The 121,896-nt window shown below is 37.3% G+C and overlaps 1 long non-coding RNA gene and 1 pseudogene across 6 annotated transcripts; one reads left to right on the forward strand and one right to left on the reverse strand.

Annotated features, from left to right (window-relative positions):
- The first annotated feature begins 40,101 nt into the window (after window positions 1-40,101).
- LOC149122318 (uncharacterized) lies at window positions 40,102-121,183 on the forward strand. Of its 5 annotated transcripts, none has more exons than XR_016220655.1 (6): window positions 40,102-40,179; window positions 40,399-40,518; window positions 73,128-73,189; window positions 90,786-91,105; window positions 117,912-118,060; window positions 120,892-121,180. It is a non-coding gene; the product is annotated as an uncharacterized LOC149122318 (long non-coding RNA). The 5 variants fall into 5 exon arrangements; XR_016220654.1 differs by having other exon boundaries at window positions 40,113-40,179; window positions 40,382-40,518; XR_016220653.1 differs by lacking the exon at window positions 40,102-40,179 and having other exon boundaries at window positions 40,186-40,518; window positions 120,892-121,179.
- LOC149122319 (large ribosomal subunit protein eL24 pseudogene) lies at window positions 107,510-108,067 on the reverse strand (annotated as a pseudogene). The gene has a single exon (XR_016220652.1). The product of XR_016220652.1 is annotated as a large ribosomal subunit protein eL24 pseudogene (transcript).
- Window positions 121,184-121,896: the final 713 nt, after the last annotated feature.

Raw genomic sequence — 121,896 nt, forward strand, 5'->3', positions numbered from 1 at the left:
GGCCAAAAAATTACCTAGCAATAGTAACCTTGAATTTAAATGGCTAAATTCTCCTGTTAAAAGATATGGACTGGCTGAATGTATTATAAAAACAAGACCAACCTATTTGCTGCCTACAAGAAACACACTTCCCCAACAAAGATACCCATAGACTGAAAGTGAATGGGTGTAAAAAGATATTCCTTGCTTATGGAAAGCAATAAAAACAGAGTAACCATCCTAATATTAGCCATAAAAGACTTTAACACAAAAACTGTTAAAAGAGATAAGAAGGGCACTATTTAATGATTAAGGTATCAATTCAACAGGAAAGTATGACTATAATAAATGTACATGTACCCAATTACTGGGGGTTTGGCTATTTAAAACAAACATTATTGGATCTAAAGGAAAACAGGGGCCAGCTCTGTGGCGTAGCTTGTAAAACCACCGCTTGTAGTGTCCGCATCCCACATGGGTGCTGGTCCAAGGCATGGCTGCTCCACTTCCAATCTAGCTCTCTGCTATGGCCTGGGAAAATAGTAGAAGATGGTCCAAGTCCTTGGGCCCCTACACCCACGTGGTAGACCTGAAACATGCTCCTGGCTCCTGAATTCAGATCGGCTCAGCTCTAGCTGTTGCAACCACCTGGGGAATGAAACAGTGGATAGAAGAGCTCTCCTTCTCTCTGCCTCTGCCACTCTGTAACTCCACCTTTCAAGTAAAGAAATAAATCTTTTCAAAAAGGGAGACATAGATTCCAATACCATAGTAATGGAGGAAGCTCAACACTCCATTTTCATCAATGGACAGAATAACCAGACAGAAAATCAACAAAGAAACAACAAGCTAATAGACACTGTGGACCAAATGGACTTAACTGATATCTACATTATTTTTCATTCCACAGTTGCTGAATACACATTCTTCTCAACATGCATGGAAATTTCTCTAGGATGGACCACATAGTAGGCCATAAAGCAAAGCAGAAAATTCAAGAAAATTTATATCATACCATTAATCTTCTCTGACCATATGGAAGAAAGGTGTAAATCAACAACTCAAGAGTCTTGAAATCATGCAAACACATGGAGACTGAACAATATGCTCCTGAGTGAATAGTGCATCAGAGAAAGAAAATCAGAAGTAAAATCAAAAACTTTCTGGAAACGAATGAAGATGGCAGTACAACATATCAAATCTTATGGGATACACCCAAAGTAGTGTTAAGAGGAAAGTTTATAGCAATTGATGCCTACATCGAGTAATTGGAAAGGTACCCACTAAATGAGCTAAAGGTGAATCTCAAGGACCTAGAAAAACAACAAAAAACCAAACCCCAAACTAATAGGAGAAAAGAAATAATTAAAATTAGAGAAGAAATAAATAGAATTGAAAAACAATAAATACAAAAGATCAGTGAAGAGGTATTTTTTGAAAAAGTCAACAAAATTAATACACCCTTAACCCACCTAATGACAAAAAAATGGAGAAGACTCAAATCAATAAAAACAGAGATGAAAAAGGAAATGTACAACAGATATTACAGAAATAAAGAAAAAACCATCAGGAATTACTGCAAAGAGCTGTATGCCAACAAATCAGGAAATCTAGAAGAAATGTATAAATTCCTAGACACATATAATCTACCAAAATTGAGCCATAAAGATATAGAAAGCCTAAAGAGACCAATTAACAAGATATGGATTGAATCAGTAATGAAGACCTTCCTAATGAAAAAAATTTCGGACTGTATGCCTTCACTGCTGAATTCTACCAGGCATGTAAAGATGAAATAATTCCAATTGTACTCAAGCTATTCAAAAAATAATTGAATAACTATTTCTATAAAGCCAGCATCACCTTAATTTCCTAAACCTGAAAAAGATACAGCACAGAAAGAGAGCTAATTTTTATGCCAATTTAGGCCAATTTTTATGATGAACATAGATGTAAAAATCGTCAATGAAATTATAGCCAATAGAATGCAAGAAAATATAAGAAAAATCATTCACCAGTACCATGTGGGATTTATCCATGGTATGTAAGGATGTTTCATTATTCACAAGTCACTAAATGTGATGTATCATATTAACAAACTGCAGAACAAACACCATATGATTATCTCAATAGATGTAGAAAAAGCATTCCATAAAATACAACATAATTTCATGATGAAAATATTCAGCAAATTAGGTAAAAAGGAACATTCCCCGAGAAAATCAAGGAAATCTGTGAAAAACCCACAGTCAGTATCTTATTAAATGAAGAAAAACTGGGAACTTTCCCACTAAAAACCAGAACAAAAGAGGGCCACATTCACCATTGTTATTCAATATAGTCTTGGATTTTAAACAAGAGCCATTAGGCAAGAGAGAAAAAAATAAAAGGGATACAAATTGGGAAGGAAAAAGTAAAAATATCCCAATTTGCAGATGACATGATTCTGTATAAAGTAGATAGAAAAGGCTCCACTCGGAGTCTATTGGAACTCACAAAAGACTTTGGTAAAGTGATAGACAATAAAATTAACACTCAAAAATCAATAGCCTTTGTATACACAGACAATGCCATCGCTGAGAAAGAACTTCTACGATCCATCACATTCACAATAGCTACAAAAATTAAATACCTTGGAATAAATTTAACCAAGGATGTCAAAATCTCTATGATGAGTAAAACCAAAAATTAAATAAAGAAATAGAAGACACAAAAAATGGAAAAAATCTTCCATATTCATGATTTGGAAGAATCAATATCAAAAAATGTCCATATTACTGAAAGCAGTTTCCAAATTCAATATGATACCAATCAAAATACTTATGGCATTCTTGGAAAACGGATGTTAAAATTCATATGGAAACAGAATTGATCCTGAGTAGCTAAAGCAAACAAAGCCAGGGACATCACAATACTGGATTTCAAGACACACTACAGGAGTTATTATCAGAGGAGATCGGGCGCATTCAGGATGGTATGGCCTTAGATAGGGAAGTTATTATCAAAAAGCCTGGTACTAGTCAAAAAAGAGACACATAGACCAATGGAATAGAATTATCACATGCACACACACAAATATATACAGTTAATTAAGCATGTTTGAAACTGATGAATAAGACCAAAAGAAGAGAGAAAGTGCAATGTCCATATGAATGTGCCTGTTTCCTGAAGCTCTTCCAGAAGAACACATTCTATAGAAAATGAGAGAAAAAGGAATGAAAAGGTTCCTCTACTCTTTAGCAAGGTTTACTTAGTTCTGTCCAAAAACTTTAATTTTGTCTCTGTAGAGTTGCTAAAATATTCACAGACTAATAAAAGAGACAGTCCCTTTTGTTATTATTTATATCTTGAATTTCATTTTATGCTTATTTTTAACTTATACATAGAAATTGTACACATTTAAATTGTATTATGTGATATTTTAATGCGTGCATACATTTTGCAATGTTCAAATCAGGGTTAAGTTCTCATTTCTTTATAATAAAAACATTCAAAGAACTTTCTTCTAGTTTTCTTTTTAGAAAAATATATGGTGCAGTATCATTATGAACTGTGAAAAAGAACACCAGAGTTTCCTACTCCTGCTTAAATGTGATCTAGTTCCAACTTTCCAGCTTTTTCCTATCCCCCCTTTTACCCTCTCCACACAGCCTCTGGGAAGCACCAGTTTACTCCCTACTTCTTACCAGATCAATTTTTTTGAGAATACACATATGAGTGAAATTGTGTGGTAGTTGTCTTTTTATGTCTGACTTATTTCACTTGACATAGTGACAATTCCATCCATTTGTTGCAGTTTTCAACACCACCAATTATCATGGAAATGGAATTCAGATCACAATGATATAACCCCCAAATCCAGTTAGACTGGCTATTATCAACCAGACAAAAAATAAATGCTAGCGAAGATGTGGAGAAAATGGAGCTCTGGCACACTGTTGAGGAGAATATAAATTAGTACGACCCTGGTGAAAAAATAACATGGAGGCTCCTAAAAAATTAAAACACAGCTTTCATATTATCCAGCAATCTCACTACTGGGTATATATCCAAAGGAAATGAAATAAGCCTGCTAAATGGACATCTATGCTACCATGTTTATTACAGCAGTATCCACAATAGGCAAGAAATAGACACAATCTAAGAGTCCATTGATGAATGGATAAAGAAAATGAAGTGTGTATACACATAAAAAGTGTTACTCACAAGCTACTGGCAGTACTTTCATTGAAATGTAGATAGAAAATCTTTTAAATTTTTTAATAAAACATAACAGTGGCTACTATCAGATAAAGAAATCAAAGATCCTGGGCTTAAGGAAGAGGGCACAAATAAACACGTTGTTTGAGAGAGGCTACTACAAATGCCCTTTGATTTACTCATCCTGGAAGAATTAAACTATACCCCCAAAGGATTGTAATTGTACTAATTAATTAATTTGTTGCTTTTTGTTTTCATTAATGAACTGATTTTTCTAAACTGATGAATGTTGCCAAATGAGGCATAAAAACAACATGATGTTTGTAAGTTACAATCTGATAGTCTCTTCTCAATAGATAGCAACTAAAGATATTTTCTTACTACAATTTCATACTTTTTAGGTACAATAATTGTAGGCACCACTACTGCTTTTATATATGAAAAATTGGAATTTTGCTTTCAATGTCATACAGCAAGTATATCATCAAAATTCTCATTAATAGTCTAAAGAAAGTTTTTATTTTTTGAGTATCACCAAGAAGATCTTCTAAGGACAGATATATTTTGGCAGTTGAGTGCCATTGGTCTTTATCAAAAAAGGGAGAAATAAATACTACAAAGTTCATCAAAATAAAGGATTTTAGTGAGAATCCAGTATCTTATAAAAAAGGTATGTTTCATCAAATTTATCCATATAAATATGTCATCTGAGTCATCAAAATGTTTATTATATTTAAAATCATTTTAATGTATTTTGATGCATTGAAAACGTTTTTAATATAGATGTTTTCCTATCATATACTAGGATTTTTTAAGAAAATAACAGTTTTTATTGAACAATAGTCACCTTCAGACTGATTTCAAATAAAATGTTATAGAAGTTCTATTTAGAACCAGATGCTATCCAACTATTGCTTTTTTGTTAAATTTTTATTGAATTAAAGAGGACAGCTTTCATGTATTTCATAGATACAATTCTCAGAAGATAACCATATCTTCATCTGTTTCTGTAGTTTTGCTATTACAGCAATCAGGTGGCACACAGCCTTCTTTGAAAAATATTTTAAACACACTACTATCACCTCAATAGCATTATCTCCCTCTATTAAAATCTGGATTCTAGTAAAAAGGACCACAAACTGAGGATGATTTGGTAAGAGTACACAGACATATTTGTGATATTTCATTTAGAATTGTGTAACATTTTGTTTATTTCTGGATTCCATTGAAGAGACATCACCATTGCAACTCAGGGAAGTTTAATTTTTGTTGTCCAAATGCTGAAGTGAAGCCACCTGGCACTTATATGATGATAACATAATGTTATATAAAGTTCTGATTGTGATTGCAATAGGAAGGAAAAATGTCATGCAGGTGACTAACTCTGTATGCAAATTCCTTGAGAATCTTTTTTTTTTTTTTCTTTTCAGAAAGAGAAAATTTGTGTTATCTAGGTCAAAGTGAGACATTGTGTATACATTGCATGCTAATTATTAATCTTTCAAGGAATCCAGAGTGACAGAAGTTTTGACAATCATGACAAATCAGATGAGCTATAAAGCCATTAACTCTCAGGAGAAAAGCATACTTAGAGAATGGGGAAGAAAAGAGAGAGGGCTAAGCTAACCTTCCCTTCTCCTTTCTATGGCAGCCACACATACCAACCTTTTGCTTTAAAACTTTGGAGAAGAGTGGTTAGTTTGTCCACCTCAGACATTTTATAAGGGTCAGGAACGGCATGATGAAAAGCTTTCCACCATATTTACGCACTAATTCTTGGCTGCTGCTGCTGCTGCTGCCACCATGTGTTAGGACGAATTCTTAGAAATAAACCCGCTAAAACTACACCGCGATTAAGTTGAGTGGGAGCTCTTAGAAAGATATATTGTCTAGCAGGAGGAGCAGTGAACTTCCAGGCAGCCGTGGCGTATTAGAGATGGGCGGGACCCTGCGAGTCTGTAGGCCACTCTGTCCCAGGGCAGACGGGAGGCTGCGGTCACAGCGTTGTGTCTCCTCCGGGCGCAGAACAGCCACTTTTCTGACTTCATGGACAAACAAACGGGGTACGTCCCCAGGAACCTGCTGGCAACCTCAATCATCATGGAAGATGATGTTCTTGCTGTGGTTATTGCGGTGAACAAAGTAAATGCACCTGAGTTTTCCAAACAGGACGAAGAGGTCTTTTCCAAGTACATCAACCTTGTTTCTGTCATCCTAAAGCTTCATCTACCTGTACAGCAGTGAATCCAGGAGAAGCCAGATCCTTATGTGGTCAGCCAATAAAGTATTTGAAGAGCTCACAGATGTTGAACGGCAGTTTCACAAAGCACTCTACACAGTTAGGACGCACCAGAACTGTGAACGGTACTCCACCGGCCTGCTGGACGCGACAAAGGAGAATTCTCGATCTCGCAGTGCCATATGTTTTGTCTCCCCTAAAACCCCTGTCAATTACACATCACCCGGGACGTGATTCAGTGAGAAATGGATGCGCTACGTAAGTAAGCAGTCGTGCTAGGTTCCAGGAGCCAGGGCCAAGAAAGTGTAGAACAGAGGTAAAGGTGTGTCGGTAGGCTTACACCTTAGCTTTTCTACTTCCTGCCTGGCTGTGTCTTAATCAAGTCTTTTTTCAGTTTTTAGAGTAGTTTTAGGCTTACAGAAAAACTGAGCACTTATGTACAGAGTTCTCCCACATGCCCTCTTCCCTCCCACCCCAAACGCCACCGGTGTGCCCTGTTGCTAGCGTTGTGCGTTGATGTGGTCAGAGTGGCTAAAACAATATGGATGCATTCTTATGAACTACAGCCCACTGTGCACATTCCTTTGTGTTGTAAATTTCTGGGTTTTGACAGATGCATGATGTCCTAGATCTGCCGTTACCTCTGACGGGTGGAAGGCACATGAAGGAGATCTATGACTTTGTCCCTGAGGGCCAATGGGAGCTAGTGGGTCCCCAGTGCCAGTCTATCCAGGATAGTTGCAGTGCCCTAAAAATCCTGTGCTCAGCTCTGCAGCACCCCCGCCCAGCTCTAAACTCCTGGTGACCACTGACTGTTTTACTGCCTCTACTTTGGCCTTTTCCCTGATAGTGTTGGGATCATATAGAGTGTAGCCTTTTCAGACTGGTTTCTTTGACTTAGCAGTATGCACTGAAGTTTCTTCCAGATCTATTGATAGCTTGATAACTAAATAAACATGTTTTAAAAATGAGCTAACTTAAATTTTTAATTGACAAGTATTATATAAGGGGTATAATGCAATACCGATACAGATGCACTGTGCAATGATTAAATCAAGATAGTGAATATCTCTAATATCCTGCATATTTTTTAGTAGTGAAAACATTTAAAATCTATTCTTTTAGCAAATTTGGAATGTATAGCACATGATTATTAGCAATAATAATAACCTTATGCAATAAATGTTGAAAATCTATTCTTTTTGTCTACTTGGAACTTTGGGCTCTGTGGACAACTTCTCCCTCTCCCACCCCTTCTCTAGTAACCATTGTTTTTTTCCCTACTACTATAAATTTGATTTTTCCACATAAAAGTGAAGTCCCACAGTTTTTGTCTTAATGTTCCTGGCATATTTCACTTGGCATAGTATCCTCTAGTTTTGTTCATTTTGTAGCAAATGACAGGATTTGCTCCTTTTAGGCTGTGTAGTATTCCATTGTGTATATAGTCCATAATTTTCATTCATTCATCTATCAAAGGACACAGGTTTATTTCATGTCTTGACTGGAACTTATTTTAAATTGCTGAATAATACTTCATTGTAATGGCAGTTTGTTTATCCATTCACTTATTGAAGGATTTGCGGTAACTCTTAATTTCTGGCAATGTGGAATAAAACTGCTGTAAACATGGAAAAAAAAAGATGCATTTTCTAGAAGTTATTACCTTCATGTCAGTCAACTCCTTCATAGAAAACAAGGACCTGTTCCATTCACAGTGGTGTTCTACAAGATGTGGCTATTGAGAATGTGCGACTTTGGTAGTACTCATTTTGATTGATAATTCTGATGAATAGATGATATTTTATCTTTGGAAATATTTATGAATTAATTAATGTGAAACACCAATAGAAACAAAATTGACAAATTTAGAGCATATAATTTTTCTAGAAAATATTAAATATTTAATATTAAAATATATACATCTACCATCATCAGAGTCAAGAAGGAAGTGAGCATTTTTAACAGCCGGATTTCCTCATGCCAATTTATGGTCCTTCTTCCTTAAGTCCCTGTCTCCCTCAACATTAAACAACAACTGATCTGATTTCTTTCTAGAATTTTACATAAATAGAGCTATAGAAAATGTTTTTTTGGTCTTATTTGTTTTGACTCAGATTAATGATGCTAAATTTCCACTGTTAACTAATTATTATTATTCCACTGTGTGCACATCTGATCTATTCTTTTGACTGATTTGAATAGTCCATCATCATCCTTTTTTTACTATTGAAAATAAAGTAAGTAAATATTTATGCTAAAGTCTTTTTTTTTTTTTTATTGACAGGCAGAGTGGACAGTGAGCGAGAGAGAGACAGATAGAAAGGTCTTCTTTTTGCCGTTGATTCACCCTCCAATGGCCGCCATGGCTGGTGCACCGTGCTGATCCGAAGGCAGGAGCCAGGTGCTTCTCCTGGTCTCCCATGGGGTGTAGGGCCCAAGGACTTGGGCCATCCTCCACTGCCTTCCCTGGCCACAGCAGAGAGCTGGCCTGAAAGAGGGGCAACCGGGACAGAATCCGGCACCCTGACCAGGACTAGAACCCGTGTGCCGACACTGCAAGGTGGAGGATTAGCCTAGTAAGCCGCGGCGCCGGCCTATGCTAAGGTCTTTTTATGGACATGTAAACTCCTCCAAGGCAGTAAGCTTTGAAAACTGTAGGGGTAAAATTTTGCTATTCTTTCAGAGGTCAGTTGCTTTATTATTGACTTACCTCAAACGGTAGAGTTAGAAACATACCAGGGGATTCCAATTCAATCCCATCAAGGTGGCATGTACCAATGCCATCTCACTAGTCCCAGTAATCAATTTCTGTTCACAATTGATCATAGTGATAGGACTAAGAACGAAACGGATCACATAAACAAGAATAGTGTCTGCAAATACTAGCTGATAGAATCAAAAAGGGAGAGAATGATCCAACATGGGAAGTGAGATACACAGCAGACCCATAGAATGGCAGATGTCCTAAATAGCACTCTGGCCTCAGAATCAGCCCTTAAGGCATGCGGATCTTGCTGAAAAGCCCATGAGAGTATTTCAGGCATGGAAAGCCAAGACACTCTGGCAAAAAAAAAAAAAAAAAAAAAAAAAAAAAAAAAAAAAAAAAAAAAAAAAACAACAACAACAACGACTAAATGAAAGATCTCCGCGAGTGAGATCCCAGTGGAAAGAACGGGTCATCAAAGAAGGAGGTACCTTTCTCTGAAGGGAGGAGAGAAATTCCACTTTGACCATGGCCTTGTCTAAAAATTATCATTGTCAGTGAACTCAGGGGGCTTCCATAGCCTTGGCAGCTCATGACAAGAGCCTAGGGTGATTACTGATGCCATAAACAAGAGTGTCAATTTGTTAAGTCAACAACAGGAGTCACTGTGCACTTACTCCTCATGTAGGATCTCTGTCCTTAGTGTGCTGTACATTGAGATTTAAAGCTATAACTAGTACTCAAACTGTATTTTTCACTTTATGTTTCTGTGTGGGAGCAAACTGTTGAAATCTTTACTTAATGTATGCTAAACTGATCTTCTGTATATAAAGAGAATCGAAAATGAATCTTGATGTGAATGGAAGGGGAGAGGGAGTGGGAAAGGGGAGGGTTGTGGGTGGGAGGGACGTTATGGGGGGGAAGCCATTGTAATCCATATTCTGTACTTTGGAAATTTATATTCATTAAATAAAAGTTTAAAAAAATTATGTTCATTTATTTATTTACCATTTCATTGAGATACAGTATATTTACCAGGAAATGCACATAAGTGCATAAAGCAATGAGTTTTGGTCTTCTGATCACACTCATATCTAAAACTCACATTAGGAAGAACGCTCCACTGGTACCCCAGAGTCCTCACTATTCCCTCTCAACATTTCCATATCTTCTAACATAGGAATGAAGATTATGTTGTGATTTACATGGTATGATTCAGTGAAGGATTTGTATTTAATTTGTAATTATATACCAAATGATAGGGCAACCACAATATTTATATACTCTATACTAACTACCAAAAATGTTAGAAAACATGTAGTGTTTGTCTTTTGGGGTCTGGTTGATTTCAGTTAGCCTAATGACTTCAGTTGCTTTCCTTTTCTTGTAAACATCAGGATTTCATTCTTTTTAATGTCTAAGTAACTTTATACTGTGTATATATGCCTCATTTTCATTTTCTAATCATTGTTCTATGGATATTTAGGTTGATTCCATAACAGCTATTATAAATTGAGCTGCTATAAAAATAGGTGTGCAGGTAACTCTTTCATATGTTTATTTTATTTCTTTTATATATGTTCCCGGGAGTGGGATAGCTGGGTCATATGATAGATCTATTTTTAGTTTTCTGAGAAATCTTTATACTGTTTTACATATTGATTGTACCAATTTACCTTCCCACCAAGAGTGTAACAGCATACATTTTTTCCACATCCTCATGAACACTTGTTATTTTTTGATTTTTTAAAAATAACAACCATTCTCAATGGGGGTGAAGTGATACAGCATTGTGACTTTTGTTTTTTCTTTATGACTAATGATGCTGAGCCTTTTTTTCATGTGTGTGTTGACCATTTGTATTTCATCATTTGAAAAATGTCTATGTATAGTCCTTGCTCACTACTTAACTGGATTGTATGTTTTGTTGTTAGTGAGTTTCTTTAGCTTCATATTAATTAATAGGACTGCATATTAATCCTTTATTGGATACATAGTTTGTAAATACCCCCCCCCTTTTTTTTTACTTTGTTAATGGTTTGCTTTTCTGTGCAGAATCTTCTTAGTTGTTATAATTCCATTTCTCTAGTTTTGCTTTGTTACTTGTGCTTCTGGGGTCTTAGCCATGAAGTCATTGCCTAGGCCAATATTTTTAAAGAATTTCCATATGTTTTTCTCTAGTAATTTGATGGTTTCAGGTCTTAAGTTTATATGCTTTATCTCTTTTGAGTTTATTATTTTATAAAGTGTGTTTTAAGGATTCTTAAAAGTAGACAAAAGGCATAGACTGGGTAACTTATAAAGAATTATGTAGACAGGCAGTGCCAAAAATCATGTATTGAAATATTATGGAACCAAGGTCATTGTCATTTAGTGTAAAACTAAGCCATGTGTTTCTGACTTTAAAGATAGAAAAATAGATTCATGAATCATGGATTGTGATGATCTCTATAAGAAATAATGGCTGATAGAAGGGTCCTTCCCTAATGACTTCAGCAAAGAAAATAGCCCAGTGGACCTATTTTAGACATCCAAACTTGAAACTCAAAAGATATTGCATATGTTTTCTTTTAGACCATCAAATTTGTCCTTATTTTTACAGTATCCATAGGAAGCTAGTACTCCTCCACTGGGGCCATGACACTATTTCATTTCCTGTGTAATAATGCCAACATGAGCACTGCATCCAATGGTCCTCAAAATGTCTGACCACACCATCTCAGACTAAAATTCTATTGTAAAGGCCACTTTTTCCTTTGTGAAGGAATTCAGCAGATTATTGCCATATTCACCGTTTTGGCATTATAAGATTCCTTCCATTATCTATTGCATTCTGAGTTGGAAAAACTTCTCAAAGTTAGAATTTTGGACAAGTTATTGTGAATATTTTTAATTGCGAGCATTACAGTCAAACTCCTGACCACACAACCATGATTGTTGCTATAAATAAAACACTATTTTTGTTGAATGTCCATCATTCTTGCCCTAAGATTCCTGTATTTTTAAAGTATCCTTACAATACTTTGTAGGTCAGGTACCCCTAGATGCCAATCAGATGCTTTTATTCATTATAATATTCATTTTCATCTTATTTTTGATGATTAAGCACCATCTTTAGACCTCTATGATTTTATAAATGTACTTTCTCCATGCACTCAGAAAATCTAAGTCAGCAACAGAACCTTCTACTTTTAACCCTCACCAGCAAAGAAAAGCCATTAATGAGCTTGTCAGTAATGCTGGTGGCTCCTCTCAATCATGTTTTACTATTTTGGTAAATGTGTTGTTCTGCAGGTTCTCTGATGGAAAATAGTTTGGTTATACATTGTCTGATCTTATTTAGCATTTCTCCTGTTGAATTTTCTGATTACTTCTTCCTGTCTCCACCATGGTGATTTCTACATATCTATACCACGGCCTGGGGATCAATGTTCCCATCAATCTTTAAAGCCATTGGCAGCATTTTTTCCCTGGCTGCTGAGACTCTGGCACCAAGTCAAAACCTGTGCCATGAGAGAGTGCTCTCCTTTTGTTAAACTCTGTCTTGCTCAGTTACTTTAACAAGGTGACACTGAAGTGCACTGCTCACAATTCCTGAGGCTGGAAGTCTGAGATGAGGATGAAAGCATAGTTGGGTTCTTGAGATACTCTCTTCCAGACTGCAGCTTGCCAAGTGATGGCCTCACAACTGGGAAAAGTGTGAGCTACTTCTCTGGCTGCTTCTTACAAAGGCACTAATCAGAGACATGAAGGTTTTATCTTCATGACTTAAGCAACTGCTCAAGTCTTCACCTCCAAATATTATTACAAGTGGTATTTCAACATTCCGAACATCAGCTTGTCATACTCTCCTTTTCCCAGCTTCATGTTCAGGTCTCTACCCTTGTTCTAGAGTTATATTGTGATTGAACTGTGGTTAATGGTTTGGTGGCTAAGAGGAAAAATGAGGCTTGGGAGTGGGGCAATATTTGGCCTTGTGATACAGAAATTTCTTTATTGTATTCCAGCACTAACATAATCCTCCATTTTTCACAAGGAGTGAATGGCACCATGCTCTAGGGCCCAGATACCATAGCCATGGTTGGAGTAAGACTCCTCAAAAATATTTGGGGCACTGGGCAGTTGTTTCAGTCCTCGGCAAGCTATAAGGAGCCCTTAAGTGGGCTGGAAGAGGAAATCCCACCATGGAGTAAAAAAAAGGAGACTATGAGATGTTAGATTTCTTTTTCTTTTTTTTTTTTTTTTTTTTACAGGCAGAGTGGACAGTGAGAGAGAGAGACAGAGAGAAAGGTCTTCCTTTGCCGTTGGTTCACCCTCCAATGGCCGCCAAGGCCGGCGCGCTGCGGCCGGCGCACCGTGCTGATCCGATGGCAGGAGCCAGGAGCCAGGTGCTTTTCCTGGTCTCCCATGCAGGTGCAGAGCCGAAGCACTTGGGCCATCCTCCACTGCACTTCCTGGCCACAGCAGAGAGCTGGCCTGGAAGAGGGGCAACCGGGACAGAATCCGGTGTGCCGGCGCTGCTAGGTGGAGGATTAGCCTAGTGAGCCACGGCGCCGGCTCAGATTTCTTTTTTAAAAAACATTTTATTTATTTATTTTATAAGTAGAGTTACAGAGAGTGAGAAGGAGAGATGGAGAGAAATGTCTTCCATCTGCTGGTTCACTCCCCATGTGTCCACAATGACTGGACCTGAACCCACCTGAAGCCAGGAGCCAGGAGCTTCTTCTGGGTCTTCCATGTGGGTATAGGGGCCCAAGCACTTGGACCATCCTTCGCTGCTTTCCAAGGCCATAGCAGAAAGCTGGATCAGAAGAGCAGTTGGGACTAGATCTAGGGCCCTTAGGGGATGCTGGTGCTGCAGGTTGAGGATTAACCTACTGCACCACAGTGCCGGCCCTGTCAGATTTCTTTTAAAACAGAGGATTCAAGTCACATGCTTAAGCATAACTTGCTGGGTCTTTTCTAATTTTTGTCTTCTAGGCTATGGATAGACTTCTAGCTATAGGTAACTCAGCATCCATTCCATGGACATACAAGTAGGAAGTTCTTAAGTAATTGTAATTACTTAAGTAATTGGGAAGTTCTTAAGCTAAATTGTCTAAGTAAAAAAAAAAAAAAAAACAAAAACAAAAAACTATGCATTCCTCTGTAACACTGTCAAAAATACAATGGGAAATGGAGAGATCTGCCGATAAGTGGTTCTTTCAATACTAATTCAAGCAAAACTTGACCTCTTATGTAGGGAGCAAAAAATGGTCAGAAGTTTCTTACCTACAGATATTTATAAAATTACATGAACATTTATCCATGAATGGAGTAGCCAACTATATTATACCCCTGCTCTCTAAAAAGGGAGTATCTGATAGATATAGTGGATGATATACAGCCAGTTGGTCCTTGCACATCTCAAGCTCAACAGGTCTCAACATTAGGACCATTTTCAAAAGGTACAAGGCCATCACCTATACCCTATACAGTTAGAACCTCACTATAATTTAACTCCTGTCACCCCATGACCGCCTAGTTTCAAACCTTCCTGTTGTCCTTTAACAGAGAACAGACTAACTAGAATAACAAAGTGAGGGTGTACTGGCACTGTCCTTTGAGAGAGGTGGCAAATGAAGATGCTGGGAAAATTAGAATACATGTCCCTTTCACTATATCTTACTTAAGTCGATGTAAGTAAAGGTTGGGAAGGTTTTCAGAGCACCCTAACAGTTTCACTGAAGAGTTCCAGACCTTAACTGTTGTCTATAGTTTGACTTGGGCTGACTTACGTGTTATTTTATCTACTTGATGAACCACTGAAGCAAAACAGCACATCTGGGCTGAGGCTCAGACATATGCTGATTCTCTGGTGGTTCAGTATCCTGGGCACTACATTATAGGAGCTTCAGCAGTCCCAAAAGTTGCACCTGTTTGAAATTGCTAGAATAAACATGAGGATTTGCAGCAATGATACCATGTGGTTTCATGCCTACTAGCAGGGATGAAGAAATGTATTATCAATCCTGAAAATTCTCATAGAATCAGAGAGGTACCACAGAGGAATTAAGAAAATCTGGCCATCCCAGGAATGGCTGGTAGAAGCACTAAATAAGCATACTAATTCAGACTCTGATGCTACTGAAGGGCATGTCTTACCTGATAATAATTTCATCTGAAGGTCAGCAAAAAATATTAGCAGAAAACTTTAAAAAACTGACCATGATACCCCAGATCAACATATGTTAATTGTTAGAAATAGAATTTCAAGTGTTTGACAGTAAGACAGGCACGAGAGGAAAAGGTATTCCAATGTGGGAAACAGTACATGCAGAAAATGCATGAGATGACAGTGGCTGTAATAAACTCAGAGTCACCCCAAGGGATATTCTGTTTTTGTAGAAGGCTATTTTAGATGTGAAAATATATGACATTGGCACATGGAGTGTTCCTCTGTGAGGGAAACCCTGGCCCGTGTCCCCCGTACAAGAAGAGTGCTCATTGTCAACTCCTCCAAAGTGAGAGACTTCCACTTTTCTCATGGCCTTATCTGAGGACCGTGGGGCTTCAGGATTTAGGCAGCTCCTCAAGAAATAAGTATCTCATGTCAAGAACCCTGGATAATTACTGAGTTTGCATATAAATGTGACAACTTCCTAAATGACTCTGGAGATTCTTAATCTGTGCTAACTTCCCACACAGGACTTCTGTCTTCAAAAGCTTTGGTTTCACCCCTGAGTGCCTCTGTCAAGTTAATTGTTCCCACATTTAAGGCATCTGTTGTAATGTTAACAAAGACTGAGGCAGACACAAGCCTGGAAGAGGTTACTCCTGGAGTAAAAGATAGAGTAGAAACTCAGGTTGAGATCAGGGAATACCTGGATAGGCTATACATGCTGTGGCTATCAGAGTCCTATAAAACAAAGCAACATTTCCTCATCAAACATTGTTACTCTATAAAACTAGAAGGTAGATGGAGACTTCAACCTCTTATTGAAAAGTTTATCAGACGTAGAGACCTGGTTCCATGTCAGACTCCCTGTAATACTCAGTTCTGCCTGTTTTAAAGCCAAGTGAGGAATATACAATGTATGGGACCTCTGGGTTATTAATGAGGCTGTGACTCCACTTCATGATGCTGTACAAAATTCTTACATTATATTAGCACATATACTTGAAAGTACACTATGGTTCATAGTCGTAGACCTAAAGGGTGCTTTTTTGCATCCCGTCAAATCAAGATTACCAGTATTTGTTTACCTTTTAATGGATTAATCCATCCTCAAATACAACTCAACACTATACTTGAGCAGACCTTCCTCAAGGCTTCAGTGATAGTCTTCATTTATTTGGTGATACTCTTGCAAAGGAACCCAGAGAGCTCCAGTTAAAAACTGGAGTAATTCTGCAATATGTAGATGATATATTCTTATTTTTTTTTGCAATATCTCCAAGTAGGGCTTATGAAAACACCACTATTATATTAACAAGGGTACAAAGTTTCCCCATAGTTCTGATTTCTAAACTAGAGATAAACTACTTAAGGTATATTCTGACCCCCAAAGAGCATGCTCTTTCATTTAAGAGAAAAAAAAAAAAAAAGCTACAAAACTACATTATGTATGGGAATACCACAGAGGAAGATACAGCTGACATTCCTGGGAATTGCATTTGGGTTGATATCCAATCCTTTAAATGAGGCTTTATGTGGTCTTTACACTGACCCATTTCACTGGGAGGGAAATGTCAGGAGGCCTTCCAAAAGAGTAAAGAGCTATTAACAGAATCTCTAGCACTAGGAATCCCTAATTGGGACAAGCCATTCACCCTATTTGTAGCACAAAAACAAGGAATTGTGCTAGGTGCATTGACTCAGAAATTGGGTCCACTTTCTCACTTTCTACTTTTATTAATAACTAGATTCAGTGTATGTATAATGGCCTGTGTACTTATGGGCTGTTGTTTCTATAGCACTTTTAGTAGAGAAAACCACCAAGTTGACTTTAGGCCACTAGCTTAAATGTCAAATACTTTATCATGTGTAAGGAGTTCTAGAAATTAAAGGACATCAATAATAAACAAAAGGATGCTCTATAAAATACCAAGCTCTTTTGTTAGAGTAATCTGAGGTACCTTTCAAAGTATGCTCAGCCCTCAATCTGGCTAACCTGTTGATATCTGCTGGTACTGAACAGTAAATTCAATCTCATTTAGAGACACTAGATTAGGTTTACTCTAGTAGGTTTGTTCTATGAAATGAACCTTTGGAAAATCCAGATGTTGACTGGTTTACTAGTCAAAATAGTTTAGTGGAGCAAATAGTTAGAAAAGTAGATTATTCCCTAAAGAATCACACTCAGGTAACAGAAGGTCAGGCATTTCCATATAATGCTGCAACTCAAAAGGGCGAACTTACTGCTTTGTCTAGGGCCTTACAATCAGGAAAAGGCCAAAGAGTCAATATTTACATAAATTCCAAATATACCTTTCTTGTGTTTTATGCACATTCAGAAATTTGGAGAGAAGGAAGCCTGCTGACTGCAGAGGCATCTCACATTAAACATGAGAAAGCGATACTAGTGCTCCTTCAAGCAGTGATGGAACCTCTGGAAGTGACTGTCAGTTACTGCAGTGGACACTAGAAGGAAGAAATCAGCAAAGGACATGCACTGTCAGAAAAGAAAGCAAAAAGAGCTGCTGCACAGGAAACTCTAGAAATGATTTTAATACCTTGGTCTGTAGACATAAACAAAAATCCTTACTATACGGAGCATTAAATAGAATGGGCTCAGTAATGGGGTTACACTAAAGATGTCAATGACTGGTGGAATTTAAATGGCCTCTCAGTGGAAAATTATGAAGGAAACACATGACCTTACAAATTTGTGAAGACAAGCTCTAATGCGAATAGTTTCTTGGGTACTTGGAGGCAAAGGACGGCATACTATTTGCTATAAGGAAAGCATTCATTTCTCTAGCCTCTGTTTACACAATAGTCCTAGTGGTAATATCAGACCACTCCCTTTATTCCCTCCTATACAAAGGAGAGAAAAACACCTAGGTAAAGTTTGGCAAATAAAGCTGACATGCCTTAAGCAAATCATTACAAATGTCTACTAGTCTTTTTATACTTTCAAAGGTGGACATAAGCTTTTCCAAACCAAACATAAAAAGCACAAGAGGTGTCTAAAACCCTGCTGAAAGAAGTAATTCTACACTTTGGACCCTGCATTCACTCCAAAATGACAATGGATCCTCTCTTGTGTCTAACGTGCCTTGGCAGATAACCACTTCCCTAGAGACCACTTATAACCTCCATGTCTGTCAGTGGCCTCATCCATCAAGTAAGGTTGAAAAAGCTGATTACAGTCTTAAAAGAATTCTGAACAAACCTTACCAAGGTCCCTCAGAATCACGTCTTAAGCTACTGCCTATTGTCCTCTTCAGGACAAGAATGACTCCTAAGTCTGTTTTAAAACATAGTCCATTGGAAATGCAACAAGAAAGACCCTCCCTTACTTCTGAATGCTCTAATTCAGAAACTCAAAATCAGACAAAGCATATTATCATTACTGGTCAAGTACAAAAGGCTCTGATGGGATATGGTAACACATTTCTCCCAATACCAGACCCTAAAACTTATGAACAGCCTGTCACCCCAGGAGACTTCATTTTAATGAAGACTTAGGAAGAATGCTTTCTTGCTGAAAAATAGCAGCCTACATGGAAGGAACCCTATAAGGTGCTATTTGGCACTGTTACTGCAGTTGAATTACAGAGCATCCAAGTTGAGAAAATTTGTCCAGAATTAAACTTTTATTTGTTGCAACTTCACATGTGCATGCAGAGTATATGTCTCTCTGCCTTTGAGAGCCAGTTAAAGACTCTGAATACTTCTTCAAAAAGCAAAAAGATAAGTAAAGTCTTGGCTTTTGTCAAATCAAGGTATTGCACTTTATGAAAGATAGCTTTTTTTGTACCTCTTTTCCTGATTCTCTCAGGAAGTTGCTACTAGCAAGAAAGCTCCCTAGTGAATTTCTCCATTGTAATAGGAGGAAATCCTTCCATGCATCTTTATTCCACTATTAAAAATGTATCTATTGCCTGGGGCAACCTAGACCACCTTTCTGGCCAGTTTTATACCAAGTACTAAAGTCTATAGATGGTCTTGCTAAGCTAATCATGGATCAACTAGCTAGCCCTAGAATACATACTGATAGAATGTGGAGGAGCAGGCACTGTGATTAATAGAATGTGTCACATTTTCTCTAGCAATGATATGTTCACTGAAAAAGATATTACCCAGGCTAAATAGCTTTATACTATTGGCAGGGAAAGTCATTCAGCTCCCACTGTTTGTGTATAACTATATATTGCTCCTTTCCCAAGAGGGATCCCTCCTACAATTTGACTTTTTCCAATGATGTTCATCCTGATTGACAAATTCGTTTTGTTCACAGTTCAACAGCTTCTCAATGTACTAATGACAATGCAGGGAACACAACCATTGACAGTACTGATAGAAAACTTCATACCCATCAGAAGGATTCTTTACATGAGATAGGTAGCGATTTTCATACCCAGGATCATGCCTATGATCCTGATCAGCAGGAAGTAGATAAAGAAGATGAATCATCATCTCTCAGCCCCCTTTAAGATAAAGGGATAAAAATCTCTGAAGAGGGGGAATGCTATGGGATAAATTGGCACATAATGTAGTTTAGGCCTGCTGACCTGCAGGTTGCAGGACCACACATGTAATTCTGTATTCCTACTTGTAAGTACTCTCTCTCCTGGAATGCATTTGCTTTATCTGGAAACTAAGAGGAGGATGGACCATGAAAATATGGATATATGGATTTTGTAAAGATCTATTTCTTTATTTGAAAGTCAGAATTACATAGAAAGAAGGAGAGGCAGAGAGAGAGAAAGGGAGAGAGAGAGAGAGAGAGGTCTTCCATCAGCTGCTTCAGTTCCCAACTGGCCACAATGGCCGGAATTGTGCCGATCTGAAGCCTGGAGCCAGGAGCCAGGAGCCTCCTCTGGGTCTTCCTGCATGGGTGCAGGGGCCCAAGAACTTAGGCCATATTCCACTGCTTTCCCAGGCCATAGCAGAGAGCTGGATCGGAAGTAGAGCAGCCGGGACTTAAACTGGCGCCCATATGGGATGCTGGCACTGCAGCGGCAGCTTTACCCGCTACACCACAGTGCTGGCCCTCTGGATATATGGCTATTAAGATACAGGTGGAACTTGTGGGGATGCTATATAATTCACAGCTGGCTTCATGCCTGTAGAGACCCCACCCCCCACCCCCTACTTCTTGAAATAGACCAAAAAACTCAAAGGAGGTCTCTCACTTGCCATCAATCATGGCTGGAAGTGTTATACAGGTGTAATCTTCCTCTCTGTCCTCCACCACCCTCCCCTTCCCATCCCTCATACAGTCTTCAACCAACTGCCCATTTATAATGGGTATTTTTCTTAGTGTGAGGTGGTTCACACTTCAGAAATATGTGTGTGTTCATTTTCAAACCTTTTGAATAAATTTTATCACTTTGTGCATCTTACACATGTCTGCACTTAGAACACTTATCTATGTAAGAGACAAGAAGCTGCAGCAGATATTTGAACACAATAGATTGTTCCCATGATACTCACTGTGGGTGTGAACTTCACCCTTCCCTTGTTTCCACCACAGATCAAACCCTATTTTAATTATTTATGTACTGTACTCAGTTTCCAAGAGTGATGGTCCACAAGTTTGTGCTTTTCTGCTATTCCATAACACGTTTTTATTAAAAAATATTTATTTTATTTGAAAGGCAGAGTGACAGAGAAATAGGTAGAGAGAGATGGGTGGAAGGAGACAGAAAGAGAGAGAGGGGAGAGGGAGAGAAAGAAAGAGATTCCATCAGCTGATTCACTTGCCAGATGGCTATTAGCAACTGAAGCCAGGAGCCAGGAACTCCGTCTTTGTCTCTGACCTGAATGGCAGGGGCCCAAGTACTTAGATTTCTTGTGTTGCCTTTCCAGATATTAGCAGGATGAAGGATTGGAACCAGAGCTGGGACTGGAACAGGCACTCCCATATGGGATGTCAGTGTGCCTAGTGGCTGCCTAACCTACTGTGCCAACACACCATTTCTTAATGCTATTTTCCATGTTTGCTAACTCAATTTGTTAAATTTAAATTAATCATCGAAGATTCTCTACAGTTTGACCCCTGTACTCATAGCCCATCCTTCAGTGTAATTCTTATAGCAAGCATTCTTACTTGGCCAAACAGCAGCATCATGTTTTCCAATGCTGTTCCCATGCTTTTACTTCCTTTCCAGTTATTTCCTTGAAGTAACCATATTTCTTACAATATTAAATGTTCATAATCTAACTACACATGTATATAATCATAAACTGTAGCTATGACATCTAACTGTAGTTTACAGCTGAGGCATGGAAAGAGATATTTTCTAAGTAATACAAACTTAAATTATTAAATCACTAAGTTCATCAATTAAAAGAAGTGAGATAAACCAATTGAGCACTATATTTTTAAATGAAAATAATGGATCATAATTAATTGGGAGATGCTAGGCATTGCAGTGATTAATTCTGTCTCATAGGAAAGAGGATAATAGATTAAATCACACAGAACACATTTGGGCAGCTACTTTGTCTACCAAGGTGTATAAATGATAGTAGTTGTATGGACTTAGGATGTTGGGATATTTAATTGAATTTCTAAGAGACCATTAGTCACCAGATAATCTATATCAGTATCATTAGGACACTATAAACCTCACTGGATATTTTAATGGAATGAATTCAATATGGGGTTTGTAGTAGTGATATTGGAAAGCAGAAAATACAAATATAACATTGAGCTAACTCAAAAATAGTAACTGTACAAATCAGCCTCTATTTCTAGGACTACTGATTAAAGGGAATATTTGGAATCATCAGAATCCAAAGGCTCAACAAGGGTCCCTCACGGAACTTGAAGTCATGCCTCTTAGAGAACATGAAAGTTCAATTGCTGTTAGCACCTCTTACTTGACGGAATGAGGCTGATTTGGGGAGTATTCTTGTAGTGAAGTCTGTCAGAAACTTCATGTATACAGTAAGGCAGAAATCATTCCCTGTTTCTTGCCTTCCAGTTTCCCACTGTGCCATCTTAGTGAAGACTAGCCACAGTCAGCTGGTAAGAGAGATGCAATTTGCAGAGTCCGGACTCCAGTGTCACAAGGCAAAATATAAAGCAATGGATTTGGAGTGGTGGAAAACAAACTAGTAATTGGATCAGTATTATATGAAGTCCAAAATGATAAAGCATATCCAGTGTTATGTAGTATTCAAGGTATAATTCAAATGAACATTGTCATTTGTTTTGTTAAAAGATTTCTCAGCTGCAAATGTCTTAAACTCTTTGAGCTCATATTCATTTGTTAGGGTTATTCTCTTACGTTTCACTTCACGTCAGGCTCTTCTAGTCATTTTCAGGAGAGATCATTTGGCTTCATTGATATAAAATAAAGTACTACTTCATGATACCTAAGGGGATAATTTACGTTAAGATACATACTTACTTTTCAATATACACCTGCCTAACATGCATACTATGTGTGCTTGACATCAAATCAGTTCTTTAGCTAATATACTATTTTGTAAAACCAAATTTTGAAAATTGAGCATTATTAACAGGAATAAATAATACGAATCATATACATCAAAGTATATAAATGTGCTATTTGCACTGATACTTATAACTTTATCTTATTAAGATACATATGTATCTATGGAGAGGCATTTAGAATATACTACATGTTTATGGCGAAAATAGTTTCATCTACACATTTCTAAACTACACCTCTCAAAATACAGGGAGACTAAAGCTACATTTTTATAGAAGTAGCATTTTGGTAATGAAAAGTTTTCAACCACATCAAAATACTACAAAAATGGCTATATTGACAGAGATCATGATATTTAAAAAATTCTCTCATAGAGTCAATCAAAATAACAAATGTTCATTGATAGGGCTGATACTGTGGTGTAACAGGTGAAACCACTGCCCTCAGTACTTACATCCTATATGGGCACAGGTTTGAGTCCCGGCTACTCCACTTCTGATCCAGCTCTCTGCTATGTCCTGGGAAAGCAATGGCAGATGGTCCAAGTCCTTGGGCCCCTGTGCCCCATGGGAGACCCAGAAGAAGCTCCTGCCTCCTGGTTTCGGATCCGTGCAGCTCCGGCCCTTGGAGCCATTGAGGAGTGAATGAGCGGATGGAAAACCTCTCTCTTTCTCTCTCTCTCTCTGCCTCTCCTTATCTTCCTGTGTAACTCTGACTTTAAATAAATAAATAAATAAATATTTTATAAAAAAGAACTGTTTATCACATTTTCTAGTAAAATGTTAGCATCTTAAATAATATAAACTAAAAAAATAATGATACTTAAAAACTTGGAAATAAAAATGGGTACCCAATGTGAGGAAATCCCAGTGGTTTTATCACCATTAGTCGTATAGGAATAACCATTGCCAAAAGATGGTTAAACAAGAAATGTAATAATATAATCAAAGATGTCAAAAGAGAGAGAAATGGAACTTGAAATCTCCTATATAATGTGCTAGTCATGATATTACTTCTGAAAATACAGTGAAAAGGAAGTGCGGTCTTAATATGCATAAATTAATGGTTTAGTGAAGGTTACAGAAAACTAAATACCTATGATGATAACCGAAAAGAGGAAAACAATGATGAGCTACTAGAAGGCTAAACAAATGTACATATTTTATTCAAAAATATATTAAAACAACTTTCCTGCAGATGTTTGTGTGGAGGATCCGTAGTGCTTACTTCTGCTATAAGAGAGGAATTCATACTCTAAGGCACACCTTGTTGGACGTTTCAACCTAGGTGGGAATGAATCCATTCACTAAAGAGAATTGGTATCTGCTATTTACCACAACAATAAAATAGGTAAAAATCAATGTAAGAAAGCAAGGGTTAAAAAATAAGTGTTGGTTAACACCACAAGAAAGAAATCGAAATCATGTATTTCTTTTTTTTAAAATATTTATTTATTATTATTTATTTGACAGGTAGAATTACAGGCAGTGAGAGAGAGACAGAGAGAGAAAGGTCTTCCTTCTGTTGGTTCACTCCCCAGATGGCCGCTATGACCGGTGCTGCGCCAGGAGCTTCTTCCTGGTCTCCCACAAGGATGCAGGGTCCCAAGCACCTGGGCCATTCTCCACTCCACTGCTTTTCCAGGCCACAGCAGAGAGCTGGACAGGAAAAAGAGCAACTGGGACTAGAACTGGTGCCCATATGGGATGCCAGTGCCACAGGCGGAGGATTTACGTAGTGCACCACGGATCCGGCCCCAATCATGTATTTCTTTTATTTATTTATTTAATTTTTTGATAGGCAGAGTTAGACAGTAAGAGAGAGAAACAGAGAGAAAGGTCTTCCTTTTCCGTTGGTTCACCCCCCAGATAGCCTCTATGGCCAGCGTGCTGCGCCAATCCGAAGCCAGGAGCCAGGTGCTTCCTCCTGCTCTCCCATGCCGGTGCAGGGCCCAGGCACTTGGGCCATCCTCCATTGCACTCCCAGGCCACAGCAGAGATCTGGACTGGAAGAGGGGCAACCGGGACAGAATCCGGCACCCCAACCGGGACTAGAACCCGGGATGCTGGCGCCACAGGCGGATGATTAGCCAAGTGAGCCGCGGCGCCGGCCTCATGTATTTCTTAAAGAGAGTAAGAGGCTGGGGATATGTTTAATAGCAGCAGCATCATTCAGTATAAGAAGTGACTGTGCAAGAGCCTTCTGAGGAGAAGTAATGCAGGGGAGGAAGCAATGCCTTGGGGCATGTGATTAGTGGCTCCAAGAAAGTCCTTTGACCATAAATAAATAAATATTAAAAAATAGAAAATTATAAATGCCATACCAATGTACTCAATTAGTAATTAGAGAACTCTATTCGTTACCACAGATCAGAGAGACCATATGGTATTTGTCCTTTTGTAACTGGCTTATTTCACCAAGAATAATGGTTTCCAGGTGCATCCATTTTGTTGTAAATAACAAGATGTCTTTTCTGTTACTGCTGTGTAGTATTCCATAGTGTATATATATCATAATTTATTTATTCAGTCTTCAGTTGATGGACATCTGGGCTGATTCCATATCTTAGCTATTGTAAATTGAGCTGAAATGAACATGTGCCTACGGATCACTTTCATATACTGATTTCATTTCCTTTGGATAAATTCCCAGCAGTGGAAATGCTGGGTCCTAGGGCAGAGGGAGGAGGAAGAAAGGCGGGAGTATGGGTTGGAAGGAAGTGGTGGGAGAGAAGCATCACGTTCCCAAATCTGTATATATTAAATGCATGAAGTTGTATTCCTTAAACAAAATAAATTATAAAAAATAGTTAGAGAGGAGGTAGGGTAAACTAGAAATGATAAAAATAAAATATAGTAAAATTTTTCAAGTTGACTGTTAAGACAGTGAGTAAAACTTTTACTTTCTTCTTTGGTTAGCTTTTCAAATGTCTTAGAGAAAAATGTAGTGCAGGTATTTGGTTTAGTAGTTAATATGCATCCCCTATAAGAGGACCTGAGTTCAATTCCTGGCTATGGCTCCTGAATCCAGCTTCCTGGACTCTTGGAGCCAGCAATAGTGACAAAAATAGTTGGATTCCTCCCACCAGTCAGGGAGACTGGATAGCATTCCTGGCTCACACTTGAGTCTCCACCCAGCCCTGGTTGTTGTAGGCTTTGGGGGAGTCCTTTGTCTCACTTTCTCTCTGCCTGTCAAATGACTAAATATTTAAAACTTCTAAAGTTTTTTTTTTTTTTAGTTTTTAACTCAAGTAAGCTGTTTAATAATTAATGTTGAATAAAGACATCAATTGGTAGACATTTTGAAGTATTCCAAAAGATTATTGAATTTCTTCAATGAAAAACAAGGCATGTGTACCGTGTCCTTTGAGACTATTCTGATTCTATGGGAGCTGTGAATTCTTGTATTTGAAGTCTTTAAAAATCTTTAAAGCTCATGGCACTGCAAATCAGTATAACAGAACAGAGTCCACAAGATATGGCAGTTATGAGCTATCAATACATTATGGAGATTAACAGTTTTCCCACGTTTTCATTTATTGTATATTCACCCCAGCATTCCTTAATGCTTATAGGTACTTACGGATCTTCTGTGACATTTTGTTTCCTCATTATTTGATGATATTAATAATACCCTTGAGATGTTTATATTTTTGTGAGACATGATTTTACCTTTTAAAAAATATATATTAGTAGAATAAATCCCTTATAAAATACTTTCAGTTTGGAAATTTCACTTGAGAAGTAAATATTTTACACATACACACACATAAACATACACCACTCACACATACACATACAAATACACATACGATACACAATAATATCATCTCTGCACGCATGTATGAAAAAAACCTGTCATATACTTCAAGGAGATTGAAGACATACAATCTGAACAGTCTAGAGACAACATGTCATGTCTTTGTAATAAAAAAAAAAACTTCAAGTTAACTTTTAGTTGAGCACTGGAATGTTGCTTTGTAATTGTCTTTGTAAGAAAATTCAACAGCTGTTTTCCATTGTTACTTGCTTTGACACTTATTTTTGACCATAAACCTAATAAGTTCCATCCAAAAGTAGTAAAAAGCCACTAGTCTACTTCAGTTTCCCATCATGTATCTGTTATGCAAACATTGGGATCAAGCACATCCTGGTTCTTTATTGGTCATATAAGTGCTGATTTTGTTTAGGCTAAATCAGTGCTCATACTTTTGCAACCGAAATTTATCATCTGAATATACCACAAAATTACTAAATTCAGTGTAAGCTATAACTAAGGATATGTGTGTATATATATATGAGCATATGTATGTATATATACACATATCACTGACTCAATTGTGATAACACATTCAAGTTATATGTCACCATTTTTATAAATAAAATGATTGAGAATAAATTTTTGACAATTTATGACCTAAGATAAAATAGTATAAAATTTTCTAAGGCACTTTTTGGAAAGTAAATATAATTAAGAGTAAAGTATTCCTGATTATATAATATTTTATTTGGAGTTATTGTGAAATAACAGCCTCAAATTTAATATCTTACATTTTGTATTTGAGAAAAATTCTCTTATAATTGATAAGGTGTCTCCAAGTTAAGGTGGTTCTATGTGGATATCGATATAGTTCCTCAATTATAATAGTTTTTTCCCAAATGCAAATTTTACTGTATTGAAGTAATCTGTAAGTATAATGTATGATATGAATCTGCACATAGGTATTAAAAGCATAAAAGATTAATCACCTTTAGGACTGTATATATTTCTATGTTCCTCTAGTGGATTTTCCATCATAAATTTTATGGAGGTTGGATTTTATTAAGATTTGTAGTAGTAAATTGGAAATCGATAAATCAGCATCAATTTTGAAAGTTTAGACTTTTATACATAAGTATATATGAAAACATACATGCACATACACACATGTGTTTTTATTAAATTAAATCATTTTTTATTAAACTGACTTGTCTTTAAGAATATAATATTTTCCCAAACTTCAGTCTGCTATGAACAGCTTTCTGCTGCAATTTGTTAGGTATAAGGCACATCACAGGTTATGAGATGAGAATACAGATAGAAGATAATATTTCATTTTTGCAAGGAAGATACATGTATTTACTTTGAAATTAATAGTAATTTATTTGAATGGGACACTAGGGTCTTGCTTGCAATAATTAAAATGGAAAAAATTATGTCTTCATAATGCTTTCTTGTATTATTTTTAGGATATTTGAAGACTTCTTATGAATCTTTGAAATATTTACAAAATATGCCATTAATTAAAATAAGACTGGAACACTTGGAACACTTACATACTAATTTATTTTACCAGTGAAGAAAAGGCACCTAAAGAAGTAGTCTGTATGCCTATCTATCTATCTATCTACCTATCTATCATCTATCTATCTCAGCAATATATACATGTATCAATATTATTTAGCTATTATTATTATTGAAACCAAATATGGAAACACATTAATTTTGAAAGTCTTATAATATCCCTTACTTAAGCATCTTTTCAGTAAATGAAAATGATCAAACTATATATCAAAATATGGAATGGATGTTTGGTATGGTGGTCAAGACACTGCATGGTGCACCTCCATCTCATATTGTGGTGCCTGGTTTTGACTCCCTGGGTCCGATCCCAGCTTTCTGCTAATGTGCACTCTTGGGGATGGCAGGTGGTGGTTCAAATGGTTGTGTCTCTGCCACCCATATGGAGAGCCCAGAGTAAGTTTCCAACTTCCTCTTCAGCCTGGTCCAACAGTGGCTGTTGCAAGCATCTGGAGAATGAACTAGTGGATGAGAGATCACTACATTTCTATTTCCATCTCTTTGTCTCTCAGATGTTCAAATAAATAAAATAAATAAAAATATATCGAAACATGACTTTCAACATTAAATATACTTTTTTGAAGCGTAAATTGCAAACTATTAAGAGATATCCTACTCAATGATTATATAACAAATTCTTTAATTAGTAGACTTACGGTAAATAGCTGCTCATTGGTTTATTTACATTAACTGTAAATGTTAGCATTGAATCATTGCAATGTATTCTAGGATTGAGATAGAAAACACAACTTTTTTTATATTGTATTTTAGTTAATGAACATAAATTTCCAAAGTACAGCTTATGGATTACAATAGCTCCCCCCACCCATAACTTCCCTACCACCCACAACACTCCCCACTCCAACTCCCTCTCCCCTTCCATTCACATCAAGATTAATTTTCAATTTAGCATATATTAAGTAAAGATTTCAACAGGAAAACACAACATATTAATACCATGACTTGGCCGGCGCCGTGGCTCAATAGGCTAATCCTCCGCCTGTGGCACCGGCACACTGGGTTCTAGTCCTGGTTGGGGTGCCAGATTCTGTCCTGGTTGCTCCTCTTCCAGTCCAGCTCTCTGCTGTGGCCCGGGAGTGCAGTGGAGGATGGCCCAAGTGCTTGGGCCCTGCACCTGCATAGGAGACCAGGAGAAGCACCTGGCTCCTGGCTTCGGATCAGCGCGGTGTGCCAGCCACAGCAGCCATTGGGGGTGAACCAATGGTAAAAGGAAGACCTTTCTCTGTCTCTCTCACTGTCCACTGTGCCTGTCAAAAAAAAATACCATGACTTGAGAAATAAAATATACTTATTCATGAATGAACAAAATCCAATTTTATTGAATTATTTATATATTTAATTTATTGAATTATTTTATTGAATTATTATTGATTATTAAACTATTGTTTCATTCATATGTATCTAATTATGAAAGTATTTCCATGAGTATATTTTATAACTTCAAAGGAAATTTATTTCAATTGATTCTTTTTATGATATATAATTTATGTTCTTTTTTTATATTTCTAAGCATAGCAAGAACATATCATACTCATATTTCAGAATAATTTATTAGTATTTTTCATTCAGGTAAATAATAAATTTAGTAAACCAAATGTTTATTGTGGAGCTGTTTATTTGCCAGGGTGTATTATTAAAAATCTAAGCTCTTAAGAAAAGAAAGGGGAGAATAGAAATTATGGGCAAGGGGTCGGCACTGTGGCTTGGTGGGTAAAGCTGCCGCCTGCAGTACCAGCTTCCCGTATGGGTGCCAGATTGAGTCCTGGCTGCTCCACTTCTGATCCAGCTTTCTGCTATGGCCTGGGAAAGCAGTAGAAGGTAGTCCAAGTGCTTGGGCCCCTGAACTGGTGTAGGAGACCCAGAAGAAGCTTCTGGTTCCTGGTTTGGGATTGGCTCCGCTCCAACCATTGTGACCATTTGGGAAGTAAATCAGTAGATGGAAGACTTCTCTCTCTCTGCCTCTGCCTCTCTGTAACTCTGCCTTTCAAATAAATGAATAAACCATAAAAAAGAATGTTATGGGCAAAAATAAGCATATAATTAATTAACTTGTGGTATATAGAAATTTTTATTAGGAAATGGAATGTCAAAGCTAATAGGATAAACCATGCCAAACATGAAAAAAATCTAAAATGCATTACTCAACGCAGCTAGTAAAAACATGTTTTCCTGTCTAATAGATACCCTGCATTTTTACATTGGGTTGATTGATTAATTTTCAAGTGATTTATAAATTTTAAACAACGGACTACTAATTGACAAGTCTTTATTTTCTTTTAAATTTCCTATATTTATCCAATTATATTTATAAAGTAGTGTATACCTTTAAACAAGACTAATTAGAAAATATGAATCAGGGCCAGCACTGTGACGCAGTGGGTTAAAGCCCTGGTCTGAGGCGCTGGCATCTCATATGAGCACTGTGGCATAACAGGTAAAGCTGCTGCCTTCAGTGCTGGCATCCCATATGAACGACGGCTGTTCCACTTCTGATGCAGCTCTCTGCTATGGCCTGGGAAAGCAGAGGATGATGACTCAGGTCCTTGGGCCCCTGTGCCCACATGGGAGACCAGGAAGAAGCTCCTGGTTCCTGGCTTCGGATCGGTGCAGCGCTGGCCATTGCGGCCATCTGGGGAGTGAACCAGTGGCTGGAAGACCTCTCTCTCTCTCTGCTTCCCCTCTCTCTGTGTAACTCTGACTTTCATATAAATAAATAAATCTTTTAAAAAAAAAGAAAATGTGAATCAATCTAATAAGCATCATGATTTATATTGATTTTTATTTCTTGTAATGTTTTTAGGATGTAACTGATGTCATTGTTATAATTTCAGTTAAATAATAAATTCCATGTCTAATCAGATATATCTAAAAGGTATGATAGGTTTTAATAGATAGTATATTTGTTAATAATTCTATGAGTTAATGTTTTCTGTTTTCCTAAGTACAGAAATTATTTGAAAGTCTGAATTGAAGCTTATACGTGTTGATGTTACCATTATATATTTCACCAAAATGATACTTCATGCTTAAAAATCATATCTAACATTTATGTGGTTTCAAGAACTTTCTCTAGTGAGTGATAACATGTGAATCCACAGAGAGATTAGTACATGTAATCCTAAATTCTATCTAAAAGGAAGCCCTGGTTTAGCCTCAGGGAGACTTAATAGGTAGTATTTGATAGACGCCCTCACAATCACACTTTGATTGCCTGCCCAGGGCTCCTGTCAGCCAAGTAGCTTCTTGTAGTCACCACGAAACAGGCCCTAAGAGTAAAAATCAGGCTTTGTTCAGACTTACAAAAAGAGTGACCAGGACTTCACTTCTCTGGAGTAGTGATCATTGGTGACAAATAGACAAGCACCCTGGGATGAAGATCCGCATGTCCATGTGTGATGTAAGACTGATATTATGCATTGCCTTACATCTGGAAAAAATACAGGGGGCAGTGAGGGAGCTAAGTACAAGCTCTTCTCTCTGTTCCTCCCACAAATGAGGTCCTGAAACAAAATGAACCACCTTGTCGGGGGTGCACAGGATCTGCTTATGTCTGAATCGTGTACTCAACCTGCACAGGAGTTATTCAATGAGCCATCGCATCTCCCAGTGGGCACCAGGGGACACCCTATCCCCCTGCTTCCCACAGCCTCTGGTTGATCACTCCCTGTGTGATCACTCCCTGTGTGACCCTAGTGAAGCAGTGTCTTCCCTCCATAGGCTATAAGTCTATACCACTAATAAAGTGCCATGAACCTCATCTGTTAGGAATGGCACGTTCAGTTACATGCATAATCCATTTGCAAGAATCCTTCCCTCACCAAGGTGTATTTAGAAGATGATTAAAACCCATTGATCCTACAGAACATACATCATGTGTATATCTAAATATATTTGGAGTGGAAACCTAGCACTATCAGTGAGAGAAGTCGGTGGAAAACTAGGAGAACCAGATGATCTCCTCGACTTCTGAATAAGTCTGGAGAAAGGAGTAAGCTCTGATTCTGGGGCTGAGGGAGCTCTCACATCTGCAACTGCGTCTATGGAGGTGCACATGTACTTTCACTGTGTACTTTTGCCGCCAACTTGCTGAGAGGTAAACCCACAGGCACAGAAACCACTGCACAACAATTACCTGGGGTAAGTACAACTGCTTTCTTAGGCTACATAGACAACTGGATTTGAGCACCGATGAATAGTTTAGACCAATGGGGCTGGCACTGTGGTGTAGAGGGAAAAGCTGATCCCTGCAGTGCTAGCATCCCATATGGATGCTGGTTCAAGACCCTACTCCACTTCCAATCCAGCTCTCTGCTGTGGCCTGGGAAAGCAGTAGAAGATGGCTCAAAGCCTTGGGCCCCTGCACCCACATGGGAGACTCAGAAGCTCCTGGCTCCTGGCTTCGGATCAGCGCAACTCTGGTCGTTGCAGCCAATTGGAGAGTGAACCAGCAAATGGAAGACCTCTCTCTCTCTGTCTCCCCGTCTCTGTATAACTCTTTCAAATAACTAAATGAATCTGAAAAAAATAGTTTAGAGCAATGAACACATAATGCCAGGTACAATGCACCTAGTATGGAGAAGGAAAAACAGAAGTGCAGAAACTGATGGTTCTTAGACAAATAAAAATGCACAGGAGTAGATACCAACTGCGGGACAAATAACAAAATCAAAAACACTGCCTGAAAGTCTGCTTTAACACACGACACAAAAATTGCATGCAACTAAACACAATAATGTTTAAAGCTTTTAACAGATGAATAGAAATAAAGAATGTTCAAAGTTAAGAACTGAATTGAAGGGGCCTGCACTGTGGCGCAGCAGGTTAATGCTCTGGCCTGAAGCGCCGGCATCCCATATGGGTGCCAGTTCTAGTCCTGGCTGCTCCACTTCTGATACAGCTCTCTGCTATGGCCTGGGATAGCAGTAGAAGATGGTCCAAGTCCTTGGGCCCCTGCACCCATGTGGGAGACCGGAAGAAGCTCCTGGCCCTGGCTTTGGATCGGTGCAGTTCTGGCCAATGAGGCCAATTGGGGAGTGAACCATGGGTTGGAAGACCTCTCTCTCTCTTTCCCCCTGCCTCTCCTCTCTCTGCGTAACTCTCTCAAGTAAAAAAATAAATAAATCTTTAAAAAAAAAGAACTGAATTGGAGACCATGAAATCAAGTGAAAATTCAAAATTCAAAGCAAAAACATAGACATAGAAATCAAATAGGAAATTTTAGGAACCAAAAAGCTCCAAGAAGTAGGGCCCCTGCTCAGCAAAGCTACAAAAGGCATTCACATAGTACACAATCCCCAAACTTGTCTCATGTGGTATTCCTAGATCCAGGAAAACGCTCTTCTGAATAGAAATCAGAAAAGAAAAAAGAGCTGAGGAACAGAGGAGGTGAGATAATATGAAAAACATGACAGCAAAAACATTCCCTGCATTGACTAAGAAACAGTAAACTGAAAATACTTACAGAGTTCCAGGCAGCTTGTTAAGAAAGGACAGATCTAGTCATTCCCCGCCATAGTCACAGAATGCCAAGGACAAAGAGAAAATGTTATGAGCTCCCATTCAGAACAATAAAAATAACATGTATTTTACAGAAATTGGAGAGCTGACCCTCACTCAGCTGGACTTATCCAACAGGTTAGTGGCCAGGGACTATTTTGAATAACGGCCTTTTAGTGAAAAAGCATAAAGCCGACCAAAATCACAGTACTTACTGCTTGGGTCAGGGACAATATGACAGCTGGCCATCAGAGGCTGCAACCTTTAATTTCCCAATTGGGGTTGCTAGAACTAAGGCCAGCACTGCACGGAGAACAGACCCTGAATATATCCATTTTTTTTCTACCTACACATAAGCCCATATGTATTCATTTTAAAAATATTTTTCTCATATAGTGATTGTTAATTTTTTTATCTGGGGACAATACAATTGAGTCAAAGTAAAATAAACTGCATTTCTTACTTAAATATGGTGGTGTAATGAGATTTAACCTTATTTGCCATCAATGGCAATGGACCCTCCATGTTCATTTTGTGTTGATCAAAGTCTGTCTGGCATTTGAGATTATTCTAATGAGATGCAGTCATTTAGCCCAGTGACTACTGTAAAACAGATGTTCTACAGCAAAGTAGGGTAAGGAGGGGCTTAGAAATGTGAATTATCTTCTCCTCATTTTAAGGTACTTTAAGATACTTTAAAGTATAAAATATTTTATAGTTAGTAATGTTCTCTTTTTATATTTTCCTATATTACTGCAATTCATCAAAATAATAACAGGCTTCTATTTAAGGTTTAAACTCCAAATCAAAGATACAATTTAGCTTTTAGTTTATACTGAATTCTAATTAATAGCCAAAGTGTACCCAGTGTATAGGTTTGATCCAGTGAGATATATATTTTTTCCACTGAGGATATCACAGGGATATCAAATTTGAATTGCTATTTTCCTGTGAACATGCTTAACTTTTTTTTAATGTAAAAGTTTTAGAAGTCAGCTAAATTCAAATATCCAGAACAACAAAAATATTAAGAAATAGAACCATTGATTGGGGCAGATGGTATAATGTTAACAAAAGACTCAGAACACAACTATCTATAACTTTTTCTCCCAATAAACAAAATGAACCTCAAGAGTAGGTGAATTACATTTAAATATGTGGAATAAAGCTAGTACATTTAAATTTATGGATAAAAGGAGGAGATGATGAAAGGAAATTTTGTGGCTTTAAATGGACTTCTTTTCAGCCTCAATGATTAGTAAACCAGAACTTAAAGCAAACCAAAACTGTGAAGACAAATAGAAATGCAATCGTTATTTAGAAATGTCTGCCGGTATTCCATCATGATTCATTACAATTTGTTTCATACAAATGATGTCATAGTATCAACATCACAGTCTTCCAAAATTAGTATATTTCACTGCAAATTTCTGGTACAATGACAAGGCAACATAATGCATCAGAAAGGATCACTTAGATATATCAATTCACTTTCTGTTATTAATAAGCTGCTTATATTTGGACAAATCACCATGCATAGTTTTATTATCAATACCTGCAAATGTGAAATTAAAATTTCCTTAAAATTAATGTGATGTGGAAATTATATAAAAACAACTCAACAAAGCCCAAAATAGGATGGACTGGAATAGACTGAATGATATGGGATGAAATAGGACAAGGAGGTAAGATTCTGCGTTTTAAACTGCTTTCATACTTCTTCAATCATTTATAAAATGAATGATTGCTGAGTGAGTGATCTAAATTATTGAGGCTTTTTTAATCTACTGATCATGATGTAGAAATTAAAGGCAATAACCAAAGTAGAACTTCTTACTAGGTACTTGGCATAGTTTCTTTCAGTAGTGCTCCAAGGACATGTTCTAGGTTCACTCCATCCTTTGTCCCAACTGTTAAGCTTTTTATCATTTAAAAAACAAAACGAAAAAGACATAATTTAGTCAGTTCATAAATTAAGCACTTCCAATATTAGAATATTAGTTGCTAGAATCAAAATAAAATTATTGGAGAAACAAGAGAATAGTCTCCATTAATTACACTGAAAATGAAAAATGTAAGCTATCATTTTATATTTAAAGACTAAATTGCACAATACTTATCCTAATTAATAGTCTTAATTTGCTAGTCTTAATTTACTAGTGAATTTTGTGAAGGTTTCTTTTGGAATTAATTGACTTCATGCTCAGCATTAACTGCTTTTTAAAAAAAAATTATTTAAGGTATATAAATTTCATGCATGTCATATATACAGATTTAAGAACATAGTAATTTGTGCTCACTTCAGCAGCACATATACTAAAATTGGAACATAGTAATTCTTCCCACCCTACCCTCTTTCTTGCCCATGCAACTAACCTTCTTCCTCCTCTCTTTAACATTTCCACTATTATTTTTTACAAAGATATATTTTCAGTATAATTTATGCTCATAAGAATAACCCTATGCTAAGTAAAGAGTTCAACACATAGTATGAGGGAAAAAAAAATCACTGCTCCTCAACAGTAGAGAAAAGCGCTATAAACAATCATTGAATCTCAACATTTCAATTTCACTCCAATATATTACATTTTAGATACTCTGTTAGTTACCACAGGTCAGGAAAAACATATAGTATTTGTCTTTTTGGGACTGACTGATTTCAATAAGTATAATAGTTTCCAGCTGTATCCATTTTGTTGCAAATGACAGGGTTTCATATTCTTTTTTACTGCTGAGTAGTATTCCATTGGTACATATGCCATAATTTCTTTATCCAGTCATTAGCTAATGGAAATCTGGATAGATTTCATAACCTAGCTACTGTGAGTTGAGCTTCACTGAATTTGGGGGGGTACACATATCTCTTTCATATGCTGATTTCTTTCTCTTGGCTGAATTACCAGGAGTGGGATCGCTATATATACTTGTCAACAATCAAGAATCAGCTTTGGCTTCATCAATACGACTGTGATATCCAATTATTAGGAATCTAAACTCTTTCCTTTGTACTAATCAAAGCTCACCTGATGGGTTGAGTGATAAAATTAACTTTTTGTAGTGTATATGAACTGGTAAAAGAAATCATTTAAGACTCACTTGCCTCTGGTCTGTTCCTCTGCTTTTCTCCAGCCCGGGAACACTCACTCTGATCTAACAACTTGAAAAGATGGCATTCAGCTTTCCTTCAAATGTTTCAGGGAGGGAATTCCTCAAGCTCTCGCTTCTGAACCCAGTTCCACATTAGTCCTCCCTTTAGCACTTGGTATGGCTAACCCTAAGGCTTCCTCTTGCATGTATGAAAGCTGGTAGAAGAGCTTATTTCTGTGAATGAACATTGTGTTGAAGAGCTTAGCACTCAGATTGACATTTCCAGGATAGATGGTTAAAAATGGAATGCACTATGTTGTGACATGACTATCACTGTGAAGTCACGCAGAGGTTATGTAACTTTCATGCAGGCATCTTTTGTGGAGCTGTGTGTGTGACTTCTGATGTCTTTTTCCACTAAATAAATCTATTGAGAGCTCACCAAATAAAACTAAACAAATGCATGTAAGAGCATTCATTGTGGAAATGGGTAACAGTTGTAATGGCTATCCAAATTCAAGTAGCATTCATTGAGCCCATGGTAGTTTCTAAGTTTATTCCATAAGTATGTATCTATCAAAATTTACATGCCAGATGTGGGAAATATTAGGGAGAAAAATGCACAAAATATTTATTGTCATATAATTTGCATTTTACTGGGAGAAGAGGAGTAAACATAATAAATATTTAAATTACATATTAGTTTAAACTATAAAGTAAATGGGTATCACCGTGTAAGAATAAACACAGGGGCTGGGAATCGAATGGGATAAGAGAAAGAAGCAAATTCTAAGAAGTTTAATATATTTGATTTTATACGTAAGTCAAATGAGATCTTGGCTTTCAAATAGAACAAGCAGAGCAGGCTGACACATCACAGGTAAAAGATTTCAAATAATCATCATGTCTACCTTACAGGGCAGACTCTCTCTATATATTAATATGTGTCAAGCACAAAACTGATTTGCCTTTTTCAGATTTGCTACCTTTATCTTAACTTTAAAATTCAGTATCTTGGAAAGGGATGCAGGAAAGAAACTGGGCAACTGCTGCATATTCCATCCCACACGTTCCAGCTTGTGACTCCTGAGACACTCTCTAAAATAAAAGCTAACTGAATCATCTAGGGAAGTCCCTCTCCGTGAAGTACACATGGAAATTTGAAACCAGTCTCTAGATCTTTGGAATAGGGTAGTCCTGGAACTGACAGTATCAGGGTGTTGGGTTAGGGTAATAAAAGCCATTTTAGGGATGGGAGAGGGAGTGGGAAATGGGATGGTTGCAGGTTGGAGGGAGGATATGGGGGAAAAAAAAACACTGTAATCCTAAAGCTGTACTTTGGAAATTTATATTTATTAAATAAAAGTTTAAAAAAGCCATTTTAAATTATTTTACATAGATTGTGATCTATTGGGGACTAAACATTTTACATACATGAGCTTACATGCAGTTAACGAAAACAATGCTTCTAAGAATAAATGCCCAGGTACTACATATCTCCACACAATGGAGACAATTGTGAGTGTTTTTATATTACATGCTTTCAATATGCAACATAAAATTTTGTATTAAATGAAGGCTAAGCTGGTGTTACGGTGCAGTGGATTGAAGCCCTGGCTTGCGGGGTTGGCATCCCTCATGGGTGCTGGTGGGAGTCCCAGTTGCTCCACTTCCAATCCAGCTCTCTGCTAAGATGCCTGGGAAAGCAGCAGAAGATGGCTCATGTCCTTGAGCCCTGAGCCCACGTCGGAGACCTGGAAGAAGCTCTCGCTGTTGCGGCCATTTAGGAAGTGAACCAGTGAGTGGAAGACCTTTCTCTCTGTCTCTACTTATCTCTGTAACTCTTTCAAATAAATAAAAATAAATCTACAAAAAAAAGAGATGACTTTCAGTTTTCTAAAAGCTGCAATTTCCTGTTTAAGAAAAAAAATAGTTTAAATGTATATAGTCCCTATTACTTTAAGATCTCCACAAGAGAAAAGCTTTTAAGTATAAATCTATGTAGACTATTGTTGGGGAAATATAATTAAAAGCAAAAGCTCCTGCCAACACAGAAAAGTACTCTACAAAGGTAGAAGAGAAATAAAACAGCCTCATTATTGAATATGCCTTAAATCAGAATGTGAGAAGCATCACAGGCTCTCCATTAGGGAGACTGCAATAATAGAAAAACAAATCTCACTCGTTTATAAAGTCAAACAGGTGCAATCTATTCTACACAACTTCTTAACACAAGCAAGAGCTAGTCTTCAATTAAGGAGACATGACTGTACCATTTGTCAAACATAGTTCATTTCAAATTCACCTGGTAATTATAAGTGTTAATGAATTGACTTTTTCAAAAGGAAAAATAAGTTCCTCATGTCTTTATGACTTCGGGTAGCTATGCAACTTGCAGCAAGTCATTCATTTAATTAATCTCTTACCTTCCTACAGAAAATGGGAGATAGGACTATTTTTGTTCATGATGAGAGAAATCCTAAAATACAGTTTCTTGTCCAGACCAAACATTGCTGGATTGTGAAACTAGCCAGAGGCTCACCATATTTTAAAAGAGATTTACATGCATTTTAAAGATTCAGAGGGTGATTTTGCAAGTTTGCTCAAGTAAAATATCCAAAGAAACGGATGATTCCTTCCTTTGTTTCTACCAGGGGGAATTGTTTTTTCATGGCTTACTATTTATTATTTTTCTTTTACTTCATAATTCTTCCTTATTTACTGCTTTTATTTTTTCTTGGTTTCTTCTTATTATTCTGTACACTCATTTTACTTTTATGATTGTGAGATGTAAAATAGTGACTGCTTGTAATAATCAAGTATATTTCTTACTAATTACTATTTTTTAAGATCTGTTTATTTTTTTGAAAGCCAGAGTTATGGGGAGGGAGGGAGGGAGACGGGAGAGAGAGAGAGAGAGAGAGAGAGAGAGAGAACCTTCCATCTACTGGTTCACTTCCCAAATAGGCATAATGGACAATGGCCAGGCTGGCACTCATATGAGATGCTGATATCAGAGGTGACAGTTTAATCCCACTGTGACACAGCACTAGCCACACTAGCCACTATTAAAGAGAGAAAATGATCAAGAATAACTTGATTCTGATAAAAAAGTAGAAACACAGACATGAAATTATCATTTATGTTGTTAGGGTTGAGAAACGTCCACCGCCCCATGAACGACTCCAAGAGACCTGTCATGCAATTAGCAAGGTGTTTATTGAACCTGCATGCTGGGGTTCTCTGAACAAGAAGGAACAGAGCCGCGCTGAGAAGTTGAAGGTCAGGGTTTTTATAGGGTTTTCAGAGACATTCCACCTGGTACCATTTAGCAGATCACCTCGCATCGCGGGGAAATCATTAGCAAATTAACTCACATCACCGGAAACTCAAAACACGCGCGGGGAATTCAAAAGATATCTCAGTAGCAGGAACGACAGGTGAGGCAAGGGTTACACAGCTTTGGCCCCTCATCCTCACACAGGTGAAAGATAAGGTACTGAAACTATACAAACCCCGCCCCACGGGGTTTCAGCTTTGAAAGGAGGTTTAGGCCTGCAATTTTAATTCTTTCATTGTCAATAATAGAACTTTTTTGCTGGGGTGGTAAACCTTTTTCTGCTATGTGCTATTTTGATATTTTAACATCATTTGGAAGGCTATACTAAATTACCAACTTACAAATTATTCTACTATAGATTTATTCAATTTTTAGTTCTGCCTGCATTTGCCTTGAGAGGCCCGGATCAAATGATCTTGTGGACCTAACACCACCTGTGAGCTGGGTGCTGCTTTCCTCCTATTTTGCAGGATTGGAGCTGAAATCAGTATTCAGGTAAGTAGAGGAAATATTTATTTTTATTGTCACATATATTTGTATATATTTATGGTGTAAAATAGGATGTTTCAATACAGGAATGGATTATGCAATGTTCAAATCGAGGTAATTGGTCTATCACTTAAACTCTTATTATTTCTTGTTATGAGGACATTAAAAACCCTCTCTTGGTATTTAAAATAGATGATGGACTATAGACAATGTACTGTGCCATACTAGTGCTAAATGTATTGTTCCTAAGAGTAAGGTTGAATCTGGTGAACAACATTTCCCATCCACTCTTTCCCTCACTACCCCAGCATCTAGCGGTCACTATTCTGCTCTCAGTTTCTAAAAGATTAGCTTTCTTAGATTCCAGATACTAGTGAGGTCGTGCAGTATTTATCTTCTGTGCCTGGTTGCCTTCACTTCACTATGTACTTCAGGATCTCTTTCACGTTGCTGCAAATGGCAGAATTCATCCGCTCATCAGCTGATGAGCTTTGGATTGATTCCATATCCTGGCTGTCATAAATAGTGACACAATAAACATGGGATTTCAGATGTCTCTGCAATGTACTGATTTATTTTTTCAGGTGTACAGATCCTGTCAGTGTACAATGAGCTTATGTCCTGATAAATTCGCCATAGTTGAAAATGACATAAATCTAAAATGCACATAACACACCTGATTCATCAACATTATTGTTATCAACACAATACACTGCTGTATTTTGTGATCATGGGAAGGACTGGGCGCTGCAGTGCATTGCCTCCCAGCATCGCAAGGCTATGTCATCTCCATACTCCTGGAAAAACTCAAAATGTAAAATTTAAATTATGCTTTCTGTTAAATGTGCACAACTTGAACACTATCAAAAGTAAACAATTTCATAAGTTAAATCATGATGAGTGAGATACCATCTCATAGCAGTAGGATTATTGAATTGTGTAGTAGTTCTACTGTTAAGTTTTTGTACAACCTCCATATTATTTTCTATAACAGCTGTACTAATTTACATTCTAATGAACCATCTATAAGAGTTGCCTTTCTCCACATCCGATTCAGCGTTTTTTATTTTTTCTTTGTGATAATAACCATTCTACTCAGCATAAGATTGTATTTTACTGTGAGTTTGATTTGTATTTTCTTAATTGTCAGTAATGTGATGAAGTTTCCTTTTGAAATGTTCTCTTTATTTGGATTAATAATATTTGTTTATATGTTTAGGTACTTTAAACTGGGGCATGGTATTTATGGTTATTATATCCTTTTGTTGTATTGGCCTAGTTATCATTATATAACAGCCTTATTTGTCCCTTTTTTATGTGGAATTCATGTATGTATTATTTTCTTCCTCTCTTTTGCCACTTTCAGTATCCTCTCTCTTTTTTTAAAGATTTATTTATTTATTTGAAAGCTGGAATTACAGAGAGGCAGAGGCACTGGCAGAGAGAGAGAGAGAGAGAGAGAGAGAGAGAGAGAGAGATCTTCCATCTGCTGGTTCATTCCACAAATGGTTGCTTCGACCGGTGCTGGGCAGATCTGAAGCCAGGAGCCTGGAACTTCTTCCAGGTCTCCACCCAGGTACAGGGGCCCAAAAACTTAGGCTATCCTCTACTGCTTTCCCAGGCCATAGCACAGAACTGGATTAGAAGTGGAGCAGCTGAGTCTTGAACCTGCGCCTATATGGGAAGCCAGCACTGCAAGTGCTTTACCCACTGCACCACAGTATGCTCTCTTTGTCTTTGATTGTCTTATTTGAGATGTGTCTGATTGGCAACTTTGGCCTTCCTATTCTTGGTTATTTGTTATTTCCTCCAAGTTTGGAAAGTTTTCTGTTACTAAATTTTTGAGTAACATCTGCACCCTTTGTTATTCTTTACTCCTTATTGAACAGCAATGAAATAAGAATTTATGTTTTGAAGTTGTCCCATAGACATGACTCTCACAATAGTTCTTCTGATGATGCAATACCTGATCTAGATGGGCCTGTGGGAGAGTCACAGTGACCACTTAGGTTGGTTGGGAGAGCCAGCCAGGCATTAAGTTTGGTTGATCAGTGTACCATTACTCTTGCATGTTTCGTTGCATCTGTAAACTGTGTCATGAGGTTTGTTGCTAGCCCTAACCCATCTCTTTGACCCTCACTGGTTTCAGTGGTTTCATTCCCACCACTTCTCCCCGTTGCTCCCCGTGCTGTGATGCAGAAATAAGTCTCCTTCAGAAATATCAAGATATAGGGGAAGCCAAACTGCTACTGAGCCTTCACTTTTTGTACCGTAGACAGTGTCAATCTTATAGAATTATCTGCTTTTGATATTTTCCACTTGGGTGGTTGAGATGTTATGGTCACAGAGAACCATCTCTGTTCTTGTCCAACAGCAGTTTTATTCATCTTTGTGGTCCAAGACGCCTCATTACTTTGATATCAGAAATGACCCCCTAAAATATATACGAAAATGTGTCCCATTAGAGTTCCCCAGAAGTCCCATCTGGGGTGCCACATATGCTATGGAAATTCAGGGTGCCAGACAGTATCTCCATGCTTGTTAATAAATCCCTGATATTAATAAGCCCAAGAGGGTTCTTGCCTAATATTTAGAGAAGAATTCTAAATACTGGCATAAATAAAAGAGGCAACATGGTACATCTTAGGCTTTTATTTAGTGCAAAATATGCATAGGAGACTGAGAGCTTTATTTAAGAGAGGTGTCCGGTGCCATGGCTCACTTGGCTAATCCTCCGCCTGTGGCACCGGCACCCCAGGTTCTAGTTCAGGTTGGGATGCCGGATTCTGTCCCGGTTGCTCCTTTCCAGTCCAGCTCTCTTCTGTGGCCCAGGAGTGCAGTGGAGGATGGCCCAGGCCCTTGGGCCCTGCACCTGCATGGGAGACCAGAAGGAAGCACCTGGCTCCTGGCTTAAGATCGGTACCAGCCGTAGCAGCCACCTGGGGGATGAACCAATGGAAAAAGGAATACCTTTCTCTCTGTCTCTCTCTCACTGTCTAACTCTTACTGTCCAAAAAACAAAAAACAAAAAAACAAACAAACAAACAAAAAAACAAAAAAAAAAAAAAAGAAGAAGAAGAAGAACGAGAGAGAGGTAAATATGGGTTCATACCGAGCACTAGGAACCAGCCACATGGAGGAGCATGTAGGCCAGGGAGCCTTGGGTGGGTGGCCCGAAGGCCATGTGCCCTGGAGGTGCAGGGCTACAGCCAGCCCCCTCCTGGCTAGAGGCCAGGGCAAAGAAAAAAAGGGCAGACACACCATGTCCAAGTCTTTTAACCCACTTCCAAAGGGGAGTGGTTAATTAACCTGATTGGCTGGTTGGCACCCAGGTGTGGCTAGGCAGAGGCATGAGGTCACACAGGGGCGTGGCAAAGGTATCACTGATGGTGTGAGGTCACACAGGGGCATGGCGAAGGCATGGTCTCTCAGCTCACAAACCTAATCGGTTTTAACCTGTATGCCTGCCTACTTCAACGTCACTCATATATTATGCTTCACATGTATCAGTAGTTGTTCAAATTGGTTTCCTGCAGGGGGATTCTTGTGGGAAATTCCCCCTGAACACCTTGCTCAACCTCTTCCTCTCTAATAAATATTTAAATAACTAATATATTAATTCAAAAGGCTACCACATTTTTATATTTTTTAAATGCTATGATTTCCTGACCTATGATCATAATGCAAGTTTATTTCCTATTTGGATCAAAGGGCAAGATATTATGATGATTTTAAAAAGAGGAGGAGCCAGCATTATGGTGCATTCAGCAGCTGCTTGCAACAATGGCATCCCATGTCAGAGTGCTGATTCAAGTGCTGCTGCTTTGCCACTGATCCAGCTTCCTGCTAATGCACCTGGGAAGACAGTACATGATGGTACAAGTGCATGGACCCCTGCCGCTCATGTGGGAGACCCAGATGGAGTTCCTGGTTCCTGGCTCCTGGCTTTTGCTTTGACCAGTTCTGACTTTGTGGCCTTTGGGGGAGTAAACTAGCAGATTTTCATCCTCTCTCTCTCTCTCTCTCTCTCTCTCTCTCTCTCTCTCCCCTGATGTTCTGCTGTTTAAATAATTCTTTTAAAATATTATTAATAAAACAAAATAACAATTTAACTTAACTGGGAACCTGAATTGCATTGCCAAGAAACATGAGCACTGGGAATACTGTTTGTGATCATAATTGTTAGAATTGTGCTTCACACAAAAATAACTAGGAAGTAGTCAAGGGACAAGTTTAAACAGCTATGATTTAACTTTATACTAAGTAATAATTGTTTCCAATGATCTCATAAAGACTGATAAAGACACTCCTTAATGAAATTGAACTCCATATCTTCACATACACAAGACAAACTGAACTCAAATTGAAAACACCAAACAAACAAGGTACATTTTTTTTTTTTTATTTTTGACTTTAATGTGGAAGTTGTTCCTTTTTCTTAGATCTTCACGTGGTGCACATTTTGTTGTAAGCAATCTAATAAATTACTTTGTTTGGTTCATCCTTTTCTTTGCTATTTGAAAAGAAGTGACATTTAGGAAGCAGTATTTCATGAACTAACTGAGATGAGTTTAGAACAAGCATGAAACAGTTTAATTAAAAAGGGCAACTGCATCAGTGAAGCAGCAAGAGAATAGGCAGGAAAGCATAAACCTTGATATGAACCTGGCCTTTATCAATTTGATCTCTCAAATAGACTTGATAAGATTTGAAGCATTAAGCAAAACTTTCCTTGTATGCAGCACACTTTCATTATTTTCCACTGATATAATTGCAATCCAGGTAAAGGATGAAAACATAATCTTTTTAAAATTATCAAAACTTTTTCTTATGATTCTGATGTGGGAATCTATCAGTGAGCAATTAAAGGTTAATAATTTTAAATAATCTTGCTAAATACATTTACCACAATTACACGCTAATTTGAAGTTCAGATATCAAATGAGTATAAAAAATGATAAATTTATACATTTATGGCTGTGCTTCCAGTTAAATACTCCTTCAAATGTAAGTGAGCAGCGTTTATATGTTCAGAAATTCAGTTGTTGTTAAACTTTGGAGGCTGTAATCACTCTTGGTTTATAGTAAGTGCCTAAGTAATTGTGTATGTTCTACCTGTGTTTGAGCTTCCATACCATATTCCAGCTCAAAATCACTTAGAGGTTGTGACCACCCCAGTAATTTACTGAAGGAATGTTACATAGTTAAAAGTATAGAGTTGCAAGGACAAAGAAAATCAAATGCAACCAATACATTTTTGAAAAATCTTCAACTATTCAATATTTCTTTAACCTACATAATGTAGTATTTAAAAAAACAAGAAAAATAAAATCTATTCCACACAAGAACTAACAAGAAAAATTTGAACATGATAAATATAACAATATACACACACACACACATATATATATATAACAGTAGAAAAATTAGATGAACTGAATTAGTGTAAAATTGTTAGTAAAAGTAACATATTTGGCCTTGAATTTCCCTGTTAAAAATGCAAAGGAAAAAGTTAGTTTGAAATGTACTAATTTCCTTAAAATAGCAACATGACAAGCCAATGGTTTCTTCTTTTCCTACTAATGAAATCTGAAAGAAACCTCTTTTTTTTTAAAAAAAGATTTATTTATCTTATTTGAAAGGCAGAATTACAGAGAAGCAGATACAGAGAGAAAAACAGAGAGAGAGAGAGACACAGAGAGAGGTCTTCCATCCGCTGGTTCACACCCCAGTTGGCTGCAAAAGCCAGAGCTACATGAATCTGAAGCTAGGAGCCAGGAGCTTCCTCCAGGTCTCCCATGAGGGTACAGGTATCCAAGGACTTGGTCCATCTACTGCTTCCCCAGGCCATACCAGAGAGCTGGATAGGAAGTGGAGCAGCTGGGACTTGAACCAGTGGCCCTATGGGATGCCAGCACTGCAGGTGGAGGCTTTACCTGCTATGCCACAGCAATGGCCCCTGAAAGAAACTTATTATGCAGTGGTTTTTTTTTTTTTTTTTTTTTTTTTTTTTTTTCAGTGAGAGAGAGAGAGACAGAGAGAAAGGTCTTCCTTTTTGCCGTTGGTTCACCCTCCAATTGCCGCCGCGGCCGGCCCACTACGGCTGGCGCATTGTGCTGATCTGAAGCCAGGAGCCAGGTGCTTCTCCTGGTTTCCCATGCGGGTGCAGGACCCAAGGACTTGGGCCATCCTCCACTGCACTCCCGGGCCACAGCAGAGAGCTGGCCTGGAAGAGGGGCAACCGGGACAGAACCCGGTGTGCCCCGACTGGGACTAGAACCCTGGGTGCCGCCGCCGCAAGGCGGAGGATTAGCCTAGTGAGCTGTGGCGCTGGCCCTTACGTAGGTTTTTGTAATGATAGTTATTTAAAATAAAATATTTTAGTGCCAATTTTATCAATAAACTACTATATTAAGCTAAAGAATAGTTACCTAAGTTATGCATAATAACATTGCAAGAAAAAAAAGTGCAAGTGGAAAAATATTTAATTATATGTCGCTCCCCCTCTTCATGGAGGAACAACACAGGACCCTGCGCTGTTCTTTTGTCTGCTCGGCCCTTCCCGGGTTTGCTGCTGGTTCTTCCCGGGTTGGCTGCCGTCCCTTCCACCTCCGTGGAAGGGCGGTTCCCCCTGCCACTTTCCCCATTTCTGCGGGGGAGCGGCACACCACCGGCCGGCTCTCTCGGGGGCTGCTCAGATGTTCCTCAGGTGTTCCTCTTAGATGTTCCTGGTGCATGTTGTCTCTCTCCTCCTTTATAGTCCTCTTCCACCAATCCCAACTCTGCTACCCACACGCCAAGCACGCTGCTCTCCTCCAATCAGGAGCAGGATCAGCTCCTGCAGGCCATCACTCAAGTTGGCGAGAGACAGCTGTGTAGAAGCTGTTTCCTCCTCTCCCAGCGCCATATTGTGGGAGAGCAGATGCATAGAATAAGTCTTAATTCCAGTAACTTAGTCTAGTCAGAGTTGCTCCCCACAATTATATAATTGCAAGAAGTATTTATCAAGACTAGATGCCCATCTATATCTAAGTGATTGAAATAATAGATAGAATTTATGATAATTATTGGGCAAAAGGAAGATTGCACAGTTAACTCTAGAGAGAATAACAGCAATTAAGGATAGTAACTCATAAATGTATAGACATACAAACAAAAATAAACCATATACAGACACTTAAAATTGCATTTATTTTAAGAATTATTCCATTCCTGGAATATACTAAGGTAATGAAATATTTCCCTACTTTTCCCCTCCGAATCCTGCGATGTTATTTTTATTCACTACTAAAAATTAAAATTGTTAATTTCAGTGTGAATGCTAGGTTAAATTATCTTTCAGTTTCCCAGCTGCAGTCTTTTAATTTTCAATATCTATTTTTCCCTCCTATTTTTCCTTCTGTGGAGGAAAAATGTTCACAGCATATTTTATTTGAGTCCTATTAATTATTTCTTGAGATGAACACTATCTTCCACAAAACATCATCATTCATTTCATTCATAGGAACAATTTATTCATCTAAAGTATTTAATAATAAAATCAGGTACTGTGAGTCACTGATCCTCTGACATGGACTGAATTTCATGAACACATCATATTACTTCTATTTGCAAGCTGACAAGGTCACAATTTATTCACACTTTGCTGCTTTTTGTATATGCATGTTAAGGATTAACTTGGCAAGTTCTTAGAATAAATAGAAGATAATATTCAAATAATTTGTAGATACCTTGAAATACTTTTGTGACTTTTTATCACAAAAATTTATCAAACTCTTTCATGAAAATGATAGTGAAATGTGAGTATCTTGCAATGTTTGGAATATAAATGGACATCATAACTTTTGAAAGATATGGTGTTTTAAATATAGGAGATTAAGAACTTGAGAAAGAGATTAAAATGATCCCGGCCTTGGGCGGCTCATTAATTCTACACAAATCTAGTCTCATATGTCTTTCAAGAGCATATTTAAAATCTCCTAGCTTAAAGTATTTCTTTAGTTTTTTAGTAATATGTCACTTGAGGAACGTTAGTCTTACCTTGTCAAAATTGTTACCCAATATGTACTCAACTGAATGTTTGAACAAAAAAGGGGGTGTAAGGGAGCATGCATTAAAAAGTATGTCATTTGTTTAGCTTATTGTGTAGAAAAGAGGAAATTAGTATACTTGAAAAGTAATTTTACATCAACATATTATTTCTCCAGTAATTACACATCACTAGCTTCAAGGTCATTATAGTATTACTATATAAAACACACACAGTTGTCCAATATTTAAATGTCACAGTTCTTTATAAGATTTGTTGGAAAAAATTTATGTTTCTAAATAACAAAAAGGTTTACTAAAACAATTGATTTCAAGAAACATAATAGCCTTTGAATCTATGCAAAAATAATAAAAATAATATATTTGTTTATGTTTAGCTTAGAAACGTTGGTCTGAATCAACAATTTCCCTCTAAAATTTCAGATTTTCTGCACAATATGTAGAAATTATATATAACTAATATTTTCAAACTGCCACTTACTGTGGCTTCTGTAACAGAACAACGGGTTTATTCAATCTGTTTTGTTCTTATAATCAGCTCCTCTGCTTTCTCTCTTATCCAAAGTTCCTTTGATATTTCATCTTTTTTTTTTTTTTTTTTTTTTGACAGGCAGAGTGGACAGTGAGAGAGAGACAGAGAGAGAAAGGTCTTCCTTTGCCGTTGGTTCACCCTCCAATGGCCGCCGCTGCAGCCGGCGCACCGCGCTGATCCTGGCAGGAGCCAGGAGCCAGGTGCTTTTCCTGGTCTCCCATGGGGTGCAGGGCCCAAGCACCTGGGCCATCCTCCACTGCACTCCCTGGCCATAGCAGAGAGCTGGCCTGGAAGAGGGGCAACCGGGACAGAATCCGGCGCCCCAACCGGGACTAGAACCCGGTGTGCCGGCGCCGCAAGGTGGAGGATTAGCCTATTGAGCCACGGCGCCGGCTATATTTCATCTTGATTATTAAATTTCTCTGTCAAAAGGCTTCCTGTTTCTACTTTTAACCTCTAATACATTATTTTCTAGCCAGACACAATAATGCCCATATTAAATAAGAAATCATATCACATCCCATCCTGCTAAAATTTCTTCAGTGACTTGCTTTTCCTTATCACCGTCCTCAGAACATTAAAGTATTCTATCCTATTATTAATATTTTAATTTTATCTTATAACACTTTCTTCCTCGTTCACTATATGAATTTTGCAGTTTTCTGTTGGTTCCTTGGCCATATTTGCATATTCCTACCCCAGAGCAATTGTACATGATAGCTCAGTGGCTGGAATCTTTATACAGGTCTTTGCATGGTTTGATATTTCCCTATAGCCTGGTTACAGCTAACTGAATCTGACAGGGATGCCTCCTTCGGTATATTTTACCTTCTATCAAATGATAAACCACTTCTAGCTCACTTTGGTCCATTCATTAGTCAATCTAATTTATCAAATTTGAACTAAAGTCTTCATATTTATATGTTAATTTGTTCCTCACCCCTGGGGTTAGGAGATGAGAGGCAGTTACTCCTCCACTAGCATAGAAAGCAAGTGAATGAAGATATCTTATTGTTTTGCCATCATAGTATATTCAGTGTTCAGAATAACACACGTGAATGAATGAATGTCTTGAAGGAGTCAATGAAAACCAAGTATCATTACATAGGAAAGCAAATGTACATTAAAAATTCTGTATTGGGAATGGATCTCAGTAGAAAATAAGAGTGGGAATAATAAAGGGAGACGGAAGGTTGTAACTGTAAAACTGTGTAGTTCTGCTTACATTCCTACAGACTTACTGCTAAGGGTACAGTTTAAAATCTTGTCATGGGACTCCAAATTCCATTAAGCTGGGTGGTAAAAATGCCATCCATTAAAGTTTAACACATGAAATGTTAAAATGATAATATAAATAGAATCAAGTGTCTGGTAATAATAATAGATATAATTAAGAAGGAGTGAATACTCCAACATAGGAAACAACCCACCCAGCAGACTCATAGAATGACAATCACTTTAAGTAACACTCTGACCTCATAATCAGCCCTTAAGGCTTCCTGGTCTGGCTGAAAAGCCCATGAGAGCATCTGAGGCATGGAAAGCCAGGACACTGTGGCAAAAAATGTTCTACATGAAGGATCTCTGTGAGTGAGAACCCAGTGGAAATAAGTGACCACCAAAGAAGGATGTACTTTCCTTTAAAGGGAGGAGAGAACCTCCACTTTGCTTATAGCCTTGTCTAAATACTGACAGTTTATGGATTCAAAAGCTTTCCATAGCCTAGGCAGCTCATGTATTGAGCCTTGAGTGGTCACTGATGCCATACATAAGAGTGTTACTTTTTAAATGAACAGCAGGAGTCATTGAGCACTAAGTCCCCATGCAGGACCTCTATCCTTAATGAGGTTTATTATGAGAGTTAATTGTAAAACTTGTTCTCAGTTTTGTGTACGTGTGTGTGTGTGTGTGTGCAAATTGTTGAAATCTTTACTTAGCATAAATTTGGTCTTCTATGTACAAAGTTAATTGAAAATGAATCTTAATGTAGAATGGGAGTGGGAAGGGGAGAGGGAGGAGGAGGAGGGGTGGCAGTGTGGGTGGGTAGGAGATTATGGTGGGAAGAATTATATTATTTTATATTATAGAATTATATTATTTTATATTAATTAAATTATATTATAGAATTATATTATTTTATATTAATTAAATTATCATATTATATATTATTCTACATTAATTATATTATTCTATTATATATTATATTGATTCTATTATTCTATATTAATTATACATATATTATATTATATGTATATAATATATATGTAATATATATTATGTATATATAGAAAGAGAGAGAGAGAATCTTCCATCTACTCATCTACTGGTTCGCTCCCCAGATGGCCACAATATACAATGATGAGGGTCAGGCCAATCCTGGAGCCTGGAACTTCTTCGAGATCATCCACATTAGCAGGGAGAGCTGTTTGGGAAGTGGAGCAGCCCCTCATGGAATGCCAAAGTTGCAAGATGCAGCTTTGTTTATTTATTTATTTTTTAGGATTTATAGATAAGGAGGGAGAGACGAGAGAAAGAGAGAGACAGAAAGAAAAAGAGAGAGGTCTTCCATCCGCTGGTTCACTCCCCAAATGGCTGCAACAGTTGCAGTTCCACAAATTTGAAGCCAGGAGCCAGGAGCTCCTTCCAGGTCTCCCACATGGGTGCAGGGGCCCAAGTACGTGGGCCATCTTCTACTGCTTTCCCAGGCCATAGCAGAGAGCTGGATCAGAAAAGGAGCAGCCAGGGCTGGAACTGGCGCCCATATGGGATGCCGACACTGCAGATGGCTTTACCCACTACACCACAGTGCTGGCCCCAACGCTGCAGCTTTAAATGCCATGCCACAACACCAGCCCTGACGAAAATTATTTTGAGCTTGTACATTTAACTACTTTATTATGCACTGAGAGAGCATTTATATTTCTGAAAGCAGTGTAAAACCAATGTTACTATCAATGCCTTTTATCTTTTATCTGAGCTTTTTTATTTTACCTGTATAAATTTTCACATAGAGTAATATATGGAGCTGAAAACTTTCAAATATATATATATTCTGGGATTAATGAGTTAAAAGAAAAAAATTGGATTTCCATGCTCAGCTACAATGGTGTACAGAATACAACATTAACATTCAGAATAAAAAAGGAAACCAAAAGTAAAAGAGCAGTGGAGAGAAAAAAGGGAGTGGAGGAAAGAAATTATTGTGGTGAATCAATAACAAAATGGTGAGCACTCAGAAATAAATGTCTGAATTCTACTTCTAGATCAACACGAGAACATGGTCACTTTTATCAAGTCTTCTTATCATTGAAATATGCTGAATAATTATATCTAAGTAATAGAATTTTTCTAAATTTTGGCAAAATCATTTGTAAAATATGTTGGCAAAAATTCTCATTAAATATCTATATGTATTACAAATATTATTGCTGTTAGTTGAAGTTATTATAATTATTCTTCCTAAATATGAAATTATATAGGTTTTCCTTTTATTTTTCTGTTATGGTGCAAATATTTGAAGTGTTTAGGCAATTCAAAATGAAAAAGCAAATGATTACTTTTTTAATAGGAGGTTTGGAAACAGCATCTGCTTTACCTGGACTAGGTAATTTTAAAAAAAGGATTATACAAGCTGCAATAATATTAATGAGTTAAGTTGTATGTTTTTTAGAGTGCAATTGTTTTTGTTCATTCCAGTGATAAATGTAGGGTTTAGTGCTAAACATCATGATCAGTCAATTCCTCTGGGTATGCTCTCTATGAACTCTTAATTTTCCAATGCCAGAAATCTTAATTAAAACGAGCCTATTAGCACTTTGCAATGTACTTAATGAGTTGGGCTACTGACATCTTAATATAAAATGTGGCAAATGCATTTAAACAAAGAAAAGATGTTTGTGAGAACTTCTCAGAGTTCACTAAAAATTCTTATAATATACAGATCTCTTTCTATTAAGCTTGAATTTATGATGTCACAGTTCTCTTAATGGTCTACTTGAATATCAATGGTAGCTCTCAGTTTATCATTTGAAAAACTCCAAATTGGAAGAATTGTGTCTGACAGCAATATATATATTCCTCTCTCTCTGTAACTCCACCTTCAAATAAACAAATAAATTTTAAAATAAATAAATGTATAAATAAATAAATAAATAATATATTTTTCTTGGGACAGCCATTTGATACAGAGGTTAAGCTACTAGTTTAGACAACTGCATTCCAAATTACAGTGCTTGGATTCAAATCCCTGCTCTGATACACACACTGGGAAGCAGCAGATGTTGATTACATTCTTGAGTTCCTGCTACTCATGTAGCAGATCTCACCTAGGTTCCGGGCTCCTGTGTATTGCCCAGTCCCAGCTACTGCAGCCAACTCAGCAGTGAATCATTAGATTAAGATCTTCCTCTGTACCTCTCTCTCTCCCTCCCTCTCTTTCCCTCTCTTTCTCTCCTTTTCTTTCTCTCTGCCTTTCTTTCACATAAATAAGAATGCATAAAATTTTTAAAAATAAAATATTTCCTTCATTTAATTTAAAGTAAGACTCCAAGGGAAAAGGAGAATGGAAATGACGTAGTTGAATATAATAATAACAGTAGTCTGTTGAAAGCTCAGGAGTTAGCTACACGCGACGACATTCAGGGCCATCCATCACTTTATATGATCAGAAGGCATAGGTGGTGGTGTCTGAGTGGGGTTTTTAATTGAATATTTACAGAGAGTTGTAGCAGGTCTTGAACACAGTCCATTTCCTTACTGCATTTTTGGAAATTTCAGAAGTGTTGTGCTCGCTTCAGCAGCACATATACTAAAATTTAGAAGTGTCACAGCATCAGGTACACGGTGGGAGTAGTAATAATACCAGTCATGGTGATTTTGTGACAATGCGACTGTAAATAGCTGCAGGTAGGGAGGCAGTCAGCAGTTAGGCTCGTTATTTTTGATCACCACTGTTTCTGACCAGAAGTTCCACAAAAACTGCAATTTTCCTAGGTGTAAAAAGGGGAGAGGGCAGGTTGGGTGGAATAGGTGGGGCTTGTGGGAAGGGAGAGATTCTTAATCCAGGCATTCTAGAATAGGCTGCAGGAGTGCCAAGTGGTGTTTTCACCACCAGGCCAAAGGCCTGCCCCTGCTTTAAATTTTGAATAATTTTATAAATACTTAACTCATCAATATTATTAAAACAATTACTAGAAATGAAGCATAGTGCTAAAAGCAGGATTTCTGAACTCAGACTATGTGAGTTTGGCATTTGTTTTATTTTTTTCTCTTATTAAGTACAGTCTTGGAAGAGTTATTCAGACTTTCCATGGGAGCATTTTGTATCCACTATATAAAAAATATTATAAATATAATGAAATTTATAAATTTAAATACTTAATGTCGTTTATCTTATTAAGAGCTTTCAAAATTAACACTTTTGAAGAGTTTTCTGTTAATGAGTCATTAGGGGAATTTTTTTTTTTTAAGGATAAAATGATAGAATTCCTATGAAGTAGACACTGTGGAGAAAGGATTTTGTTTCATGGGAAATACACCAGAAATTTGAGTAGGAAACTTTTACTTCCCCCAAAAGGAAGAGTTATCCAGGTAGCTAAAGGGGATATATCAGTATCTGTCTTCATAATTGTAGCCTCCTGCATCCTCTCAAGTTCTGTGGTCAACCATTGACTTTGGAACTTTGATAACATAACCACAGGCTGAATTCAGTTTATTTTTCTAGGTCAAGAAAATAGTTTGTTACTAGGTTTTACAGCTAAGACTGCCTATTATTATATGGAAAATACTGCTGGCAGACTGAAAGTTATTTTCCTAATGACTCTATAAACCTTTTCCTGCTATTTTCCCCTATGACTACCTAAAAATATATGAAAATCATTTATTCCTAATCATACAGAGTTGCCTTCAAAAATACAACTCAACAATTCTTACACTCAAAGTCATGAACTGTGAAGATTATCTTCATTTAAGAATCATGGAGGTATAATAAGCCCTGGAGCCTCTGGAACTGTGTTTGTAGAAATCTTTTGCTATAAATTCCTCATATCATTGACAATGTGTGAAATTTAGGTGTCTGACTGTACTCTCTGTAGGGGACTACTTTGATCTTGTGCTTGTCCTCACAGTTAACTACAGCCATCATAGTAGTCCCTGGTTTGATTGTCATAACAAAACACAGAGAATTATTGTTCTTTTAGGGGGCTTTTGCAAGGTTATTTTTTGTTTGTTTGTTCCACAAGTATCTACCACAACTTTACCATACATGTCCCAAAACTATACCATACAAATATTTTTTTATCCTCATCATGCACCTCTGTGGGTTGTAGTTCTGTGTCGGTTGAGGTAAACTAAAACTTCATTCCTGAAATGCCTGTGCCATTACTTTCCTACAGATAGGATAATTGTAGCTCTATAAGGACTTCAATCACAGAGCATTATAGAACTAAGAGATGTCTATGTTCTAAACATATTCTTCCTTGCTTCTATTGTAGCCAAATGGCCTTCTTAACTTCCAGCTTAATAGAATCAGTTATCTCTTCTACTGGAAGCATAAATTTGTGAGGAATATGTAGGGGCAGTAGTGACTCATTTTGTCCCATTCCAGCTCTTGACTCCATCACTATGGATTGTGGCTGTTAGGAAAACAAAACATATATCTGTACTGATTAAGGGCATATACAACATCTTGGAGGACACTGTTCCAGCACTGGAATGTACAGTCAAACTCTAATGTGATGTTTGAGCTTTTCCACTTCTCTATCAATCTGAATGCTTCAGAATATTGTGGGAAATGGTAAGATGAGTGAATTACATAAGCAAGAACTCACTGATACACTTCATTTGAACAGAAGCAATGCTATACAGAATAATATGACAGGAGATAAGGTATTTGACCAATCCATGTAGAATAGTGTAGGCTCAGACATTCAGTTCTGGAACAAAAACACACATGGGAATACTTATTTCACTAAGAACAAAGAACTGTCTTTTACTTGATGGCAATGATAAAATAATGAACATGCTACAAGGCCATTCAATCCAAAGAATGGTGCAATATCAAGGACTTCATGTTAGTCTATGCTGATGGCAGAATGGACACAAAAAATGGCTAAAGAAGTGTCATTGCTTTGCCCATATATAATCACTGGCATTGCCAACATGGTCATTTTGCTCAGGATCCCACTGGGTGATGAGGGGGGAGTCATTGAGGAACAGAGGTGTACTGGTATAATGAGGCCATGTATACACTTGATTATTAAAATAATTATCTGATGAGATCACTTTTGATGAGCATTAAAACACAGGACATTTGTGTCTTCACATTCTTTGCCTATTCAGAGAAGATTATTCATGTACCTCTGCCTCAGATTTCATTGTATACAATTGTGCCCCTTTTAAGTCCCTGACCATCCTGTAAAACCATTCACTAAAGCCTGAAAATCATTATATATTCTTACTTCTTTACATTGCTCCTTACAGACAAAAGGGAGAACTCAGTGTACTGCTCAGTGTTCTTCCCCTGAGAGGATTTTTCTTCCTTACTGTCCTTCAGGGTTAGCTTAGAAGGGAACAATTGTTCTGCAATTGCTTACACAAGTTTTCATGGTTCCTGTATATCATGCAGAACCCTTTGTGAATTAGGCTCTAGTTTTATTTTCTTTTGTCAGCTAGTCACAGTGGGATCTGCATGAGACCGTGAGTATGATACAGGAGAGAAAGTATAACATGGAAGAAGCAAGGAGCCATGATTATTTGGGATATGTCATATGACTTATTTATACATTTATTGCAAATTTGATCATAATGCTGTAAAAGCTAGTTCCATTTAATTGTAAAGTAGTGTTGTGTACGCCTGCCTTTCTTGTTTAATGGATCACACAATACATAGTTCATTATGGGAAAATGAGGTTGTATGATAACTTGGTGGTCCAAAGTAAAGTATTTAGCCTATGCTGAATTTCAGCAGCAAGCAAGAGAAAGCTACTTGCCTTCAGAGGCTGGCCAGGGTTTCTTCCAAAATCTTAATGTTTCACACTGTGAGTCACCTCCAAAGGCCTGCTTGAACAATCCATACAGCTTCCGAGTCTGTTACTGCAGTGTCAATAACATTGGATCCAAATGATCATATTGCCCAAGTGGCAGAGCAGCTTTCTAGACACACTTGTAGATCCTTCTCTTGTCCTAGCAACATCAAAACTGACAGCCTTTCTTGTCACTGACCTAAGAAGAAGGAGTAATACATCCAAATGTAGATTCTGATAGGACCAGTAGGCATTACCCCTGTGGTGGGAGTGGACAGATGTAAAAATTAAGAGCATTTGGTGATGCCACGCAACACTGAATAATCATTACCATTTTTATGAGACCTATTTTCTAACTACTGAGAAACATATAAGTAACACATAAGTTTAGAGTAGCTTCTATTTTCTGCTCACCATATCTAATCTGTATAGTGTCATCAGTGTAATAGACCAGTATTATACCTTGTCGAATTGAATGAAGATCATGGTCATTATATGTTAATGATGACACAGGAATGGAGAATTTATATAACTGAGAACAATAATGAAGGTAGATTGCTGTCTTAGATAAATGAAAAACTGCTTTTGATAGTCTTTATTAACAGGTATATAAAAAAGCATTTGCCAGAACAATAGCTTCAGAGAAAGTAGCAGAGAGTATTTCCCAATCAATCAAAATTTAAGGAAGAGCTGCAAGGGAAGTTGCAACTTCAGATAATTATCTGATAATTCACTGCCATTCCGATATTCATCAATTTTCTAAATAGACAACAAATGTAAGTTAATTGATAGTGGGTGGAAATCAAGACATCTTCATATGGCAAGTCCTTGAGTGTGGAACTAATCACTGCAATACTTCCAGGAATGTGGTACTACTTTTGAATTACTGTTTTTTACAGGTAAATGCAAGTTTAGTGATTTTGACTTGGTCTTTCCTACCATAGAATTTCTCATCTCATAGGCTATATAGAACCAATGTAAAAATTTTGCAAGTTGATGAAAATTTATATTTCAATTATGCATCCTAAAATTTGAAAATAACAATAATATAGATTTGGGAACCTACTTGACTAAATCTGAGATAGATCTAAACTAAACAACCCATTGTTCAACTGACACTCATTGATCACTTGGCATTCATCAGACTTTCTATTCTGATGAGTGAAACACATTGACATTCTTGATCTCCATGTATTAGTGTCCATTCCAGGAGAGCATCCTGTAATGACAGAAATGTCTGATGCTTTTACTCAGTTCCTGGTCATCATCAAGGAGATCTGGCCAACTCTACATTTAGGAGGTTCTTTGTTCATAAATCTTCTCCAGTGTGAGAACTTTATTGAGGGTCTGTCACTCTATCTCTTTATAATTCAAATTAAATATTTTCCCCCCTTGGCCTAGAGCTTTTCCACTCAATATAGATGAAATAATAATTCAATATACTACCTATATGGTTCAGGTTCACTTCTAGGGAAACTGTACCCAACTAGCCAAAACCAAAGTTCTCTGCCTGTGAGACTATTCAGGTTACTGTTTGGCCCCATTATATATTATGGAAACCACATGTGTCATGTCTTTGGTGGCTAAGTTACACCTTTTGGGACCTTTGCAACCTTGGATTCACATTATCTCAGTTATATTCAGAATCCAATGGAGGAATTTCCCTTATAATGTGTAACATATTGAGAACAGGACTTATAGACCTCTTATAAGATTATGCGCTAATTTTCAGATTTTTTTTATCTTATAGTATTCAAATCATGTTTTGTCCTCTGTGATTTCCAAGGTTGCATAGGAAGAACTTACAAACTAAATGCTCTCTAACATTCTGACTTCTCTAAGCCTTTGGGTATTTTTCTGAATAGTCTACCAAGGCTATTTTAGCCTTTAAGTTTTATTTAGTTTTACAGCACTTGGATTTATGCTTCTATCAACAAATGGAGTATCCAGAATCTCTGCTCAGTAACCTACAATTGTTATTTTGGCCTGCTTCAACTTCACATTCCTATCACCATAATCCCACATTGTTAATATCCATTCCAACATGTGCTCCCTGAATCTGTATCTGCATAAGTTGAGAAAAGCAGATATTTGACCTGTGGTAACCTCCTCATTGGTTACCTTTTCTTTTCTTTTTTAATATTAATTTATTTATTTGAAAATCAGAATAAGAGAGAGGGAGGGAACTAAAGAAGAAAAACCAGAGTAAGTTCAGTTTCCCTGCCATTTTCCCATAAATGTTCCTATTGTTTACTTTGGAATTCCTTTGTCCTTTTACTGGGAGATTTTCTCCGTTCATCTTTTTTCATAGGGACGACCATGTTTCTGTGTGTAGCACAGCCTTAAGCATCTTGTGTAAGGCTGGACCACTGGTGACAGATTCTTTTAGTTACTGTTTATTATTTCACCTTCATTCTTAAATTTGAGCTTTTCAGGGTACAGTATTCTGGGTTGACAGTTTTTATTATTCTTAAGATTTGGAATATATCTCACCATTCTCTCTTAGCCTGTAGAGTTTCTGATAATTCAGCTGTGAGTCTAGTTAGAGAATCTCTGAATGTAATCTGGCTTTTCTCTTCTGCACATTTTAGAATCTTTGTTTTATGTGGAGAGGTTGACTACAATGTATTGTGGTGAAGATCTTTTCTGGTCATGTCTATTAGGAATTCTATATGCATCCTGTACTTGTATGTCCCTTTCTTTCTCCAAATTAGGGAAGTTTCTGTAATTATTTCACTAAAAAGGTCTTTAATCCATTCTCTAATTCTATGCCTTCAGGAACTCCAAAGACCCAAATGTTGGGTCATTTGATAGTATCTCATATATCTCCAACACTGTTTTCCAGTTTCTAATTTCTTTTTTTTTTTTATCTTACTGTAAAATTTTCAGAGATTTTTCTTCTAACTTAGTTTTCCTTCTGCCTCATTGAGTCTATTGTTAAGGCTTTCCATCACATTTTTGATTTGACATACCAAATTTTTCATTTCTAATATTTATTTTGATTTCTCTTTAAAATCACAATTTCATGGTGGAAATTTTCATTCATGTCATGTGTGGATTTTTTTTAATTAGTGGATTTGCTTCTCATTACTTCCAATTGACACTACAATCAATTTTTTGAATTCTGGTTCTGGAATTTCTTCAATCTCTTCATTTTCACATTTTAGCATTGAAGTGTTGTGTTGCTTTGGAGGTGTCATGTTGTCTTCCTTATTCTTATTTCTTGAATTTCTGTATTTATTTTTAGGCATTTGTGGAGATACTTCGTGGTTTTTTTTCCCTGTGATGGATTTTGTCTTTGGACTATGCCTCTGTGGATTAGTGGAGTGTCTGCTATTTTGTGAATATCCTGAGGGGTGTGCCGACTGTGGCCCGGAAGCTCTGTTCAGTGTTGCAGTGTGAGGGGAGTGTCCAAGGGAACACCCAGGTTGGGCATGGTAAATGTCTTTTTTTCTTTAAATCAAAAAGTCAAGTTTGTTCAGCTTTGTTGGCATGGTCTCATGCTCTACTCCTCTCCTCCAAGGAGACCAATGCCTGATTGCTAGCCCCAGTGGGTAAATTATTCATTCATGCTGCCCCAAGAATTACATAAAGGATCTGTGCAGTCCTCAGTGTGAGCACAGATCCCACAGCACTGATCCTCACCAGGGCATCAGGGAGCCCAGGATGTTTGCAGCCTCCCACAATGACTGCCCAACGAACCAGCCACACCCTGCACCCTCACAGGCAGCTAGCAGCTACAGTGTTTTCACATTCAGAAGCACTCAGACCCCTATCAATTCTCCCAGGCAGCCTCAGGGGTTCTCCTCATGGCTGGTTGCTGTGTGCATGGACATGAGCTGGCATATCTGTTGTATATGTCCAAAATGGTACACACTCTCTCTATGCTAGTTACAGGACACTGGTGCTGAGGGGTCGGGGAGAGAAACTTGCCCCCTTTTTATCCTTTAGGTAAGCAGGTATAAAGTCCCTCACAAGGCTCCAAGCCAGACTCACATCAAACTCTTCCCACAGCTTTATTGCCAGTGCATTGGGCTACTGCAGTCTGGTCTCACCTCACTCTCCAAAGCTGGTGCTGAGGCTCTCAGCTGCTGGGTTCCTGAGCTGTGTGCATCCACACCCTCCACATAGGTCCACAGTTCCCTCTAATTTGCATGGAATTTCCTCTGCCATTTTCTCCCTAACTCTTCCCTGAGGTTGCACTTTTTTCTTTCTTTTTTTTTTTTTTAACTATCTTTCCCTGGACTAGAGCAGTAAGCTCCCTCTTTACGCTGCTATCCTGGTCTCAGTGCAGGTGTCTTAAACACAAATGTATTATCTCATGGTTCTTGATGTTAGAAATTTGAAAGCAAAATGTCATCAATGCTCATTCGTACTGAAGGTGGCTGTCTTCTCCTCCATCTCTCACTGTTTTCCTTCTATGGACACCTGTGTAGAAATTTTCCCTTCTTATAAGGACATCAATCATATCAAATTAGAATCGATTACATTGATTTGATTTTAAGTAAATATTACATATCCCCTTATTTCCAAATAAGCTGCATTCTGAGCTCTAGAGCCTTAGGACTTCAACATGTGATTATTGGTGAAATGAAATACAGCTCATAACATCTTTTCATATTAGGAGGTATGGCCTTGTTTTCCAGCACCCTTGCATAAGTCATTTCCCCTATTTTATGATTTTTCATTGGAAATACTTCTTTCTTCTTGTCTTAGTCAAATATTCAATTAATGGAGTCCCTACATAGGGCTTTACAGAATATTGAGATACGTATCAGTTTCTTCTGTTGAATTGTGGAGAGGATAGAATTGGCTTTGAGATTCATAAAACTTGATATTGTTGAGATTTTTCCATCTCACCTTTTTGTGTCCATTTTGCTCTGCCTGTTGGCTTGATATCTACAGGCCAGCTGCTTAGGCAAGATTGAATCCATAGACGCAGACAGCTCTAGGCTGGTGTCCATGGTGCATCAGGCATCCAAGAAATGAATGCAGACATTTCGCTGCCAGTTCCTGAAAAAGTAAATCCAAGGAAGGTGTTTTGTTGTCCATGCTTTAGTGCTTTGTTCTTCTCTGGACCAATCTCTCTGGCTAAAGATGTATAGATTTCATAATGGCTTCTCTGTTCACAGCTAATGTCACGTAATTTGGGTTTCAAAGAAAAATACACAAAATATACTTATTGTATACTGCCAGCACATTTATAATTTCAATCATCTCATAAAATTATGAGTAAGCTCTTATTTTACTTAAATTTTAAGTATTTTTTCATTTACTGTATTCCCAATATCCTTCTCTACCATGTTTTATGTTTGTCTTTTATATTTCTGAATATCTTTTAAGATAAATGCTGTCATAGGTGTGTGTTTGTTTATTATGTGTGCATATGTGTAAATATTTGAGTGTGCTTTCAATTTTTTAAAAACTACAAAACAAACAATGGTTTAGCTCCTCTTTGTTCATTATTGTTCAAGGGGGTACTGATAAAAACAGATCCTATTCTTTTACGTGATATGAATTGTCTTGAGACAACTTAGTCATTTAATATTCCAAATATTTTATTAAATATTTGTATCTTTAAAAATTGGAGGCAAGTAGGGATGCTATATATTTATTTCCAATAATCACCTTACATCAAAGGCAACTGCATTATAATCTTAGTACCATACCAACTGATCAGCAGAGAGATGGCATAGAAACCAGTAGATCTTTGCATTTGAAGTGCAAATTCCAGAGTTTTAGCTACTGATCTTACTAGATAGCATTCTCTCTTTTATTCTTGGACTTTCTACTAAATTACATATTTTACATAATGCTTATTTCTCCAAATTTTCCCTACACTTCTCATGCTAATTAACAAACAGCATGATGCAAATTTCAGTAATGATATAAGAAGTAATTATGTGGTTGAGTCCAGAGCATGAATGGCTTGCTTCAAAGACAAAACCATCCTCTACAGCATTGTAGATTAGTCCACTGCTTACACAAAACTACTTACACTGGAGGATGTTCAAAATAAGTTACTCCACAAACTCTAAGACAATGTATTAGATGGTTGGATTAAGCAAGTATGTATTACTTGTACAAGGTTAAGACATTCTGGGTGAGTACCTGAAGGAATTAGATTACTCTATAAACATGTTGTCTGGGCTAGTTATAAACAAAACAAGTAAACAATAGCAAATAATGCTAACAATTAGCTTTTTGCATTTGCTTTTTGTAACCCTGCCCTCTTTCAGTGACATTATGGCTAGGCTTCACTTCTGCTTTGTTTTTGCCACTGGAGAAAGTGAAGTCAGCTATTCTATCAGAGAAATCTGCACAGACGTTTCACACTCCTACCTGGATTTTGTCTGTGTGATTATACCTGCTGTTGTTAGTGTTGTTAAAAATAAGATCATATAGTTTTAGAAAAATGAAGCCATCACGAGTTTTGAAGTGCCCTGATCACTGAGAATCTCAGTGGCATGAGTAGTAGTGAGTACTCAAGTTCTCTTCTTACCCATGCACCACAGATTGGCCTGCACAGGACAGAAAACTATCACACTGATATTCATTAGTTTCTTGAGACTGCCAAATGTATGGATTCCAGCATTCTGTCAGCTTAAGGCTCTAAGCAGTGTCCCCTCAGGTTACGAGTACATAGCTAGTGGCTATTTTTCTGTTCACAGTTATATTAATGATCACTCAAGTTCCTCTTTAATTAAGAAAATGGGAATTGTATATTTGGCCCTAAAACATGATATTTCTTAGAAATCTCAATAATCTTTTGTTTATTGTTCCTGACTTTTTGTTTCCATTCAGTGTATAGCATTTTCTCAGGCTTAATTTCTACATTTATTGATATTTACCTCAAGAGAATTGGCCTAGGGTTTTTCAATGATGCATAGACATAACATATATTTTAGAAATTCCAAATCATTTTGTTTAGAAACCTGTTACTGAATATAAAATACTGAATATGAGCAATAATAGCTTTTGCATTAAAAAGTAATACAGTTCTATTCTTATAGATATTCTTGTAGTTGCATACTTTGAGTAGTTATTCTGTAGATATTAAATTTATGCACATTTTCAGAATATAAATGCTTTTTGTATTTCAAATGAATTATCATCAAGTTTATTTGATCATTTATTTTTGTACAAGATATATATAGAGAGAGAGACAGAGAGGGAGGAGAGAGAGTTCTTCCATCTGGTTTACTCCCCAAATGGCCTCAACAAAGCCAGAAGCCTAGAACTCCATCCAGATCCTACACATGGTCACAAGGGCCCAAGCCCTGGAACTATCTTCTAAGGCTTTCCCAGGCAGATTTGCAGAGATCTGGATCAGAAGTGAAGCAGAGGGCTGGAGCTGTGGCTTAGCGGATAAAACTGCCACCTGCTGTGCCGGCATCCCATATGGGTGCCAGTTTAAGTCCCGGCTGCTCCACTTCTGATCCAGCTCTCTGCTATGGCCTAGGAAAGCAGTAGGAGATGACCCACTTACTTGGAACCCTGCACCCGTGTGGGAAGACCCAGAGAAAGCTCCTGGGTCCTGGCTCAGATCAGCACAGCTCCGGCCATTGCAGCCAATTGGGGAGTGAACCAGCAGATGGAAGACCTCTCTTTCTCTACCTCTCCTTCTCTCTCTATAACTCTGACTTTCAAATAAATAAAATAAATCTTAAAAAAAAGAAGTAGAGCATCCAGAACTTGAACCATTGCTCCAATATGAGATTCCAGCATTGCAAGTTGTAGCTTAACATGCTGTGACACAACATCAGTCAAGTTTGATCACTTCTTTATTCTTAGATTTATTCATCTCCATTTTATAACTTTAGGGATATTTCCTTATTCCCAGTGACATTAATTAAGCATAACTTTCAGTTATTCTGAATGTTAGCACATATAATATTAAAGAATCAGATATCAGTTTTAATGTGCTTTCTCTACTGACTGCATGAGGCATAATATCAAAGATTGGGCATATGTTAATAAGCAGCATATTTCATGTTTTAAAGCATGAGACAAGCTTCTATAGGAGGATAATTTATTTTTAACTCTTAAATGAGCTTATTTTAATTAGAAAATAATTTACATTATTTCTTATATTACAGCTCTGATATTCATCATAACCAGATGATAGTAACTTTTAAATTATATCTACGTATCAAATGTCAGAAATATATTTATATACAGTATAGCTTACCTTTATAAATTTCATAAATGTTTCTGAAAAATTACCATTTTATATACAATGCCATGCACAATCTAAATGAAAATTGGCAACATATCAATAATTTCACTAATGATATAATTTAGTAGATTTGAGTAGCAATTATTTTCTATTTCATTTTTTGATATTCCAAATCCTAATTGACTAATTTTTTTAAAAAAAATAATGTATTTATTTGGAAGACATGGTTACAGAGAGAGAGAGGAAGAGGGAGAGGGTGAGGTAGAAGGAGATGGAGACAGAGACAGAGAGATCTTCCATCTGCTGGTTCACCTGCAAATGGCCACAGTGGCTGGGTACTGGGCCAGGTCAAAGCCGGGAGCCTGGAAATCCAACTGTATCATGTGGGTGATAAGGCCCACACATTCAGGCCATTTTCTGCTGCTTTCCCAGGCACATGTGCAGGGTGTTGGATGGAAGTGGAGTAACAAAGACTCAAACCAGTGATTCTCCTCTCTGTAACTCTTCCATTCAATTTTAAAAAAATCTAAAAAATTAAATTTTCAACCAAAAGTTTTAACAACAGGTATTCTCATATTTTCCTTACTTCCTTAAGATTACTCTAAAATCATTACTTTTTAACTCAATAATAAACTTATTTAAAAATATGGTGGTAAATTTTGCATTGTCTCAATGTAAAATAAAGAATACTACTTTGCAGATGCCACTATGCCATAGGCCCACATTAAATACTATATCCAAGATGTCTTCTTGATTCTTTTTTAGTGTACCATGCTGCAATAAAAAGATTTTATATTCCATAAATAAATTAACTTATAAGAGATTATAAAGGTAGGAGCCGGTGCTGTGGCTCACTTGGTTAATCCTCCGCCTGTGGAGCTGGCATCCAATGTGGGCACAGGGTTCTAGTCCCAGTTGCTCCTGTTCCAGTCCAGCTCTCTGCTGTGGCCCGGGAAGGCAGTGGAGGATGGCCCAAGTGCTTGGGCCTTGCACCCGCATGGGAGACCAGGAAGAAGCACCTGGCTCCTGGCTTCGGATCAGTGTAGCTCCGGCTGTGGCGGCCATTTGGGGAGTGAACCAACAGAAGGAAGACCTTTCTCTCTGTCTCTCTCTCTCATTGTCTATAACTCTACTTGTCAAATAAAAAAAGAGAGATTATAAAGGTCAAATATTATAGAAAACGCACCAAGAATTTAAAATATTTGGACATAATAAAATAGATTATATCATAGACCACCAATCTCCATCTAAATGAAAAGTTCAATTGTCTATTATATATGAGAAGGATATGTCAAATAGAAATGACTCAGTGAATGGAAAATTGAGACCTTAATCTTCATTAAGACAAATTTAAACAAAATAAATCAGAACATTGCGATATTATTATCACCACAACTTTATCAAGGTTAAAAGATAACAGTCATCAAATAATCAGAGTTAACTATTGGCAATTATATTTCTAATGACAATGCAATCACAATAAAATGTATCAATATATCAAAATATTATTGGAGAATTGCTCTATTTTTCTGGTTGTTCTTTGGTACTGGTATATATACATGCCCCAATATGCATGTGTTTTTACTTCCCATAATTCCTCCTCTTCTACCATGTCTTATTTGTCAAACAAATTCAGCTGAGGCTGTTCATAGACAATAGCTTTTACATATTTCTTTTTATGACATATTTGTAATTCAGTTGAGTCTCCAGTAAATCAAACCAGGAGAGAATAAAAATGAATGAACATTTCAAGTGAAACAATACTGAGTTTGGAGAATTCATTTGAAATAGAACTGTTTGCACATATTAAATGATGTGGATCAATTCAATTCTTTGGGTTTCAGCACTTTAGACTAGCATATAGTATGATCTGTGGAGTGTAACTAGTACAAAAGGGAATTGTGAAAGGAAAAAGGAGAACAATGACGCATAGTGGACATGTCTACAATGCAGCCTTTAGAACGGTTACGCTGCATTTTCACGTATTTTTAGAACTAGTGTGACAAAGATCAAAGTGGAAGGTAGTGGAACTGGATCAGATGAGCTTGCTATGTTCCCAGTGCTCTAATTCAACACTCTCAGGGTGCCATTTAAAGTTCATAATCCTTATTATGGTAGGAATTTGAGAAATAGTTGCTGCCACATGAGGATTTATTTATTTGTTTATTTTACTGAGTGAAGTACATTAAATCAAGGTGAAAATTTCTATTTTCTTTTTAAAACAGCAACAACAACAATTTAGAATCTCTGGAATGGCAGTAAAACCTTGTAGGCAAAAATAACTGACAGTGTGGCTTTTTATTATTAAACTAAACTTAGGTTCTTATTTAACACTCATTTAAAAGGTCTATGCAAGGGAATATGACCAAGTATGTTATGACCTATGAAAGGCAATATAAAAGCTGAAGTCAGATATTATGATTAATAGGTCAGATTGAGTACTTAGAAATTTAAGCACGTATTTAAATTATAATTTTATGAGTTGCCAATATGGTTATTTTAAAATCATTTTAACATAATTAGATCAAACTTGTTTGCTAAAAGCCAAATTACAAATATTTATTTATTTTCTAAGTGCTTTTGGATTAATTAGGTCTCATTATTTCTGCTTCTCAAGTATAAAAAAAAATCACTCCTATTTTCTATGACATTCAAGAAGCAAATAATTTTCCTCTGAATAATAGGCAAATGACTTTGAAAGTCTGACACAAATTTGTTAAAATATTACAAGCTTTTAATGCAATAAATAGCTATAAAATTATGCTTGAGAATTATATATTTTCTCTTTGTAATAACCATGACATTGGAATTTGATGAAGAAAATAAAGCTGTGAGTTTTCTTTTTCTTAGTTTCACCTTTAAACCTTGAAAACACTTAGGGAATATGGCCTTTCTAAACCAACTTACACTTTCAACTCAACACTGAATGTTTAAATGTCAAGATATAGTTAATGGAATTTTACAAAAGCTATCAAGTTGGTTTAGTCATCCATGGTTAACAAAATAAGGAAGAATAATAGAAATTCCTGTGTTCAATTTTTATAGTATGTCACAGTTTTCAAAGTTGTTTCACAGTCATTATCCCATTTAATTCCGCCAAACTTGAGGAACTAGAATGAAAGCAGAAATAAATCTATCCTTGTTTTGCTCACTTGGTGCAGACACCAAATAATCACTGGAGATAGCACAAGGATGAGAACACAGATCAGAAAATGCAGTAATTGTAACATATAATTTATTATTTGACAATAATGATATTGAACATTCCTGTGGGATTTCAAAATAGATCTTAAGTGTATTACATTATCTGACTTTGTCTCTCATTTCTATATTTTTTCCAGCTGGTATATAGACTGGATAACCTATCTTTAAATCTTACCTCAATCATTTTCCTGTGAAACTCATCTGTTTTTATTCTTCTAGTGCTTGGCATTCCAATCATTAGTTCCTATACCTGCAGATTATTTGCAACTTGAGAGTATCTACTATACAATTTTATGTGTTAAAGGTGGAGCCTAGTGACTGGAAAACATGAGATATTTAGTAAGTAAATGAAATAAGTAAATGATAACAGTAATATTTAAATATTTTACAGAATACGTATTTTTCTGTTCAGTGATTTTTTTTTGACAGGCAGAGTTAGACAGTGAGAGAGAGAGACAGAGAGAAAGGTCTTCCTTTTGCCGTTGGTTCACCCTCCAATGGCCGCCACGGCTGGCGCGCTGCGGCTGGCGCACCACGCTGATCTGAAGGCAGGAGCCAGGTGCTTCCTCCTGGTCTCCCATGGGGTGCAGGGCCCAAACACTTGGGCCATCCTCCACTGCACTCCCGGGCCACAGCATACAGCTGGACTGGAAGAGGAGCAACCGGGACAGAATACGGCGTCCCAACTGGCACTAGAACCCAGGGTGCCGGTGTTGCAGGCGGAGGATTAGCCAAGTGAGCCGTGGGGCCCGCCTTTTTAGAGATTTTAACACCCATAAATTCCTTCCATATGTACATGCTTTATCAAATACTGACTTTCTAAGGAGTACTATAGCTATCTACACTAAAATGTCACTGAAGATGACATATTACAAATAATATGTTCATTACCACACAAATTTTAAAAAATAATTTCTTACATATACGTTAGGTGTTTGTATTACACAGAAGAGAAAATATACCTATGCTGGCATTCATAGCCATGTTTTCTAACAATAATTTAGAATCAATGTTTAGACAAAAATAGGTTGTGGCATTTTTCTTAAAGAGTACCTGCTATATTAAAGAACTGACATTTTAGTTTTCACCTTTCTAAAGATGACTGATAAATAACATCTCAATGCTTTTGAAAGGACATTACATTCTCTGTTGTTGCATAGCAGAGTATCATAAATTTTATGTCTTAAGACAAATGTATTCTTTCTCACAGTTCTGTAAAATTCCTTCCCGGCAGTTTTGGAATTGCCTGGAACCACCAGGTCTTACTTATGAATCCAAAATCAGTTGGCAGACCCATTTGTGGTTGAACATAGCCGGGGTAGCTGGAATAGCACAGGCCCTGTTTCCAACTTGATCTTTAACCACGGACTTCATCACAGCTCATAGATCCTACCAGAACTATGTTAGAGCCAAAAAATACATCACATTAGCCATTGTTCTGGATTCAGTGTGAAAGTGGCCTTCATGGGATAATGGATACTAAGAGGAGATTGTATTGGAGATCATTAGTGCAAATTTCAAACAGTGGTACAATATTGAGATATAACTATTCACACTTATGATGAATTAAACAAATTGAAATTATTTCATATTGTTATGATATTTGTGATTTGAGTTTAATATCATGTTCTTAACAGAATAAAAAGTTATAATTCCAGAAACAAGTTAACACATCCATTGCCTTCCATAGTTGTCATATTTTTATTGCATGTAAGTGTGGTGAGAACTAGATCTACTCACCTAGTAAATTTCAACTATACAGTACATTATTATTAAGAATAGCTATCATGATGTATGTGAGATTTCCAGAACTTACTCTCATAACTATGAATTTTAAAGTTTTAATGTCTCACCATCCACACCCTGAGTCCACAGCAGCAGCCATTCATATTTTTGCTACTATGAGTTTGACTTTTTAAGAATGCACATATAAGAGAGATATAGTATTTGTCTTTCCGAGTCTTCTTTATTTCATTTGGCATAATGTCCTTGAGTTTTGTCCATGTTTTAATAAAAGATGTGATTTGATTAATCTTTAACTTTTAATAAAATCTTACGTGCATGTATTTACATATTTCTCACATTTTTATCCACTCATTAATTTGTACATATTATGAAATTTACATTTTATGTTAAATATACTTGCAATAATGAATGAACTGTATGTTAAAGGCAGTCATTCCAATAAGATCAAAATATTTTATTGAGTTTCCAGAACTTATTCAAACTTCAGAAGCAGAATGCATTGATTACCTTGCCTGGAAAGTAAAAGTATTGCATAGTCCTGCAACAATTAAATAGGGAAAACATTACTGTAATCCTTCCCTAAAGGGACCTGAAGCTGTTTACTCAAATGATACATTAAGTAATGGGAAACCAAGGCATTTCAAAAACAATTGAAAAGAGACTAAGACTTAGTATTGAAACTTTAAGAAGCATCATCAAGTCTTCCTTAAAGTAAGATATGTAAGAAACAAATAACTATTGGAATAATGGACAAATTTTGGCACAAAATTGATCAGCTGATTTGCAGAAACACTTAGTGTTTACATCCCCCAGGCCATGAATGTGTAAATGAGGTTGACATTCTTGGTAGCTGGAATATACTCCAAATTTTGTCCTTGATCTGTAGATTTAAGGGCTGTTCCAAAGTGGGAGAGATCAATTTTCTAGAAACTGATGCAAGTTTTACTTTAATGGTGAACCAAGACCAGTACTATATTTGCAGAAGGATCAAAGGAGTGGCTTAATAATTAGTCACGCATAGTAGCAAATAATGTTTGTTGACCACACAAGAACTTGGAAGAAAAAGGACTGAAACATCAGATGCAAATACACATGTATGCCATAGAGTCACGTGTATGGGTATGCAGAGAATGCAAAGACTATAAATAGGATTTGTCATTCGTTGATCCCTACATAAAATCACCCATACTGAAACAGTTATTACACAATCAGTGAGACAAAATAACTGTCAAGTATTGTCCTGCCTTATTGTTATTAACTATAGAAATATCATAGCAGATGTGAACGGAATGCTAACTGTGGCAGCATAGAAGTTATATATGGGTTTAATATCATGTACTCCAAAGTTCAAGGTGAATTCACCTGTTGCATCTTCTGAATATCTGAATCTATCTGAATATATGAATATCTATCTGAATACCTGCTATCATTAATAGAGACTAATGTTGAGCTGACACTAAGGCACTATAGCCTGAGAAGTTCAGCCAGTCATAGAGGAGTTCTTCTCTTTTGTGGGGTCATTAAATTGTCCTCAAAGGTCTAAATAATTACTCTAAGTATAAATTTTCCTTTCTTTCCCATATGCCTTAGCCAGCACCAACATCCCAGAAAAATGAGGGGTTAAACCACAAATAAAATTCCCATATAAAATAGTATCCAATCAAAGAACACATTTTACAGCAAAGGACATACAGGGCTGGGCCATGAAACAAAACACACAAGTTTTATTCAGATTCACCTGATTTGATAGAGCATTGGTATCCCAGCCAGCAAGTGACCATGGTCTCAATCCTTCACACTGACTATTACTTTACATTTTATGATTTGTCCAAATGTTAACTTTCACACTGGAGCTCCTTATTGGGTTGACTTTGTCATCTCTACACAGGGGTACTTAGTTGCGACATCTTTCTTATATCACCCTGTCTCATGTGTTGTCTCTGTACCACAATCTGAAGGATTCCCCACCCTGATTCTCCTTCTTTTCTTATAGTATTTCATCTACATTAATCCACAATAAGCTATGGTAGATTTCTAATTCCACTTTAATACCTTATTCTCAGAAAACCTTGCTCATATGTAGCTCTGGCAAATTAACAAGTTATAGGAAATAATGATCCTCTTAATTTTTGAGTTAATAAATTATTAAAATGTTGGTATTATATATTATGCTTTAGAATTTTTAAATTTTCTTTAAAGAAATTTCATTTATTTCATATATACAAATTTAGGAACATAGTGATACTTCCCACTTTACCCTCCCTACACCCCATGCTCCCAGCCTTCCTCCCCTTCTTCATTCCCTCTCTTCGTATTTACAGTGGTCTAATTATTATATCTACAATAAATTATCTATTTTAATGGTAAGAAGATTTAGTTTCTCACAAATAATATGAATTATAGTTCTTCAGTTTAAATGAGCTTTTTTTTAAGTTAGTACAATATAAAAGAAGAATTAATTACACACAAAACTGGTATTAAATGACCTCAGATATTAAAATTTATTAAAGTTTTGATAATAGAAGTCAGATCATAGATGATAACTGTTGTATTAATGTGCATCTGAGAATATTTGATAGAGCTTTCTATAAAAGCAAGCTAGTGGAAGATTTACAAGAAAGTAATTGAAAAAGATAGCCTGATATTAAGCTATAGCCTGTCAAGCTTCCATATAAAATTATACTAATTATGAGTAAGTATCTTGCAAATAATTTTTTATTTTAAAATCAAATTGGTTTACCTTTCTCAAAATACCCAAACATTCTCAGGAAAATTAATTTGAAAAATGGCACTTTTCATTAAGGGCATAAATGATAGCCAGGAAACTTGTTATTTTGAGAAGAAAATATTTCAGCTTCTATTTATTTCTTTCCTTTTGTTTTAGGACTGGACAAAATTTGCAATGGGCAGATTTTCTGCACAAAACTTAAAGTGTATCCAAATGAGGTAGGACCATGTTCTTTGAAGCAAATCAATGTATCAAATACTTGTACATTCTTTCTCTATGTGGAAACTGCCCTCCTGCTATGACTTGAAGTTTTGGAATCTATGATGGGCAAACTCATAAAAAAATGTATTTATTTATAAAACTAGTTATATAGAAAATGCTAGAAGAAGAAACATTGTTTATTGTTTTAAGTATAGTGACATTTACTTGGGCAATAACCCACAAAATATCTATTTCAGAGGTCTGTGAAAAGCAAGATCTTTAAAATGGTTGTTTTAAAAACATAAACAGAAAAGCTTAGCAATATTTGCTTCTCTCCCATGGTAAAATAGATGAGCAAAATTTTAGGGTTATCCTTAAAAGGAGCTTTCCTAAGAAACTATCATAATCTGTGATATGGATCAATATCAGAGTCTTAACCAAAACAAATGAGGACTGTTTTGAGTTCAGTAGATGAAGTTATGCTGAGATGAAAAGTGAGTAATTCTACAGAGAAGAAAGCCAGCTGACTGCCCAGCTGAAAAACATTTAACTTTCTGGCACGTGACTTGTAGAAGCAAACTGAGAACAGCAGTTTCAGTAGAGCCAGATGTCATAACATGTTCAGGTGTTCAGATAATCCATTCTTGTTTTGAAGATCACCACCCAATACATTAACAATGTAAATTAAAACTCTGGTTTGGAAAATTTTTTTAGCTTGTTTGAAAATTTGACAAAGTTCATGAAAAAAGTGGTGACGTTTATTCTAGAATTGGTAACATCATACTGTAAAGAGAAAAGAAAGCAAAAAAGACCACAAATAACAAAAAGAGACTCTAGATTTTGAACATTGGTAAAAAATGGAATACTTGGACAAAATAATTTAATTCAGTCAAATTAGATACTAGTTTAATTTTCATTCATTAGATATGTAGATTTTATTAAGTTATGATATGTGTGCAATTTTTACATGTTAGTAGAAAAGGAAGTATAGAAATAGGCTTTTCAGGGTGGCACTGTGGCATAGCAGGTAAGCTGCTGCCTGAAGTACTGGCATCCCATATGATTCACCTCTCTTCTATGGCCTGGGAAAGCAGCAGTAGTTGACCCAAGTCCTTGGGCCCCTGTACCCAAGTGAGAGACCCAGAAGAAGCTTTTGGCTCCTGGTTTCGGATCAGCCCAGTTCTGGCCATTTCTTCCATTTGAGGAGTGAACCTGCAGATGGAAGACTTTTTCTCTCTCGTTTACCTCTCTGTAACTCTGCCTTTCAAATAAATTTAAAAAAAAATTAAAAAAGAGAAATAGACTTTTTTCGGTTAGGTACCTTTGGATAAGTAATAAAAATATTGTTTTAAGTAATATTAGTCATATATAATGCAATAGTGCTTGGAATATAAAAATAAAAAAGAAGTATTAGATAGGGAATGCTCCCTGAAAAATCTTATTTTGAGACTTATTCTGTAGTATCAAGGTTTGCTATAGAAATACAGCTTTCTAAGTATTGACAATAAAACAGAAAAGGGCCAAATTCTGTTATTGTATTCTTTACATTACAGTAGGGAAAGTTGCTAGGTTAGAAAAAAAATAATCAAATATCTGTCCATAAATCAACTGATAATTACTATACTAGAGAATGGGATAAGGTCAACAAAAATCCTTGAAATAGGAGATGATCATGTTCCAAGAGGAAACATGTACACATACACACTCACTCATACACACACACACACACACACACACACATGTAAAATGCATTTGGAAATTCTAAGTTAAATGAATGGTAGTTGATTCCTTTTTTACAGGCTCCCTAACAGCTACTGACATTCTAATATATGTTATGACTTCTTATAAGTGGATAAATATAGAGTATCGTACCTATTTGATAATGAGCAGATTTCTCAGAGCATCTTACAGTACTATTAGCAAAATGCAGCTTTGTTCTTAAAAAGTGCATCTTCCCAGTCACCATCAGGTACTAATAGCTCTGTCATCAGAAGATGTAAGTTTCGTATAGAAGCAAAAACAGCAGATTATAAAATGTAAGTAATATTAAATGGGGCTGATTTTGAAACAGACTGTACAGTAGCAATTGATTAACAAAAGCAAAAGTGACAGAAAAAATATTTAGTAATTCTGGTCTGTCACATACTGGATAAGGGGGTAGACAGACTAATAATTTCATATAGGCAATGAAACAAATTCAATAATAATAGAAAATGAAAAATTATAGCTTATTATATCATTGATCATAGGAGCTTTAGGTTGATTAAAAAAAAACATACTTGGTCTTCTCTCATGTGCACAAAACCAATTGAGGCATAAATCACATAAGTTGGAATGCTACAGAGAGAAGTGTCATCTCTTCTGTTGATGGAGTTTGGATTGGAACATCTGGCTTAGACAGCCACAGTGGGTTTCCTGTTACTTCACCCAGAATTAACGCACTTAACCAGTCTCAGAAAAAGCAGGGTCATATATCTGTACTAGAAGGGGGAATATTGCCCATGCAACCATATCCCAAGGCTGAGAGTAGATCAAAATCTCTTTCCCTCCAGACAGAAGAGTTAGAAAGAATGCAGTTCACTCAGCAAACCCATGCTTAGCTAGGACATTCGGAGCGAGAGAAATGCTCTCCTAGCTGCTTCCTTCTTCTACATTCCTGAGTCAAAGAATGCATCAATTTCCTCTACTCTCTTGGAAGTGATAATTTCCCCTTACCTTGACTACATGTGGGGATAGGCTATATGCTTGCCTTAAAACTATCTATAGAGATGGAAAAAATGACTTTGTAAAAGATTGGGTGTAGTAGGGCTCTTAAAAGCAGCAGAACCAATAGACAATCTTGATCTCTATGAATAACTCCAGGCTTAGACTAGCTGAGATCCACAACCACCTCTCTTGTATGTGAAGAGATAGAACTGATGAATTTCATTCACTAAATATTTATAGTCACTGATTTCTCTGCTTAGGACTTAGGATGAGGCTCTGTCAGAAATGTGTCCTTCAGAAAATTGGTGACAGGAGACAGCTTTTGTCCGTCTGTGTAAGAAATGATATCCTTGAATATGATTTATTTTCTGAGAAAATGAAATATGAAAGAGCTCAATCAGGATGGGACCTTTTGGAATGTCTCAATCAGAAACCTGTTGTAAGAGGTCTATGACGTATTTTCTATAAGACAGTTGATTTGAGTGAAACAGAACAAGAATGTGTGAGAATTAGAGAAATACACATGTGGCAAGTAATAACAGCCTCAACCTCTTGACTCAGTCCATTCACTTAGTATAATGCAGATGCTTTTGAGAATAATTCCTTGTACTCTAACCCCACTCAGCAAAAGACAGGGATCTATTACCACTGACATAATAGACAAGCAGAGGACATTCCAAATCAGAGTTGGGAACAGTTTTATGGAATTTTAGAATCTTTAGTTCTTTTTACATATTCTCCAAGTTGTAATCTTGGGAAGAATGTTTACTAGTCTCCTTTGGAGTGAGTTGAACAGAAAGGTTCAGAACTAACTGGCTAAAGAGGCTTGTCTGAAAGGCAAAATCCAGAATTATGATATTACTATATAAAAAAAGATAGATGTTTCAGAGAAATGTTTTCATAAAACATTTTTCTCTGGCCGGCGCCGTGGCTCAATAGGCTAATCCTCCACCTTGCGGCGCCGGCACACCGGGTTCTAGTCCCGGTTGGGGTGCCGGATTCTGTCCCGGTTGCCCCTCTTCCAGGCCAGCTCTCTGCTATGGCCAGGGAGTGCAGTGGAGGATGGCCCAGGTGCTTGGGCCCTGCACCCCATGGGAGACCAGGAAAAGCACCTGGATCCTGGCTCCTGCCATCGGATCAGCGCGGTGCGCCGGCTGCAGCGGCGGCCATTGGAGGGTGAACCAACGGCAAAGGAAGACCTTTCTCTCTGTCTCTCTCTCTCACTGTCCACTCTGCCTGTCAAAAAAAAAAAAAAAAAAAAAAAAAAAAAAAAAAAAATTTTCTCAAAGGTTTCTGATATTTTTCTAACTTTGGTAATAGAACATTTTGAGATGACTAACGTGTGATATTGCATCAAGTGGATAATCTACCTAAGTATTCCAATCACAATGTTTAAAGATTTGTAATTTTACAAGTTCTCCCTTTTTAGTGGAAGATCTTTACAAGAATTTTACAACTTCTTCCTTTTTAGTACTATCATTTCTAACCTCCAGGTAAAGGTTATAAGATGAATTATTCCTTCCCATTTAAAATAAGTAAAGGAATTTCCATTTGGAAAGGTATTTTAAAAATTCATAATATGCAAAAAATTCTTTTCCAATATGTATTTCTTTTTCTGTACTATTAGATTTACATGTAATGGGATGAACTTCACTATATTAAATATATTTGTATTCCACATTTATCTGATTCCATTTGGAATGATCACAAATGTGTCAAAATTTTATAGCTGTTTATTAAATTATGTCTTTCTCTAAAGTTAAACTTATATGGTATGCATGGTATTAGAATTTAGAATCGCACTTTGCCAGTCTACTTTGTGTTTAATTTAGAAAAAATACTAAATCTTGTCATTTATACTATTAGAACAAAAATCAAATTTATAGTTTAGATAACTTCATTTGATATGGCAGTGATGGAATGGTGAATTTTCAGTATAGAACATTAGTTAACTGATTAAAGAACTGAATAGGTGTCTACTAATTTTCCATTTTACAGGTTATGTGATTCCGTGGAAGATAAAGGTAACTTATGAATATATAAATAATAAAATATCTTTGCATTATCACATTTGAAAAGGTGACTAATGCAATCATTCCATTGCATCAGACTGTTTAATGTAATAATCTAATACTATTAGGAAATCATTATTCTTTAAATGATACAGAATTTTGATAGTAATTTGAAATTCATCATTTTTCTCTTGTCCAAGTCCACCATACAAACATGAAATGACATACAAATGCAAACAAATTAATTTAATTTAGCTGGTTGCAGTGGTTGAACATATTTTCACGTGCAAATATGTTATTGCTATCATAAAAATAAACTTTCTGATTTTATTTCTGTAGATTTTATGGCTTTTTTGTAAACTATATGTGTGTGTTTGTATGTGTGTGTATGGTGAAAGAAAATGAGATAGACAAAAGAGAGAGAAAGAATTCTTGTTTTCCTCAAATTAATTTCTTTCTTTCTTTTTTTTTTTTTTTTTTTTTTTTTTTTTTTTTTTGACAGGCAGAATGGACAGGGAGAGAGAGAGAGAGAGAGACAGGAGACAGAGAGAAAGGTCTTCCTTTTGCTGTTGGTTCACCCTCCAATGGCTGCTGCGGCCGGTGCACTGCGCCAATCCAAAGCCAGGAGCCCAGTGCTTCTCCTGGTCTCCCATGTGGGTACAGGGCCCAAGCACTTGAGCCATCCTCCACTGCACTGCCTGGCCACAGCAGAAAGCTGGCCTGGAAGAGGAGCAACTGGGACAGAATCTGGCGCCCCGACTGGGACTAGAACCCGGTGTGCCGGCGCCGCAGGCGGAGGATTAGCCTAGTGAGCCGTGGCACCGGCCTCAAATTAATTTCTTATTAACAAAATATTTGAAAGGCAGTGTGATAGAAAAAGAAAGCAAGAGGTCTTCTGTCCACAGTTCACTCTCTAAATACCTACAACAGCAGGCCAGTGCCAATTGGATGCCAGGAGCCAGGAATTCCATCTTGTTCGCCCACGTGGGTGGCAGGCTCCCAAGTACTTGAGCCATCACCTGGTGCCCAACAGCATGTACATTAGCAGGAAGGTGGATAGGAATAGAGGCCAGGCAACACCACTCTGGTACAGGATGTATGTATCTCTAGTGGCTTAACTCATTACACTACAATGACCAACCTTCAAATTGCATTTTTGAAAGCAATAACCTAGGAGAAACCCAAGTTTTATCTAAAGATTTTAAAACACTCTGTATTTGTATTGAAATGGTGATCTATTTAGAAATCTATTTTGTTTGGTTTGCAGTTTGAATCTAGATATCTACATATTTTCTCAAACATATTTGAAATATGTATGTAAGTATGTATAGATAGATAGATAGATAGATAGATAGATAGATAGATAGATAGATTTTAGCAGCAGATACTATCATCTTTTTTTAAGATTTATTTTTATTTATTTGAAAGAGTTACAGAGAGATGTAGAGACAGAGAGGTCGGTCTTCCATCTGCTGGTTCACTCTCCAGATGACTGCAATGGCCATAGCTGAGCCAATCCGAAGTCAGAAGCCAGGAGCTTCTTCCAGGTCTCCCACACGGGTGCAGGGGCCCAAGGACTTGGGCCATCTTCTACTTCCTTCCCAGGCCACAGCAGAAAGCTGGATAGAAAGAGGAGCAGCCAGTACTGGAACCAGCGTCCATATGGGATGCCAGCGCTTCAGGCCAGGGCTTTAACCCACTGTGCCACAGTGCCGGCCCCAGGTAATATCTTCTTATATGACTTAAACTTTGTTAAAATGTAACTTGAGGACATTAATATGTTGGTATCAAAGTTACACCTTGGAATAATTTCATCAGAATCACAGATGACAAGATGCAGATATCAATAATTTTTTTTTAAATAATACTAATTGATTTCAAGTTTTTTTTTTTTTTTTTCCTAGAGAAACAGAGAGAGAGTGAGAGAGAGAGAGAGAGAAATGGAGAGAGGCCTTCTTTCCACCAGTTCACCTTTCAAATGTCAACAACATCCAAAACTATGCTAGGCCAAAGTCAGGAGCCATGAATTCAGTCTGGATCGTGCACATACATGGCAGGAACCCAGAAGCATGAGCCATCATTCGTTGCATTCCCAGAGTGTGCGTTATCAGGAAATTGGATCAGAAGTGTAGCCAGAATTCAACCAGTCCCTCTGATCTAGGCTACAAACATCCCAAGTGACTTTTTTTTCTGTTTTTTTTTTTTTTTTTTTTTTTTAACTTTTATTTAGTGAATATAAATTTCCAAAGTACAGCTTATGGATTACAATGGCTCCCCCCCCCCCATAACGTCCCTCCCACCCGCAACCCTCCTCTTTTCCACTCCCTCTCCCCTTCCATTCACATCATGATACATTTTCGATTCTCTTTATATACAGAAGATCAGTTTAGCATACATTAAGTAAAGATTTCAACAGTTTGCTCCCACACAGAAACATAAAGTGAAAAATACTATTTGAGTACTAGTTATAGCATTAAATTTCAATGTACAGCACACTAAGGACAAAGATCCTACATGAGGAGTAAGTGCACAGTGACTCCTGTTGTTGACTTAACAAATTGACACTCTTGTTTATGGCATCAGTAATCACCCTAGGCTCTTGTCATGAGCTGCCAAGGCTATGGAAGCCTTTTGAGTTCACCGACTCTGATCATATTTAGACAAGGCCATGGTCAAAGTGGAAGTTCTCTCCTTCCTTCTTTGATGACCCATTCTTTCCACTGGGATCTCACTCACGGAGATCTTTCATTTAGGTTTTTTTTTTTTTCCCCAGAGTGTCTTGGCTTTCCATGCCTGAAATACTCTCATGGGCTTTTCAGCAAGATCCGCATGCCTTAAAGGCTAATTCTGAGGCCAGAGTGCTGTTTAGGACATCTGCCATTCTATGGGTCTGCTGTGTATCTCACTTCCCACGTTGGATCGTTCTCTCCCTTTTTTATTCTGTCAGCTAGTATTTGCAGACACTATTCTTGTTTATGTGATCCCTTTGGTTCTTAGTCCTATCATTATGATCAATTGTGAACAGAAATTGATCACTGGGACTAGTGAGATGGCATTGGTACATGCCACCTTGATGGGATTGAATTGGAATCCCCTGGTATGTTTCTAACTCTACCGTTTAAGGTAAGTCAGCTTGAGCATGTCCCGAATTGCACAACTCTTCCCTTTCTTATTCCCACTCTTATATTTAACAGTGATCACTTTTCAGTTAAGTTTCAGCACTTAAGAATAACTGTGTATTGATTACAGTATTCAACCAAAAGTATTAAGTAGAACAAACAAACAAAAATACTAAGAGGGGTATCATATTAATTTGCTCATCAACAGTCAGGGTGAGGGCTGATCAAGTCACCGTTTCTCATAGTGTTCATTTCACTTTAACAGGTTTCCTCTTTGGTGCTTAGTTAGTTGTCACCTATCAGGGAGAACAAGTGGTATTTGTCCCTTTGGGATTGGCTTATTTCACTCAGCATGATGTTTTCCAAGTGACTTTTAAGCACTGTATCAAATGCCTGCACCCAAGTACACATAATATTTAAAACCTATAATTCAATATATAAGTAAGTTTGACAGCTAAGACTGAAAACTGCCTATAAATACTGTGTGTTGGGGTGGCACTGTGGCACAGTAGGTTAAACCTCTGCCTTTGGAGGCGGCTTACTAAATGGGTGCTGGTTCTAGTCCTGGCTGCACCTCTTCCAATCCAGCATTCTGCTATGGCCTGGGAAAGCAGTAGAAGATGGCCCAAGTCCTTGGGCCCCTGCACCAGCATGGGAAGACCCAGAAGCAGCTCCTGGTTCTTGGATTCAGATTGGCTCAGCTCCAACTATTGCAGCCATTTGGGAGGTGAACCAGAGGATAGAAGACCTTTCTTTCTCTCTCACTGTCTGTAACTCTAGTTCTCAAATAAAAAAAATAAAAACATTATAACAAAATATTGTGTGTTCATTTTTGAAAACATAAGCTGAATATCCTCTAAGACAGATGATGATCACAGCATTTTCTTACAAATTCTATTTTTTTCCCTTCATTAAGTGATCTTTGTTGGCTAGACAGGTGCACCATTTCCTCTCTTTATCTTAAATCTTAAAAAAATTATTAATATGAATGAAGAATATTGAAGGATTTCTCTTCTGCAAGTTAGAAAAGAGCAAGACTTGTAGAGGAGATTCTCTTATTGGTAAAGTGAAGCCAGATCATACAGGATCAGGTGGGATAAGGTAAGATGTGAAATTACTGGAAAATTTAGGAGACAAAGTAGAGAAATAATATAATTTAAATGTTCAAAGGATTTCATTCTCTTAAGGGCTGAGAAAACATTAACAAGACAGTGATGGAAGATAGAAGGCCAGTTAGTAGGTTTTGGCAATAGCATAGGTGAAACATAGTGGCTGCTTGGATTAGTGTGGTAGGCTTGGACATACTGATTATAAATCTGTGTATATTTGCAATTTAGAGACATTGGGAATTTTTTGTGAAATAATTTGGCGCAAGAAGTGAAAGATGATTCAAAGGGATCAGATTCAAGTAGTGAAATGCCAGATGGCTACTATTGGTGTGCAACGAACTGAAGAGAGAGGATGGCTTCAACAAAGAAATCACACACCTAGTGTTTGAAATTTGACATTTGGGATGCCTATTTTAGGATACCAGTGGAGTTGTACAGTAAGAAACTAGCTACATGATTTTCTTAAGGGAAGAATTTGAATTCAGAAATGATTTTATTCTTTTAGAGAATTTAATAAAATCAACTCAGAGAACTGAAGACTCAACTTGAATCATTTGTTCTCTATTAATGCACATTCTGTTCAAGAGTTTTCTCAAACACGTATGGCTGAGGTTTATACCAGCATTTGTTAAATATGTAAAAGTTTGATAACCACTGGTTTGAACCAACTACTGCAAATATTCTATAGTTAAAATGGCCTCTTCAGAGTTTCATAACTTCTTGTGTTCTATTTTTATTTCTAGACTCTGTTTCTAACACTTCCAAAATATACTCACATCTTCCTATAGCAGAACTTTTCTTCTATTCCCAGCTTAATAAATATTAAAAATCATCATAAATATTTATATTATGTATATAAATATTAAGTAATTGCATATAAATAATCACTCTACAACAGTAATTTATCTTTTATTTACAGAATGTACCCACCTCAAATAATTAGATTTTTTTAACTTTTATTTAATGAATATAAATTTCCAAAGTACAGAATATTGATTACAATGACTTCCCCCCCATAACGTCCCTCCAACCCGCAACCCTCCCCTTTCCCACTCCATCTCCCCTTCCATTCACATCATGATACATTTTTGATTCTCCTTATATACAGAAGATCAGTTTAGCATACATTAAGTAAAGATTTCAACAATTTGCTCCCGCACAGAAACATAAAGTGAAAAATACTGTTTGAGTACTAGTTATAGCATTAAATCTCAATGTACAGCACACTAAGGACAAAGATCCTACATGAGGAGTAAGTGCACAGTGACTCCTGTTGTTGACTTAACAAATTGACACTCTTGTCATGAGCTGCCAAGGCTATGGAAGCCCCCTGGGTTCACTGACTCTGATCATTTTTAGACAAGGCCATGGTCAAAGTGGAAGTTCTCTCCTCCCTTCAGAGAAAGGTACCTCCTTCTTTGATGACCCATTCTTTCCACTGGGATCTCACTCGTGGAGATCTTTCATTTAGTTTTTTTTTTTTTTCCCCAGAGTGTCTTGGCTTTCCATGCCTGAAATACTCTCATGGGCATTTCAGCAAGATCCGCATGCCTTAAGGGCTGATTATGAGGCCAGAGTGCTGTTAGGACATTTGCCATTCTATGGGTCTGCTGTGTACCTCACTTCCCATGTTGGACCATTCTCTCCCTTTTTGATTCTATCAGCTAGTATTTGCAGACACTATTCTTGTTTATGTGATCCCTTTGGTTCTTAGTCCTATCATTACGATCAATTGTGAACATAAATTGATCACTGGGACTAGTGAGATGGCATTGGTACATGCCACCTTGATGGGATTGAATTGGAATCCCCTGGTATGTTTCTAACTCTACTGTTTGAGGTAAGGCAGCTTGAGCATTTCCCGAATTGCACATCTCTTCCCTCTCTTATTCCCACTCTTATATTTAACAGTGATCACTTTTCAGTTAAGTTTTAGCACTTAAGAACAATTGTGTATTGATTACAGTATTCAACCAAAAGTATTAAGTAGAACAAACAAACAAAAAAATACTAAGAGGGATAACATATTAAGCTACTCATCAACAGTCAGGGTGAGGGCTGATCAAGTCACCATTTCTCATAGTGTTCATTTCACTTTAACAGGTTTCCTTTTTGGTGCTCAATTAGTTGTCACCTATCAGGGAGAACAAGTGGTATTTTTCCCTTTGGGATTGGCTTATTTCACTCAACATAATGTTTTCCAAATTCCTAACAGGGATCACTTTTCAGTTAAAATTTAAACACATAAGAATAATTGTGTGTTAATTACAGAGTTCAATCAATGGTACTAGAACAAAAATAATACTAAAATGGATAAAGTATTACATTGTACATCAACTGTCAGGACAAGAGCTGATCAAGTCACTGTTTCTCACAGTGTCCATTTCACTTCAACAGGTTTCCCCTTTGGTGCTCAGTTAGTTGTCGCCAATCAGGGAGAACATATGATATTTGTCCCTTTGGGACTGGCTTAATTCACTCAGCATGATGTTTTCCAAATTCCTCCATCTTGCTGCAAATGACCAGGTTTCATTGTTTTTGACTGCTGTATAGTATTCTATAGAGTACATGTCCCATAATTTCTTTATCCAGTCTACTGTTGATGGGCATTTGGGTTGGTTCCAGGTCTTAGCTATTGTGAATTGAGCTGCAATAAACATTAATGTGCAGACTGCTTTTTTGTTTGCCAATTTAAATTCCTTTGGGTAAATTCCAAGGAGTGGGATGGTTGGGTTGAATGGTAGGGTTATCTTCAGGTTTCTGAGGAATCTCCAGACTGACTTCCATAGTGGCTTGACCAGTTTGCATTCCCACCAACAGTGGGTTAGTGTCCCTTTTCCCCCACATCCTCTCCAGCATCTATTGTTGGTAGATTTCTGAATGTGAGCCATTCTAACTGGGGTGAGGTGGAACCTCATTGTGGTTTTGATTTGCATTTCCCTGATTGCTAGTGACCTTGAACATTTTTTCATGTGTCTGTTGGCCATTTGGATTTCCTCTTTTGAAAAATGTCTGTTGAGGTCCTTGGCCCATCTCTTAAGTGGGTTGTTTGTTTTGATGTTGTGGAGTTTCTTGATTTCTTTGTAGAGTGTGGTGATCAACCCTTTATCAGTTGCATAGTTTGTAAATATATTTTCCCATTCTGTCGGTTGTCTCTTCACTTTCCTGACTGTTTCTTTTGCAGTACAGAAACTTCTCAATTTGATGCAATCCCAATAGTTGATTTTGGCTTTGACTGCCTGTGCTTCTGGGGTGTTTTCCAAGAAGTCATTGCCGGTACCTATATCTTGCAGGGTTTTTCCAATGCTCTCTAATAATTTGATGGTGTCAGGTCGTAGATTTAAGTCTTTAATCCATGTTGAGTGGATTTTTGTGTAAGGTGAAAGGTAGGGGTCTTGCTTCATGATTCTGCACGTGGAAATCCAATTTTCCCAGCACCATTTATTGAATAGACTGTCCTTACTCCAGGGATTGGTTTTGGACCCTTCATCAAATATGAGTTGGCTGTAGATGTTTGGATTGATTTCTGGTGTTTCAATTCTGTTCCATTGGTCTATCCATCTGTTTCTGTACCAGTACCATGCTGTTTTGATTACAACTGCCCTGTAGTATGTCCTGAAATCTGGTATTGTGATGCCTCCAGCTTTGTTTTTGTTGTACAAGATTGCTTTAGCTATTCGAGGTCTCCTGTGTCTCCATATAAATTTCAGCTTCATTTTTCCTAGTTCTGAGAAGAAGGTCTTCGGTATCTTGATTGGTATTGCATTGAATCTATAAATTCTTTTGGGAGAATGGACGTTTTGATGATATTGATTCTTCCAATCCATGAGCATGGAAGATTTTTCCATTTTTTGGTATCCTCTTCTATTTCTTTCTTTAAGGTTTTGTAATTTTCATCGTAGAGATCTTTAACGTCCTTGGTTAAGTTTATTCCAAGGTATTTGATTGTTTTTGTAGCTATTGTGAATGGGATTGATCTTAGAAGTTCTTCCTCAGCCATGGCATTGTCTGTGTATACAAAGGCTGTTGATTTTTGTGCATTGATTTTATATCCTGCTACTTTGCCAAACTCTTCTATGAGTTCCAATAGTCTCTTAGTAGAGTTCTTTGGGTCCCCTAAATAAAGAATCATATTATCTGCAGACGGATAGTTTGAGTTCTTCCTTCCCAATTTGTATCCCTTTAATTTCTTTTTCTTGCCTAACAGCTCTGGCTAGAACCTCCAGAACTATATTGAATAGCAGTGGAGAGAGTGGGCATCCCTGTCTGGTACCAGATCTCAGTGGAAATGCTTCCAACTTTTCCCCATTCAATAGGACGTTGGCTGTGGGTTTTTCATAGATTGCTTTGATTGTATTGAGGAATGTTCCTTCCAAACCCAGTTTGCTTAGAGTTTTCATCATGAACGGGTGTTGTATTTTATCAAATGCTTTCTCGGCATCTATTGAGATAATCATATGGTTTTTCTTCTGCAGTCTGTAAATGTGGTGTATCACATTGATTGTCTTGCGCACATTAAACCATCCCTGCATACCAGGGATAAATCCCACTTGGTCTGGGTGGATGATCATTCTGATGTGTTGTTGCATTCTATTGGCAAGAATTTTATTGAGGATTTTTGCATCTATGTTCATCAGGGATATTGGTCTGTAATTCTCTTTCAATGCTGCATCTTTTTCTGGCTTAGGAATTAAGGTGATGCTGGCTTCATAGAAAGAATTTGGGAGGATTCCCTCTTCTTCGATTGTTCTGAATAGTTTGAGAAGAATTGGAGTTAGTTCTTCTTTAAATGTCTGGTAGAATTCAGCAGTGAATCCATCTGGTCCTGGGCTTTTGTTTGTTGGGAGGGCCTTTATTACTGTTTCAATTTCTGTCTCAGTTATGGGTCTGTTTAGGTTTTCGATGTCTTCCTGGTTCAATTTAGGTAGGTTGCATGTGTCCAGGAATCTATCCATTTCTGATAGGTTTCCCTGTTTGCTGGCATACAAGTCCTTGTAGTAATTTCTGATGATTCTTTTTATTTCTGTGGTGTCTGTTGTTACATTTCCTTTTTCATCTCTGATTTTATTGATTTGGGTCTTTTCTCTTCTTTTTTTAGTTAGTTGGGCCAATGGGGTGTCAATTTTGTTTATTTTTTCAAAAAACCAGCTCCTCGTTTGGCTGATTTTTTGTAATGTTTTTTTTGATTCAATCCTGTTGATTTCTTCTCTGATTTTAATTATTTCTCTTCTCCTACTAGATTTGGGTCTGGTTTGCTGCAGTTTTTCTAGATCCTTGAGATGCGTTGAAAGCTCATCTATTTGGTGCCTTTCCAATTTCTTGATGTAGGCACCTATTGATATAAACTTTCCTCTTAACACTGCTTTTGCTGCGTCCCATAAGTTTTGTTATGATGTGCTGTTATCCTCATTTACTTCCAGAAAATTTTTGAGTTCTCTTTTAATTTCTTCTATGACCCATTGTTCATTCAGGAGCATGTTGTTCAATCTCCATGTGTTTGCATATGCTCTAGGGATTCCTGAGTTGCTAATTTCCAACTTCATTCCTTTATGATCTGAGAAGCTGCATGGTATGATTCTAATTGTTTCGAATTTGCTGAGACTTGCTTTATGGCCTAGTATGTGGTCAATCCTAGAGAAGGTTCCATGTACTGCTGAGAAGAATGTAAAATCTTTAGCTGTAGGATTGAAAGTTCTGTATATATCTGTTAGATCCATTTGGGCTATAGTGAAATTTAAATCTACTGTCTCCTTGTTGATCTTCTGTCCTGTTGATCTGTCTATTTCTGAGTGTGGAGTATTGAAGTCCCCCAGTACTATTGTATTGGGGTCTAAGTCTCCCTTTAAGTCCATTAACAAATCTTTTAGATAAACCGGTGCCCTGTAGTTAGGTGCATATACATTGATAATTGTTATATCTTTTTGTTGTATTGATCCCTTAATCATTATAAAGTCCCTCTTTGTCTCTCTTAACAGTTTTTGTGGTAAAGTTTATGTTGTCCGATGTTAAGATGGCTATGCCCGCTCTTTTTTCACTTCTGCTGGCATGGTATATCTTTTTCCAGCCTTTCACTTTCAGTCTGTATGGATCTTTGTTGGAAAGATGTGTTTCTTGTAAGCAGCAAATAGATGGGTTTTGTTCCTTAACCCAATCAGCCAATGTGTGTCTTTTAACTGGACAGTTCAGGCCATTAACATTCAATGTGATTAATGATAAGTGGTAACTTTGCCCTGCCATTTGCCAAAGATAAGTTCTAATATATGCTTTGAATTCCCTGTGATCTTTTGCTGTGAGGTTTCCTTCCTTTACCTTCTTTCATATTGATGACAGTGTTTCTGTGTTTCTGTGTGTAACACATCTTTAAGCATCTTTTGCAGGGCTGGACGAGTGGCAACAAATTCTTTCAATTTATGTTTGCTATGAAAAGTCTTTATTTCACCTTCATTCACAAATGATAGCTTTGCCGGATATAATATTCTGGGCTGGCAGTTTTTCTCTCTTAGTACCTGGGCTATATCTTGCCATTCCCTCCTAGCTTGTAGGGTTTCTGATGAGAAGTCAGCTGTGAGTCTGATTGGAGATCCTCTGAGAGTAATCTGACATTTCTCTCTTGCACATTTTAGGATCTTTTCTTTATGTTTCACTGTGGAGAGTTTAATTACAACGTGTCATGGTGAGGATCTCTTTTGGTCGTGATTATTAGGGGTTCTGTGAGCTTCCTGTACTAGGATTTCTCTGTCCCTCTCCAAACCTGGGAAATTTTCTGCTAATATCTCACTAAAAAGGCCTTCTAATCCTTTCTCCCTCTCCATGCCTTCAGGAACTCCTAGAACCCGAATGTTGTTTTTTTTAATAGTATCCTGAAGATTCCCGACAGTATGTTTTAGATTTCTAATTTCCTCTTCTTTTCTTTGGTCTGACTGTATCCTTTCCTGTTCTCTGTCTTCTAAGTCCGATATTCTCTCTTCTGCTTCACCCATTCTGTTTGTAAGGCTCTCTAATGTGTTTTTCATTTGATCTATTGAATTCTTCACTTCAGTCACTATCACAGTTTCCTGTTGTACTAGTTGTTTCATTTCGTTTTGATTCCTCCTTAATATTTCATTTTCACGAGAGAGATTTTCTATCTTGTCCATTAAGGATTTCTGTAGTTCAAGAATTTGTTTTTGAGAACTTCTTAATGTTCTTATCAATTTTTTGAGATCTGCTTCTTGCATTTCTTCTATGTCATCATCTTCATAATCTTGAATTGGGGTGTCTTTTTCATTTGAGGGCGTCATGGTGACTTCCTTGTTCTTGTTACCTCTGTTTTTGTGTTTGTTGTTTGGCATATTGGAGATATTCTTTGGTTTCTTCACTGTGGTGCTTTTTCTTGTTATACTATGACTCTAGATTAAGTGGACTATCTGTTTTTGATGGAGCCTTAGGGCTTGAGATGGGTGTGGCCTGAGAGCTCTGTTTGGTGTGCCAAAGGTGACACTCCCAGGTTAGGCGTGGTAAATCTCTCTCTCTCTCTTTCTTTTTTTGATTCAAAAGGGAAGTAATTCTGCACAGCTGAACGAAGTTGGAGGTAGTTAGCAGGCAAATGATATACCCACAGGAGCCAGAGATCAGAAGCTCTTTCCCAAGGACCACACAGGGAATCTGTTCGGCCCTCAGAGTGGGCTCAAATTCTCCTTCAGTCTCCCACTGGGTTGCCAAAGTTACGGAATTGTAGCGTCTCTGGAGAGTGCTCACGTGAATTCCGTGAGTTCTCTCCCCCACCGTCTCTTTTTTCACAGTCTCAGTTCAGTAGCACCACAAATTTACTAGGTCCTAATCTGTTAATTCACCCCGCCCAGAGTCAGGTTTTTCTGCTAGGCTCAGGGCCAGTGCAGACCTGAGGTCGCTCTGCTTATGACGTATGTCCAAGATGGCACCTGCTCTTTGTCTTGCTTGCCCTTGAGAGGTGAGCGGAGAGAGAGAAACCCGTGTCCATACCAGTCACCTTTTTTTCTCTCTCTCTCTCTCTCTTCCAGTTAGCCTGGTGAACTTTTCCCCCCCGGGGGTCGTTCCCTCTAGTCTCCTCTTTCTGCTTGCCTGCTGGTGTCTTGGGCTATTGAGGTTCGGCTCACCTCGCGTTCCAGCGCTGGTGTGTTGAGTCTGCCGCTGGTGTCCAGAACTGTGGGCTCCCACGCTCTCCATGCAGGTCCGCTGTGAATCATGCGTTCCGGAAGAATTTCTTCTGCTGTTTCCTCCCCTACTCTTCCTTGAACCTGCAGTATCTCCACTTTTATTAAACTATCTCTCCCTGGACTATCGGTGTGCTCCCTTCCTATTCCACCATCTTGCCTCCTCCCCAAATAATTAGTTTTAAAATTTTCATGTTAACATTATCAGAGATCATCCTCAATTCAAAGCACCAAACACAGAATTTTTCATTTAACATATAATTTATTCTGTTACAAAAAATTTAAATAATTGAAATTCACATTATTTTCAAGAATACAGATAAATAGTGCTAAATAATAGCTACAAATACTTATATTCTTAGCATTTGGATTGAAAGGCTGAGTTGGCAAATAATGAAACTGAGTAGTTAGTGATAAACCCATAATGAACATCTAGATATACTGATGAATGTTCTAGCTATTGATTCTTCTTCTTCTTTTTTTTTTTTTTTGACAGGCAGAGTGGACAGTGAGAGAGAGAGAGAGACAGAGAGAAAGGTCTTCCTTTTGCCGTTGGTTCACCCTCCAGTTGACGCCGCGGCTGGTGCGCTGTGGCCAACGCATCGTGCTGATCCGAAGCCAGGAGCCAGGTGCTTCTCCTGGTCTCCCATGCAGGTGCAGGTCCCAAGCACTTGGGCCATCCTCCACTGCACTCCCTGGCCACAGCACAGAGCTGGCCTGGAAGAGGGGCAACCGGGACAGAATCCAGCACCCCGATCAGGACTAGAACCCGGTGTGCCGGCGCCACAAGGCGGAGGATTAACCTATTGAGCCATGGTGAGTTATTGATTCTTAATTGAATTCACAACCTCTAAAATAAGTGTGACTGAAAATAACTGTTAACTTAATGGGAAAATCTTTCATTTTTGTTTAAAGGTACACCTATAGGAACTAGAAACACATTTACTAATAGTAGTTTCTCAACTACATATTAAATAGATAAATTAATAAGAAAAATCAAGAGTTGATCCACGTCTGGATACACTTATGTAAAATAATGTGTAAAATAAGATAATAGTATAAAATGAGATCTGTATCACACAATCCTCACTCATTCCTGCTCACCTCTTCCACACAGAGGAAGCTATTTTTATTTCAGTATTTAAATAAAATTTTCCTGGAGAGTTACAGCAGAAGCTTAATCAATAATAATGAGTAATAAAGAGTTGGAAATAAGTTTCTAACATGAGTAGAGGATTCTATATCACTCTATGAAGCTTTGAATATTGACTATTGCGTCCCAAATGACACTCATTAACCTACAGTTAAAAGGACTTAATTGCTTTTGTACAACTCCATAGGAAATATATCAGTACCTCAGCTGGGTATGATTGGAGACTGGCTAACTATTTGAATGCTGAGACCAAAGCAAAATTTTTTCTGGACTTAGAAATCCATTCTCACTCCTTTTGATTAATGCTATTAGAGAAGATACAAGTTCTTCAAAATGAGTGAATTGTCTGATGTTAGCCTACGTCTTATATTTTCTCTCAAACAATAAAATGCTGATGTATTAGAAGGATATTACTCTGACTTTATTTCTAAGGTGTAGAAATTCTCTTCTTAATAAAAATGAACACATTTGTTGCATAAAGTAAATCAATAACTTCAACAGGATTGTTATCATATTACTTGTGCTCCCTGGATATTTACAAGACCATAAAAAGAGTCTGAGTTGCAGTTAGCAGCCTGCCAGATCATCTTTCAAGACTTGCCGTGCCCATTGAAATACAAATGGAGTAAGGATAATTTTACAGCATTAGTGTTTCTAAAAATTTTAATTTTGTTAGGAAATGTGAAAACATCTGGCTTAGAGTAGAATGGATACAGACAGGACATTTTTGGCAATTTTGCCGAAGCTTTCTGATGTGGAACTTTAAGTGTGTGACTTCCTAGCAAAACAATTTCTGTGAATCTTTTGGAACACATTCAAATTATCCCTCCCCACAGGAAAGCGTATTTTGAGACTGTTGTCATGTTCTTTCTGGGCTGAAGGGAAAAAAAAAAGGTTAAGCCATCATTTTCCTCCTCTGTAAACTGAGATGAAAATATCTCCAGTACTGTCCTGTTTCTATTTATTGTTTAAAAAATAGATCAGAGGCAAAAATTGTGTTTGTATCTTTATATAGCAAATACTTAATATTTCTTAAGGGATCATTTGAACTTTCTTGCTTAGAAAATTACTACTTAGGTTTCTTCTAGGAAACTTCAGGCTGAGATTTATAACTCTCCTTTAAGTCTTAAACAGAAGTCGCATGATACTAACTGTGATTATTTTTTCCCTGCTGAAAACAAGCTCAGAACTTGAAAAATGAGTTGCCTATATGACCTTGACAGCAAAATACCCAAAATGCTGCATAAGCAGTAGGTATTTGGTGCATTCCTTAAGTTTTATACTCTATTTATTGGAATTTATTCTCTATGATTTAATATATGAAATTGAATACATTTCAGTAGATGAATAAAACTAAGGCTCCTAAAGGAGAAAATCTCTGAGTTTTAATTTGGCTGCACAACTAATAGCCATTGAATGTGCATCAGTTTTTTTCATTTTTTAAAAAAGGAGAATTATCTGTGTATCTATAACCAACTGGCCATTGACAACGGTGCTAAAATCGTTCCCTGGAGAAAAGGCAGTCTCTTCAGGAAATGGTGTGCAGAAAACTGAATTTCCACATACAGAGGTCTGCAACCACACCCTGGCGTTATGCCCCAAACCAAATTCAGCTCCAATTGGATCTAAAATAGACTTAAGACCCGAAGCTATCAAACTACTATAGGAAAATATAGATGATACTCTGCAAGTTATTGACCTCCACAATGACTTTTTTTTGGGAAAGTTGTCGTTCCCCCTCTTCGTGGAGGAACAACACAAGACCCTGCGCTGTTCTTTCGTCTGCTCGGCCCTCCCCGGGTTTGCTGCTGGTTCTTCCCGGGTTGGCTACTATCCCTTCCACCTCCGTGGAAGGGCAGTTCCCCCTGGCCACATTCCCCACTTCCGCAGGGGAGCGGCACACCGCCGGCCGGCTCTTCTCGGGGGCTGCACAGGTGTTCCCTTAGATGTTCCCCTTAGATGTTCCTGGTGCATGCCGTCTCTCTCCTCCTTTATAGTCCTCCTCCGCCAATCCTAACTCGGCTGCCCACACGCCGAGTATGCTGCTCTCCTCCAATCAATAGCAAGTCCTACAGTTTATTAGTTGAACTGGAGGCAGCTGTGCGGAAGCTGTTTACTTCTCTCCCAGCGCCATATTGTGGGAGAGCAGATGCATAGAATAAGTCTTAATTCCAGTAACTCAGTCTAGTCCGGTTGCTCCCCACAGATCCCCCTTTCTTTTTATTTTTTGGCGTTGATATGCGCCTGTCTTCGGTGTCCCGCGGCACACACTCTGCTCTACTTGCTAGAGTTGCCACAGGCTCTTACAAGTCCTATCAATCAGGCAAACCGAATCCGGGTCCTCTCTTCGCCATGTTGTGAGGAGGTTTTTAGGCGCTGATGCGTGCCTGTGTTCGGTGCCCTGCAGCGCATGCTCTGGTCGAGCCTGCAGGGGCTTACAAGCCCTATCAGGCAAACCGAATCCAAGCCTTCTCATTGCCTTTTTGTGGGGAGGCCTTACTGATGTTAATTCGTGCCTGTCTTCGGTGACCTGCGGCGCATAAGCTGCTAGCCGCCGCAGGTGCTCATCGTGCTCATCGCCTCACTTAATCAGGCAGACCGAATCCAAGCTCTCACATTGCAGTGTTGTAGGGAGGCCTTTCTATTTCTCTATTTCTCTATCTCCGGGCATTCCTATTTCTCCCATTTTACTTCTATCTTCCAGCATTCCTATTTCTCTCACTTTGCTTCTAAACTTCTATTTCTCTTATCCCTGCAGCTTCCCGGCTCTGCGCCGCTTCAGCCAGTGCCTCTCTCATCTGCGCGGCTCCGCTTTCCACGCCCTTCGCGTCTGCACCACGGCCTACGCCAGCCCCGTTCCCTATCTATTCACGCCCCGTGCTCTCTCTGCACGCGGCGGCTTCCGCGAGTCACACAGCGTAGCTTACGTGTCCGCCACTAGCATTCAATCTAAGTTCCCTGGGCTAGCCTGGCGAATTCAACCCAGCTTACGTCTCCGCCCCACGGTTTGGCTTCCCGTCCTTTGCTCCCCGGGCTAATCAGACGGATCCCAATCTGGCTTACGTTTCAGCTTCTGGTTTCAACTTTTCGCCCCCTATTCCCGGGCTAACTTGAGAATCCGAAAGTAGCTTTCGTATCCGCCTCGGCCTGCCCCCCGCGGCTTCAATTTCCCTAACACTTTTCTCTACCCGGTATGTTTCCCTAAGTTTTCTTCCAACAATATTCCTCCCTCATTTCTCCTGGCCTCTCCCCACAGTCCGCGTCCGAGTCTGTTTGTTCTAGCGTTCACTTTCGCTTTCGACCTTAGAGATTTCTCCCAGCTTCCCCCTGTAGTCCGTATCCGAGTCTATGCCTAGGCTTTCAATAGCTTCTTCCGGCACCCTTTTTGTCCGGCTTTTCCCTAGGCTGTTTGCTAGTCTCTCTCTCCGGTATTTTCCCTAGGCTGTTTGCTAGTCTCTCTCTCCGATATTTTCCCAGTTCTTCCCGTTTCTTCCCTCCTAAGTTTCATATCCGTCCTAGGTTTCCTATCCGAGTCACTTCTTCCCTCCTAAGTTTCCTATCCGTCCTAGGTTTTCTATCCGAGCTAGGTTTCCTATCCGAGTCACGGCACCATTATGTCGTTCCCCCTCTTCGTGGAGGAACGACACAAGACCCTGCGCTGTTCTTTCGTCTGCTCGGCCCTCCCCGGGTTTGCTGCTGGTTCTTCCCGGGTTGGCTACTATCCCTTCCACCTCCGTGGAAGGGCAGTTCCCCCTGGCCACATTCCCCACTTCCGCAGGGGAGCGGCACACCGCCGGCCGGCTCTTCTCGGGGGCTGCACAGGTGTTCCCTTAGATGTTCCCCTTAGATGTTCCTGGTGCATGCCGTCTCTCTCCTCCTTTATAGTCCTCCTCCGCCAATCCTAACTCGGCTGCCCACACGCCGAGTATGCTGCTCTCCTCCAATCAATAGCAAGTCCTACAGTTTATTAGTTGAACTGGAGGCAGCTGTGCGGAAGCTGTTTACTTCTCTCCCAGTGCCATATTGTGGGAGAGCAGATGCATAGAATAAGTCTTAATTCCAGTAACTCAGTCTAGTCCGGTTGCTCCCCACAAAAGTTTTCAAAAGCACAGTTAATAAAACAAAAATAGACAAATAGGATTATATCAAGCTAAGAAGCTTCTGCACCACAAAGGACACAATTAACCAGGTGAGGAGACAAGAACAAAAACAGGGAAATACTTTCAAACTGTGCATCTAACTAAGTATTAATATCTAGAATATATAAAGAGCTCCAGAAGCTTGACAATAGGAAAGAAACAATGAAAGAAAACAAACAAAATAATGATAAATAATACTGAGGTTGTGGAGAAAAGGGTACCTTAATATACTATTGGTAGGAATGCAGATTAGTACAATCATTAAGGAAAACAGAATGGAAATTCCTCAAAAAACTAACAATAGATTTACCATATGATCCAGTTATTCCTCTTCTGGGAATACATTAGAAGGAAATGAAATCAGCATATAAAAGAGATATCTGCATTCTCACTTTATTGCAGTGATTTTTCAAAATAGCATAAATAAAAACTAAATGTAGATGTCTATCAACTGCATAGATAAAATGTGATACATATGCATGCTGGAAAGTTACATCGTCAAAGCAATGAATAAAATCCTGACTACAACAAACTGGATAGAATTGGAGACTACTACTAAGCTAAATGAAATAAGCCAGACACAGAAAGACAAACATCACATATTGTCTCTCATATTTGAAGGTTTATATATATACATATTATCATATATATTATGTATATTCATTATAACATATGCACACTGGTAGGGTGTATGAAGTTGTATAGATGTCATATTATTTGGCATATAGACACTTATCATCACTGAATTATACTGCCTATATGACAACAGACACTCTTTCTTCAGTTAATGTTCATTGTCTTGAACCCCACATTATGTGAAAATAATATTTTTGTTTTCAAGTACAAAAACATATGTATGTGTGCATATAATATCTACAAATGGAGTGAAATGGAAAGATATTAAAATTGGTAAATGTTTAAATAAATTCTTAAAATGCTAACAATTTAAAAAGTGGAAAATATTAAAAACATATATATTATAAATGTTAGTTTTATCATTAAACAACAAAAAGCTGCCAATCATTAAAATAGTATATTTGATTGGCATTTATTATTGTAGTCAGAATAATTAATTGAATTTAATATATGTAATGTTTCAGCATGCTATGTTTTCAAAATAAATTTTAAAAGTTTGAAATAAATTGTCAGTTATTTCATTCGTTAGAAATTTAAATCAAATTCATATTATGTTAAGCCAAAAATAGGTACTGTATCTATTAATTTGTAGATTTGGTGAATTTGGTGGGAACTGAGGAGTTCAAATTATGCCACAATGATTCTACTCCCTGAGCGCTTCACTGGATCTCCCCATGTGTTGGCTTCATTTTCAGAAAAGGATCTTTGTGTTATAGAAAAGTTCTTGACAGTTTGCTTAGATTTATGTTTGTCACATATTCTGGAGCACAAATCTCTCCAATAGCTACAGAAAAACTCTGAGGTTTCAAGGCCCTGATTTGAGTCATGCCTCAAGTCTAAACCATCACAATGACCAGTAATTGAGTATTTTCTGATTTTATATGATAGCTATGTGCTTTACTTTATGGGAAGAATAAACATAGTAAGTCTATTCTAAAGGGTAGAATTTTCTCTTTTCAGGTGTATGATGAGTAAGTGTAGAAAATAAAAAAAAAACCTATCATTCTCTCTCTTTATTTACTCAGAATTATTTCTATTTATCTATCAATGCAACAATCACCTTCTTCTATTGCAGCTGTTGCCAATCACTTTGAAGTTTTTAATATTTTACAAGTTTAAAGGTGGATACTTAAGGGTTGGTATTGTGGGGCAGCCAGTAAAGCTGCCACCTGTGATGCCAGCATTCTATGTGGATGCCAGTTTGTGTCCCAGCTGCTCCACTTTTGATCCAACTCCCAGCCAATGGCCTGGGAAAAGCAGTGGAAGATGGCCCAAGCACCTGTGGGAGACTTGGATGAATTGCCTGGCTCATAGCTTTGGTCTGGCTCAGCCTCAACTGTTGCAGCCATCTGGGGAGTGAACCAGTGGATGAAAATTCTGTCTCTTTCTGTCTCTCCCTCTCTCTTTATAATTCTGATATTCAAATAAATAAATAAATCTATATCAGCATATGTAATGTAGTTTCTGTAAAACTTGACTGTTAATATGAGAGTAATAAGGACAGAGGTATTTTTGAATTAAATTTGACTACACATAGCTCCAGAAGAATACTTAACAGTCTGCAGACCACATTTTAAGAAACCACACTCGGCCGGCGCCGTGGCTCACTAGGCTAATCCTCCGCCTTGCGGCGCCGGCACACCGGGTTCTAGTCCCGGTCGGGGCGCCGGATTCTGTCGCGGTTGCCCCTCTTCCAGGCCAGCTCTCTGCTGTGGCCAGGGAGTGCAGTGGAGGATGTCCCAAGTGCTTGGGCCCTGCACCCCATGGGAGACCAGGAGAAGTACCTGGCTCCTGCCATCGGATCAGCACTGTGCGCTGGCCGCAGTGGCCAATGGAGGGTGAACCACCGGCATAAAGGAAGACCTTTCTCTCTGTCTCTCTCTCTCCCTGTCCACTCTGCCTGTCAAAAAAATAAATAAAAAAATTAAAAGAAACCACACTCTATCCCATGATTTCAAAATAAATGGGACACATGTAAGAGACCTACTTCGGTCTCCTTTCTATAATATAGCTGCTGACGGGTATATGTTGGAGCTGCTTCACTCTGTCTGATCATTGCACGTCCGTTATGTAATCACCATGATGATCTTTGCAGTGTTCATCTCTAAAAGACATAGACTTGTTCATCATATTTAGCCACTTTATATTTTGCAAATAAACTATAAAATCAACTTTCTGTGGTCTAGACATTCTTTACTATTTGGGCATTGCTTCTTTTTCCATCTTTTTTTATTGCATTCTGCACTTCTGCAATAATTCAAGCACCTTAGCAAAAATGCTCTCCAGGTCCTCTACTTTGAGTTGTATTCTAGCACTTCATAAAATTTATTTCACTATTCCTACTGTGGAGTTAATTCTAACAGCACTTTCGAGTTATGGTGCTTTATTTGCTTTTAGAAGATGTGCTTACTCACAATATCTTATAGGTCCTATTAAACCTTCAACATGGAATCGAACATCAGTTATTTTTGAAAAGACTTCCAGGGGACTTCAACTCAAAAGGTAGCTTATCTTAAAAGATGACCCTAGTGTTTAGCAAATGACTTTCCAGTTTGTAAAGTGGAATCATTATTTAAACATAAAGTATCCACATGGGTAGTTGGAGAGTCAAAGGGTATCTGTAGGATAACACTTGTTAATCATATTTAAATATTTTTTCCTTTTTCACATTAAGGGAAATTATTCTACATATTGATATCATAATAGTATAATATTCTTGTTATTAAGTTTTAGAAATTTTATGATTTTTTGAATCACAAAACAATCAATGAACTTATAAGTTGAATATATGATCTAAAATTTCATATGTCCTCCTAGATTTGCATGGTGTTTAAGTCCATGTGCTTGTGATAAATTGTACAAGTCTTAAAATATATTCAATTAAAGCTAGAGTATTTTTAGAAATATTTATTTGAATATTTTTCTATAAATGATGTCAATTTGAAGGAAAAGAAAATATTTACTTTGTCAGATTGTTATAAAAATTAGGAGTTGTGTATTGGGAAGGCACTGAGAATGTTGTCTCAAACAACAGTAGTACATGTATAAACTATTATTATCACCAATGTAACTATTTGAACAAATGTGGGATCATCAACTATTTGTAAAATCAAATATACTGCATTTTAGTTTCCAATTCTTAAGACTATAATTCACACTTTTGAATTGAATTAATACTTAAAATAGATAAATAAATTTTGGTATAGAAAAATTTAAAAATCATATATTTCCATCCAATGCAAAACTCCTCTGGAATGCTTAAAAATATTTGATTAAAGGATACAAATACCACATGTTCTTTACTGATATTGGAATAAAATTAGAATTGTCTTTTGTAAGCAATTTCCATTATATGGGGTAAAAGGTGTGCAACAAAAGTAGCTCACCTCCAGCATTCTTTGATATTTTCAGAAATAGAAGCAGATTATGGTAAACACATGGCTGGAAAAACTTACAGAAGATTTAAATATCTGTGCTAGAATGTAATTTGCAGAAAAAGCATAAGTACAGCCTTATTTCATGGCTAATCATTACATATGCCAGAAAGAATTTTTCATAAATTGGATTTCTTTTTTTTTAACTTTTATTTAATGAATATAAATTTCCAAAGTACAGCTTATGGATTACAATGGCTTCCCCCCCATAACGTCCCTCCCACCCGCATCCCTCCCCTTTCCCACTCCCTCTCCCCTTCCATTCACATGAGGATTCATTTTCGATTCTCTTTATATACAGAAGATCAATTTAGCATACATTAAGTAAAGATTTCAACAGTTTGCTCCCACACAAACATAAAGTGAAAAATAATAGATGATTTTTTAAATGAGGATGAAATCAGATCAGACCTATTGTCATGTTTAATCCCAGTGAGAGTCAAGTTGGGAATTGATAATTTCTTTTTTTTTTTACAGAAGATCAGTTTAGTATACATTAAGTAAAGATTTCAACAGTTTGCACCCCCATAGAAACACAAAGTGAAATATACTGTTTGAGTACTCGTTATAGCATTAAGTCTCAATGTACAGCACATTAAGGACAGAGATCCTACATGAGGAGTAAGTGCACAGTGACTCCTGTTGTTGACTTTACCAATTGACACTCCTGTTTATGGCATCAGTAATCTCCCTATGCACCATTCATGAGTTTCCAAGGCTATGGAAGCCCCTTGAGTTCTCCGACTCTTACCTTGTTCAGACAAGGTCATAGTCAAAGTGGAGGTTCTCTCCTCCCTTCAGAGAAAGGTACCTCCTTCTTTGAAGACCTGTTCTTTCCACTGGGATTCACTCACAGAGATCTTTCATTTAGGGTTTTTTTTTTTTTTTTAATACACAGTTATTCTTAAGTGTTGAAAATTAACTGAAATGTGATCCCTGTTAAACATAAGAGTAGGAATAAGAGAGGGAAGAGATGTACAATTTGGAACATGCTCAAGCTGACTTGCCCCAAACGGTAGACTTAGAAACATACCAGGGGACTCCAATTTAATCCCATCAAGGTGGCATGTACCAATGCCATCTCACTAGTCCAAGTGATCAATTTCAGTTCACAATTGATCATAATGAAAGGACTAAGAGTCAAAGGAAGCACATAAACAAGTCTAGTACCTGCTAATACTAACCGATAGAATAAATAAAGGGGAGAGTGATCCAACATGGGAAGTGAGATACTCAGCAGACTCATAGAATGGCGGATGTCCTAAACAGCACTCTGGCTTCAGAATCAGCCCTAAAGGCATTCCAATCTGGCTGAAAAGCCCATGAGAGTATTTCAGGCATGGAAAGCCAAGACACTCTGGCAAAAAAAAATAAATAAATAAATAAAAAATTAAAAAAAACCCATAAATTGTATTTCTAAAGAACAGGGAATAATTCACTTGGAGATGAAGACTAGTAGGTCCTCTAACTGATAAAACAAATCTATGATCATGGACAATTATCTCGGAAATGATAGGTTGCTCCTTGGGAAAAGATGCTTTTAACTCCACCAGACCTATGAAAAGCATGTCTGATGTTGGCTGACAGCATGGTAGGGTAAGCTCATGTGAAGAGTATCTAAGACATACTTGAGAACCATGAAGGGTCTGAAATCATCCTGCTTTACTGTTAGTGAGCCAGTCTGCTGTCATTGTATGGATGCCAGTATAAGACATGGGATCCCCAGTTGGAGACAAAAGAGCTTTCTACTCACAGCAATAGCAGTAGCTCTCAGCATTCTCTTGCAATTCCCAGAAAGTAAACAAAATTGTACATATGTTTGGCACACAAGTGAGTTGCTTTGGGAACAGGACACTTAAAATTTGTTCCAAAAATCTCTTGAACAGATAGCCCAGAACAAACATTGTGAGTGCGTCAACCTGCAAGACATGCCTCAAATATCCATGGAGAATTAGAATTGTCTTCCAACAGGCAATTGCTAACATGCTCACTAGCAATATTAAAAAGCAAAATGCTAGGCCACAATGGGATAGTATATTTAACATATTTCAACTAGGCATTCAACTCTGAAAAAAATCTGAAATTTAGTGTGAATATATAATAAAGAGAGTTTTTTTTTTAAGTCAAGGAAGAGACCAAACATTTACTTCTAATGTACTTAATTAAGAAATTGCATGAAAACTGGATCACCAATAGAAAAGATGAAATGTAATCCGAAAAACAATGTGTGCAAAGTATATACATTTACAAGTGTATATAAACTGTGAGCAGAATGAAAATTTATGAATTTTATTAACAACTTCCACATTAGTAAGGAGACAGTTGATTTTAAAACTGAGAAATCAAGAGCATCATTTTGGAAAATAGAGGTAGGTATCTGAAAAGGTTTCCGCATTAATTGGGATAATAAATGTCACCCAGAATCCCGTAAGTTGATGACTTTACCCCCAAAGTTTTATGTTAATGATATCAGGTCAAAAACTAACACAGTACCAAAGGAACAAATGAAAGTATGAGAACTGATTGCCTTTGAAAGCAAGAATCAGGGACTGGTTAGATGTACGTAGATATCAATATAATATCAGTGATATAGAGCAGATATAGATGTAAAATGCACATTCAGATGAACATGAGTGTGAACATAGATTTGTTAGTGTAACATTCATATATACATATGGTGTATGGCTGTGTCAGTAATTTTTTTGAAAATTCCAATTGATTTTTGTTGCTATAAATTTTGTTAAGCCGATCTCATTTATTTCAATATTTTATGTGATTTTCTTATATTTCTTGTTTCATGTTTCATTATAGAAGAATTTGTGCTCTCTGTACGCAGAGGTTTTTCTGAAATCCCCAAGCATATAGAACGTAGTAGGCATAAACAAACTTTGTGAAATAAAATAGTTCAGCCAAAAAGACAGATAGGATACCAGTCATATGATCGCATGGAAGTTTGTGAATCTCTGGGATTAAAAAAGGTCCTCAAACTCTTTTTAGCCACACCATCAAGAAAACAATGTGCATGTTTTAAGCCCTCCAGGTGACTCTGCTGCATATTATATTATCTGTAACACTATGACAATGTAGACATTAATTGATCATCACTAAAAAGTCATCAGTAATAGACACATAAAGTTTGAATAGCAAGACTAAGGGAAAAACCAAAAAAGACAAAGATTTTAAAAAATAAATGCTACTTCTTGTAAATTTAAAATGTTATTTAGCTAAAGAAAAAAATGTGATACTAAATGGCAGATTAAAATATCTTACCTTTCATCATATGTATTATGGAAGATCTTTTTTCAATAAAATATTTCATCAAACCTACAGAATACAAGATAATGATAAACCTACCTGAGATATAATGACAAAGACACTCATTAAGGAGCTTCAGAAAATTCTGCTAGCACAGGGCTCATGACCATGATCATAAATGAATGTCATCAAGTAGCATTTAATTAGTGTGATGAGCCAACTTTAGTACCCACTAGAGAACGCATCGATTCAATGTGTTCCCTTTTATACATAGAAAATGTTATACATTTGGGATCAATGTCTTGTTTTTAAAGCACCATGGAAAGCACTCGGTCTTGTTTTCACTTCCACATATCTGTTATCAGGCAGTGTGCCTTCGAGATAAGCACGATGACCTTGGAAATAATGAGGCTCACTGTAAAGAATTCGATAGGACTCTTCATACTGAATTTGATGAAACCAAGTAGCAAAAATCTAACAGTTTGAAACCCTTAACTACTTTCTTATAAGTAGTCTAAAACAAATTAAAGGAGCTTACTGATTTTAGAGTGAATAAATATTTTGCTTCATTAGGAAAATTTCTGTGTTAAGTCCATATGGCAAACAAAAAACTATCAGTTGTAAACAAATAATCATAATCAGGGACAAGAATAATTTGAACCCCATAATATAATTCTTTGTTGGCATTTGTAGATGCAAGTTTCCACAATGGACAGGAGTAATATATTGTATACCAACTCTAATAAAATTATATGCAGTATTCTGCAAATACTGAATAATTACATTCTCATATGTGTCACCAGAATTTTTCATAAATGTAATGTCCATTATATTTATGCAAAAATTTTGAGACATGCAAGTAAAGTTTTTAATCTTTTCATCTCTTTGTTACCAGAGTTATTATGAGATTCACTTTAGGTTCTGGATAAAAACATTTATTTTATTTCATGAAATATAATACATTTATCTTTTTAGATAAAAATAAAGTTGAATTATTTTACTATACTGAGTCTTACAGATAAAACTGAATTATATTTAATAAATACCTGTGAATAAAATTCTTATTTTGTGTTATATGAATTTAAATTTAATTTGTTCCAGGGATAATGCATGTTCTAGAAGACTTGAATTTTATGTTCTCAGATTTTGAAAATATCCCCCATTAGAAGTAGAAAGTTTATCTGCGTGGAAAGACCTGGAGGATTAAAATAAAGCAGCAATATCACTCCCAGCGTCCTTGCTCAATACAATATAACACTCAACTTAACCTGTAAATTAGGAAAAACACAAAGCCCACATCAAAAATTTTCATTTGTTAAAGATTAAACAAAAAAAGTATAAAGATTGTATTCCATAAAAGGAATTTTCCAAAAGTTTGTGGAAACACATCCAAAAAATCTGTGCCTAGATTTCCATAAAAATCTTTGTCCCCAAATAAACATCTTTTTATTCCATTTTCTACAACCATTTTTTTTAAATATTTTGAAGCATGCTCATATAATATACACCTGTCTTATAACTGAGCAATACATTTTAATGCATCCCTTGTATTAAATATATACACACATATAGCATATATACATTCCTTTGGTTATCTGTAACAGGAACATTTGACCTATCCTATTCAGATCGGATTTTACTTTCTATGTTAATACTTTTTTAATACATCTGTGAATACAACTACATTTTTTTAAAGATTTTACTTACTTATTTGAGAAGTAGAGTTACAGACAGAGAGAGGCCAAAGAGAAAGGTCCTCCATCCACTGGTTCAGTGCACCAATGGCCGCAATGGCCGGAGCTGGCCTGATCCAAAGCCAGGAGCCAGGAGCTTCTTCTGGGTCTCCCAGAAGGGTGCAGGGACCCAAGCACTTGAGTCATCTTCCACTGCTTTTGCAGGCCATAGCAGAGAGCTGAATCGGGAAGAAGGGTAACTGGAACACGACCTATCACCCATATTTGATGTCGGCACCACAGGCAGTGGCTTCATCAGGTACACCACAGTAGGGCTCCAACAGACTTTAATTGGCTGTTGCACATTAGTCAATTCTAGTAATCAAAAATCACATCTGGGGTCAGCATTGTGTTTTAATGCATTAAGCTGCTACTGACATGCCTTTGTCATGTATGGATGAATGTTCGTGTCTCAGCTGCTCCACTTCTAATCCAGTTCCCTGCTCATGTGCCTAGGAAAGCAGTGGAAGATGACCCAAATCCTTGGGCCCATGCACCCTTGTGGGAGACCTGGATGAAGCTCCTAGTTCCTGGCTTCAACTTGGTTCAGTACCAGCTGTGGTGACCATTTTGGGAATAAAACCATTTGATGTAAGATCGCTTTCTGTATCTCCCTCTCTCTCTGCAACTCAGCCTTTCAAATAAATAAATAAATGAATCTTTTCTTCAAAAGCCACATCTGGCTTCCATAGTTGTTACGTATTTCTGATGGTGAAATATCTGAAATTATTTGTATTTTATTGAAAGTGCATGGGAAAATGTGGTTACATGTCATGACCTCCTCTTCAGGAATTTTCGGGGGCTTGGGAATAGCTACAATTCATTATTAATAGTATCTTCAAGAATATGTAAACATTTTCATTTTAATATCCAATTAACCTCATTATTTTGTATTTCAGTGGATCTTAAATTATTGAATTTAACTGGAGTCAAAGAGGCATAAAAGGAATCATAAGATTCCCTGGAAAAGGTGTGGTTGTTTACACTTTTCCTCCAAAAACTATCACCACAGGGATCCTAGGACAAAACTGAGGAGATTGAGTATATCATTTCTCACAATCTTAGTTTTTAACATATACAAAGTTTCCATCATACAGTCATAGTTACCATGGTCTTGTAGCAACTTTGAGCAAATGTCATCTTATAAAAGCTATTATACTAGATACATTGGTTTTCTCTCATTTTCCTCCATCTTGCACATTTAACTTTATTGAGTTCACAACTGAATTGAAGGACACAATCTAGCACTTCCTTTCACTTCATATTTTTTTCTGAAAATCTTTGGCTTATAGTACACATTTTATTATCTACACATTTTATTATTGTCATACATGGTGTGGTGTTTTGGCAATGTCCTAGTTATTTACATTTCATAAATTGGAGATAAACATGTGTGGATTCTTCTCCAAGAATCATAAACCATGGTAGAGTAATTATGGCCATTACCCTTGCTACATTCCCTAAGCAGGGTTCTCTCCCTTCCTCTCCATGCACTATTTCAAACACATCTATGTTTCCCACACAACCAAGCCTTCTATCATTTCTCTTTTCTGTCATTGATGCTTTCTCACCATTCTCAAAGAAATTTGAAGTCACACTTCACAATATCTAAAATTCCTGTCATGCATCATGATGCCTAAAATTTCTTTGTGTTCATTTACTCCTATATTTCTCCATTTTTATGTCAGCTGAATGTAAAATACTCTACAAGAACTTTTCTACGTATATTCTGATCTAAAGGATGTTAACTTTGTCCCAAGTTGTCCTGTCAATCATCCCCTAATTTCTTTTCTCTAAGTAGTCCTTCACTTCCATTTTTAAAGTTTTCTCCAGTGTCAGATCCTATTATAAATGTATCTGATTTTATTTTCATCACATCTACCAACTTTACCTTCTAATATTCAGAAATATAATTTCAGAAAGAGTTTACTAAAAACCATGGTATTAACTTTTCAGTTTTTTAAATATCTTATTTAACATTCAATATATTAAAATAAATAATGCCTAAAGAAAACCCTTCATATAAAACTAATCAATTCATATCATTTTTATCCTTCTTGATTAACTGGAAATATGGACATATCTGACCACTTTGTTTTTTGTGAAGAACTATCCTTGGCTTCCATCATGGTTTGTTTATTTTTTTCTTGCATCTCTGGCATTTCTTCAGGATCTTGTATACATGTTCCTTTCTTCTGCTTTTAAATGTAAGTATGAACTTGACCCTATTTTTTTCCTATTTTAAACTAATTTAGGGCAATTTTACTGATTTTCAGACTTTGACAATACTATTATTATATTTCAACAATACTATTACTTACATTTCCAACTGCATTTCTTAAATAGATACTCATGTGTCCATATGAGCAATATAACGGAGCAAGGACAAAAGCCTTAGACCCACGTTGAGCTCTCACCTACTTAAAAGCAAGCAGGCCCCCATTTCCCTACCCTGTTAACATAGCCCCCAACCTTTCGTACACCAGCCTTGTCGTGTCAGAACTGTTGGACACACCACTATTGAAAGAGCCCAGCTATCAGCTTGAGCTCTCCCCACTCCTCCCAAACTCACCCCACTATCTTGGCAGCTCAGTCTCACAGCCCACCCTTACCCCAAACCTATCCCAGCTCACGCTGTTATCTCAAAGGACCTATAGATCAAGCCAAAACTCTCCCACTATCTCAACCCATCTATAGCTCAGAACCCCCAAACCCCTTCCTGCTGCTTTGTACTATATTAAGTCACTTTTCCATAAGGTGTCTGCTCTGTGTTCTCTGGCAACTCTGCCTTGCATTCACCCAGGAGTGAACCCTTCTCAAGCATATCTTTGGATAAACCTGGTCTTCATGCTCTGTCTCCTTTTCACTTATTTTTTTTTTTCATACTCCAATTTTTATTTAAAAATCTGATGCGCCAACTTAGCGTTTTCCACCAACTCGGGGAGCAGAAACCTTCACAGGTTTTACAATCTTTTGCTTAGGTGCTGCCTTTGTAGGAGCCTTAGGAGCAGCCATTGCTGTCTTTTTAGAAGCCTGCTTAGCCTTTTTGGCTTCCTTGGCAGCCCTGATAGCTTGTTATCGTTGAGCCTTTCTAACTTCAGGTTTCTGATTTCTCTTGGCCATTATATCAGCAAGAGATGCACCAGTGATGGCTCTCTGGAATTTGACTGCACGACGAGTTCTTTTCTTTTGAATTTCTTCCGACTGCCCCTTTTTATGTTTTCTTCTGTAGAGGACAGTCCAGTTTATCTGCCGAGGATTTCTCTTGGAAAGAAACGCAGACTCGCATTTTGCGTTAAGAAATTGGAAAACCTTCCCGTCGGTCCTGGCATAGCGCCTCCCGTGTCCGGGATAGATCTTATACCCGCTGAAACTGCACAGTTCGACCTCCATGGCGGCGGCTCCCCGGGAAGAAGAAAGATGGCGAAGGGGGACTTTTTTTTTTTTAATTTTTCTTTTGAAAGTCAGAGTCAGACAGTGAGAGAGAGAGAGAGAGAGAGAGACAGACAGAGAGAAAGGTCTTCCTTCCATTGGTTTACCCCCCAAATGGCCGCTATGGCTGGTGCGCTGTGCCAATCCAAAGCCAGGAGCCAGGTGTTTCCTCCTGGTCTCCCATGCAGGTGCAGGGCCCAAGCACTTGGGCCACAGCAGAGAGCTGGACTGGAAGAGGAGCAACCGGGACAGAATCTGGCGCTCCAACTGGGACTAGAACCTGGGGTGCCAGCACCGCAGGCGGAGGAATAGCCTAGTGAGCCGCGGCGCCGGCCTCCTTTTTACTTATATAATAGATATCTCTACTGAAATATTTTACAGGTTCCTTAATATGAATATGTTTAAAACCATCTCCAAATCAGTAGATGATCCTTTTTACAAATCCTCCATGCCAGAAGCCAGAAAATCTGTCTTTACTCTGTTCTTATATTCATGTGGTGGACTTTAAAAAGCAGTCACTGAGCTGCGTAACTATCAGATATGCACATCAGATTTTTCCACTCATCTTACTACATCTCATCTTCAGTGTTCCCTTCCTTTTCCCACATAGGCTGTTTCAAACACGTCTTATTGCTAGATCCTGCACTATGAGATTTCCTAAGTGATCGATTTGATTTTGATGCACTTCCATCTATTTAAAGAAGGTACAGTTAAATAACTAAATGCAAATGTGATTTTGACACTCCATTTTCCTGCAGAAGACTAAATAATTGGGGTTAAACTTCAATGTCACTCTTTAAATAACTGAAGGTCGCATTGCTAAAGCATTAATAGAAGTGTAAGCTGGTTGAGAGCTTTTGTCCACAGAAAACAGAGAAACTTCAAGTTTATTTCCCTGAGGATTTTCTTTGTCTGAGAATTAGGCTTCAATACCACTTTTCCAATTGTGGTGATATCGGAAGCTCTGCAATATTTTTCCCGCTCCTTTCCCCAGATTAGAGATTTGCAGTCTGCAAATCAGTGAATAATTCCCTTGTTCCATTCAGAGGTAAATGCCTGGCAGATGTGTTCACTCTCAAGTATCAGCTTCTAACCTGCAAGAGGAAGGGACTTAGGGAAATCTCTTCTTATTGAGTTGAAAATATTGAGTATATGGGGATAATATCATGTGGTAGAGAGAATTAGCTCATGCTCTATCCAAGCACAGAAACAATGCAATTGTGTCGAAGTCCGGGATGACACAGTTACTGAACAAGTCATCTTTCTACCAGAGTTGCAACTGGAAGGTGTAAACCTAAACCACTGAAAACACTTTCATATCCAGGTACAGCAGAAAAAAAATATTGTTTTTGATTTCTGACATGTGAGAAATGTACTATGTTTCCCTTTTTACTGGTAGTATATTTGTATATTCATACATCATGTTTTATGGTGATTCTGAATCCACTATCAAAGCAAAAGTAGCCATACTAAATCCAACAGTCAAAGGGTACTTAAACAGTGCTGTTATAATAGGGCTACTGAGAGGCAAGAACTCAGTCTGTGTTCAATTTCTGTGAAGCAAAGAATCAGAGCAATTTTAACAGTTGATATATATGTGTGTGTACATATATATATATATGTGTGTACATATATGTGTGTGTGTGCATGTGTGTATAACGGATAACTCTATAAAGAAGATAAATTCATTTGGCTCACAAAATTTCAGGACAAAAACACAAAAAACATATTGCCAACTCTGGCAAGGGTCCCATGCTATATGATGTGAATACCAGCACACTAATCAGATCAAGTTACTGATTCAGGAAGCTATACAGAGGCTGGGTAGCACCAGGTCGGACTTTTGTTAACAATCTTCTCACAAGAACTATCTGAGATCCCATGAGAATAACCTTAATCCTTTTTTTAGGGTAGGCCTCAATTGTCCTAAAGGTCTCCCACTAGGCCTTGTCTCTTAAAGGCCCTGCTGCATTCCATCTGGGGAGCAGGCTTCCAGTGCATGAAAACTAGGAGGTACGAACAACATCCGCACCATAGCAGGAGATCATAGACAGTGTTTGCCATATGGGTTTGCTAATTGGTCTTAACTCAGAGGAAAAGCAAACTTTGTTTTATCTCCATGGCAGTAGAGAGCTTTGCATTTTGGTACACGGTGTTCCAGAATTCAGACTCCTACCTGCCCAAAGCAACTGGGAAATGGAGGCACTTTGTACTTTGATGAGATTTCAAAACAATGGTCCCCAGTTATTGAGAAATATATTCCTGCATTGTGAAACAAGCAAGAAACTCTTTACCAAGATTTCAAAGGAGCCGAGTAAGAATTCAGGATGGTGGGTTTTCTGAAATAAATATTCTAAGGAAATGGTGGTCAGGACCCTAGTGTCAGGAAGAAACCTGTATACAGTTCATGACTTCTAAGGTGGGTCGGGGATGTTGAGGTTGCTTTTTCACCATCAGGCGTAACTTTCAATATATAAGGAAAGATGAGAAAATGGGAAAATCTGTCTCTGAACAAACTTTCTTTCAGATCTTGTAGAGAGAACTTAAAAATATCTTTCTATTATTTTTTGGTGAGTGTTTCTTTCCTACATTAACAAAGCCATTTCAAAGTGAATAGGCAGTTGAAGGGAGAGAGTTATTTGCAGAAAGAAATGCTATAAATAAAATTAATCAAAGGAATTGAGAGGTTTAAAAGAGTTATCTACATACACAGTTCAGGAAATAGTTTCTGCATCACTTACTGATTTATTGTAATTACTTATTCAATAACTTATCTTATAATCCTGATATTAAACACTATAACAGTCAGGCTTTTTTCATCCATCATTTTCCAACTAATCCAGGATATGCATTACAACAGGTGCCTCATAAATGTTAATGAATGAGTGAGTGAATGAATGAACTAGTACAGAACTACAGTGGTGAGTACAATGTTAGACATGCATTTTAAGTATATAAGAGGATTCAAAGTTTTAGCTCTGTCAACTTTTTTTTCAAATATATTTTTCAAGTGACCTAATGGATAAGGCACTGGCCTCCTAAGCCAGGGATTGTGGGTTCAAATATATTTTGCATACTAGGCTTTTTAATATTTTTCTCTGAAACAAACTTCTTCTGGGTTTACCCATTAGTTTCTAAGTAGCGATTTATTTTTAGTACCAATTTCCAGACCGACTTTTGATAATATCATTGGCAATGTAGAATAACATGATAATCTCATAGCTCCAAACATCTATACTTTTTACATAATTTTAAAGACTTATTTATTTATTTATTTGAAAGGCAGAGTTATAGAGAGGCAGAGGCAGAAAGAGAGAGATTGAGAGAGAGAGGTATAGAAGTCTTCCATCCGCTGGTTCACTCCCCAATTGGCCACAATGGCCGGAGCTGTGCCCATCCGAAGCCAGGAGCCAGGAGCTTCTTCTGGGTCACTCACACAGGTGCAGGGCCCCAAGGACTTGAGTCATCTTCTATTGTTTTCCCAGGCTATAGTAGAGAGCTGGATCGAAAGTGGAGCAGCTAGGACTCGAACCTCCGTCCATATGGGATGTCGGCACTGCAGGCAGTGGCTTTACCTGCTATGGCACAGTGCTGGCCCCACTTCATCTATACTTTTTGAGGAGAGTCTGACTTTCACATAACTGAATTCTAAGTTCCTTATAGCATATTTGTAGTCTTACAACATTGAGAAAATCTAATATCTTCCTCCTATAACAGATGAATCTGAGAAAGCAACTTGAAAAATAAATAACAATTTGGAATCTAGACTGTGGAGTGTTTTAATTAGGTATATGGTAGAGACTGTACTGTATCAACAGAAAAATTTTCACATAAATATCCATTGATGTTATTAATTCCCAACATTCAGATTGGAGATGTATCAAGTAAAGAATACAAGATAACTAAAGTTATTTTTAATGAAGTGCCATTAATAAGTCAATAGAAGTATGTTCAGTGCAGCATTTGTGATATCTATACTTTGAAATATTGTTTTTGTCTTATCTGAATTTCGTATTTCACTGTCCTATAATTTATCTAGCAATGTAACTTAGGTGAATATTCAGGTAACCTGGCTATTGTGAAGTGAGTCTTGGACAATTGTAAACTTTTGATAGCAGGATATATTGATCTCATATGAAAGAGAGTGAATTTACAGATCTAGAGATGGAAGATAAGTTGTACTTTTCAAAAAATCTTTTTCCAAGTACATCATTAACTGTATTTCAGATAGTAAATGTTTCAAGGAGTGCTGGTTATCCATCATTATTCTATTTGTACTGAATTCCACTTAAGAAGTTTCCAAAAGCTACTGGGTTATTCAGCATAGTATTGAAATTGTTGCTGTTTTATTCTGATTCATGTAACGTACAATTGATCATTCCTCTACAAGAAATAAATTTCTCAGTAGCCTGTTCTTAAGTCTTGTTTCCAGTGTATATGTTGAATATATTCTTAGAAATATGACATTTCCTGTCAAAGGAATTATTCACTTCACAGAAATATACATTTTTCATTATCCAATGAAGAACAAAGCACATGATAACTATTCATATAAATAAACATCTTGTAAGTTACTATGTTTTTTCTTCATCTCAATTTATTAATTCAACTATAATTTAAAAATTGAACATTTTGGGGATATAATACCATTTATTAAGAAAGACAATGGTTCCATTTATTAAAATAGTGAGATGTGTGTCTATGTGTATGTTTGTCTTAGAATTAAAAATTGATCTCCAAGGTAATGGTATTGGAAGTTTATAGATCTTTTGGAGGTAGGATTAATTGGTGGTAATTAGATCATTGGGACCCAACACACATAAAGGGTTAATACCCTGTCCTAAGAGTCAGTTAGGTCTCACAGGACTGGGTTAGTTACCACAATAATAGGTTATCATAGAACAAGGCCACACCGTGTGTTGGTCTCTTTAACAAATTCTGCACTCCATTCACGGTTCTCATTCCACACAAGATTCTACTATGTGTTTCCGTGCCTGTCACGCTGCAAGGTAGTCAGAAGGCTTTCAACAGAAACGAAAAAATCGGATATCTGATCCTACATATCAGCCTCCAGAACTGCACACTAAGTAAACCTTGCTCCTTTAAAGAAGTAATCATTGTCGAGTATTTTGTTAAAGCAACAGAAAATGAACCGAGGAAATCTATGTTTCATATGAATCATACACAGCAATTCAAATTCAAATGGCAAAATGGCTTAATGGTTTCAACTTGAATAGAATACAACCTGTATAAAATACAGGCTTTCGGAATACTTGTATTCAAGAAATACAGTGTGCTTTCCTATTGAATATCTTTATCAAGTCTTCTTTCTTTTTTAAAAAATAAGGTCTTCTGAATATTTTGGCTACTACAACTATATAAATTACCCTTAATGTGGACATGAAACATTGCTAATTAACCAACACTTTAAATATGATCATTTTACTTTACGCTCTTGAGACCACATAAACTTTAGATTTTCCTTTTTTTTTTTTTTTTTTTTTTGACAGACAGCGTGGACAGTGAGAGAGAGACAGAGAGAAAGGTCTTCCTTTTCCATTGGTTCACCCCCCTAGTGGCTGCTGCGGCCGGCGCGCTGCAGGTGGCGCACCGTGCTGATCTGAAGCCAGGAACCAGGTGCTTCTCCTGGTCTCCCATGCGGGTGCAGGGCCCAAGGACTTGGGCCATCCTCCACTGCACTCCCAGGCTACAGCAGAGAGCTGGGCTGGAAGAGGAGCACCCGGGACAGAATCCGGCGCCCGGACAGGGACTAGAACCCGGGGTGCCGGCGCCACAGGCAGAGGATTAGCCTATTGAGCCGCGGCACCGGCCTAGATTTTCCTTTAAACTCAGGAAAGTATAAGCTATGATGCCATCCAGGATCATAATGCAACACACTTCTCCCTTTAATTGTACTGATGGTGCTAAGTGGAATGTGCATTCATGGGGAAGGCTTGTGTTTTCAATTATTGACAGGTGAAGTAATCCACCAGGCATCGGGAGGTCCTAAGGGATAATGTGTGATTATAAATATTTAGTCATAAATCATTTCCTCAGGATGCTGAAGAAATATTCCTTCCACACTAAATAATTTAATTTTCTTTTTGGAACTTTTGATAAACATATAATTCTTGTACATTTTTAGGATAGAGTGAAATATTTCAATAGACACACACAGAATACACTAATCAAACCAGGCCATCTGACTGCATTTTCTTATCTTTCTTTCTGTTTGAAATCTCCCAGCTCTTGTCCTCCATCTCTTTGTATACTATATAATGCATTATTGGGAATTATATTGGTTCCACTGTGCTGTAGAGTACTATACATATTTGCTCTACAGCTTGCAACTTTAACCACTTTATTCTAACAATGATTTTGTTGTGGGCTGGGTTAGGCTCAAGCTTCACTACACTTGACCTTAGCCAAAAGGCCGAGAAGCAATAGGCTCAAACTTCTATATCTGGCTCTTGCATTTTACTTAGTGAAGAATTCTACGTAGAGGCACAAACACGACTTGCAACATGTAAAGGAATATTAACAGAGTCAGAAAAATACATAGGAACATGAGGGCTTTATTCAGGCAGATTGGACCAGGAAGGGTAAAGAGGGACTTCATTCTTGCTTTACCTGGGCCACCATAGGAGAGAGTGAGAGCGCCCTCTACTCACCAGCTTCTTACTAGCTTCCAAAAGGGGAGTGGTTACATAGTCTGATTGTCAGGGGATTGATAGGATTACATGGGGGTGGCTGAGGTGTGGCCTCCAGCTCATGAACTAGCTGTTTACCTTGAGTTTTCTCACATCAATTTTATAGTGAAAATTCTATTTCAAATGCAAATATCTTTAACAACAGTGTTCAATTTCCCTAGTGCTTTTCACAATCTATAACTATGTACATTTTTGAATGTTTGAAATAATTTATAGTCTCAAGACTTGCTAAACTATAAGAAGAAAAGTTTCAAGAGTGACACTAGGAATTATTGTTTAATAGAATACGCTGCATTGATGGCCTTTGGTGGTAAGAAGAATGGGAGAAATCATACTTAGAACAAATAGAATCAGGTATTATGTTTAGCCACATTACTCTTACACTATCTATTAAACATCTGGTAGGGCATATTCTTGCATTTTTGATTGGTCTCCTTTAAAAGCTTAGTTACCTTTTTTCCTTCCAACAGTGAACTTGTTTAAAATTTTCATCCACTCCTTGGCAAAAGATATATTTTATTATTATTTGTTATGCTCACTGAAAATTTGAGTTTTCCTGGATTAATCATTTGCAAAGTCTTCCTATGGAGAGTGAGATTCTAGAGCTTTTGTCAGACTGTTGGTTTCACAACACAAAACTCTTCTCAACTGTTTTAAACAATATGATTTTCATATTTTTATTAGTAAATCTAAATACAGGCTTGCCTTCTCTAATTTTTTTCAATTTCATCCAGAGTGAAGGATGATAAAATTTCTTCTTATTACTACTTTTGATGCTGGGTTCTCAACACAAACTTCTCTAATGATTTCCTCACTCTCTTCTGCATGACTTTTACTCAAATGCATTATATCTTTTGATATTTTGACAAATATTTTGTGATTTTTTCCCCACATTGGAGTTCTATCTGGATGATAAAGAAATATCCTTGGATATTTTCCTGGAGAAATTTTAAAATGCTGTGGTACTGTTCACAGTGAAAGCATCTACAATCATCTGTAACAGTATGATATTGTGAATGGAAAAATTAAGCCACATAAATCTTTTAATACTATATTTGCTTTCAATAAAATTTTATGTTTAAAGATATACTATGTGTTACTTTACAAAAAATAAAGTTAGTAATTATATGAGTATTGAAAATGACAATGAAACTGTATATTGATAAAACCAATAAAGGGTAGAAACAAATTAGAAATCTGGTACTTTTGGAGATAGTTAACAATTAACCCTGTAACTCCCTTGGGGGAGTAACCCCTCGGTGGTGACCAATTTATGTAATGAAGGTTTCACTGAACAGCAAGTAGACCGTTCATTGTTCTGTGCACTCATACAGTCAATTTGGTGATCTTGCTCAGGGTAATGGATATTGAAACATGTAAAATACAGAGATAATTCAAAATATTTATGGTAGACATGATGGCCTTTTGCTAGTATATATCCTTCAGTCTACTTCTCTTGGTGTTCCACTCTGAATAATTTTGATTAATGCTCTCTTTTTCCAAGTTGTAGTGGATTTCTCATGATAATAACCCTGGTCTCCATGTAATGTAAGCAGGGACCATGGCACAGGCAATGCTGTACTTCCAACTTGGAAGTTGTTAAGCACATCCACACATATGGGTGTATGTATGTGTGTGTGTGGGTAGGTGGGTGTATAGATACAATAAAAGTGATAAAAGTAAGATATTATGTCAGCAACAGGGTTTGTTTTAAAGCGTGTACTTTTGACAACTATTTGACATTAGGCAAATTAGTGTTGATTGAGTCATAAAAACAAATTATGAATAATAAAAATATACTTGAAGCTAAGTATTGTAATTTTTTATTTTACTTTTTTTGGAATGTTTATTTACTTTTATCTACTTGAAAGGTAGAGTGAATAAGAGACAGACAGACATTAAGGGAGACAGAGAGATCATCAATCTACTGTTTCACTTCCCAAATGCCATCAGCAGCCAGGCAGGGCTGGGCCAGGTTGAAGGCAGGAGCCAGGAACTCCATCCTGATCCCCACATGGGAAAAAGAGGCCCAAATACTTGGGTCAACTTCTACTGCCTTCCCAGGCACATTATCAGGAACCTGGATCAGAAGAGAAGCAGTTGGCTTAAGAACTAGTACTCAAACTTGGGATGCCAGTGTCACAGTGGGCAACATAGTCTTCTGGGTCACAAGGCCAACTAGCTACACTTTGCCTTTTCTTGAATTAAAAAAATCTTATTATATAGAATCATATTATTGCCTATACAATTAAAAATTAATTTTGAGAAGGAGAGCTGGAGCTGTGGCGCAGCAGGTTAAAGCCCTGTCCTTGAAGCGCTGGCGTCCCATATGGGCGCCAGTTCTAGCCCTGGCTGTTCCACTTCCTATCCAGCTCTCTGCTATGGCCTGGGAAAGCAGTATAAGATGGCCCAAGTCCTTGGACCCCTGCATCCATGTGGGAGACCTGGAAGAAGCTCCTGGCTCCTGGCTTTGGATTGGCGCAGCTCCAGCCATTGCGGCCATCTGGGGAGTGAACCAGTGGATGGAAGACCTCTCTCTCTCTCTCTACAACTCTCTGTAACTCTGTCTTTCAAATAAATAAAATAAATCTTTTAAAAAAATTTGAGAAGGAGGGAAAGGGAATTATTTGTAGATCATATTTTACTGAATACAGATGAATGGTGATGTTACCATTTTGAATGCAAATCAACATATGCACAGTTTAGTTATAAATATATCTGATCTCAAACTGAACTTTCTGGTGTCAAGTATCCTCTCTGTCTGTAATGTGTTCTCTTGACTTAATAGGAAACTAATTAATGTCTTTAAATTGCAAGATAAAGAAAAACAATCAATTGAATTGTGGAGGCGATTTGGAGGCAATAACAATACTTTAATGAAAAATATTTTATAGCAGTTGTATTCAGCCTTGATAATCAGAATTTTTGATTTTAAAGCTAAAGTAAATTTACTCATAAGATGGTGAGAAAAATTTATCCTAATATTCAACAGGCTTTATGAGAGTCAACTTTCTTCTATATATCAATATTTCATTTCCTCTGCAGGGAGGAAAATGGAACATAATTATTTTATTTCATTTTCCTTGTCTTCTGTGTTTTAAACCTCTATTTAAATGGTTCTTGATTTCAGATAAAATCATCTACAATACCATCAGCTCATTAGGCTTGCAAGAAAGAAGTGCCAATGGCATACTCTTCAGTACCCTGAGTCTAAAATCTTACAGTAGCCTGTGCTCATCAGCATTCTTGGAAGATACTGAGTGTACCTGCATTCTTCAGGTATTGTGTTCAATAGATTCTAGTTCATTAATGGTTTTTGTTGTTTATTCAAGACTTTCCAATTGTGTGATTTGATTAATCCCACTCTGCGTGCATATTTTAATGTTGTTAATAAAAACATTTTCAGTGTTATAGGAATTTTCTAGAGGAAGAACAGTGGAGCATCCTGAGAGTAGTTAGAGACATTAGTGGGTAAGATGCCACTATGCATTTGAACAGTCTCCAGAGCAACAGTTCTTTAAGTGTTGCTCTGGATGCATGTGGATCTCCAAGGTCCATTCAGGTAGTCTGTGTGTTTAAATAGTTATGATAAAACTTTTGTTGTTTTTCTGCTATATTGGCATTTGCACTAATGGTGTTAAACTGTTGTAAAACTCCCAGTACCTTAGCATGAATTAAAACACTCTCAGTGTACTAGCAATTACTGAATTCTTCACTACAACACAGTTGCATAAAAAGAAGAAAGAAGAAGAATTAGACAAAAAAGGCACCAATTTCAATTAGGTGTTTCTTTTATGTAATAAAAAACAGCTTAGCTTTTGAATAGACATGTTTTTAATATATTGATTGATGAAATGGGATGTGTTTATAAAGCACTTCTGCAGAACTCCAAAGAACAATTGTCTCTATGAAAACCCCAATTCTTCCATCACTTGGATTACAAAATGCAATAGCTGTACTTTTATCCCATGGAAAATCATTTTTGTTCAAAAGAATGACAGATAAACTACACTTATTTGTATTTATAAATTTGGTTATGGATCTTTTGACAATAAACTAGGTAGACATATCGTTTGAAGGAGCTGCTATGCAAGTCTCCCATGTGGTGGTAGGAACCCAATCCCTTGATCTATCACTGCTGCCTTCCAGGGTCTGCATCAGCAGGAAGCTGGAGTCAGGAGCTGGGTCCAGTACCTGAACCCAGGCATTGCAATTTGGGTTATGGGCATCTTAACTGCTAGAATAACCACCTGCCCCTAAACTTATCTTTGAATTCCATCATTTTCCACAAACTTTTTAGTGTAATGGTAGCAATGGGGCTCAACTGCATAGACCAGAGTTAAACAGAAAATACGAGAAACCGTGAGATAAATTGTCAAATAAGAAATCATGAAGGTCGCTATGGAAACAAATAGAATTTTGTATAAAAGTGTGAAGAGTATTTCCAGCTTAATCTTGCCTTCCTTTCTTCAAATTCAAATGCACCATGTCTTCCTATTGCCATAGGACAGGCTATCTAATCAGCTTGTGGATACATTTTCTCATGTGTATGCTGGAGAGTCATTCTATTTGGAGAAAGACTACTTGTGAGTTGATTATTTAGCATGTATTTAAAACTGCATGACACAGGGTAATTCTTAAATATACATTAATTTTCATTACAATATTTTAATATTAGGTGTAAGATGGTCTATTAGTGCTATTAAAGAATTTGAGCTAGCCTTTTAAACAAAGTTAACTAGATGTCATTATATGGTCATTATACAATTCAGTATTTTTTTTTGACAGGCAGAGTGGACAGTGAGAGAGAGAGAGAGAGACAGAGAGAAAGGTCTTCCTTTTCCGTTGGTTTACCCCACAATGGCTGCTGCGGCCATCACACTGCGGCCAGTGCACCGTGCTGATCCGAAACCAGGAGCCAGCTGCTTCTCCTGGTTGGTCTCCAATGCGGGTGCAGGGCCCAAGCACTTGGGCAATCCTCCACTGCACTCCCAGGCCACAGCAGAGAGCTGGGCTGGAAGAGGAGTAACTGGGATAGAATCTGGCGCCCCGACAGGGACTAGAACCTGGGGTGCCAGCGCTGCAGGTGGAGGATTAGCCTATCAAGCCACGCTGGCACAATTCAGTTTTTTTTTTTAACTTTTATTTAATGAATATAAATTTCCAAAGTACAGTTTATGGATTACAATGGTTTCCCCCCCATAATTTCCCTCCCACCCGCAACCCTAACCTTTCCCGTTCCCTCTCCCCTTCCATTCACATAAAGATTCATTTTCAATTCTCTTTATATACAGAATATCAGTTTAGTATATATTAAGTAAAGATTTCAACAGTTTGCACCCACATAGAAACACAAAGTGAAAAATACTGTTTGAGTACTCGTTATAGCATTAAGTCTCAATGTACAGCACATTAAGGACAGAGATCCTACATGAGGAGTAAGTGCACAGTGACTCCTTTTGTTGACTTAACAAATTGACACTCTTGTTTATGGCATCAGTAATCACCCTAGGCTCTTGTCATGAGTTGCTAAAGCTATGGAAGACTTTTGAGTTCACCAACTCTGATCAAGGTTGTAGTCAAAGTGGAAGTTCTCTCCTCCCTTCAGAGAAAGGTACCTCCTTCTTTGATGACCTGTTGTTTCCACTGGGATCTCACTTGTGGAGATCTTTCATTTAGGTCATTTTTTTTTTTTATTTGCCAGAGTGTCTTGGCTTTCCATCCCTGAAATACTCTCATGGACTTTTCAGCCAGATCCGCATGCCTTAAGGGCTGATTCTGAGGCCAGAGTACTGTTTAGGACATCTGCCATTCTATGGGTCTGCTGTGTATCTCGCTTCCCATGTTGGATCATTCTCTCCCTGTTTCATTCTATCGGTTAGTATTTGTAGACACTAGTCTTGTTTATGTGTTCCCTTTGACTCTTAGTCCTATCATTATGATCAATTGTGAACAGAAATTGATCACTGGGACTAGTGAGATGGCATTGGTACATGCCACCTTGGTGGGATTGAATTGGAATCCCCTGGTATGTTTCTAACTCTACCATTTGAGGTAAGTCAGCTTGAGCATGTCCCAAATTGTACATCTCTTCCTTTTTTTTTATAAAGGTTGTTTGATTCCCTTGGAGAGAAATGATGAGACCATGGAGTAAGAGAGAAAATGAAAAGAACACTTCAAAGGCCATTGGAGTAACCCATGCAGATGATGAAGACAGTCTGGCCAAACAGTAGTCATAAATGTAGCAAGTGATACAGAATCGAGGATACAAAAGCAAACAGTAATGTCTCGTGTAATCACATGTTTGTTTTTAGTTTCCCCCTTTTTTTAACTTGCTGACTTCCAGCTCTAGTTGATTGACCTAGTATTTTCTTAGAATTATTAACTTTAATAATTTTCTCTCAAAACTAAGTCCAAAGTAAGTATCTTATTAATTATAGTTAACTTTTATGATTATAAATTTTTGTTTTAAAATATTAGGACATAATAACCAATCATTTAGTTATCTAAATCACACAAGTCTCTTATTGCTGTCATTTGCATGTTTATTTCTCCTGTAATAAATTAAACTTTTGTTAGTGTATGCTCTGGGATTTATACTATAAAAGCTCATATTTTCTGCAGAAAACTATCCCAGACTCTCTGGAGTAACACTGATCTGGTTCATTCTCTTAATCTGTGTTTTTAAATTTTAATGTGCATGGGAAACACGTGGGTATCTTGTTCAATTGCAGCTCCTAATTCAGTAGTTCTGGAGAGTTGCCTGAGGTTTTACATTTCTAACAAGCTTCTGGCTCATGCCAATAATGTTCATCTGTGGAACACACTTTGGGTAGCAATGCTCTAAATGTCTGCTACATTTTTAATGACTTTCTACAAAATCAAAGGCTTCCAAGCTATTTTCCTTTACATAGGCTTTCACCTATGTGCTTAAAGTTACCCAATTAATCCACAAAGCATTCCTAGTGTAAATAAAGAAGCCAAGAGCAGTAAAGTTCAGTTCAATTAATACTTCCTCAGCATTTGTGCTTTTTAAGTGCACTTAAAGTATCTGTATACTTTGTTGATAAACAGTTTTACCATAAACATTGCAATATTTTAGGAAAGGGATCAAT

Source organism: Oryctolagus cuniculus, chromosome 14 (genome assembly GCF_051225735.1).
Source record: "Oryctolagus cuniculus isolate XC-2025 breed Fujian yellow rabbit chromosome 14, ASM5122573v1, whole genome shotgun sequence".
In the NCBI taxonomy this organism is placed as follows: domain Eukaryota; kingdom Metazoa; phylum Chordata; class Mammalia; order Lagomorpha; family Leporidae; genus Oryctolagus; species Oryctolagus cuniculus.